The sequence below is a fragment of the Odontesthes bonariensis genome, chromosome 16, assembly GCF_027942865.1.
Source record: "Odontesthes bonariensis isolate fOdoBon6 chromosome 16, fOdoBon6.hap1, whole genome shotgun sequence".
In the NCBI taxonomy this organism is placed as follows: domain Eukaryota; kingdom Metazoa; phylum Chordata; class Actinopteri; order Atheriniformes; family Atherinopsidae; genus Odontesthes; species Odontesthes bonariensis.
The window spans coordinates 4,895,504-5,032,292 of NC_134521.1; the positions used below are offsets into that span (position 1 = coordinate 4,895,504).

The 136,789-nt window shown below is 39.5% G+C and overlaps 3 protein-coding genes across 3 annotated transcripts; 1 reads left to right on the plus strand and 2 right to left on the minus strand.

Annotated features, from left to right (window-relative positions):
- Window positions 1-3,902: 3,902 nt before the first annotated feature.
- Window positions 3,903-8,927, minus strand: LOC142401637 (aquaporin-11-like). The gene is made up of 3 exons (XM_075487103.1): window positions 8,240-8,927; window positions 7,404-7,520; window positions 3,903-5,738 (listed from the first exon to the last, which is right to left on the minus strand). Exons 1-3 carry the CDS (start codon window positions 8,826-8,828, stop codon window positions 5,632-5,634), a joined length of 813 nt encoding a protein of 270 aa, XP_075343218.1. The 5' UTR covers window positions 8,829-8,927; the 3' UTR covers window positions 3,903-5,631.
- Window positions 8,928-16,463: 7,536 nt separating this feature from the next.
- Window positions 16,464-34,809, plus strand: LOC142402016 (glycerophosphodiester phosphodiesterase domain-containing protein 5-like). Its single transcript, XM_075487459.1, has 16 exons — window positions 16,464-16,542; window positions 19,186-19,371; window positions 21,209-21,312; window positions 22,746-22,839; window positions 24,554-24,613; window positions 25,177-25,275; window positions 25,356-25,449; window positions 26,341-26,486; window positions 27,530-27,612; window positions 27,860-28,010; window positions 29,996-30,220; window positions 31,887-32,044; window positions 32,143-32,290; window positions 33,150-33,232; window positions 33,352-33,431; window positions 33,913-34,809. The coding sequence occupies exons 2-16, from the start codon at window positions 19,210-19,212 to the stop codon at window positions 33,993-33,995; spliced, it is 1,770 nt and encodes a 589-aa protein (XP_075343574.1). The 5' UTR covers window positions 16,464-16,542; window positions 19,186-19,209; the 3' UTR covers window positions 33,996-34,809.
- A 98-nt stretch (window positions 34,810-34,907) lies between these two features.
- Window positions 34,908-107,269, minus strand: LOC142402017 (unconventional myosin-VIIa-like). The gene is made up of 47 exons (XM_075487460.1): window positions 107,205-107,269; window positions 100,974-101,087; window positions 99,989-100,141; window positions 97,419-97,603; window positions 96,110-96,231; window positions 95,681-95,823; window positions 94,561-94,674; window positions 93,203-93,356; window positions 93,046-93,122; window positions 91,024-91,143; window positions 90,597-90,739; window positions 90,017-90,227; window positions 89,627-89,762; window positions 83,661-83,767; window positions 79,499-79,636; window positions 77,339-77,497; window positions 76,934-77,026; window positions 75,951-76,045; window positions 74,051-74,135; window positions 73,568-73,786; window positions 66,238-66,555; window positions 63,625-63,834; window positions 61,944-62,120; window positions 61,756-61,845; window positions 61,277-61,407; window positions 57,992-58,118; window positions 55,762-55,881; window positions 54,717-54,890; window positions 54,396-54,623; window positions 52,165-52,335; window positions 51,484-51,601; window positions 51,265-51,391; window positions 50,857-51,026; window positions 50,583-50,776; window positions 49,355-49,479; window positions 49,095-49,252; window positions 45,724-45,877; window positions 44,598-44,753; window positions 44,406-44,511; window positions 43,164-43,277; window positions 42,081-42,168; window positions 41,873-41,988; window positions 39,496-39,681; window positions 39,035-39,151; window positions 38,807-38,890; window positions 38,555-38,674; window positions 34,908-37,263 (listed from the first exon to the last, which is right to left on the minus strand). Exons 1-47 carry the CDS (start codon window positions 107,220-107,222, stop codon window positions 37,171-37,173), a joined length of 6,558 nt encoding a protein of 2,185 aa, XP_075343575.1. The 5' UTR covers window positions 107,223-107,269; the 3' UTR covers window positions 34,908-37,170.
- Between the last annotated feature and the right edge of the window lie 29,520 nt (window positions 107,270-136,789).

The following is a 136,789-nucleotide window of genomic DNA, read 5'->3' on the forward strand; positions in this document are numbered from 1 at the left end:
CCTTTCCTGCATCAGGATTCCAGCCTATGGTACCCCAAACCTGTTTATATTTTCAGCATAGATGCAATAGATTTCTACCAAAGTGCAACTGGCATGTGCGCTAATACACCACCAAATCATGGCAGATGCTAGTTTTTCTTTAAGTGTGTGCTGATAAAAGTCAAGATGGTCCCCTCCGTCTACAGACAAGAGGACGAAGAGCATCCTTGAACTTTTGCAGAACTTAAAATATTGATTCATGAAACCACAGTGCAGTTTTTCCACTTCACCTCCCTCCATCTTTAAAAAGCCCAGTGAAGGTGCTATCATGTCTGGATTTTTTTATAGAACTTGCGTTTGAGAATTCAGTGATGAACTGCGTTCACTGTCTCTGCAGTGATTTCCACTACAGACAGGGCCGCTGACAGGTTTGGCTGGGCCCGGGACAAAATTCTCTGAATGATCTTTCTGAGAATGTTCGGGGAACAAGGCGGAGCCCATTCATCTGGCGAGAGTCAAGTTAAATCAGTCTAAACGAAAGCTACAGGCTACCCCAAAACGTCACGTTTATAACCCATTCGTTACTTTCAACTCTATCTAAATGGCAATTTCACACGTTGCCATGTCTATACTGGCTGATTTTAAACAAAATAAGGTTAAACCAGAGCCGCGTTACACTGGCTGCCATTCAGCTGACCAGGGATGATTCTCAAATCAATTCAGCCTGATTGGCGTGCGTGCCTGAAACATTTGGACATATTTGTGGACTAATGCGCATATTCCTTTTTTTTAATTATTATTATTTTTTTATTATTATTATTATTTATTTATTTATTGTCCCCCCCTATCGGCGGCCCTGACTACAGAATTGTGCTGCAAGCTGCCAGAAGGCCTGAAGATCTTTGGTGGCCTATTATTTTTGGTCTTTTTTTTTTTTTTTTGAATACAGAAATAATTCTGTATTTTCCGAATCTGTTGATGGTTTTCTGTATCTTAGATATTAAAGTTTTTTTCTTGTTCTGTTGGTACATTTAATTCCTAATTAAAATATTATTGAACTGTTTTCCCTTCACGGTCTTTCAAAGAATAATGAAGGTTTAAATCATTAAAGGGCTTATCTCTCTTGGGTGATCTTAAAAACCCAATCATGTCATTTTGTCGCTGTGAGATCTGTCACCAGGGCTTTTCTTTGTGTGACACAACTTTTTGCCTGTTTTTGGGCCCTTCCCAACGTTTCTATTTAGAATGTGCTGCTCTTTGTGCTTTTCTTTACTTGCCATGTAGCATTATGGCGTTTTTGGAAACAGCGGTAGCCTAGAATCCTGGCTACCATGGTTTCTAGGGCCTGTTTTCTAGGCCCTAGAATATATTCACCATTTCAACAATCATTTAGCATGTTAGCATGCTAAGTTTAAAATGTGCTAAATGCTTTCTTTTAAAAGAAAAATGACCAAAAGTAGCATGTCATCATGCTAGCATTTGCTAAAGGTTAATTCCTTTCACTTTTACTTTTTTGTTTATCAGTGGATGACAGTATGTCTGTATTCAAGATATTTCAGTAAATGGAGAGCTACTGATATTTTCATCCAAATGTTGTTCAATTCAATTCAATTCATTTTTATTTATATAGCACCAAATACAACAAATGCCATCTCAAGGCACTTAAATAGTACAGTCCAATTCAAGCCAATTGGAATTCAATTAATTGTAATCATAATTATTTTCAAAATAATCCAATTCGTTCATATAGAGCCAATTCAAAAACAATTTCCTAGCTAAGGAAACCAACAGATTGCACCAAAGCTTCTCTACAGTCCAATCTCCCGGCCTGAGCGTGCCTGAGGCGACTGTGGAGAGGAACGACTCCCTTTGAACAGGAAGAAACCTCTGGCAGAACCAGAACCAGGAAGGGTGGCCATCGGCCTCGACCAGCTGGGGGCTGAGAAGACAGAAAAGAGGGGACAACCCACTGTAACACCATTCAAAGGATACCTGTTGGAACATGGAAACACCAGTTAATGACCACAATAATATCACACGTTACCAACAGACATCATAACATGCACTGGCCTAAAAGAATTTGCAAAACGGACCAAAAAATGGCTCTCAAGAAATCAAACCTGTACACATGTATGAGGAGTGAGTGTGAGAGTGGCTGGCCCAAAGAGAGTGCATGTTGTGTGTAAATGAGAGATGTTTTTTATTTTTCATTTATTATATTCAGTTGGAACCACTTTTATTGTGTATTAAATTAAATTATAGTGATTTATATGTGAAAATGTATGGTGAAATGCTCATGTGCTCATGTACCTTTTAGAACCAGTTTTTGTTTCACCAACCTGCCCAGGGACTACAGGTGGAAATTAGCATTTCCTGCTATAACCTGGTACACAGCATCTTTCCTCATGGTCAATGTTTATTGTACACTGTACAATAATAAAAACATGTCCCTGTTCAAATAAAAACATACCATACCATACCATACATGTACATAATATCATTTGAGAAATTAAACAGGGGAAAAAGAGAGTAAAGTGAGGAAAGGTGTGACAGATGAGGCCCCCCAGCAGTCTGGGCCTATAGCAGCTTAACTATGGGATGTTCCAGGATCACTTGAGCCATCCCTAACTATAAGCTTTATCAAAAAGGAAAGTTTTAAGCCTGGTCTTAAAAGTGGAAAGGGTGTCTGCTTCCCGGACATTTACTGGCAGCTTATTCCAGAAGAGAGGGGCCTGATAACTGAAGGCTCTGCCTCCCATTCTACTTTTAGAAACTCTGGGAAAATAACTTGTGAATGTAACTTTTTTTAATATGCACTACTGTAAGACAACTCAACTTCAGAGCCTAGGAAAGCTACTTGTTATTGTAAATACCGTGAAGATAAACTAAAGCTTATCGGAGATACAACAAGGAATTTATCAGGGACTTTGAATGGTGTGAGCCGGTGTGGCGGTGAGTCTCTTAAGGCTGGAAAGTTATAGGAGGAGGTCATCGTGGGACAAGAGGAGTAAAACCTGAGGCTGTGAACTTTGCTGTTGTTCCACCAGATGATGTCTGACAGTCAGAAAGAGTGGGACACATTATTCCTCCCTGACTGTCATAAGAAAAATCACGACTGGAGTGATAAACACCAATTTTCTTAAGAAACAGTTTATCGTTCATCAAAAGTAAAATGCCTACAAATAAGATGTAATAGCTTTTATATATAAATGCCAGTTTGCATGTTGGTAATTTGTCTCAGACAAAATCATGTAAATCATTTACCTAAATATTGTCCTGAATTGGTAAGCTCTGTGGAGGGGCAAAATAACCCAAACGCACCCTGTGTGCCACTGAAGATCGTCAGCATGCATCAGAAACTCAGCGAAAGATCAATTTTGCATGTTGTCAAGCTCACTATTAGATCAACCCGCTCTTCATGCATTCCTGTTAATCACAAATGTGCAATCAGTCACTTGTCTGGGGTGTAGTTCATGCACTGATCGTTATCTAATCTGAGGGGGGAACAGTGGAGCTGGCATTTTGATCGAGTCAGAATGAAAGAGAAAGGAGGGCCCAAAGGTCACGTTATGTAACAGGTACCACGTGGCTGGAGAGGCGGTAAGGATTTAACAGGCTTTTTATATTCGAGGTAATCCAAGCCTCAGTGAGGAGATTAACTGTCATTTGGATCACTGAATGCATTTAGATTTTAACAAAAGTTTTTTATTGAAATTTGTGAATACTTTAAACATATTGTAATACTGTACTGATGGATTTGTGTGTCTGTGTATATGTATATATACACAGACACACATACATACAGACACAATACTATATTATTCAATATATAGTACATAATATAGTATATAATATATTTATATACATATATGTATATAAATATATATACACAATACTGTAGAAAGTTTTGGGCCACCCCTTATTTCTTTGTAGACTTTCTTGTAATCTTTAAAGTGGTCTTGCAGAATGGTTCTCCAGGCTTTCTGAAGGTTTTTCAAAGTTTTTCTTTGGACATCGACTAATTTTTCATTCATTCACAGTGCAGTCCTTGTTCCTGACCATTTTCAGAAGAATGTGTTTATGTTGTTTGTTAAGCCTATGAATTATTCAAGACAGACAATTTAGCAAAGAACCCATTTTAAATTGTATCTTTACGCACTTTGTTACCTGCAGACTGACACAATGACACTTTTTTACATTTTTATTTGCATCTATGAAAAATGCCAAAGACAGCACGGTTTAACAGATACAAAACAGTATTTTTGCATCAACAAGGTTTTAAGACCCATCGTCTTAAAATAAACTGACAGACGTTACGTCACGTCAGAAATATGACTGGAAATTTATTTAACTGCCAATATTGCTTTGCAGATCACGTGAGTGTTACTTTCAGAAGCACAAGTCATTATCATCCACGCTGTTGAGGTAATTATTAATAAGATTTTACACTTAAATGATTATTTCAAAGAACGTTATGCACTTTAATAAAAAGAATCCACTCAGTACCCAGTGCAAAAATCTCAACAGTGTAGCTTCAATCTGCAAGTATCGATTACATTGTAAATTATTAGCCAGACAAGTGCACACAGTCCAAAGTAATGAAACCAAACCTACAAATTTCTGAGTTCTTTGATTTCAAAACACCTCTTTGGGAACGGCAAAGCAAATCAAACGTCATGTATGTAAAATATTAAGTGCAGCCATGTGCATTTCAACAGGTCAAGCCGGTTTGTTTCTGTGTTGGAATGTTCAGTTGGACTGTTTCCTGTCAGTTTGTGCAATCGTGTGCGTGATAAAGGATGCAGTAAAGGGGGGGGGGGGCAGTCCTGACACTGACTGACATGTTTACAGATACATTTGATTCTCTCAGACCTCCAAAGTCCAAAGATAAATGACAAATACAACCAGCTGTGATGTCAAAGCCTGTTTGGCGTAGATATTCTCATATTCTGGAACCCGTGTGCTTCCAGCCTTCAGCATCCTCGTGTTTTGGAAGTGAACACAGTGCAGCTCAACAGTTCCGGCTCCAACATGTTGTGCTTCTGATTGTCTTCATATGAAAAATTACAGACAATTTCGAACGTATTGCATATTTGCTGAAGCTCTGACTGCTGACTGTGTTGATAAATTTGTTGATCATTTTGAATTTCCCCCATTGAGGGGGATGAATAAAGTATTTTTCTATTCTATAAGAAATACGTAGTTCAAATTGCAGCAACATTTCGTTATTATTTAAGCATCTTTGGAGGCTGACGGCTTGAAAACCTCAGTACTGTTAGCTGGCTATGCTACCAGCTAGCTTCCCGTTTCAATCCAGAATATGAATGAAACGCCAAAGTAAGTCCTACAGAATGTTTGAAGGGACACTAGTTAGACGGATAAACATGCATCATTGATGTTTGTGGAGTGAGTACACAGAACTGCAGTGTGTCTGTGTGTGTTCTGAGTTTCATGTTTACACACATGAGTCCTATACACTGCAGGACTTTAACCACGGGGTCATCCGTCGTTATGAACTCATTATGATCCTGACAGGGCCTGCTGCTTACATACTGTGGTATTAATGACAAAATCAATAATACCATTGATTACGCTGGAATTATCCATCAACACAGACGGATTAAAAAGCTTAAAAAGGCCCTCCTCTTGCTGCTAATGTGTCTTCTGTTTCTGTACAGTGGGAACGTCCAGCCCAATGGTGCTCTTTCCAGAGAGGAAAGGGATGATCTTCTCAAACAGCAGGATGCAGCTCGCCATGCCTGCAGAAACATACGGATAACACGAGCAAATATGCGTCAGGTGTGAGCCATTTTAAACAGATGAGAATTACAGGCTCGGTATGAGCTTGTTGATTAAAAACAGGCGTAAAGGACAGTCATCATGATATAATTAAGTTTTAATTTGAATTGTATATTGTGTAAAACAATATTGCTTTTAAAAAATAGTTAAATGCAATAAAACTGAAGAACAGTTGAAAAATTAAAACAGTATCTGTTAAACGGGTATCAGCTCAAACCTTTTCCTAACAGTCAGCAGCTAAGGAGCCGCCGAGAATTCCAAAAATATTTAATTAAAAAAGTAACTGATGCAAAAGCAGAAGCAGAAGATTGTTTTCGGTTGGCAGTTTCCTGAGTTTGTAACTCAGAAATGTCAGAAAACAGGAACAAAGATGCTGAGTTGCGGTCTGGAGGACCAAGAAAACTTTCACAGTGAAGAGCTCATGGACTAATAAACACGTCAAACCATCTGTTCAATGCAAAATACCTTCAGAATATCAGATATATGAGACTCTGATGCAGTGGAGCACTATTCTATTGTGAAGCAGCACATGCACAGATATGACCCAGGAGAAAACCCCTCAAGCTCTCAAGCTCAGAAGCTTGCAAATGGAGGCCTCACGCATTTAGGGAACGAGTCCCCTGAACCCATGACGGTGAAATAGAACTTTTTGGTTGCAGTTTGAAGGAAAAAAAAAGAAAAAAGGGTGCAGAACACATCTTTAAAAGTTAAGCATGGCTGTGGATCTAGCATGCTGTGGGCTTGTGTTGCAGCCAGTTGATCCGGAAGGATTTCGTTTATCAGAGGAATGGCTTTAATTAAATAAACACCAGCAAACTCATTGATTTAAAAGCTCAGTACGTATATCTATACCACTCTAATTTAATTCCATAGCAAAAAAAAACAATCTAAAGATTTGTTTGATTTGTACAGCACTTTGTTTCAGCCACGGCTGTTTTAAAGGGCTTTATAAATAAAGTTGAGTTGAGATTAAAAGAAGAGGACTTTTACAACTGGAAATAAAAAAATATAAGAGTAACCTTTCTGAAAACACTATTGAAATTGTGTAATAATACATTTTCCCATTTGAAAATAAATGAATCACATTTTCTGTGTAGAAATTCTCAGACATACCTCTTTATAAGGTTTTCTTCTACATTATTATATCAGATAGAGTGTGTGGTGTTGAAAGGAGGACTTGGGGTGTGTTCCTTAGTTTATACTCATGCGCTGGAACAAGTATTTTAAAATAGATTAAAAAGTCTTTCAGCCTAAACAAAACTCTTTAAGATGTTTTCTTCTTGTTTTCAGCTTCTCTTGGTGCCAACTTTCCCTTTGTAGTCACCAACTGACCCCACAGCTAACATTACAGATCCCTCAAATATCTAACTCACTGACTTTTACTTGGAAGTTTTAAATGAGAAATAAGAAGAAAAAAAAAAATAGAGGGGGAATTTTGACTTTCAAAAAGTTTTTGAACTTTCGACAGCACAGGTCCAAAGTTTGGATGTCACCTTCCCATTAGTTTTGTCCAAAATTCAAACAGGTACGGCACATACAGACTTGTGTATTCTTATGATCCATTACCATTTCAGGAAATTTGCAAATCATATACACAATCTGAGGAAAAATAGCCAGTTCCTTACCTAACAGAGGTCCCAGCCAGTAAACAAAGCAGTACTCCAGGTTGGTATGACCACTGCAGGGGAACTGAACGGAGAAGGCTAAGGCAGGGTTAAAAACGGCTCCTGAAATACTTCCACCTGTACACAAAGACAGACACAACACAAAAATGCAGTGCTGCTTATCACATATAGGTCAAAATGACACAAAAATAATGTGGCACATATTAGGTTGTAATCACATGATGTGAGGTCCTAAAAAATTCATAAGAGTTCCACAGGTGCATTAAAAGGTGCATTTACATATATATGGACGTTTTTCTGTGCCATCAGAGTTTGAATTCGAATTTCTAATATTGAATTTTTACACCATCAAAATCAGACTGAATTTGAAAAACCAACAAGTGGGAAAAAAAATTCAGTGGAAAAAGAACCAGACTCAACATCCGGGTAAACAGGGAGAAGCAATCGATCCCTGTCTCAATTCATCCAACAGCAGCCAATCAGGTTACGCTCCATTGGACAGATCAGCCATGTCCACCAACAGGTGATGGCGCTTCGGTGAGTGAGTTTACTTTATTTGCCATTTGTGTTAGTAAAATTGAGTAATTTTTTACTAATATCTATTGAGCTGATCTGTCCAATGGAGTGTAACTTGATTGGCTGCCGTTGGATCTGGTTCTTTTTTTGTTGAGTCTGGTTCTTTTTCCACTGAATTTTTTTCCCACTGTTGGTTTTTCAAATTCAAAGTCTGATTTTGATGCTGTAAAAATTCGATATTAGAATAATTCGTAAATTCGTATTCAAACACTGATGGCACAGAAAAACTTCCATACATATACAGCCCCTCATCACCACACCTGTGTAAACCACCGCCGTGATGACCGCAGAGATGAAGGGAGCTCGAAGTTTTTGGTCCAGTTTGTGGGCGTGCATGGCCGCAGCCTGGACCGTGAACGCGCAGGCCAGCTCCGCGGCCGCAGCCTCCAGCAAAGTCCCGCCGAGGGGGTCGAAGCACCTGAACCCGAACCTCTGGTGCCGCAGGTGGATGTCGGACAGACCCAGCGACCACACGGAGGCGGCGGAGAACTGCGCGGCGACCGCGGCTCCGAAGTGGCACGCAATGAGGACGGCGGCCGCCTTTACGCTGGCGGTCCCGCGGCAAACAGCCTCCAGAGCCGCGCCGGGGTTGCACGTGGCTTCCCGGAAAGTTATTAAGTGAACCAACGTGACGGTGTAAGTGAGAGTCAGGCTGAGCGGCGGGTCCAAACGGGCCGTTTCGCCCAGGAGTTTGAGTTCATGCGTGCAGCAGCAGAGCTGGAAGGTGGACGCGGCTTCCAGCAGGTAAATCCAGGAAACTCCCGGGAGGAGACGCGCTGTGTGGCGGGTCGCCTCACACAGGAGCACCGCGGCCGCCAGCACCGCCAGGGACACCCACAGGTCCATCATGTCCGGGGCGCGGAGTCACACACACGATGGGGACCGATCACGGTTCTTCGAGATGAGAACAACTTTAAGTAGTAAGTCCAGATGATCCAGACTGCCACAGCTGACTGTGAAACCGGAAGTAGGGTGGGGTAGCCTTCAGAATAAAGGCATCGAATCTACGACCCACACAGGTATACAGCTGATTAAATTCAGCTAAGACAAAATGAGTATGCAGGTGTTTATTAATTCACTTTGAGTAACATTTTTAAGATGAACGTGTAGAGATCAAATCAAATCAAACTTTATTTATATAGCACCTTTCATACTAAAGAAAAAAGCAACACAAAGTGCTTTACATAATAAAATCAGTAATAAAATCAATTCAATTCATAAACTCACACACAACATCACCCCGACAACCACACTGCACACATACTACCCCCCCACCACCCCCAACATGAGCAATATCAACAACAATCAACAACAATCAACATTAAAATCAACATTAAACATTAAAATCGAGGCTGAAAACACACACACACACACACACACACGAACATACAAACATAAACATAAGATAAGGCCTTGATAATTTTTCCAGAAACTGTTATCTTGACTGTTGCTTGTTTTTAAATTCATTTAAATGATTTTGTTGGAGCTATTTATTCCTATCTTTTACTTTTAATTTTGTTTAAATTTATTCTTGGGTTACTTTATATTTTGGGGGGGTTATTTACAGAATTTATTTGAAGATTAATAATTGTTTGTTTTTGGTTTCTTTGTTTTAAGTTGGGCAGAATAACTGTGGGTCCATTCCCTATAATCATATGGACTGGTATAGGACCAGGGGGGTATTCCTAGAAAGTAGCTAAAGAAAGCCAGGCTATAGCCGGTAAGCGTCGCTTGAACTAGCGCCATCTCCCATTTAAGCCTCAAGTCGTTCCTCAAAGACATTTTAGCTGCATCTCGGTGAGGCTAATCCAAGCGAGGCTTACATAGCCTGGCTAAGTGCGAGTGCACGAGGAACGTAAGAAGCCCTGACGAGTGGATGGTGGAAAAACGGAGATCTGTGTGAAAAGGAGAGCGAGACAAGAACTGTTATTTTTTCGTCAGCTGAACAAATAATGCTTATGGAGCTGTATGAGGATTTTAAAAGTGTCATCACCAGAAATGGTAATACAGCTGTGATCAATAAAGCGAAGAAACGGCATGGCAAACAACTGCAGAAAGAATAAATGCGTAAGTTCTGAAAGTTTCAATTGTAGACATTGATTTTACTGTCCTCATGTATTTATGCTCTCCTCTTTGTGTTATAATGTGTTTACATAAAGCATGCTGAATTGTCTCTGTATGAGATGTACAGCACAAATATACTGGCCCTGCTCACTTTATTAATAACCCAATAATCGACACGCATCATCATACTTTGTGACTATATTATCGTGAGTGTGTGACCCACATATTAATTTTTCACTGTTACATCTCAACAGGAGCAATCTTAACAGCCAAAAGCGTACCTGGCAGCAGGTGAAGGTAAAGTACAGGAACATATTTCAGAGTGGTAAGTAGCCTTTAAAGAAATGTGTTTGTCCAATAAAGAGAGCACCAAACTACATACAAGAAACTGAAACTAAAAAAGATCAAGCTAGAGATTATGAAACTGGAGATGGATGTTAGTATAAATTCAGATGAAGGAGAATTTCGTGTTGTGAACTGTATTTAATTCTGTTTTCTCTCCACAGCTTGAGAAACATGTTATAATAATTAAACAATTCAACACAACTCAAACTTGTCATTATTGTACGGTTCATGCAACGTGTTAGAAATGTGTTTATACATTTATATTCACAGTGGGGTGCCATGACCTAAACGTGTGGAAAGTTATAAATCATCTGTTTAAAAGAGAAACAAATAAAATAATTTGAATGAATTTAAAAACAAGCAACAGTAAAGATAAGTTCAAAGATATCGTGCAGATTTCATGCATAGACACATGAGAACAGAAATGTCTTTAACCTGGATTTAAAAATGTCTCCATTTGGTGAAAGTTTAATCTCCACTGGCAGTTTGTTCCACTTGTTTGCAGCATAACAGCTAAATGCTGCTTCTCCATGTTTAGTCTGGACTCTGGACTGGACCAGCTGACCTGAGTCCTTGGATCTAAGAGCTCTGCTGGGTTTATATTCTCTGAACAGATCACAGATGTATTTTGGCCCTAAACCATTCTGGGATTTGTAAACCGTCAGCAGGCTTTTAAAATCTATTCTGTGACTGACTGGAAGCCAGAGTAAAGATTTTAAAGCTGCTGTGATGTGTTCAGATCTCTTAGTCCGGGTTAAAACTCCAGCAGCAGCGTTCTGGATGAGCTGCAGATGTTTAATGCTCTTTTTGGGGGACTCAACGAAGAAAAGACTTGAGCCTGAAATGTTGTCCACAAGACAAAATGTATAAAATATGAAGTATACTATTAATTTAAGATGGCTCTGTCAGAAGTCAGCCATGGTGCCTGAGAACTTTAAGCAATGAACCTGTATTTAATTTGGCCAAAGGTCATTTCTATCCGTGCCCTTGTTTTAGCATGTGCATGTGCATGCGCATGCCCTTGTTGATGCCTCTGTCCCCAAGCAGGACACCATTGAACTCTCCTGCAGAATAAGAGAAATGTTGGATGGATGTGTTAAGACTTCAGGCAATTTGATGCAATATGTGCCTTATATGGCTATCTATCATAAAGTATGACGAGCACTTTAAATTCCTTAAGATGACCTCTCATTACATTACCAAAATCCTGCCTATGCTACACCTTACTTCAAAAGTACACTCCTTCGGGTAAGTAAAATTCTTGTGCAAACCTCTGTGCCAGTGAGGATGCTCGGAAGATCCTAGAATCATGAACTGATCCCGGCCATTTAGCCTCAATGTTGGAAATTAAATGACCTCCATCACAGATCATCTGTATGCTCGGAGGATAGGAGTCAATGATGAGCTTTCACAGGGCATTAATGTAACATTGCTCAGCATTACTCAAAGGGGTTGATGTGGTATTTTTCAAAATGAGAAATCCAGTTCAGAGTCTATGGACAATTATCCCCAAGTGTACCTGTACATTTAGGATATGGAAAAATGTTCGGTTTACATAGTCAGCCTCCACGGGTCCAGCAGGGGCCTGGACAATGTGACAATGTTTAAATCCAGACTGAAAACAGTTCTATTCAGATGTGCATATGACACCTGAAAGTATTTTTTCTGCACTCTTCACTTTTAAATTAATTAATTAATGATTCTTTTGTTTTTTGGAATGATTTTATTGCCTTCTTGTGATTTTATGTAGCTGTAAAGCACTTTGAATTGCCTTGTGTGTGGGTACAATACGCCCCCCCCCCCCCCCCCCCCCCCCACACACACACACACACACACATTCGCAATAATGACACTCTCCCTCTGTTCAGGTCTAAACTCAAAACCCATCCGTTTAACTTTGCTTACCTACATTTATTGCTCCGTTCTGTGTATTTTTAATATGGTATAATGTTTTAATTCCTGCGTTTTATCTAATATTTTGTTTGTACAGTCCTTGACTGTTTTGAAAGGAGCTTTCAATAATTTGTATCATTAACATTATTACCTGTCCCCCATTTTTCTGAGTCTGGTCCTACGTGTGTGTATATCGGATGTTTGTTAGGTATTGATTAGTTTTAATGAATACCATGTTCTCTCATTTAATTTCATGTTTAATACGTGTGTATAGTTGCGTTTCTTTAGTTGCACTGGCACCGACTGATTGATTTTTCGAGACAGTGAAAGTGGTGATATGATACCCACAGTTTTTGTTTCGTTTTTTAGACAAGACAAGAGTTGCGGGAGCGCAGAATTCTTGGTGAACATTTCTTTCGGGAGTCTGTTTCAGCCGGTCGGACATTCTTTGAGTTGCAGCTAAGCTAAGCTTCAACTTTAGCCTGCCCGCGACCAGGCTAGTTCAGCAGCATAAGTTACCATGGTTACTCAGCGGGCGTTCAAATAAGCCACCTTTATGGAACGGAACTCTCGCTAACTTTAGCCAGAAGTAGCGAAATAAGCCAGGCTTTCCGCTAAGCCAGCTTCTAGGAATACCCCCCAGGATGGATCGGGGTGGAGCTATGTTTTTTTTTTTTACCAGAGTAGGAGAGGCAGCAGAGAACAAAGGAATGTTGTACCTGTATTATTCGCTTGCCAACTGGAAAATAAACCTTCAAACCGCAGTTTCAGGTATTGGACATTGGACTTCTTTTCTTTGCCTGTGTACGAAACCCAAACCCAGTCCAGTAGTGGCACTTTCCAAAGGATGTTTGATTTGACAAACAATTGCCACTACAGATTTTATTTGTTTATCTTTATATTCTTTTTTGTTTTTATTTTATTTTTATTTTATTTTATTTTTTGAATGCTTCTTCCACTCCCTGCTGCAATGCTTTTATTTTATGTAAAGCACTTTGAATTGTTTGTACATGAAATGTGCTATACAAATAAATTTGATTTGATTTGATTACCCTGGAGAATTATTTTCTGTGAATTAACAGGATTCTATCAGCCATGACATTTGCAGACTACCTAGGACAGTTTATCTTGGTGATCTTCTTATTTGATGCCAAATCAAAATTCAAATAAATTAACCCAAAACCTTTATAAAATCTTATTTCATTCGCATTCATGGGACCTGGATGTTGGGTTTTTAAGTTTGTCAGGATGCATGTTTGTTCTCCATTGGACAGAACCGGGTTAGTGGTGTCGGTCTGTTTCCAGTCCTCATGCAAATCTAATTTATCCTGACTGTAGCTCGTATTGACTCAAAATATACGTCATCAAGTTTTATTTTGGAGGTTTAAACAGGAAAAGGGGTCAATGGTGTTTGTCTGATATTTGAGCCTGTTCTCTTACAGCATTCAAAGGCTGGGAGTGACAGGTTCAGAGGCTCACTACAGGGCAAGACATTCCTGGCAGTATGGCGACTAAGAAAACAACGACGTGGAGGCATGTTGACTGGCTCTATATATATATATATATATATATATATATATATATATATATATATATATATATTCTGCCTTTGGTCACAGCTCTTTCTTTACTGACTAAATATGCCGCCCATATGTGTTAAAATCACGTCCATGATAATTCTCAACAGTTGTGGGGACGAGCTGAACAGTTTGGGAGTTTGACTCCCATAATTAACATGCAAAGACAGCTCACTTGTGCAACAGCACATTCCATACATGCACTTCATGGTTTGGTGTGTTCTGGCTTCTGTTACCTCATTAAGACTTCACAGAGACGGTGAAGACCAGTGGCTCTTACTGGGAACAAAGTTGAGTCCTAATGAGGCAGAGCACAATATCTGAGGTCCTAATTAGGGTTAAAGCTGATGAATGAACAGAGGTTATATTAGTTTAAAGTTGGGGTCAGATGATAGAAACTTGTATTGGATTCAATCTGGGGTTTTTCTGTAACAATAAGTGAAAGTCGGTGCAATGTCCTAACAAGGATAAAACTTATGCATGTGTGCATCCGCAATCGAACATCACATTTTCTGAAACTAAACTTTTATTTCATCATAAACTTCAGTCACCCGCTGTGCTTTAAATGCATAAAACTGAACTGTGCCATTCCAGACTTTGTGTCCCGCTGTTACTGATAATTCTGGATGTTTATAATGTTCACCACAACCTTATTGTTGCAGATGCTTCCTCTCTGTACATGTCAGCTTTGCCCTTTGAATTGTTGATCTTGCTTTATAGTAAAGGAAACTAAACTTTACGAGTGCAATGTTCAAAGAAACTCTTCTTTTAAGAAAACCTGCAGTTGATCCACATTAGATTTGCAGTTACAGTTTTTCTGTCTGTGTGTTTGTTGTCTTTGCTTTTCCGTGGGATGATGATGATGATGAAATGATGAGCAAACTTCCACCTGCTCCCACCTGACGGTGTGATTGCATCGCCCTGTCAGCAGGTGGCAGTGGGTGATGCAGAGGTGCTGCACCATCACGGCTTTGTGAAGCGGTAAAGCCTTTCTGTTTCCGTTCTGTTCTTTTCAAAATAAAACTGCTCTTTATAGCAATTACTCCAACACTCAGATTATCTTTCTGATTACTTTATTTATAAAGCATTATCAGTTGTAATAAAGATAGCAAGGTAGCAGGGATGTCTTCAAACACCCACTACACAACATGACCTTATTCCTGTAGCGTATAATAAAATCGACGCCTTGTTTTATTTATTTGCTAAATATTTTATTTAATTTTATTTTATTTCATTATATATATATATATATATATATATATATATATATATATATATATATATGTATATATATATATATATATTTTTAAAAATTTTTCATTATTTAAACAATTTTTTGTCACCCCCTTCTGTGTTTTATTTTCTTTATGATTCCATTTTCCTGTTCTTCTTTTAATGGACCGCTCTTCGCCCTTCTAATCTTCGGGGATAAAGAAAGTTATTTCTGATTCTGATTCTTCAGTAAATGAGATAGTTTTTTTTTTTATAAATTGATCTCTCTTATAGTGTGAGCTTAAGGGCCAATCCACTGCTAAAGCCACACAGAAAGGGTATGGCTGTTCTGACTGTACAAGGGCAATCAGAATGGAGACAGGATATTGAATATGTCCTACAAAAATGTCCATGTTGTAATCTAAAGTGTTTCAACTGATCCAAACGTTTTGATGAAAGGAAACTACAGATTTTACACAACCAATTAATTTGCAATAAGAGCGAGCACCAGTTGGGTCTGCAGACAGTGTTCAGTTCGGGTGCTGATGATCATGTAAGACTCTATACACAGATTATTCTTGCTTGCTTGTCAAAGGTTTCCTTAAAATGCTGCTGTGGAAGACAGAGAAAGTCATAAATGAAACCTTTTAGGAGAGCTGAAACATCAAAGTCAGGACTTGAAATGACTTCATATTTATTTCACACAAGCTGGATTTCAATAAAACACACCAACACTGAATTGCGTTCATAGCATACGCAAACAATGATCCTTTTGCTGACATTTTGCTTACTAGACTGTTGAACCCAAACAAAAATCTGATTAAAGAAACAAAGTGCACAACAAGCATTCTACTGCAACATTAATACAGCTTTGCATGTGGTCATGAGAACCGGAGCAGTGGCAGCAGAATAGTAGTGGTCATTAACTTGTCAAATATCTTAGTAGCATTATATAATAATTCATGCAGTTGTCTGTATTGATGTTAATATGAATAATTGTGCATGCATTACTTCCTTATTATACACTCTTTGTGTTTTTATTTTCTTTTTCTTTGTGATTCCATTTTCTTGCTCTTCTTTTAATGTACCGCTCTTCGCCCTTCTAATTGCCCTTCGGGGATAAATAAAGTTTTTTCTGATTCTGATAACTTTAAAAAAATGTCTCTGTCCCTTTAAGTGATTTTCATTTAATTCGGTTCAATTTATATTTGTTATTGACTGAAGGTATTCTCGCAAATACTGACAATAGCCATGTGCAATTTTTGCAGAACAGGAGACAGTGTTTAAAGATGCAAGGCTTTGGCTTAAGAAAAACAAAGAAAAGAAAGAAAAAAACAAACTTCCGGTCCCTGGGAGCGCGCAGTAACTTCAGCTGACTTGACGCAACACATCAGCCTGCGTGCTCCGAGCGATAACCGAGGAAGAGCTTCGCACTGCGGCTTCTCCTCAGCCGCTTCCCCGGGAGTCTGGAGGTAAGAGCAGCAGCGTTACATCCGACACAAACACTTTGGAATAAAAGCGGCTTCGCATCGATGCGCTTTGGTGATGATCAGCTTCACGCTCGGTCCTCCAGGTCTCCACAGGTCCTGTTCTTTGGTGTCATGGAGAATAGGATCAGGTTGCACAGTAAAAAAAAAATATGTCAAATATGTCCGTTTGATTTGATCACAGTCAATTTGACTTAATTTTCTGTTTCACCTAAAGTCTTAAAACTGCCTTTATTATGATTACGGTCCATGGTCCAGACCGCTATGAAGAATTTTAACGACGCGAAATTCCAATTAGATGTCTGAAGTTTCACGATTATGTGTTAACAGGGAGCTGATGTTTGGTTCATACCGTTAAGTAAGAGAACATGTGATGGATTACTGGATTGGAATCTGTAAATTGGAATCTGTGAGTTTCTGCCAGCATTTATTTTCTGTGTCACACTGCTCCTGTTGCACAGTTGGTCCTCTTTTTCTTTTATTACTGCCTTGTGACAGGAGAGTTTATCATTCACCAAAAGGTGCTATCATGAGATAATAATTACAGGTCAGAAATCAGAAAAAGAATATATTTCAGTCTGGGTGTTATATTCTATCGGTGAACTGAACCCCAGGATGCCTGCTGATGCGTCCATCAGTGTGTGAATGTGTAGAAGAAAGCCCTGTGTAGCCTTTATAGATTTAGACATGCTGCTGTATGAGTGTGAGTGAATGTAAAAATGGTCTTTGAGTGGTCAGCTAGACTTTGTAAGTACAGTCCATTTATCATTTGTTTTGTTTGGGCTTATTTTGATGGAAAAAAAAACAAAAGGAAAATTAAAAAAAAAAAAAAAACCCTATTCTGGAAAGTATTACAGGTTGTAAATGCATTTTCTATTAGCTAAAAGTCTTCACTTTGAGGGGATTTTCCCTCTTCCTGGCTTCATGTTCTGTGAGATTCTTGCATATATTGTTTCTCTAAAATTTCTTCTTGGAGTTTTAGATTGTGAGACCGTCAGGGCCATTGTGAAACCTCTGGTTGGCTTCTTGAGGGCTTTTATTGTGTAATTTTAGGTGTGTTTAGGATCATTATCCTATTGTAGAAGCCATCTTCTTTTTTTTTTTCCAAAAAGTGCTATCATTTAATTGAATTATCAGTGAAACGTTCCTATGCCATTGCCCACAAAACATTCCAAACCAGGATAAATCATCTATTACATCACTGTTAAGAAGATGTTCTTTTCATTATTCTGCACTTTCTCTGACCCCACAAATCGGGCTCTAAGCTCTCCGTTTGTTGCCAAAACCAAAGAGTTCGGACTAATTTATAACTATAGCTGTGGGTGGATTTTATTTGTGGATTCAGTCATCAGTAGTGGCTCAGATTCACTAACGTTCCCCGTGGCTTTGCTTTGGTTTATCTGATTATTTGAAATTTGCTCATGACTTTGAAAAAAATATTTAGCAGATGATTGGAGGAAACATCCGTTTATCAAAGTGCCCAACTTTTTCCAAATGGTTTCCTAAGAAAGACTTCCCTGATGGTTCTCTGATACAAGCTTAAAGGGATGGTTCGGAGTCGATTCACCCTAGGGTCATTAAATGACAACAAAGCAAGGCTGCTCAATTTCTCCATTGATAAAATAAATTCACAACTCTACAACATAAAAATTCATGTAGAATATAGCATATACTTTGTTGTCTACAGTAGTAGATCAACCCTCATCTTACTTTGAAGCTCCCAGATCAAGGAAGTGACGTCGACGCAGCTTTAGCTGCAGAGAAGCTATCAGGCTTGTGTTGATAATAATAAACTCCTGGACTATTTTCAAACTTCCAAATGCATCGTTTGGTGAGTACAGACCATATTTGTACTACTGTAGAAGTTTGGTGTCATGGCATGTGATTTTAGTGTGGTAATTTTGGAGATACTGCCAGGTTCCATTAGCGCTTGTACTAAGCTATTCGGGATAACTCTGTAACTCAGCTGATGTTCAGCCAATATCGGAAAAACTGCGGGTGGGCTACTTGGCTGGATGTCACGGTTCAAATGACCCCAGGTTGAATCTACTCCAAACCATCACTTTAACTAGGTTGTCAGGATATTTTTTGCTTATTGTAGCCAACTTTAAAAAAATAAATCTGAACTTAATCAACCCACAGGAATTCTGTGGTGGGAACGCAGGAAAACTTTTCCTCTGACGACTCTTCTGGAAGGTCATATCTGTGCATCACACTACAGAGTCTGATCATAACAGAAGTTTAGTGAAACAGAAGTTTTTATTTGCACTTTTAGGTTTTTTGAGGTTTCCTTTGCAGGTTTTCTTGGTCTTTCAGACTTTTAACGTTGCTGTCACTTCTTAATTATTATATATTATATTATTAATATTACATCTTGAAGAAGCAGCGACCTGAAGGTGCTTTGCTGCCTCCTTATTTCAGAGTGCAGCTGCTTTGAGGAGCTCATGGCCTGATTGTTGTGACGTGATTTGAGGGGCCAGGATTATTTATGTTTATTTGTATTTATAAATCTTTGAAATTTCCATCACGCAGCCTGTAATGATGACCGTGAATAAGAGTTAGTCCAGCTCAGTCGATCTTAAATATGTGCACAGGAGCACTGTGGTGATGCTTCTTTCTGTGTTCCAGGTGTGTGTGAGCAGGATATGAAGCATGGCGTCCACATTGTCTCAGTGGCTGCGAGGTCTTCGTGCTAAACTGCTGCGGCGTTATGAGCACCGGCCTTTTGTGCTGTGTCTGGTCGGTCTGTACGGCTGTCGGTGGAGACGCCACAAGAGGAGCGCCGCTCAGCCAGGAGACTGCTGCTGCAACAAGGTCAGACAGCTGCCAACGCCCCAGCCACACCTGTGATGTGGCGCAGTGTGTTTCCAGTTAAATAAGTGAATGAAGCCTATAGTGTCTGGTTTAAAGAATATTTTCGTACTTATGTTTTCCTCTTCTTTTTTTTTTTAAAATTTGCAAATTTTTATTGAGTTTTTGTTTTCCATACAGGTGAACAACCACAATTCCACATTTTTCACAATATCCTTCCCGTATTCAACAAACCATTGTGCCCACATTCTGTACCTGTATTGAAGCATTATAACCTTTCTTTCCTTTATGTACTTCAACCTACCCTAACACTTTCAATACCTGCCATTTACTGTTCGTTCTTCCAACCTGTCTCCTGATTCTCCTATCTTCTCATTTTAAATTTACCTGCAAATTAACTATATACAATCTGTAGATATGTTATTCAACAAAATCTGACCTCAATGGTGAAACAAAGTCTAACCAATTTTTCCAGTAATTCTTAACTTTGCCAGATTCTAATCTGATGGAAAATGTCAACCTTTCCATCATATAAATATTGTGCATTACGTCAACCGATCTTCCCTTTTAGGCTCCTCTGCCTTCATCCGTTTTCCTCTTCTGCGGGATGTTCTGCGTACTGGTTCAGACCAGTTTTATCAAAATAGAAGTCTATAGAGACTGGAACATGAAACCTGATTAGATATGATTCAGTATATGAAAACATTTGCAGTTTGTTTCATATATATCTCGATGTTACTTAAGCATAAGTAACAGTGCAGTGCAGAACTCTGAGTGAAGTAATATTAGGAAAATATATTGAAAATCCACAATGAGGCCGGAGTGTTATTCCATCATTATTGATGCATTTGAATGATGTAACAGGGTAAACATTTTATTTATCAGAATTTTAAATGCTTCATATTTTCAGAACTAGTCAATGATATTCGATTTAAAGTCTTCATTTTAAAATGAAATCATTTTGAGGCAGTATTCAAACTGGGCTGTTAATATTTCAGGCATAAGTAGCAATAGTTAGTGATGAATAGTTTTTGTGTGTAAAGTACTTTAACCACTTTCGGTAATATTTTGAGTATATGAGTATATGCTCATATTTTATGCTCAAATTTAGCTGCTGTGTCTCCAGTAAAAGTAAAAGGTTCCTTTCTCATTACAGCTGTGGGGGAGTTAATTGTAGGCATTTTTCAATTTTCGTTGGGCCACAAGTCAGAGAGGCTGAGAAATGGTAAAAAGCAAAACTGATTAATTAAAGCTGATGCTTTTTAAAAGTCACAGCAAGCCGATGTCAGTTTTATTCCGCCTTTAAACAAAAGAAAGCAAAACCTGTGTTGTTTTGTGTCACTAATGTAAATCAATGAATCATCATATTATCAACAACATCACTTATCATCTAAAGGCCAACCACAAAGCAGCTAGAGAATCTTTTTGAAAGAATAATCAGTGAAGCAGGTTTTAAATATTTCACAGAAATCCATAATGCCAGAAATAAGAAAATCATTCATCTCAGTTTCTTGTATTCACTTTGTTTTCCACATCTACTAAGGTTGAGTTTTTTTTTTCTTTTACTGTTAGTTTCTGAAGCTTCCAGAGTAAAGATGAGTTTTCAAGCATGATGGAACACATTCAGTCACATTAGAGGCTCATATCATTTGATCATGGAGCTGTTATGACACACAGAAAGCCAAATCATAAACAAGCTTTTCTGTTCTCCATAAAGGTCAACGATCAAGGCGTCCCAAAGAGCCACCTCCAGACAAGCAGGGCAATAAATGGGAGAATAATTCACTCTTTGTGTGAAGAAAAATGTTTGTTTCAAAGTTTGGTGTCTTGCTGCTGACAGTTGGAGGGAGCCTCCTTTGCTCTGCTCGTGGCGGCTTTCTGCCTGGCGCTGGTGTTTCTCTACTTCTGGGGACAAGCAGAGAACGACTACAATGACTTTGACTGGTGGGTTGAGTGAACACAGTTCTTTGTTTAATAGCTTCTCACACACATAAGCTGAGTACACATTAACTTGCTGGAGATCTGCAGGGTGTCTGTTGATGTCCCCACCCTCTCTGTGCTGGCTTTGTAAAGAATATATGGGCCAGAATACTTCTCTTGTTCTTTGAGCCGTTACAAGCAGAAGAAAGTAAATACTGAAGCAGTTAACATTTTAAAGTCTTTAAAAAAAAAAACAACACATTTTCTCTGTACCTGTTTGCACATTTTGGATTTCAGACTAAATCTGGATTGAATTGAAATTGAATTTTAATTGAATCGTGTTCTCAGCCAAATCGGGTCAACTGTGAGAGTCACTCTTCAGGTTCTGTCATCACCACTTTGGCAATTTGGCTCCACTTCTTGTTTGTTTTGGTGGTTTGGGCTGAGAACTGGCACATTTAGCTGCATCCGGCTGATGTCGCACCTAACTTTGGACCTTCCCGGTTCACTTCCTGCACCACTTCCTGTGTGTTGTTGAATATTCTGTCGTCATCCATTGCTTACTTGAGAGAGTTAAATCTTCTGGCTTATTGGATTTTGGTCATTTTGGGTTCTAACCATTTTTAACTGTTTCGTATTGAGAACATAATGCTCTGATAAGTAAATACTGCTTTATTTTCAAGATCACTTTTTAGATTTGTTGAATTGACTAATGGTTTACTAAACCTCAGAGGAATTGTATTGTTGCAGCATTAAATTATTGAGGAATAATAACTAAATAAGGCAATAAAATGAAAAAAAAAATTATTTGACAAACTGCTCTAAAGTTTGTAGTGTAGCAGAAAGAGAAATGTAGTTGAAACCTCAAGAGATCACCATAAGTGAGTTGGATGTTGTGTTTGTAGCTTGGCAACAGCTGAGCTGATGCCACATGCAGTCTGTACAGGTAAACTCAACTCTCTCTGTAGGCAACATGGACAAAAACAACAGAACAATAGTCAGGGTGCTGAGATGCTCTTTCACTTCACAGTAGCATGTCCTTGATTACACCATCAGTTTTGTTCCTGCTCTGCATCCTAGATGAATCCCGTCTTTAACTCTTGATTTCAGGTCTTATTCTGGGGCATTACTTGGGTTTTGGAAAGCTCAATCAGCAGCTTCGACATGCAAACGGCTCTGGTAACTCATCACAGCTGCAGTATCATGTCAGCAGTGGAGAAAAATTATAAAACAAATAAATAAATAATCTGTACTTTCACAGTAAATAGCTGATTTGAAAATCTTGAAGATACACAGACACATTGTGACCAGAGCTACTGCAACAGGCGGCCACTAATGCAGTATTATTCTAGAACTCAAACACTAGAGTTGAGGGGTGCGCTTTTAAATTCCATCAATATACCTCATAGCTTCATCCTGGTGTTTTCTGTGCCGTCTGTCTGTCTCCACCTGTGAAGGTTTATCTTTGGGAACTTGGGCTTCTGGTTTCCCTGGTCTGTGGTGCTGCTGGTCATCGCTGCAGCCTTCTTCAGCTATGTCACTGTGCTCATGGTGAGGCACAAACACAACACAGGCGGTTTAACAGATTTTCTGATTAACTGGTTTTTATCACATCTTCAGACAGAGCTAATTTGTGCTTGGAAAGCCACATTGAATGAATTTTACGTAATATTTAATCAGATTGCAAACAGAACATCCACAGTATCATCCAGCTTTGGTGCAAAAAAAAGCTTTGGTGGTCTGAAATTTTTAACGGTGTCACTGATCACAACAATGATGCATATCTTATTTAAAGCACCATTAGAAAAGCAATGTTAGAAAGTGCTGTACAATATAAAACATAAATTCATTATATAAAACTTAACGCCTGAATTTATATAGCTGTATATAAAAAAATGTTTTGTGTGTGTTTTAGCCTTCAAGTAGATGGTAAATAATGCTGATATTATTAATTTCACTTTTGCACAAAAAATAAATAGAAATTTTGGTATGTTGCTTATTTGCGACAACAGGTATCCTGGTCAATTTGGAGTCAATTTGGTATGTTTGATATGTAATTTGGTATGTTGCTTATTTGCAACACGGTCATATAATGGTCAATAATAAGATAACAACAACACAGTAATATAACAGTGAAAAAACAATGTTTTTTTTATTCACCCTTTTTTTTTTTTTTTTTTACATATTTATTTATATAAAGGTTCCTAGGTCCGTAGTGAATATGGACTAACCGGCATTGGGGGAATAAAGATGCTATCTCAGCTGGTTGATTGAGTCAAACGGTTTGTAGCATATATGGGACAATAGGCGTTAAGGGGTTAATATGTATGTTATGAGAATCAAAACTTTGCCTAAAAGTTCTGCCCCCTCTCTACTACAGTTCAAAAAGAATCTAAAAACACATCTCTTCTCCATGTCCTACTCTTCTTAAACCCACCCCTCCGGCCCTACCCTTCCCCCCTTCTTTTCTTTTGTTAAAGCGACCATGGGTACCTTGAAAGGCGCTATATAAGTCCAAGTTATCATTATTATTATTATTATTATTATTATTATTAATAAAAACAAGTCAAAATTGTTTGAATAGTTACAACAAATACTGACATTTGAGAAGAAGCCATTTGATGAAGAGTTTTAAGAAGAGATTTAAAAGAAGATCCTTAAAAGGGTCCTTAGTGGGGCCTTTATACGGGTTTCAAACAGTGATCAGGCTCACAGGAGGTGAAAAGATAACTCATGTGGTCAGGAGCAAACCCTAAAGACATAAAACATTACAATCTCTTACAACATTTCCAGGCAGGCAGTGATCAGTATTCGAGGAAGTTCTGATTGAGCTGTCATTGTTCAAAGATGTTGTTTTAGTTGTGCTGCCTGTTTTTGTGACGGTTCAACCAGTACTAACCAAAATTCAGCATCTCATCTGTAAACTGATTTTAAAAACGACACACATTTGTGTTTCAAAAATGTTGTCCTCTGGTCGAGTAGCTTCATTCAACTTGGTCTCAATAGCAGCAATATTCTTCTCCTTTTGGATAAAAACTATACAATGGGATACAACTTGGCATTCTGCCAGATGTGCTGTTTTTTTTTTAAACTTAAAGGATTCCTCTGAACACACTAGCAGATCTGAATAAGCAGTGTTCATGGTGCTCTTCACAGAAGTCTTCAGAGGCTGCAGTGTCTCTTCACACTGTGCTCTGGATTCTGCTTGTGTGATTTGACACTTTTGCATTGTCTTACCTCGCTGAATTTCTGTTTGTCTGTGCAGCTGCTTGCTGTGTGTTTGTTGTCAGAAGGCCAGAAGCTTCAATTACACTGGAGTCACAAGGTAACTCTCTCACAGCATCAAATTCTGTATCGGTGTATCTACTGAATTAATGTTCAGAGACTACATTAGACACCAAGTTACCACATTTTGTCGGTAATAGATCATTATTGTTAAAAGTGAGGTTGGCATAAAAGCAGACATTGTAAAAATTTTCCGTTGTGCATGGAAACAGGTAGCATGTGTGAAACTGATATGTTTTCAGCATTTGTCTCACTTGGCACTAACGGGGCTGGACGGTAACTGCAGGTTACATTCCAGTTTGTCTATGGATTACTCTGAAAGTATACAGTGAAAGTAGTTGATAATACCCATGGTAGTAGTCCATGATGTAATTAGTCTGTCAGTATAGGTTTCATGAACTACTTATGGAAGAAACAGGTTTTATACCACTTCAAAGTTAGACAAAATATGTCCATTCTTGTTCAGTTTAAGGGACTTTGTTTATGGATTACTCGGAAACCATACAGTGAAAGTAGTTGATAGTACTCATGATAGTAGTCCATGATGTACTTAGTCCAGCAGTATAGGTTTCATGACAACAAGGAAACATTCCTTGTTGTCAGATTGGGATCCTGGTGAGCTTGATGTTTTCTGTCGTGGCCACTGCCGTCTTGTCTGACCTGTGGAGCAAAGAATGGACAACGCTGCTGCTTTCCTTCCAGGTGAGCCCTCGTTCCCCTCCTTCATCATTCTTTGTGGTTCTGATGGCAGATTTGACCTGATGTTTTGTGTTCCTGACCAGGTAACAGCACCTCACTTGCACGTAGGAGGAGTCTTACTGATAACGTCGCTGGCCTGGCCGGTAGCTCTGCACATCTTTCGTATGAACAGCTGGGGTGAGGTGCACGGTTCATTTTTATAATGCTTCGTATCATGAGCAGATTAGAGGAATAAGTCAAAACATAGTGATTAGGTGCAGGGGTGGAGCAGTTTTAAATGTGGGGGCGTGTTCCAGGGGGGGCACATGAGCGCCACATCAAGCCCAGAGACACGACGCTGAAGTTGGCATCCGATTCGTGAATTAAATGGATGGTCATTTCACTGCATTTTTTTGCATTTTGATCACCCTAAACTAGGTCCTGTATGGAAACTACAATAGTTAGACTGCTCAAATTTGGATGGAATTATTCTAAAGAGGCTATAGATTCATTAAAACCTTATTTGGGATTTGTGAAATCTTTTTCTTATTTGTGAAAATGCAGAACAGGGCCATTTTACTGCATTTTTTTTGCATTTTGATCACCCTAAACTAGGTCCTGTATGGAAACTACAATGGTTAGACTGCTCAAGTCTGGATGGAATTATTCTCAAGAGGGTACAGAGTCTTTAAAACACATTTTACGATTTGTTAAAACTTTATTTGGTCATTGAAAATTCAAAAAGGTGAAATCATCTTGCTGTAAAAGTGGGAGTGTCGAAACACCCCCATCCCCCACGGGTGCGACACCCATGATTAGGTGTACATGTGGGCACACTTTTGCACAGAGCCAGGTGAGCTGCTTCCCCCGTTCCTGGTCAGTATTTTTAGCTAGCCTGCTGCAGATGGTCATTTATCATAAAATGTGGTAATATTGATCATCAGACAGTATCAACACATTGAAATTTAAAAAAAACCAAAACATCGGATGCTTAATCTGGAATGTAAACGAGCAGAGCTGCACAGCAACCTTCACAGCTACATTTCTTTTTGTCCTTTTTGTCTTTGTGTGCATGTGTTTGTGTTTCAGTGAGGAAGGGCCTGATCATGGGGGTGTACCTGACAGCCCTGTTTGTCCTCTATTTGGTGCCCCTCGGTTTGTATTCTCCGTGCATCAAAGAGGAGGGGACCCTGGGCCCCGCACCGGCTCTCATCGGTCACAGAGGAGCCCCTATGGTGAGCAGGAACGCACACTGTGCCACCACACAGTGAAAACAACAAGCATGTCTGTAATTCTGCTGTTACCATCTAAGAAGGGTTTAATTCAATTATATTCAATTCAGTTTTATTTACGTATATAGCACCAAATCACAACAAATATCATCTCAAGGCAATCAAAGATAAAGTCCAATTCAGGCCAGTTACAATTCAATTCATTGTAGTACCAACATAATACAATCAAATCACATTTATTAAATTCCAAATAAGTCCCATTCATACAGAGCCAATTAAAAGAAAGTTGCCCAGCTCAGGATAATATTAACAATGTTATAATGATATTAATGATGGATTAAGTAAGATTGTCTGACTGCAGTCCCCTGAACAGGATCTGAAACTGAACTCCTGTGGAAAATGTCAGTTTGACTTTGATTTCTGATGAAAATGATTAAGTGTTTTCAGCTTCTAGAGTCAATCTGTTTTTTAATTTCTTGATAAATCTTTTATTAATCCAGTTAAAAAGAAATTCAGAAATGGTGAAATCAGCTTCTCATAGCAGAGGGATCTATTTAAAAGTAAAGTAATACATTTTTTATTCCTTACAGTTGACAGAACATTAGCACATACAGTACAATACAGTACTGAAACCAAAGAAGATTGCACATCTCTCCTTGCAAAATGAAGAAAAAAGTACTTTTTCTTTTGCTCTACCAACCTGTTAAACGTCTAACTGTTGCTGCTTCAAACTGGACAGTGACTGTTTCTGAGATTATTCTGCCATTACAAAGTTTTCTGTTCTTTTTAAGATTTTTAAGTCCAGATATGAGGCCAATTTTTTTTGCCAGGCCATTTGATTTAAGATGTTCTTTATTGCTGTGTGGGCCTGTACACTCGGTGTGTGTGTTGCTACTGTTGTACTGCTCACATCCTTCCTGTCAGTACTGTTTACAGCTCAGGGAAAACGCTTGTGCTTCAGCTGGAAGTATTCACACTGGGGCAGCATGTGTATTCAGAACGTGTGATGTGAGTGGAAGGCTGGATTCTCTGTTGTTGTGCTGCAGCTCGCTCCAGAAAACACACTGATGTCCTTTGAGAAAGCGGTGGAAGCTGGAAGCGATGGTCTGGAGACAGATGTCACCATAAGGTCAGACTGTGTGCAGAACGGTGCATATAGTTGTGGTGCAGTGGCCCTGAAAGCACAACTCAATGCAGCTCAAGAATACACATAGAACAAAGTAAACACATCCAGTAATCTTATGATACACACACAGCTCTGAGATACTTTTTACAACTACTTTCAGTTGGAGAAAGTAACGCTGTCGTCATAGTTAAAAACATGCAGTTTCCTTCAGCATCCACTGAGGTTTATACTGCTGTCCTGCGGGTTGTAGTTTTGATGGTGTGCCCTTCCTGATGCATGACCACACCCTGCAGCGCACCACCAACATCCACGAGGTTTTCCCCCACCGGATAGACACCCCGGCCGCCATGTTCAGCTGGACCGAACTGGAGAGCCTGAACGCAGGGGCCTGGTTCCTTTCTGTGAGTGACTCAGATCATTGGGGACGACATTCACAATATTTAGAGAGCACTTAACTCAGCCTTAAAGGGACACTGTGTAATTTCTTCCCCCATCTAGTGATGCAATTTTATTTTGCAACTTGTTGAACTACGGCAGGCGGTATGTGTCAAGATTCTCTTTTTTTGCTTTTTTGGCGACGAGGATCCCTTCTCCTGTGGCGTGGCATAACTATGGTCTTCCATTGCGAACTAAAGTCCAGGCCGTTCAGGCTGGTTTATACCAGAGAATGTCTAATGGCGTAGACTGGCTCTGTTTATACCTGCATGCAAACGTGACGTAATTTCCGCTTGCAGGCCTGGCGTTGGGAAAAACGCGCTTCTGTGCGTCTGTGATTGGGGTTCGGCTCTGGAATGGGTTGAAGGAACAACTTAAGCAGTGTATTTCTATTCATCAGTCCAAGGCCAGATATAAAGTGGAAGTAATTACAAAGCTGAAGAAATTTTGTAATGTATATTCACGGGCTATTATGTTATCATCATATAAATTGTGATTAACATCAAATAAGAGATGAGAAGATATGTTATAATATGTTAAAATTAGGTTGAAAGTTAAAAACTATGCCAATGTATGTAAGACGCATCCATATAAATTGTAATTTTTGAATGGGGGTATTTTTACTTCATCTCACTCCCTTTCCAGCGAGTATTGATTTCTGTTACCTTTGTTCTAGATGAATATGTAAATTAATATGTATTATGGAAATGTATTTATTTTCTAATCTGCCTGAAAATAAGCTCCAAACAAACACTCAATCAAGTGCTTTATGTCCCTCTCGGCACTTCGTTGTTTTCCATAGACCGGAAGGACATGGCAGCCTCCATAGAGCTTACCCGCTCTATGTAGATACAGACAAGTTATTCTTCACTCAGGAGGATAAGTGAGATTGTTGCAATTTTACACCAATGAGGACTAATTTATGAATGAATATGTTGATTTGAGCTAATAAATGACTTAATATATATTACACAGTGTTCCTTTAACATTTCCAACAATGTTGTAGCCTAGAGGTATACCTCTCAGAGCAACACTGGGTCAAAAGGGGGTCGAAGCCTTTTTCCTCACACAGGGTGGGAATATCAGTATCTGGGAGAGTGAAATCCTCATTCGTGGTCAGAAACAAACTGTGCTCTGGGTCAAGACAGGCATGTGTTCAGCTGTATCTGGAATTAAAACCCTCTGATCACTGTAAAAGTGCCTTGATTTGAAAAGGGCAGACCCTTCCTATCACAGTAGGGGACAGCAGAGTGATAAGAATTGGACGTTTTTAAACTCAGACACATTGTTCTGGCCATCAACAGGGATTTCATCCACCTGGACACTGAAGTTTTCATCTAGTGCCATCTAGGAGTGCTGACCCAATTGCTATTTGTGATGCAGATTTGACTGGGTGGCCAGGACAGTTGGCCTAATCCTAGAATTCCATCTATTGAGAAATTAATGAATTGGAATTATTAACTACTTTGTTATAGAAAGATGTCTGACACTGTTGCATTTTTCAAATTGCTGAATGCCTTAACATTGTAGCTAACAACGTTATAACACCAGAAATGGAAAGTAATGATCAATCATTTATAAAGACCCACTCAACATGTTTTTGTGTATTTTTCTGCAAAGACGCAGCCTTCAGTCAATATTCTTGCTTGTTTTATTTTTACTCTTGTTGTCTCTTGGACATTTTGGGCTGTTACCCTCTGGTAGAAACACCAGCTTAAAACACCAATAGTCTACATATTATGACTTTAAGATATTTTATGAATATGATTCTTTACAGCAGATCTGGTCTTGTACTTGTAAGTTTCCAGTATATGGCCTCTGGATTGAATATTTTTGAGATTATACTTTAGCAGAATGTTGTCCGTCACCATGTCAGGTGGCAGATGAAGAACATGTTGGTCAGCTTGTTATGTCACAGTTTTCTTTTGTCATTGATGGTCGTCCCCTCCAGCACGATCCGTTTGGCACAGCTGGCTCTCTGGGAGCAGAGGAGCAGCAGCGGGCAGGAAACCAGTCTGTCTGCAGCCTGCAGGCCTTCCTCCAGCTCGCAGCTCAGACAAACAAACTGGTCATATTTGATCTCTACCGTCCACCCAGAGGCCATCCATACCGAGACAGCTGGCTCCAACGCACGCTGGAGGTCATCCTCAACGAGTCGTCCATTCACTCGTCACAGGTCAGGCAGGTGTCCAGGTTCAGCCTCCAAATGTTAAGCGGGATATATGGGTTGGTGTAGCTTTTTCTTCAGAATAGCTCCAGTAGTGGCTCTCACATGTTACCAACACACATAACAAGCTCCACACACACATTTCTGTAAAAATAAACAACTTTGAAAAATCCAGAGGTGGATTCAGCAACACGTCCAGCTGCTCCGAAAGCTTTTCCAAAGTTTTCCAAGACTCTCTTCCATTTAGCAACTGGTTGAATATTGAGTCCACAAGATCATTTTTACTTTTACAGCACAAGAAGATAGTAGTACAACCATTGGCAAAGAAAAAGAGTTGTTTTTAATTTGAACAAAAAATAAATCACAGGAAAAGAACGATGGTCTCACCTTGTGTTCAGCAATTCTAAAACGAACCCCATACATAAGTTTAAATATGCAAAGTTCAAGCAATGGAAGGGATTAAAACGGAGTGTGGCATAAGATGTTGATTGTTCCCAGTCAGCTGTGTCTAAAATTTGGAACAAATGCAAACAAAACGGGAATGTTGTAAAAGGGAGAAGTCAAGGCATCAGGACAGAAAACAAGGCGAAACGACTGAAAATACAAAATGTACAACAAAGGAAATCAAAATCAAATGGGCAGAAACAGGAGTCATTGTCTGACTAAACTGTAAGAAATCAGCTGAGGGAAATGGGATTTCCATCCAGAAAAGCCAACCATAAACCAAAGATGAATCACCAATCTGCACTGAACAAGGAGATGATGCTGGAACCTATATTTGGTGCAGGTCCAAAGAAACATATGAAGATAATTGCTTGAAGAAAAAAGAAGGAAACGAGTATATTTCCACAATCATTGATGAAAAGAGGCGGTCGTTACCTCTACAGTAAACACACAGTTGGACTTTGATAATTTGGAAACATTTCTCATCATTTGAAAGGAGGACAAGTGATGCTGAGGTGATTTTTCAGAGAGATAATGCTACAGATAAAATGTTTAAAAAAAAACAACAACACATAAACTCATTGACACGGCCAATAAACAGTATGGATCTCAGTGGGATTTAAAATCTATGGTGGAAATGGTTCTAAGAGAAATGGAAATGGAAATGGTTTTAAGAAAGTTTGAAGCTGATTGATGAAGAACGTTATTTATCATTCGTGAAGTCCTCAAAGAATTCAAGCTGTCATAAAAACCAGAGGAGGAGCAACAATGTATAAACTGGTTTTTGTTTTAGTTCACGCTTCAATCAATTTTTTCCTCTATTCAATAAATACATTTATTTATTTTTTCCCTTTAAATTAAGAAGCCTGAATGAGCATCTTCCAGCAGTGGTGATTCCATATTTATTTGCCAGGGTCTGTATAGCAGGACAGAATTATCAAAAATCTAACAGATAATAACATCTTAGTGCTAGGTGACAAAAAACAGCAATAAAAAAACAAATCAAGAGACGAGGACTGGAAAATGTGTTCAGAAATAAGATATCAATAAGATATATATAAGATATAACAGCTGGATGATTGAGCTTTTAAATGCAATTCATTGTATTATTAGGAAATCTTGTTGTTTAAAGTTGCATTGTTGGATAGTAGGCACCCAATGAATAAAAGAGGACACTTATTGTGAGTAATGGGGAATAATATGGTGGACCACCACCACTGTGTGTGTTCAGGTGCTGTGGCTGCCGTCAGATCTGCGAGCTCTGGTCCAGGAAATGGATCCTGAGCTCCAGCAGACTTCCGGCAGCCGCCTTCCTCTAGAGGAGCTGCAGAGTAACCACATCGTCAAACTCAACCTTCACTACAGCTCCATGTCCGCCGAGCTCATCAGGTATACACCTGTACAGACTTTGTACAAAGACTTAATGAGTTATATAAGTTCCTGTGGCTTTTTTGTAACATGGCATGACTTTGTCCTCACGTGTGCAGAGAGTACGCTGCCGTCAACATCACCACCAACCTGTATGTGATCAGCCAGCCGTGGCTCTACTGTCTAGCTTGGTGCACTGGAGTCCACTCGGTCACCACTGACGCCCCACAGCTGCTCAGCACCCTGAGCTTCCCTCTTCTCCTCATGGTTAGTCTGGCCACAAACGCCACTGTGCTTCTCTTCTGCAGCTCCAACCTTTAAAGCCTCTCATCTGAAGGGAAATGGTGCTTTTCTACTGAAGAGAAACACTTAAAGGGATAGTTCGCCTCTTTTGACATCTGTATGACATACATCTGTATGACATACATCTGTATGCGCTTGGCGCTATTTTTGCCTCCCTTGATATCAATGCGTCCAATGTAAACTGTGCAGACTGAAGAGCAGACCGAGCAGTAAACACCGTAAGAGGTGCAGCTGTCGCTAGGTGGCTGGACGTCAAGCGATGTGAGGTCTGACTTTTTCCTGGAGAACGATTTTGTGATGCAAATGTATTACTCTTTTGAACGCATATTGTTTTGAGAAGCAAGACACTTTATTTTTTTAGCCCCAGCCAACTAACCAGACTACTTTCGTCAACGCCAAAGCTCAGTTGGAACTCGGCTTACAGGACGCAGCAGGGGGGTAGTCAATGTTCATAAATGATGTTGCTAATATGGGATGTCATACAGATGTCAAAAGAGGCGAACTATCCCTTTAAAGGGTCTGAAACTTTTATTGTGAGGCAGCGACATGTTTGTCGCAGTGTAATTCAGGCAGAGGCACTCAGTCTGCTTACTTTATATTCTCTCCTGAGGTAAAACGTGTAACTCTTAGTTGAATTTTTATTGATATCTATTAGGCAGGTCTTGTGGTGCTCTCCATTGTTTTGCAACCAGGTCCCAAACCAGTTTACAACCATGTGTAAAAAAACAAAACTGGGGTTTTATGACTTTTCTACAGTAGATGTAAGGTCGCATATTTGAGATGTTTAGCCCTCTGCTCACACACTTTTCTCTCTGTCCCTCAGAGTCCAGATGAGTACAAACTGATGTGGATTCTCACAGACATTCTGTCTTTCATGCTGATCTTTGTCATCTTTGGCTTTCACTGGTGAATCTCACACTGTAATTCTAAATCAACAATTCATAGCTGTGTCCTTATGTCTCTGTTTCACTCTGGCTGGACTTAAGCTTCAGTAGAAAAAAAAAACCCTGTTGTTTGCTTTTCAGGTGGAGAGAGCGAAGACTGGCTTTCTGCTCAGACAACAAAATTCCACTGGATAATGGCTCCTACAGCATATTCAAAACAGGTAAATAGGCAAAGTGATGAAATGTAGCTCTGCACTGAATTGTGTTTTAAAAAGGAAGAAAGGGGTTAATGAGGCTATGAATGCAATTGGAGGTTTGGGCTGTTGGTTGTGGACAATAAAAACATTTCATGACATAAATTTAGGCTTTGGGGAAAGAGTTTGATTTATTTTACCATTTTTAAATTTAATCGTGAACGTTTATGTTTATGTTTATGCATTTGGCAAACGCTTTTATCCAAAGCGACTTACAAATGAGGATATAACAATACAGCTAACATCAAAGCTAACAATAAGCTACATAGAAGTGACAGTGTAGAAATAGAGGGCAGGCATAGAGGGAAGAACAGAAGAGAAAGTGCTGTAGAGGGGGTATGGAACTACAGGGTAAGTGCTAGTAATTACAAAACATTTTAAAATACAGTTCGTTTTAGATTTTCCTATTTTATCCGCATTAATCCACCCTCCGGCTCTAATCCCACAGAGATGAGTGACATCTGGTCAGTCTCCAGCTCTAAGTCACAAATGGAGCTGACGGCCAACTTGGCAACCGTGACTGAGCACTAACTGCTGTCTCTGAGAGGAGCTGACCTGGCAACTCTGAGCTGCACAGTGTGGAGTTGGGTCTCAGTAAAACACTGCCTCAAGTCACTAATGAAAGAATGTGACTGCAACATTTCTGTACAAAAATCAAATGCTCCTCTTTGGTTGAATGTGTTTTAAGTCATTTTTACCTCAATAAGTCAAAATCTTTAGCTCGAGCTAGAAGCCTATTAGCTTAGCCTTAACTAATGGCTTATGGCCTGGCTAAAGATCAATGAACAGGATTGATCTGGTTTATTAACCCCTCCTTCAGCAGCGGGTCTGTTTCACCTGGTTTTATGTTCCTCTGTTTAATGCTTCATAAACTCACATAAAAAAAACAGAGTTAATGGCTTAAACACATTCCTTTTTTGTAAATAATACATTTGTAAATTACAAAACAAACTTTTTTCTGCTTTTTTAACTCTTTTACACGAGAATCACATTTCAGGTCAATGTATTGTAAAGTGCAAAAGGTTTGGTTGGAAGAAAATTTGTATAAAGTAATGAATATTGCACATATTTGTAATTTTATTTATCTGAAACTTGTGTATTGCAATGAATTGAGCAAGACGTGCATTAGTACTTTACAAATTTTTGCATGAAGTCTTTTGTTAATGAGCAATTTGTTTTAGTTATAGATGTCCACACACCAAAGTGAAAGGCTTAATATGAGAAGAAAAAGTAAGAACAAAACACAGATAATGCACAGTACTGTCATGATGAAACTATCTGGAATAAAGTTAATTTTCATCTGTAACTTACATGTCTTCGTGCATATTGGTTCTAGTTTATAGCACAGCAGCTTATTTTAAACAGAAGTGAAACTCAGTGTTTTCTTTGCAAAATGTTGTTTATTTCATTGCTACATAAAGATATGTGGTCACATCATAGATAAAACAATTTTCTCCTTCACATACGTAGTTCAAAAGGTGTAATGATTATGAAAGCTAATTATGCATATAGTTAGAAAAAAACCCAACACATTAATAAAATCATTTACCATCTACGGCACATGTACACGTGACAACAGTCTGGAAACAAATCTACGGAGGATCAACCGAAAGAAACATGGTGTTTGAACTTTGTGGCACACATACAGGAGGGGCGGCTTCCACCAGCACGCAGGACTAACGATGCAATAAAACAAAACATTACATCATATTTCCTCCTAACTGAAGCTACATTTAAATCCAGATTGTCACATAGTGTTTAAAAATGTTTACAGGTTTGATTTCACGAATTTACAAACTGGAGTTCTTGCATAAATAAGGATGGATCTCAACAATGAAGCTACTTACAAGACAAATAAAAAGCAGGTAGAAAATGAGTTTTTGGGGACATGTTTTGGGTCCAGATGGCTACTTGTTAAATTTTTTTATTGTCATCAGGGCCTGCATTTATCAAGTGTCACTTATAGGAGTTTAAATGTCAACAACACTAAGAGCTGCAAAGCATGAATTATAAAGGCAAATCGTATTAAAGTTGAATTGAAATAAGCTACTCACACTAGGATGTTGCAACAAAATAGTGGAAAAAGCAGCTGTGATATGAGACATGTTTTGGGTCCAGATGGTTACTTTTTAAAAACTTTTATTTTTTGTTGTTGTCATCAGGGCCTGCATTTGTCAAGTGTCACTTATAGGAGTTTAAATTTCAACAACACTAATAACTGTTACCAGCCTATGGTGAAATAAATACATATCACATTTATGTACAGATTATAGTTTTAATTTACCTTTGTCATTGCTTATATAATCATATGCAGAAATTTTAAGTATTTTGTTCCCGGACTTCTGACATGGGGACTTGGGGGTGCCACAGCACAATTCTGAGCATAATTTTGAAGTCACCATTGGATTCCTTGACCAAAAAAACATAGGATTGGCATGTTAAATTGAGTTTTTAGGTTGTTTAGAGGCCAAGGTAGCTGAAATTCTGTATTTTATGGCGCCCTTTTTGAAATTCCAAAATGGCCGCCATACAGGTGTCTGTTCAAGTGGCAACATTGGTTTTTGGAATCCCCAAGGTCTGCAGATTCCAAAAATGTATAGGTCAACAAATCCCCCCCAAAAAATCCCACAAAAGTACATTTTTGTACACAGTGAATCTGACTATAAGAGCTGCAAAGCATGAATTATAAAGGCAAATCGTATTAAAGTTGAATTGAAATAAGCTACTCACACAAAATGTTGCAACAAAATAGTGGAAAAGCAGCCGTGTCACATGTTGTATCTCATTGACCTATTGCCTCCACTCCTCTTTCCTCATCTACTCAGTTCACATCTCAGCTCTGCGATGCAACAGGATTCATGGATGCACAACTTTAGAGAAGAGATTCTGACTTTTTTCTTACATCATACTAAATTGGATGTGTTGGGGGTTTGGTACATTGCTCAGACAAAATAAGACATCTTGTGCATTACGCTACTCACTGTTTGCAGAAGTTTAAAAACCTAATTACTGATTTAAAAAGAGGAATTTTTAACGCTCATCTGCTTCAGAATGCCTGACTTAGAATTTTTGGCTGTTTAAGACTAAAGTCCTATGCAATGATACTTGATAAATACGGCCCAGATTGGATTTATTTTTCCTAATTTTAAGGAACAATGGAGGTACTGTTCAACTGTTTCAACAGTGATGCTGATATATCAGAAAAACAAACATTCTGTAAATGTTGCGATAATAGTTCGACAACTTTACAGCACAGAGATAATAAACCTCAGTCACACAGAATGCTGTGCCACATGTGGTGAGCTGGAAACATGGATTTAAAGGCAAAGGGTGACTTAAGACAGGGCTGATATGTAATCACATGAATGAAAACGTTTACAGCGTCACAGTTTTACATCATGAGTGCATTTGTGTTTTTATGTGTTTTATGTACTTGTGAATAGGTTCAAAAAGGAGTACTTGTGGGGTCCAATGTGTTTAGTGGGGACAAATAGTGGGCTCAACATATTTTTTGAGGGTCAAAACTTGATTTTATGGGTAGGGTTGGTTTTTAGGGAAAGGGTTAAGGTTAGGCATACAGTTGTGATGATTACGGTGGGGGTATGCATTATGCCAATGGTGAATCATCACAAAGTCAGAAAATCAAGTCTGTGTGTGTGTGGTGCGCGATTCATGGAGCGGGATCGAGGAGTTTCCAGCTGTGTGCTCACTTGCTGTTGCCCCGGGATGTTCTCTGTTTGGTCATCGTTGTCAGCATCTGGCTGATGTAAGAAGTCAGGAGGTCATCCATCTTGTAGCCCTGAAGGAGGTGAATGTTTATTTAGAGGAATGTGCAAGATTAATGGAATCTTTCCCACCGTTATCACTGATGTATCATCAAGTGCAGCAGCTTTAGAAGTATCTTTAGAACCCGATTTGTAATTAGACTTCTTTCCAATCGTAATATTGTTAAGATCAGGAACATCCCGTAACTACTGTAGCTGTTCATTATTGGGCCGTCCGAGAAATTCCCTGAAAAGCCTTCAGCTGATCCAAAATGCTGCAGCCAGAGTTCTGATGAGATCTAACAGCAGAGATCATTTTTCTCCAGTTTTAGCTTCTCTTTACTGGCTAATATGTTAAATTCAGAATAGAATTTAAGATTCTTCTCCTCACATATAAAGCTCTTAATGACCGAGCTCCAACATATATCAAAGATCTCATTTGTTGTGATTTACTGCTATATAAATAAAACTGAATTGAATTGAATACTTTTGTTTTGATCATGATTTTTACTGCAGAGGGAAGAATTTTAGGAACATTGTTTGGAGTAGAGCTAAGGTTTCTCTAACCTCCCGGGACATTGTTGCACTTCATTTCAAAGTCTTACTTCTTTAATCAGATCTGAATTTCAAAACATGACCAGTAATTGATGATTACACTTCGGATTGAGCCACTGCCAGCTTTGAATAATCAGGCCTTGTTGCCAAATTTCTGCTCTCGCATCAGTGTCAATATTTTTAAGCCCCCATTTTTTAATGAGTTCAAACGAGAATAAATGGGTTTTTTTGTTTGTTTTTGCTGTTTCAGAGCCTGAGTATGGTATGAAACTCTTGATTTAATGCTATCAAAGTTCTTTGTCATTGCTGCAAAGCAAGTAACTCAATTTCAGTTGTATAGAGTCAGTTAATTACAAAAGTCATCAAGACATTTTTCTTAATTCACTCTGTAATTACTTTATTTACCTGTCTATTTGCTAGAGAAGTTTTCCCACACGCTTGTTCAAAAATAATTTGTATTGAATAATAGTGATTGTGTGTTGCTAAAACAGAGGTGGCCTACAATACATTTATATATATAATGTTCCTGAATACATCGCTGTGATACATCTCCTCGCACTGCCCACTCTATTACAAACATTTAATAACATGAGGTCTTCATGGAGGGGACAAAAGAGTTATTGCCCTTCAGACATTAATAAAACCCGAACATGTGCAAGCTTTGTAGAAGTAGATTTTCCAGCCTATTTGAATGCATGTTTGAACGTAATTAAACCCAAATAGTTTCATTTTGAAAGCTGAGTGTAAATGCTGAAGGCTCGGGCAGCTCACCAGAGAAGTTTCACAGAGCAGCTTGCTGCCTCGGACCAGGTTTCCGATGGTGATGTGGAAATACGTGTTGCCGCTGCTCCAGTTGGAGATCTTAGTGAAAGGGTGAATGGTGAGGATGTCCTACAGGTAGTGGGGTAAGCACAATATGGTTACATGAAAACGATGCACGAACAGTTTGTTACTGCTCCCCTGTGTTAATGTTTTAAAGGTGAAGCTGTGCATTTCAGGACAAACTGATAAATGTGTTCTCACCTTTGTTTTCGGATCAATCAGGCTGACCCCATGCTTGTTGATTGCTATCAGGAGGGTTTCTGGGTAATTTGGATCGGTTGTTTGCTGCAGAAACACAAAACATGCTTTCTTTAGTGAGAGTAAATGGCACGAGTACGTGCAGCAGAGGATCGACAGCTCATATAACGGGTGACGTCACATTCATTGTGAGCTTTTTTCATATTGTTTAGTACAATCTGACTTGTTTACCTTGACTTCAAAGAAGGCAGATCCAAACGTGGGCCACTTGTAGATGATTTTTAGGAAAGAAAGTTTGGCTTCTTCACGTGTCTTCCCTGAGTGTTTGTTGAACAGTGTCATGATGGACTGAGAGGGATACACAAAATCTGTTTAGACACACGTCCCACTGGTCTGATAGATATTGAGCAGAGAAATCAGGTTTATTTATGATCGCTCTGTCTTTAGTTTGCCACAATTTATTGATAATAAATGATCTACTTGATATTCAGTGAAAACTAAATGGCTGTGGTTTCAGCATAATCTTTGTGTATTTTTACATGCTACTGATTTCATTTCATTGCTTTGATGAGAGCATCCAGTAGAAAACTCTTTTATGACCCAACTTTGAGGGGAAAATCTTTTTTGATCAAACTGATCTGTATGTAGACCTGTCTGCATTAATTTCTCTGTTCTTTGAAACGTCCGCTCACCCTCTTCCAGTCTTCGGGGGACAGATGTCTGATCTGTTCCTGTGGAATGAGGTCTTTCAGGATCTTAGAAATGTTCAGGAAGTGAGATTTATCATCCTCAAACTTCACCCTGTAGATCAACGCTGCCAGCTGGTGCACCTCCTCCTTTGAACATTTGTGGTAGCCGCGCAGATACTTGGGCAGCTCCTGCACAGAGAAACAAAGTCGCTTTTTTCCATTTGAAAGCAATGAGAGGACCAGTGTGAAACACAGACAGTTAATGAGCGCCTTCTGAAGACCTACTTTCCTAACAGAGATTCAATTTTCTTTTTTTAAATAAAATAATTCTTCTTAATTGACGGTTTGTTGTGTTGTTTCTGTCCACTGTTTGCGTTCTTGTGACTTTTGGTTTTTCCTTTTCTCTCTTCAAAAAGACATTCCAATTTTTCAACAAAAATGTGATTAAAAAAATTTAATGAATGGCCGACTGTCAGCTTCTCAAGCTCACTTTGGCCTATATTGTTAACACACAAGAATATGTCAAAACTCATAGAGTTTCATTGGATTTCTTGCAAATACAGTATCCACATACATTATACTCAAACCATTAGTATTGCAGAAATTACATGAAGAGATACTGTTGATTTAAATCTACTGGAACACAAAATTGAACCAGATTTAAAATGAATTGGCACCACCACTTAAAATGATAGAAAGTAATGCATGTTTCCATCCACTCTGTTAATGTTAGGAAGTACTCCGTTGAGATAAAAGACAGTGGCACCAATTTTGCAGTGGAAAGTCTATATAGGATTTCATATAAGAACACAATTCAATTTTTTCGGGGTCTATTGAAATATGTTTACATGCTTTTTAAAAACACATTTTACATCCCAGCCGCATGCTTTCTCACATTCTGTCTCAGTTCAGTTTTAAGTCCTGTCCCCTTTCTAAAATACCCAGTCTGCTCTAATTAATTGTTGCAGAATGTCCCAGTGATGGGACTGGATAACACACACTGCAATGTCCTCACACAGGGGAAAAAATTAACATGCACACGATACCTATAACACAGGGAAGAAAAAAAAAATTTTTTTTTAAACCTATGCGGGAGTGTAAAAAGATATGACAAAAAGAAAAAACACTTTGATGAAAAATGTGTCACTTGTTTTATAAATGAATTAAAAGAAAGTTACAGAATGTTTTGGATACACCAAATAATGTACTTTTGTTATATAGAAATTTTTATTCTTTTTGTGTTCTCCCTGTACACCAACAGCTGCTCCTCCAGTCACCAGTCTGTCAAACTCCTGAAGTTCGCGGACGACACCACCCTCATTGGACTCATCTCTGGTGGGGATGAGTCCGCCTACAGGTGGGAGATTGACCATCTGGTGACCTGGTGTGGGCTGAACAATCTGGAGCTCAACGCTGTTAAAACAGTGGAGATGGTGGTGGATTACAGGAAGAGCCCAGCCCCACTCACCCCCATCACCCTGACAGACTCCCCAGTCCACACTGTGGAGTCCTTCCGCTTCCTGGGCAGCATCATTTCCCAGGACCTCAAGTGGGAGCTGAACATCAGCTCCCTGACCAAGAAAACACAACAGAGGATGTACTTCCTGCGGCAGCTGAAGAAACTCAACCTGCCAAAGACGATGATGGTGCACTTCTACACCTCCATCATCGAGTCCATCCTCACCTCGTCCATCACCATCTGGTACGCTGCTGCCACCGCCAAGGACAAGGGCAGGCTGCAGCGTGTCATCCACTCTGCGGAGAGGGTGATCGGCTGCAATCTGCCATCTCTGCAGGACCTGCACGCCTCCAGGACGCTGAGGCGTGCAGGCAAGATTGTGGCCGACCCCTCCCACCCCGGACACAAACTTTTTGAGGCACTCCCCTCTGGCAGGAGGCTGCGGTCCATCAGGACCAAAACCTCCCGCCACAAGAACAGCTTCTTCCCCTCTGCAGTTGGCCTCACCAACAAGGCCCGCTGTACCCCCCCACTGACATGGCCCCTTATCCCCACTGACACTTTATATATTGACGTTATATTAACGTTCTGTCTTGTCTTTCTGTCAGTACAGAGTGCGTTACATTAACGCACTCTTCTTAAAAATACTTTGCACATATTTAAAAAAAAAAAAAAAAAAAAATTCTTTTACATTTCTTATTACTTTATTCTATTATTATTATATTTTTTTTGTCTTGTTCTTATGGCACCAAACAGACCAGGCCAAATTCCTTGTGATGTACAATTACTTGGCAATAAAACCTTTTCTGATTCTGATTCTGATTTCTACCTTCCATTTTGTGAGTAGTGAAGTGTAAACACATTGGTTTCCTTGTTTCAATTGAAAAAAAAGAATTTCAGGACAGTTAAAGCAACACTTACTTGATAGTAGTGGAAGACTGAGTCAGCCATGGTGTCTTTCCCTGGCATGGTGTTGGTCCACAGCTTCTTCATGAAGAACACCTGATAGGTCAGTGAAGGCATCACACCTGCACTCCCTACATACAGAAGTGACTAAATTAGCCATTACAAAGAGAAGAATCAATGATGCAAAACAATCTCAGCTTTAAAGATGAGTTCATTGGTTTACCATCTTTTACATGTCTTGCTTTTTTGATCCAGTCAGTCAGGTGCCTCACAAAGTCAAAGAAAAAGTCACCGTCAGGCACACTGATGACCTGGCAAACCAGAAAAATTCATAATTAGATTTTATTTATGTTAATATGTGGGAATCAATTTCCAAATCATGAGAAACCTCAACTAATCAGATATTACATCTGAAATAAGAAAGAGAAACAGGAAAACAGAGAGAACCACTTTCATCACAAAGATCAATCAGCAGCAATAGAAAGAAGGACCAAACTCACCAAATAATATGAAGTAAAGTGATCCGATTCACCACAAACAGACTGGAACTAAATGCAGTGTATCTATATAGTGCAAATTCACATGAAGTAATCATCTCAGGGTATTTCACAGAGAGAAACCCAACAATTCTCTTTAAGAATGCACTTGGCAACAGTGAGGAGAAACAAATTCTCAAGAAGAAACCAACATAAAAAGAGTCTGAGGAAGGGATGGGAGGAGATAAAAAGACAGCAAGCGAGCAACAAAAATAAAAAATAAATTAAAATAAGCAAAGCAATAAATAACATCCAGACATAAGCATGTAAAACCACAGCAAACAAAAACAAAACGACTGGAAAGCAATACACAAAGGGCTAGTTCCAGATGTACAATACCCAAGAAATAACTAAAAACAACGAGACTCATGATAATTATTGAGAAATTCAAAAAAAAAAAGTGATGCAAATGGAACATAACTTGACACAAAGGAACCTGTTTTGGATGCATTGACCTGCAAGATGCAAAACAACTACAGAGAGACTTGGAATGAAAAGAAACAGACAAAAACTGACCACAAAGTAAGTGATGAAAATATAAAACGGGATTAAAACTTGTAGATTAGACCAATAATAACCAGAACAAATCAGAAGCTGACCAAGAGCAGCAGATCAACCACAAAGTAGCTCAAAAAATGAAGGAGAAACACAGTAAAAACAAACAAGGGTTATGCTCTATCTCTTAACATGTCCACAATCACTAACTGTGCTCCTGACCGGACCTTGGGGTGAATTTGTCTCCACGATGAGACTACACATCGACTTCTCACCTTGTCAGTGATCTTTACAAAAAGACTGAAGCCCTCTGAGGATTTCAGCACAAGACGTCCAGAGATGTTGTGGCAGAAGTCTTTGGCCTTTGTGCTCGACTCCACTTCAAACACCTGTTAACACAAACACACCAAACTGAAACCTGAAGACTTTATGTGCACAGAACACCAAATGGGAAATAATATGAAACTGTGCCGATAAATGTGAACTCTGATTTTATCTTAAGGATTATGTAGAGTTTATGCATCTAACTTTTGGTCAAAACTGACCCAGTAATGTCAGTCATACATGTACATACATGTAAGGCTGAAGTTATTATGATATCTCCTAAAAGTTACAGTCTCACTAACCAAGCTCAGGAAAGCACCAGCTCCACACTCACTAGGGATGGGAATCGAAAACCGGTTCTTGTTGGGAACCGGTTCCCAGTGTTTGAATTCCTTGGAATCGTTTGGCGATTTTGCAAACGATTCCCTTATCGATTCCAGTGGGCGCGAATGACGTCACCACGCAACGTTGCGTGGCGAGTCCAGCGCAGTCAACAGTAAACATGGCGCCCAAGCGGTACAAACGCTCGAAAGTTTGATTACACATCCCTAAAAAAGACGACAACAGGGCAACTTGCAAAGTGAATATTTCACCAAAGGGAGGAAATACTACCAACATGCAATAACTATGAATGAATGATTAACGTCGGAACCCAGCAACGTTAGCAACGTTAGCATGTCCTCGGCTAACACTGCAGGTCACTAACTAACAAACACTGCCTATCATGTTAGCGCCATTTGCCTCATTGTAAAAGCTGCTGTTAGTAACGGTTAAGGTTAAATGAATGGCTTCTCAGGCATTACATTTAGATGAAATCATGAGAGACAGAGCCTGACTGGCTCAGAGCCAGAGGCTGGTGGTACTACCCCCAGTTCACCTCTACCTCCAGCTTCTCCTTTCACCAGAGCAGGAAGAGTTCAATTACCCAGGCCATGATAGACCAATGTGGACCTCACCGTTGTTGGGTTTGTAAGGTCATGACTCGTGTTACGTCTAAACTAAACAAAGTTGATGCTAATCGACCGGTTTGTTGCCCTTTTTCTCCAAATGAGAATCGATAAGGGAACCGATAAAGAACCGAATCGTTAAGCAGAATCGAAAATGGAATTGGAATCGTAAAAATTTTTATCAATTCCCATCCCAGGTGAAATGCTACATTATAATGCACATTCTTAACTGTCGTCATCACTGACCTCGTCTGAGTCATCGGGGAAATAAACCTTGTGGAAGATCTGAGTGGTCTTGTGCTGGATGGCCTCAACCTCAACCAGGTGAGGAGGGTACTTTCTTGATCCATTTCTACAACGACAACACAGAAGAGAGAGGTGCAAAAGACTGCAAAAGACAAAAGATAGAGGAACGATGACTGCACGCGCGTGACGTACCGTAAAGCTTTCTGTAGCCGCTGCATGCAGTCTGGAGCCAGTGGATAGTGTTTCTTGGCCTGGAGAAACTTCTGTACGTGAGGCAGCAGGATGTTACTGGGAGGAAACAAACCAGTGCAGAGCCACAGCAGCTCCCAGCCTTTCTCCTCGCTGTACCTGCACACAGACGCAACAACAGTAGGTGGAGAGTTTGAAAAGCAGACGACAAACTGTGCGCTCCTCTTCGCGAGTTAAATACAGTATGCAGAATCTGTTAGGCGACACCTCAAAAAACACTGAATATGAGACAGGTAAATAAAGTCAGTTTTTTAGTTACTAAATTCAACAGTATATTCACCAGCTGTTGCTGCTGGTGCTGAGCAGGTTGAGAATAGTAATCACAAGCTTTTTCTTTCTATTTTCACTGAAAACAGCTGCTGAACATTTGTACATTGAACTGAAGGGAAACAATGAGCCAGAAGTCTCTAGGATGGCAGGCTGAGCAGCATATTGAGGTCAGCCGCACTGAATTGACAGTCTAATGTGATATCTTGTTACTATCAATCAATCAATCTTTATTTATATAGCGCATTTCATACCACAGGCAACTCAATGTGCTTTACATAAAGACATACAGAAAAAATACAACCCAGAAATAAAGGTAAATTAAAACAAAAATTTTAGCTCACAGTAAGATTGGTATAACTATAACAGAGCAAAAGTAAATTTAGCTAATAGTAAGATTAGTACAACTATAACAGGTAATTTGATTAAACTAACAAAAGCTAACAAACATTTAAAGCATTTAAAAATATAGCTAATAACAGAACGGTTGATATAATGAATGATAACAGATCTTCAATATATGAATATGACTAAGTTTGCCTCCTAGTGAAGCATTAATAAGATCAGAAACATGGATAAGCTTTCCTCTAAGAGGGAGCATTTAAGAAGAGGAAATATTAAGGTTTATACAGTGATAATAGGTCTTAATAAACCATTTGAATATGACTAAGTTTTCACCCAATGGTTACTAAGGAGTCTGATGTACAGGTGTCTATGGTAATATACAGAGCATCTTCTGTTTGTGACTTTCCGCTGTCATTGACACACGTTTGGTGTGTGTGGGTGTGCGTTTCAGGCTTACTTGATGTGATTATCCGTAAGCTGTTTGAGAATCTGACAGAAGATCTCATCTTTGAGAGGCTCAGCCTTCAGAGCTCCTTCAAATATCTGATCGGTGAGCTCGTTGACGGAACGCACTCGTTTGGACGGGTAGTCCCCCATATATTTCATCACAGGTGCAGACACGGTCAAGGACATCAACCATTAACATAACAAGCAGGGGTGAATTTAAAAAAACAAACAAACTAATTCACAGCATCTAACAAAACATGAATGTTAGTCAGTTTTTTGCTTTCAGGTTCTCTGGAGGGGAGCTGGGACTTTGATCCAAAATGACAAGCTAATGCTAAACTGTGAACTGAAAATCTTTGGCATTTGGATTTATATTCAGACAGAACAAAGACAGCTGAAGAGTTTAAAAATATTTATCAGATTTTCTGTAACGCTACATTTCAGCCACTTTGTCTTCAGCACTTTTCAATTCAATTCAATTCAAAATACTTTATTAATCCCTGAGGGGGAAATTACAAACATGCTTCTAATGGTCTGAGGTAAATAGAACAAATTTAACAGACATCTAGGCCCTAGAATCTCCTTCCATAATACTTTGTATGTTCTGCACATGTCCAAAATCCTGATTAAATTTGGTCTTTTAAATCTCCAAAATAGCTGGCAAATCTGTTGAAAATCCCTTAAACTCAGGGAACTTTTAGATTATTTTTCAGAATAAGTTTTGAATGTCTCAAATAGAATGACATCTCTTAGAGGCATAAAGTATCAAATACTATCTAAGGAGCTGAGCTATTTTGTTTATCTTCTAAACATTTTTTTGTTCTTTGTTGTTTGTGGTCATTGTTTAACAGTAAAAACGATTTCATCCGAGTAAAAACAGGACAAGTTAAAACATGGAAAAAACAAAGCCGTTCATTCACAGCAGCATTTCTTACTGTAAATAATTTATTTGCACCGTTTCCTTCTTTTCATGACTCAGACTGAGACATCCTGGTCATGTTTATGTAAACATAAACTGACCTTCTCCAAGAGGGTTTCTCAGCTGACTTACTGGAGGGTTTTTCCAGGTATTTACTTCAAAACCACATTATAGCTGGAAAGAAAAGTTAGGAGGAACTATATAAAGCTGATAGCTGGTGTTTAAGATTAGCACTTCAAACTTTTCCTTCTATCCTGATGAATACCCATTTGGTGGAAATTATCTTTGTTCTGTGAAGGGTGAATAAGAATCATTTTCTTTTCTTTGCAATAATATTGTGCAGCATTTGACAAATGTGTCAATTTCCTACAGAAAGTAAACTGGATCTTGAAATGTGTTGAGAAAAGAGTCTGAAACTGGTTTAAATACACAAAATATTAAGTCAAAAAAATTGTATAAAGCAGAGCCAGAACAAGGATTAACCCCATAACCCCTAAATTTATATAGCTGTATATAAAAAAATGTTTTGTGTGTGTTTTAGCCTTTAAGTAGATGGTAAATAATGCTGATATTATTAATTTCACTTTTGCACAAAAATAAATAGAAATTTTGGTATGTTGCTTATTTGCAACACCAGGCATAATGGTCAATAATAAGATAACAACAACACGATAATATAACAGTGAAAAAACAATGGGCCTCATGCAAGAACATTTCGGAACTTCGGAAAAAGTGTGTAAACGACCTGCGTAAATGATGAATCCCACCCGTGCGTATCTAAGTTCACGTGCACGAGGACAGTAGATTTGCATACTCCACGCCCTAAATTATACCATATTAGTAGCTGTGCTTCCTCGCTTCTGTGCCAGGAAGTGTTGAGTGTTGAGTCATGAGAATGGCATCAAGGCGCAAAGAGAACAACTTTACGGGCTCTGAGACTGAAGTTCTGCTTTCAGAGATCCAAAAAGGAAAATCTGTCATTTTTAGCAGTGTCAGCAGTGGAATTACGGGACCTGCTAAAGCGAAGAAATGGGAAGCAATTAGGAGTGCTGTTAATACCATGTCACCGAAATAAAAAAAAATAAATGGTTTGATATGAAAATGGCTTAAAAAAAACGTCTCGCCATGGCCAGGCGCTCGATGACTGCAACTAAAGCCGTGCAATCAGTTGTTGCCTCATCATGATGGCACTCTGATGGGGTGGTCCATGAGGGGCGTCTTCTGGCACCACACCTTCTGGTCTGCCTGGGCTGGTTCAGGTAGTAGGAGACCCTCGTTCATGGCAATATTGTGCACATATGGCATGGCTTCTCTTGGCTATAGAGCAGTTTGCCCCCCGCTGTATGGAGACACACCCACCTGGCCTTCAGCTCAGTGCGCTCCACAACAGCACGGGTGCTTTGATGCGTATATGTGTCTCGTGCTCCAATTATGATTCGTAGTCTAGCCACGGCATGAAAGTCCCTCTTAATTTGTACTTGTTGCACAGCGGTGTATGGGAATCTGATGTACCATGGGTGATAAACTGATGAGAGCTTTGATGACCAAGGGGAGCGCACAACTCACAGAGGACTGGGACACCCCCGATCTGTCTCCAATCTCCCTCTGAAAGGTTCCAGTGGCCAAAAATCCAAGCGTGCTGAGGACCTGGACGTGTGGTGGAATTGGGTTTGATCGGCGTGGTTCTCTTTGGAGTTGTGGCTCTAGCAAGCAGCAGCACAGTCCCTGGCAATCTATATAGCGATGTCAGCCATTCGTCTGTCTCCGCAGGATATCTACACGCTCTCTTCCAAGAGCCTGACGCGCTAAGGCATCCAAAAGTAGCAAGTCAGCCGCTGGTTACACTTCCCATTGACCTTGTTATATACAGACTCAAATTAACCTTCGATTAGTGCACAATTTAAGTCAAACAGAATAATGTCAGCATCATTATGGGGTATAATGTATATTTATTTATGTTTGCTTCAAAGTAATTAAATATACAATCCATTAGTCAAGCAACCTTGATTTGAATAATAGCGGACTGTTTTAGGAAACTCCTACAATTTAAGAACAAATCTGTGCGTACGGACGGTTCTTGCATGAGGCCCAATGTTTTTTTATTCACCTTTTTTTTTTTACATATTTATTTATATAAAGGTTCCTAGGTCCGTAGTGAATATGGACTAACCGGCATTGGGGGAATAAAGATGCTATCTCAGCTGGTTGATTGAGTCAAACGGTTTGAAGCATATATACATACATATATATATATCTATATATATATATATAGATATATATATACATATATATGTGTGTGTATGCCACACCCACATAACAGCTTAAAAGGTGACATTACATGTGTCGCTGCTGTCTTCACGACTTGTTTCTGGCGTCTCTTGATGGACATTCAATCAATGAATAAAGCATATATGCGACAATAGGCGTTAAGGGGTTAAAAACAGAACTGGTCCAAAGGATATCTATGAAGGCCAGGCAGGCCTCCTGGGAGAGCTCCTCATGAGCCAGAACTTTCTTCAGCAGAGGATGTTTAAGAGGCTCTCTGGTGCAGCTCCACAGACGCTCCTTCCCTCGCGCTTTAGAGATCATCACCCTGCTCAGAGTGCTCTTTGGGGGAGGCCTGAAATCATGCAGCAAGGGTTAGAGGAAACACACGCTCACTTTGTATCATTCTCCTCGTACACATCTTCTGTATTTGAACTTTGACCATTTAGTGACGCACCTGAAGTAGTCGTAGGAGAACTCCTCCAGTGTGAAGGCCTTGGATTTGTCGTCCTGATCGGAAAGGTTAACCTGAGACAAGCTGATGGATTCTCGCCTCTGATCAGGAGTCATCGTAATGAGAGCCTGAGAATAACCAAGAATATTTCTCATTAATGGGTCTATTGTGGCTCCAGGGGTAGAACAAAATATCATGATATCAGGGTGATTAGTGGCTTTTGGAAATAAGTGTGTTTTAGATGAATTAATTTATATTCATGGTTTGGAGTAGCCTGGGAATTCCCATGCTGCTTTGCGCACGATTTCATTCTCACTGCAAAGTCAGCCTGGAAACCACCGCCCTTATATTTGCCTGAGTTAGGGAACAAATGACAGAACGGGGGGGGGGGGGGGGGGGGGGGGGGGGGGGTGCAGCAACACGTTACCGTTCGATGCAGCCTTAGAAAGTGTTTTAAGTAGCTTAGAACGCAAGTTTACTTTTAAAAAAGAGCAAGCGTCTTCTTCTTCCTCGTCGAATTTCTGTCGCTCTACATACGTCATCTAGTATAAGTGATACAATTAGCTATGAATCGTGTGCAAAGCAGCATGGGAAGAACCAGACGCCATTTGATAGACATTCGTAGCGCCCAATAAACGGCTCTAGGCATTCGTAAACCACGCCTCAAATACGAGAAAATGCACACCTAGTTCCCAGACCACCATCTCATCGAGATGTGGACGCGTCAGCCAGGCTAGGTTTGGAGGTGAAAAGCAAAGAAACAGCTCCCTCGTAAAACTTATTCATACAAAAACAACATGTGTTGAAACTAAGAAGTCTCGACAACATTTGCTCTTCTCAGTTTCTAACACAAAGCGTTATTAAAATAAGAGGTGGAAAAAAAGGGATAAAGCCCAGTCCCAATATGTTAGTGGCTTCAAATTCAAAATCACCATATATTTTCCTGAAAAAAAGAAAAAGATTTCTAGGTTTGTCATTGTCCATCCATTTCCATTCCCACTTAATCTGATTTAGGGACGCAGGAGGGCTGGAGCCCCCTGGAGAACACTCACTTTCATTGCTAACCACCACACGATTGTGCAGCCCCACCATTAAATCCTTCCATTGAATAGTGGAAGAACAGCGCCCTCAACCTGCTTTGTGCTGTAACACTGACTGAAACCAGCCAGCCAGAAACAAAGAGCTGCCTGTAGAGACTGACGAGGCTGATCACCCTTCTGCCACCACTCACCACTATATCATACTGTGGCCTGGTGATGGTGGGCAGCACGTAGACACAGTCAGCAGGGAAGTCCCCCCTCTGTTTGGTCCTGTCGTTGATTCCATGAGCCCAGCCCGAGTTCATCACATGCTCTCCATCGTGTTCGTCCAGGATGATCAGATCCCCTTTACAGAAACTCAGGAAGGTGGAATTCATTCCTGCTCCTAGACAAAAACAACGAAAAAGGGGTCACGGTTCAGCTGATGAAAGCGGTATTTGCTTTTACACTAACACTGAAGCTCACCAGGGTTCAGACAGTCCAGCAGTCCCACCACATATTTGGACCTCTTCCTCAGACCCTCGAGGAAGGCGACCACCAGGTCACGGATGTCCTCTGCATTGTTGGAGGTGAACGTGTACTCGTCTCCTTTGATGGTGGCCAATGTAAAACTCTGACCCTGGAGTTTACCCCCTCTGGAAAAACAGCATTTTAGCTTTAATATTGTGCTCTCCATAGTAATCATTTCCAAAAACATGGACATTTTCAGAAAATTCAGACTTAAAGGTATGCAAAATTCCAATTAAATGAAGCACCAAAGTTAGAAAATGAAACAATCCTCTGCCTGTCTGTAGCTGTTATTTAAACAACTTTAAAAAACTACATTTTGTCTTTATTTTCTAGCAGCTATCAGTCTTTGAAGAGTCATCCTACCTGCTGCTGGACACGGCTGTAATCTCTGGAAACGACAGCTCCAGGAGGACCTGCTCCTGTTCGTCCACAAAGTAAACTCCAGTCCAGTTCACCGCCACGATGACGTCATTCTTAGGAAGACTGGGCCCTGTGAACAGACCGTGCCACGCCCATTAAAACAAGCACAGGCAGTTGTAGGATTATACTTTACGATAACACTCAAAACTTTATGTAACCAACCGGAGAATTTGAAGGCCTCGTAGAAGCGTGAGAAGAGTAACGGCCACTTTAACTGGGCAAAATCCACCACGTCCTCCTTCACCTTCTGTGTGTTCAACCTCCTTTTGTTGTGTAATCCCTGCACAGCAAGTTAATAGTTATCTCTGGCCAAACAATCAAATCAAATCAAATCAAAATTATTCATATAGCACATTTCAAAGTGCTTCACATAAAACAAAAGCATTGCAGCAGGGAGTGGAAGAAGCATTAAAATACATAAAATAATATAAAGAGAAACAAATAAAATAATTGAAATGAATTTAAAAACAACAACAATCTAGATAAATTAAAAGATAGCGTGCAGATTTCATGCATAGACACATGAGAACAGAAATGTTTTTAACCTGGATTTAAAAATGTCTCCATTTGGTGAAAGTTTAATCTCCACTGGCAGTTTGTTCCACTTATTTGCAGCATAACAGCTAAATGCTGCTTCTCCATGTTTAGTCTGGACTCTGGACTGGACCAGCTGACCTGAGTCCTTGGATCTAAGAGCTCTGCTGGCTTTATATTCTCTAAACATATCACAGATGTATTTTGGGCCTAAACCGTTCTGGGATTTGTAAACCATCAGCAGACTTTTAAAATCTATTCTACAATCACAAAAAAAGTGCTGGATTTCGTTGCCACGGCAGCAGATACCTTTTTGTGGGCGTTGATGATGAGCTGAGCCCACTTCTCTGTGGTCTTAGTTGAAGTGATTTCTCTGTCGGGGATGTAGGATGGGATGAGGCTGACCAGGCGCTCCTGGAGGATCTCAGAGCCATAATCCACATAGTACTGCTGGGAGGCCAGCTCTGCTAGGTCCTCCTCCTTCAAGACACACACAGAGTAAAGAAAAACTCTGACGTGGCACAGCTTTGATTAAAGAGGAGACCCGATCAGTCTGCGTGTATTTGATGCAAAATGGGCAAATCTAGATCTTCTGACCCTTATTTAGGCTGCGCTGAAACACACGGCACATCTCACAAATGTTGCTCTTATTTTTGTAAAAACCCAAATCAGAAAATATTCATCACTTAAAAGATGTCCTGGCATTGAGGATATCAGGAGTTGAAGTGTGGCAGTTGTTATTTTGTTCCATTCTTCCTGCAAACGCGTCTTACAGCGTGCAGCATTGTGGGGCTGAGATCAATGGGTTTCCAGCTTAGGCTTCCGCCTTACTCACAGAAATTCCTCCAGATTATTTGAGTCCTTTACATTTATTTTTGCACTGTAGAGAGAGAAATATGCACATTCATTTGAATCTCTCTTTTAAGAAAAGAGTTAATGACATTTCAGTGTTCAGATTCAATTTTCCCCATCATTGGTTGACAAACTGAAGATCCTCTGCCCATCTCTGCTCCTCAAAGACTCAACCTTTAATGGATGCAGCTTTTGTACCACATAATAAGTACTAATTCATATTACTATTTTAGCTTTTACATCATTATAAGAACTAATTTATTCCGGTCACTACTGTTTTTTGGAATCAGTTGCAGGTCTAAAATGCAAAAAAATGGATGCATATTAACATGTTTAATGAAGCTGTCAAGACAAACACTAAATATCTTGGGTTCCTAATGTCTGCAATTATATATAAAAAAAAAACAGTGAAGGGACCTTTATTGGGATTGTATATATCTACAACAAAAAGATGCACATCCTCAGGAGCAAAGAGATGGCTGAAACTGTTTGGGACTGTTTGAACACTGTGTATCATCTGCTGGCTAAAGAGACAAATATTTCCCTTAGGAGCCGAAGGAGTCCAAACACAGAGCTAAAGCAGAGTAAACATTAGACTTAACAGAGGCTTGAAATTGGAGCTTAGCTTGAAGTTTGTGAAACCTTTTGAATATTCTTAATTTTTCCATTAATTAATTAATATATGTGTGTGCCACACCCACATAACAGCTTAAAAGGTGACATTACATGTGTCGCTGCTGTCTTCACGACTTGTTTCTGGCGTCTCTTGATGGACAACAATATTACTGGGCATGTATTGTTGTAATGTTTTAAATACTTGAACGCAGTTTTTCTAGAGAAGATAATTGTTTTGTATATGGGATTATCGTCCATCGACTCTTGGGCTTTCACATGCGCGAGCCTACAACCAGCCGGTGAGTTACATGCTGTTTATAAAGTTGTTTTGTAACGTCCTCATGCCAGTAATGTGAGAACCATGCATATGGTTTTGATGGTAAGGCTTGTGACTTTATTGTCGGATGGTTTATAAAGTGGTGTGACGTTTCTGCAGTGTGCAAGTTGTTGTTTTACGTGGAAGGGTTAGCGCTTGCCCCTTAGCCACCACGTATTAGCCTCGCATGACATGCTGTGCAGACAGAGCGATCTCCACACAGGGAGCGCAGATTTGCACCTCTCTGTGTCCTACTGTCAGTATTTGACAACCTCTAGCAATGGAAACACGCTTCAAATGCCCCGGAGTTCCCCTTTAACAGCTTGTAGAAAGCAGCAAAAAGTTGAGGTGTTTTTTTTCCTGTTTGACGTTATCAGTGTTATCGGTCCTATTTTTGGCCCACTCTTCTTTACAACTTTGCCTCAGTTCAATGACGTTTGCAAAATTGGTTTATGGACAACTCTCTGAAGATCCCACCACAGCCAAATAAATGATTGTGTAATATGTGTTGTTGTTGTTCAGCTAAGGTTGTATTTCGCTCATTTTAAGACCCGGTAAGATGACCAGAGGACCTTAGAATGAATTCTTTTCTTTTTCACATGGCTCTTGTTCATAGACGTTTAGTCTATGTACATATCTAGAAATTCTTTAAAAACGCAATCTGTTGTCTCCTTAAAACATCCCAACCTCAGGCTCTGTGTCAGCTCTTTGACAAACACACTCTCACAGGAGCCTCATGGGAACGTTGGCTGCTTACTCTTTCACAGCGGTACTCTCCAAATTTCACCCCTCGGACTATCTGCTGGTAAATAAGGTTTGTTGCAACGTAGTCTTCAGCCGGGTTGTGCCAGGGGCTGAAGATCTCCTTCCTGTAGAACAGCCTCCAGGGGGCGTTCCTCTCCTGGGCGCCCTGCTCCTTTGCATACTGCTCACACTGGGAGACAGCGTCCATGACATGGTCGCTCCCGCTGCCCAGCGACGACACCTGAAAGAGAAAAAACCTCATTCACATCTGACTGTTTCCCTGACACGTCTGCAGTGAACTCAGAGCTGTCAGTGGACGGTGATCGGGCTGCACCTTGTCAAACAGAGCAATGTACAGCGAGAAGCCAAAGCGATCCCTCAGGTTGATCTTATCTGCCAGCGCATTGCAGAGCTCACTGGCTGTGGTGGCAGAGTCCGCCAGGAGGGTCTTTGTGGTGCCGTCCATGAACGTCACCGGCAGCATGATGGGCTTCTTAGATTTGGTGGCCTGAAGACGAAACAAATCAGATTCTAGTTCCAGAACTTCAAAGTTAAAATGTTCTACCGCAATACATCCTGGTGTCATTAGAAGCCATACATTGTTCACTTGAATTTTAAGTAATCTAGAGAAATCAATTTTTTTTTCTTTAAACTTTATCCAATACATTTTCGACCAGAACGATCCATTCCACTGCAAACAGGGAAACAGAAGGGGATAACCTACATATAAGGAGATAAAAGGTAACTGAAACAAAGAGACCCACAACTCTCGAATGAAGTAGAATTTTGTTCTTTTGATTTACATCTAAAAAAAACACCATTCAAAGATCTACGTTTTGATCTTAAGATCTAACTTGGCATTTTATTAAACTCACAAAATCTGTTTCTGCAATATACAAATGAACAGTATACTCCGAGATAAAATTTAAGACCTTTAACAGCCTTATTTGGATGGCCATCAATTATTTACATTTTTTTTTTAAACTAATAGAAATCATGTGTCATTATTGATAATATCATGTTTTACTGAACTCTCTCTTAGGGTAGACATTTCTGGTATTTAACACAGTAGTAAGATGTAGAGATTATTTAAATTTAGTTTAATTTGAGCCACTTTAAAAACTGACACCTGCCTTGATGAACGCCTTATCTGTTGCAGCTAATAGTGATAATCTCTAAATGTCTGAATGTGCTGTTTGAAACATCATGAAATGAACACATCTATTCAGTCCAGTATTACAGCTGTAACTTGTAAACTTGTACCAACCAAGATTTATGTAATAAGGGAATGATATCCAACAAAAAAAAAGTGAAATTAGCTACTTTTCATCAGTATCTTGGATTTAAGGTTTTTGCACAGAATGCACGATGCTCTGTACCTGCAGCTCCAACCAGGATGGCGGCTGTGTCCGTGTGCGGTTGACAAATGTCCTTCTCAGCCTTTCCTCGCAGTAGGGAGCGTAACCAGGAGGACCGTTGATCAAAAACGTCCGTAAAGACTGACAATAGAGCAGAAAGAGACGAGAAAAAAAAGCTAAATAAAAAAAATCATAGGAAAAAAACTGCAAAAAGGCCAAGATTTGATGTTTTATTCTTTCAAATTTTGGCTAACACTACATAACCGTTAAAAACATCTGAAGACATCATCATATTGTCCACGTACAAATGTACTATCCCCAGACAAACCTTCATGTGCTAAATTGATCATTATTTAAAATGTCTTTAGAATTTCACACAGAAATGAAAACAGACAAACTGTTACAAACCTAATAAAGATCGAGGTGGCGAGGTTTAGTTTGAACAAAAGTAAAAATACAAACAATATTTAATTCAATTAACAACTGCATAAAACCCAGAACTTCACTTAATCTGTGAGGAAGTGATCCAAGAGGTCTGTCAGTGTTGGAGGCTGATACTGCTCTGCTGCTTATTTGGTGAATTTGAACATTTTTGGTTTATAAATCAGTCTGGTGTATATCACTGATTGTATTTGAACAGATAACGTGTCCAAAAAAAAGAAGGACAAACTACTTATCATATCTCATATAATCTTACTTAATCTATATTTTGTGTTTAATTCATTTTTGCTTTTAAAAACTGCTTTTGAATGTTGGACTGATGATGAATTGACTTTTTCTTCATGTCACCGCAGTGAGACTTTTCATAACTGCGTCATTCAGCCTTAATGCAGTTTATAAACTTCAATAATTTCAATCACTTCTGAAAATGACATTTAAAACGTCTTATTTCTTGTTTGTTCATTGCTGTTACCTTTAAGCATTTTTTTCTTAGTTTTCACCTAAGAGGTGCATTATAAAACAAGCTCAGCACAGCCAGGCTTTCTTTGTGTTGGCAGCCCCACAAATCCCAAACCTCCACTCAGAGATAACTGGTACCACAGTACAACAGTTGCTCGTTTAGTTTCCTGTGTGTTTACATTTCACTTTACACAGAGCCTGCGAACAAAAACTTTAGCAGAAAGGCCAGTGCCTGCGTGGAGACATGTCTGGTGAGCAGGTGGTCCTTCAGTGTGGCCCAGTACATATTTGTTTTCAAATTGTTATCAGAAGGTGGTTATCTCAGACCACCTCCTGGTCTAAGAATTTGAATGTATCTTTTGTGATTTCACTCCTACACATACAGCTGTCCACTCGTGACTGAAATACCCGTAACAACTGTATATCACTATGAGAAATGTGACTCCATTTTATTACTACTTGTGTAGCCCAAATCTTGTTTAGTCTGTTCTCTGCACGCTCTACAGAATACGAACAAGTGGCGAGTGCCACGGAAGTGACAAACATGGTAGTGACGCGTTGCAGGGTTTAGAGCGTAAAAAACAAGAGCAAAAAGGCAGAAAAGGAGTTTGTGTCTGTGCAGTGGCGATTCTAGAATATGTGGGGGCTCCAAGCAAAAAAATCAAAGCAAAGCCAATGTCAATCAATCAACATCGAATCCAATCGGAATTTTGATATGCAGTCGCGTAGTGCTCTATGATCCTTGATAGGTTGTCTACGTTGGCACTTGATATTCGCCTGTTGCTATTTATCTACCGGGTGTAGCTGGCCATCCAATAATAATTGTGTTCATTTAAAGATTCTTTGTGACAAGTAGAGCTGTTCATGATATCGATTTCATAAGGATGGTTTTTATTTTCCACTAGCCTTGAATTTCCGGCGAACGTTGCCAACAATCACAAACACTCTGAGGGGCTAGTTCTCCTCGAACATAGCCTACAGTGGAACTTGACGTGAGTTTGACGAAGTCAACAATGCAATTATGGAATTATAGAATGGCATGTTAACTTGACAACCTTTGACTAAATCATTTACATTTAACTGTTCAAAGAAAACATGTTCACCACGAACGTTCGCCACTGTTTGAGACAGTTTATAAAGTAACTAGACAATCAGCTCTCGGGGGCCCCCTAGTGGCTCGGGTCTCCAAGCAGTTGCCTGTTGACAAGGTGCGCCTCTGTGTCTGTGATAACTGCACATTTTTGTCTGTTTGGAGTTAGTTGGAGGAAACATCAGCGTGTGAAACCTTTTCACATATTTGAGTTGCAGTAACTGAGGGGTCAGTGTTTGACTTCAGACGTGAGTTTCTTACTTTGACAAACTTCTCTGAGGGGGAGAAGCAGCCCACACAGAGGGACAGCAGGATCCATCCACGGGCGTGGCTGCTTTTGGACGGGTTCTGGCTGAGCTGTTTGCAGATCTGACAGTAGATCTCATCCCTGAGACACAGAAAAACAGCTTATAGAAAAAAACAAATGCACAAATAAAATGCAGCAAAATACTGTTCAACAGGGTCAATCGACTTTACTCAGCGTGACATTTTGGATAAATATTCATGATGCCAAAAAGATGCTCCATCATTGTATGGTACATCTAAGCAAAGTACAGTTTTCTGCAGTGAGATGACCTTTAACAAAGAGACATATTACAATGATTCTTTAGGGATATCTGGATCTGTTTGAAAAGACGAATAACATTCTTCTTTGTCTTCATTTGGTTTATTCATTGAATTAGGGTTGGAATAAACTTTATGTCTAAATCAAGACATATTTTCACCTTTAGCAGCAAATTCAGGCCAGAAGACCTAACAGGCTGTCATGATGTTTACAGAACACATTTATTCTCCACAAACCCCTAGAAGCATGTTTATAGTACCGCCCATTTTGTTACTGCATATACTGAACTGCACCTCAAGGAAGTGGTGCCTGGGCAGCATTGTGGGTAAGGGCGTGGTCGCATGGTTCTTTGGGGGGCGTGATGGAGGGAAAAAGTCCTGGCTCTCATTTGTGATTGTGTCATCAAAAACTGTGCCGACCATCTGTTTTATTTTCAGGCACTCACTCCACCTTCATAGGGTCCCTCGGCTATGGACAAACTCTGTAATTTTTCCTGTGGCCAAAGTTAAAACTAAACAGCTCAATTGCTATAGGCCTGTAGCAGTTCCACCCACTATTATGAAGGCCTTTGAAAAGATTGTCATGGTTACATTGTTTGCTCAAAGATCTTGTCGGGGTGTTGATTATGATTGTTTTTTATTGATTTGTCTTTCTCTTTTAACTGTATCCAGCCACATAGGAAGGTTAAGGAGCACACATAGCATTAAATTAGGAATTTTATGTTGGCTGATGGATTTTTTTTTTATTTTTTTGACTGCCGCCCCCTCTCCACTTTTGTTTGTTTTGTACACCAACATGTATCAATATCCTGGGCATCATATCTGAAGTTCGCTGATAATTCTGTCACTTCTGTCACTTCTAAATTCTGATGACATAGACCACGGCACTGTGGTGGCATATTTAAACTTTTTAGACATTAATATAAGCAAATCTAAAGAGATGATCATTGATTTTTAGGAAAAAAATGGAACACACTCTCTTTCCATTATCATAAATCACAGAGCCAATTTCCATTTTTCTTTTAAAATTTCAATCATTTTGGAATGATAACATGGTTTCTGTTTTTAGGTGTAATTATTTGGTATTGTCCACTAGCGCATGAGCCTTCATGTCATGTGTGAATACATGTCTGTTATGAATACCATTTTTTCCTGTACAACAAATTGCGCCTCTGGGGATAATAAAGATACATCCAATCTGAACAACAACATAATACTGAACATCAAACAGCGTTGAACTTCAGATAAAAGCTCCTTTAAGAAACTGCAATAACTTTTATAAACCTTTTATAACACGTTGTGTATTTACAGTTACGGGGCAACACTTTCATTCAGACAGTCTTGCTTCTGAGGTACAGCAAATTTTAGATGCCTGCTGGAACTGGAAATTATATTATGAGAGTATTGAGAACCAGCTGAGTAAAAAAAAAAAAAAACAAGCAAAACAAGACTAACAATTCAAATTTTATACTCTTAGATCAATTTTAAACTAGTAAATTGTTGATAATTTGGAAACTGTGTGCTCACAGAAATCAAAACTGATTAAAAACTTCACGACTGATTTCCTTTTTGGATTTGACTGTAAATTGGAGACAGATTCTTTTTTGTTTGTTAAGTCGATCTTTGCTTGGTTGCATAAGAGGAAGATCCACAATCAGAGTTTCAGCATTCCTCCCTCCTGCTGCATGAGCCTAAAGTCCACATCCTTTCATTGTTTTCTGTTTTAAGATTGTTTTTTATTAAATATCCTGCTTCCAAACAGATAAATCCATCCACTTTTAATGAATTTATGAATTTTCCTGTCACCATCCTCAGAACAAACTCTGTATTCATGATGTCGTTCATCTGAAGAAAGCAGGATTTCCTTTGTCCAAAAAAAAAATCAAACTGCAGCTTCATGTTGCAACTTGGAAAGCTTTACAGTGTCTTAATGTTTCACAGCAGCTAGTTACAGAAAAAACTAATCACTGCTCATCATCATTTATGGTCTTTGGACATCGAAAAGAATTTGACAAGGACATGAAATTAAAAATGTGTGATGCTGAAATTGAAAGAGTGACAGAGATAAAATTTTTAGGGGTGGTTATTGACCATTAATTAACATGGAAACAACATGTTAATTACATCAAAGGAAAGATTTCAAAGACAATAGCAATTCTGTACAAATCAAGAAACATATTAAATTATAAGGCCTTACATATTATTTATTGCTCACTTATACTTCCTTACACATCATACTGTGTGGAAGTCTGGGGCTCGACATATAAAACAACTGTTAACGCAATAGTTCTCTTACAGAAACGAGCCATACGGATTATTAATAAGGTTGATTACTATGCACATACTGTTTATGAAATCACATGTTATGAAATTCAATGATCTGTTATATTACAAAATAATGCAAATAATGTATAGAGCTAAATCAAAGTTACTCCCAGACAGCATACAAAGGTTTTTCTCAGCTCAAGAAACAAAGTATGATTTAAGAGACATATGCAAATTTACAGTACCAAAGGCCAAAAAAGACATGAAAAGGAGATGCATATCTGTTGTTGGGGTTTCATTATGGAATGATGCTAATATAAATGTAAGAAATTGTAGTACTTTTTTGGTTTCAAAAGGATGATTTCTAAAGCAATTTTTGAGGGCTACAAGTATTTATAATTTGTGAAGGATTTTGTGTTTATTTATGATTTTGCTCCATTATTCTTCTATTTTTGACTTTATTGGATGCAATTCTGTTTTTTGTTTTTTGTCTTTTGTCTTTTTACTATTATTTTTCTTCTTACTTTAGTATTTGTAAAGATATAGGTTATAGCTTAATTTTGTTCAACAGGACATGCTTAAATATAAGCATTACGCTTCAGCCTGTGTCTTTTCAGTCACTTAAAAAATGCTGTGATTGTACTGAACACATTTGTTGTATACTGTGTGACTGAATAAAACAAACAAACAAACAAACAAACAAACAAACAAACAAACCTGAGGGCCGGTCGCAGGATACCATTTCCAATGATGAAGTGAAGCTTCTCCAGGTTGGAGGTGGGTCTGTCCTCCAGCATGCTGTTCCCCTGAAGGCCGTACTCACTCCCCTCTGTCAGCCGCCTGGCGACCTGCCATATATGACAAAGTGAGGAATTTCTGATTCTTGTTCGTGGCACCTTGGAAACCTTTTAAAAATTTGACTTTATGTCCTCGCTTAAGTCGGAGGACTTCTAACGAGGGAAGAAGGATAAATGTCACTTGATGGCTGGCCAAAAAAAGACGTCCAAATAAATGACTTATTTGACTGGTTTGTGCAGGTTTCGGCCTCGATGCAATTTTATAACTAGCTACTTCTCAACTCTGCAATAGGTTAAAAAAAAAAAGAGAGCACATAAGAAGAAACGAGATGGATCAAATATAAAAGCTTTTGCTTTTGTCAGTGTTACTCTAAAAGTAGTAGCTCATATGAGTCTCACCTCCTCTGTGATCTTGGATTTCCTCTTCAGGGTGAGAGACACAAGTTTATGCCTAACGCTGTTCCTTTTCTGAGTGTCTATGGAGCTGTTCTGCAGACACAAGAATCAGAGGACATTCAGTGCGCTTGAAAACAACCTCACAGACCTGAGGAATCAGTACTGCTCAACACTGACCAGCATTATCTCACCTCTCCTTCCACCTGCAGCTCCTGCAGCTCCCTCTTGTATGTCCTCTTTCCGAGGGTTTCGTAGATCTTGGTCATGACGGGGATCTTTTCGCTGCCATCGTTGATGACCATCTGACATTTGGGCTCCGGAAGGTCTCCCATGAATCTCAACACAGTGATCCACACGGCTAGCGCTGCCTGGAAGATGGAAGCGGATGTTTATTTTAGCAACAAGGACAACTATTTGATGCTTTCTGTAAGCTGTTGGGTTATATTAACTGAACACAAAAGGCACAATAATAATAGATCTGCAGCCTTTTTTGGCTTAACTTTATAAGTCATACTGTCTTTCAAGTAGGGATGGGAATCGAAAACCGGTTCTTGTTGAGAACCGGTTCCCAGTGTTTCAATTCCTTGGAATCGTTTGGCGATTTTTGCAACAATTCCCTTATCTATTCCAGTGGGCGCGAATGACGTCACCACGCAACGTTGCGTGGCGAGTCCAGCGCAGCCAGCAGCCAACAGTAAACATGGCGCCCAAGCGGTACAAACGCTCGAAAGTTTGATTACACATCCCTAAAAAAGTGAATATTTCACCAATGGGAGGAAACATGCAACCAACATGCAATAACTATGAATGAATGTCGCGTTTTCGATCTGCTCCGGACTAACGTTGGTGAATCTGAACCCAGCAACGTTAGCAACGTTAGCATGTCCTCGGCTAACACTGCAGGTAACTAACTAACAAACACTGCCTATCATGTTAGCGCCATTTGCCTCATTGTAAAAGCTGCTGTTAGTAACGGTTAAGGTTAAATGAATGCCTTCTCAGGCATTACATTTAGATGAAATCATGAGAGACAGAGCCTGACTGGCTCAGAGCCAGAGGCTGGTGGTACTACCCCCAGTTCACATCTACCTCCAGCTTCTCCTTTCACCAGAGCAGGGAAGCGTTAAATTACCCAGGCCAGGATAGACCAATGTGGACCTCACCTCGTGTTACTTCTAAACTAAACAAAGTTGATGCTAATCGACCGGTTTGTTGTCCCTTTTCTCCAAATGAGAATCGATAAGGGAACCGATAAAGAACCAAATCGTTAAGCAGAATCGAAAATGGAATTGGAATTGTAAAAATCTTATCAATTCCCATCCCTACTGTCAAGGGATCAAATTGAATCATACTTTTACTGCAAAAAAAAACAAAACAGGAAGAGCGCAACATCTATAGGGGAAATATTGTACACACAAAAGTGTGTTTAGAAACACTTCTCACATTTTTGTCCATTAACATCCAGTGTGTGAGGTGTGGTGACATTTAGCGACAAAGATTGTAAATTGCAGCCAACTTAAACCCCAAATCCCAAACTACGGTGGCTGTTAAAAACACCAAAGGACTTTTGTAGATTCAGTGTTGGGTTTGATCCTTCTGAGCCACTGAACAAACACGACAGTACAACGTCAAGGAGGTGCGTACAGCATGTTTGGATATACAGTATATATGGTATATATATTGTATATATTCTAATGTCATGAAAACTATTGTACACTAATAGAAACATATATTTTTGTCAATACATTTTCTCCAAATGTTCCACGCTGGAACAAAGAGAAACATTTTTTTTTTTTAAAGAGAAAAAAAAAGTTATATGTTATGTGTCACAAACACATGTGATATGTATTTGAGAGCAAAGGTAAGTCTCACCAGCTGGTCTCCTTCGTCCTCATGAAAAAGCAGAGGTTGTTTCAGAGGTCGTCTGATGTAGGTGTGAGTGGAAACACCCTGGAAGTAGGTGGCAGCAAACTTGGAGAATTTGTGCTCAGACAAATCTTCCTCTTCCTCTTCGGGTAACGGCGGAGCTTGGTTCAGCACTTCCTCCTCTGCTTCCTCACCAGAGGGAGTCTTTTCCAGGTCCTAAGGAAACACACAGATGTGAGACCACTTCTCTCAGAGTTATCAGAGACCATACTAGGGCTGAAAGGAGGGTGAATGTTATTCAAACCTATTGAGGGGCCAGAAAGCTTGATGTATAAATGGGAAACTAATTGTAAACACCATGATGAGAAAATGTTAAAGTTCTCTGTTTGAAAGCCTCTCGCAGAGTTCATCTATTGTAAAAAAAACAATACCTCTGTTGCGTTTTTGATCCATTGTACTCACTGTCATATTATACCATATCTAAAGTCAATCAATGACAAACATATCAAGAATATTTACTATTATATATATATATATATTACAATGTAATGGCAGAGCTTTGGAAAGCTGCTCCCATTTATCATTGTGAACTTAAAGAACATTTTTTTCAAAAGAGATTTACTCAGGATCTTACTTATTTCATTATTTTTACCCTTAAGAATCCTCTGAGTCAGTGTCTCCTGCCCCCCACTTGGGACTCATATCATCCACTCCTTGTTTGCAGTTTGGTAACCTGTTTCCCTTTCTCTGATCATCCTCAGTTGTTTTATAAACTTGTGGTTTTTCTCCGATCACTCTTCTTTTTTCTTTTCCCCTTAACCTACCGACTTAGTTTTGGAATTACTTTGTTTTTGTCCAACCACTGGATGAATGGTTGGACTTTGCCTAAGCAGCATCTTTTGTTTACTCTTTTGCTTGAATTGTTGGGATTATCTGAATCTGTTTCATTTTTTTCCTACCACTCTGCTTCTGTGTGTTGTGTGCATTTTGGTCCTCTTATACACCGCAGTGTGATAGATGAGAGTACATCTAAAGCTGAATCTTTTGTTGACTAGTAATACGACTAAAAACCTGCTTGGAATCACCTTGTATTACAGATTTGGAGTATGAAGTAAAGCTATGCTACCATATCTGTGATGCTGCTTTAGGCTTTGCTCAAAGCTAAAATTAGGATGCTAACATGCTTATGTTTAAAGGATATGACAAGTTCAACAGTCCTGACACAATTTGCTGATAAGCTCCAGGCAACAACTACAACTAAAGCCCAATTCGCACGGGATAAGTATTACCTATGGATCACTGGTAATTCGCAACTACCCCCGCACCTCTGTAATTTTTTGTGGCGCATTCGGACACGGGACAAGCAAAAGTCTGTAATTTACTGAAATCACAGACATCATGAGCGAATATTCCGTAGGCTAATTGTCGTAACTTCCTGTTTTGCCCCATTGTACCTGGTTGTACACTTAGGTTGAACACACAGGTGTGCGTTCAGACGGGACTTAAATTACCACAGGACGTCTGTGTTTCGCCGAAATACAGTAGGTAATTCGCGGCGGAATTATTACCCCACAAATCACGGACATGGCGCATTCGCACAGGACTAAGAACTCAGACATTCTCCGCAATTATTCCGAATTACGGGGGGTCCATAGGTAATGCTTATCCCGTGCGAATTGGGCTTAAGAGTGACGTAGATATCGTTATTTTTGCGGATGGGGTATTCCGGTTGCCGTGAAACTTGGAGATTTCAACTTCTTACTTCGTCCATTTAAACCTGCCCCATGTTACAAAGGCTGTTGGAATTGTCCAGCCCAGAGAGGCCTGGGTTCAAATCTGTTTGAACAGGATGAAGGCTGGAACCATTCTGCCCGAGAATATAAAAGTTACAGACTCTCAGATCTATCTGGTTCCCAAGGCGTTCACAACCAAAAGTCCACCTCATTTGGTGATCAGATCTGTTGGAGTTTGTCCTCTGGAGATTGTGAAAATCTGTTGAAAATTTCATGCACAACCATCATGTTGGAGCTATTTATTCCTCATCTTCATTACTTTGAATTTTGTTCAAATTTATTCTCGGGTTGCTTTATATTTTGGGGGGTTATTTACAGAGTTTATTTGTAGATTAATAATTGTTTGTTTTTTTGTTTCTTTGTTTTAAGTTAGGCAGGAAGAACTGTGGGTCCATTCCCTATAAATAGAGGGACTGGTATAGGACCAGGATGGATTGGGATGGGGCCTATGGTTTTTTACCAGAGCAGGAGAAGCAGCAGAGAACAAAGGAAAGTTGTATCTGTATTATTTGCTTGCCAGCTGGAAAAATAAACCGTCAAAACGCAATCTTCAGGTATTGGACATTGGACTTCTTTTTTTGCCTGCGTACGAAACCCAACCCCAGTTCAGTAGAGGCACGTTTCAACTTATAGGATGTTTGGTTTGACAAACAATCGCCACTACACATCCCATAGTTGCTGTGATACTTTAGTCTGAATATTTACTGCTTTTAAGCTTCCATTTACTACAAAATGCTACAAATACTATTGAAAAACTCAAAAATGTGGTCAACTAGAACACTTAGTCAACCGGCTTCACTCGACTAGAAAAACTATAAATACAAACCTCAAAACCAGCAGGTGCTTGTCCGTCCTGATTTGGTAATGGCCCAGAGTCCCCGAGGAAACCAAACATACGGTCCACCATGTCGGAGTGGTCGACGGGCTGCTCCCTGTCCCTCTCCATCTGCTCCAGCAGCTCCTTCTTCTTTCTTGCCTCCTCCTTTACCTCCCTTTGCCTCTCCTCCTGCTGCTGGGCCAGCTGGATCAGCCGCCCCTGGTGCTTCCTCTCAGCCTCCGCTTTGGCCCGGCGAACAGTCATCTGATTCCGCAGCTGCTCCTCCTCGGCCAGGCGCTGATGTTCGGCTTCCAGGCGATGCTGCAGCTGCGGAGGGAGGAAACAGACACGGGTTCACAGAAGCAGGCAGGGGGTGTTTTCATTGATTATCTTTGTTTTAGTGTTAGAACTTAACAGGTGCAGATAAAAACTAGCTGTACATTATAACAAAATGTGGAACTGGATGGGAATGATAGAACAGGAGCAGAAAAAGTTATTAAGTACTTTCACCTGTTTACGAGGCTTACAGTAAATGCAACAGAATGCAACGTTTACACACTGCTGTGAAAGGCAGCAAAGAAAATGTAGAGACAACATGAAACATCAGCCGCCTTCAGGTGTGTTCAGGTCTGTAAGCTGCTCTGCTGTTCAGCTCTTAGAGAACTCAATTTAATAACAGACTGACATAAACAAAGCATTTACAAAGAAAAATAATTTATTCAATTATTTTTCAGAACAGAAGAATAAAATCTGTGCAACCAGAAAAAAAGAAAAACAAACACATTTCCATATTTCACAGACATGCAAGCAGTTCTAAACAAACAAATTTTAAAAACAACATCTTTAAAAATGTTTAAAAGAGTCACATTTTAGGCCCAAAATGTCTAATTGAATAGATGAATAAGTTATCAAGCATAATAAATAAATTTTGATAAATAATATTGGCCTTCAAGTGAAAAAAGATATTTTAAAACTTCTGACTAATGATGGCGAGGTTGTGGCTTATCTTATCCTTAGTAATAGTAATTTGAGACACTTATATTAGGACATTTTGCTCTTTGTCCAAAAAGGAAACGACTGCAGTTATGTACAAAACAAACTAGTCTTATCTTCTTTTCATTTCAAGAATCAATTTACAAGAATAATGTTGTAAGGGCACCTTTAATTTCATATCAAACCTCATTTCTCTCATGATATCAGCATTTCATCACACAATAATCATGACTGGAAGCATTCACAATGACGATAATGGGACGTAGAAAACCTATAATAAAATAAATAAATAACTAGATACATTTTTTTTTTACAGGTTTCTGTCAACCACATTGCTGAATGCTATCTCTGTCTCATTGTGAGGTCTAATGCAGCCCAGAGCCAAACGTTTTCTTCAGACTGCCTAAAAAACTCTTCTTCAAGAATTCTAATGTAGTCGTCTTTGACATAGACAGGCTGAAAAAAAACAAAAACATACATAAAATATCCCACATTCCCGTCACCCTGTTGGACTGTATCAACTGTTTTTTAGGAAAGATGCTTCTCTCCCAAAATGAAAGCACCTGCCTGATTTTAAAAAGTCAACTTTCATCTCACCAGCACTCAAGTGATGACTGAAAACTTTCTTATTCATCGAGATGAGCTTTAGAGAAAAGCCAGCTTTGTGTCTGCAGGAGTCTGTCCCCTGGTTGATACCAGAGTATTTTCAGATTTGTCAAATTCTTGAAACTTGGAAAATACTTGGAAAAGAGGATTATTGTGAGTTCCTGGGTCTCGGGTTAGCACTGGATCTACAAGAAAGCAAATGATTGGGATGTATGCAGCCAAAGTTGTAAGGAAAATTTTGGAGTTGCCCATCGAGAGTCCAGACCTGAATCCCATCCAACATAAGACAAGAGAGATGGTAACAAAGCCATCTATCCTCAAAAACTTGAAGATGGTAGTAAAAGAAAGTTAACAAGCGTTTTGTAAAGTCCCAGAGAAAACATGCAAAAAGCTAATTAGCTATATTAACTGCTATGATAGCAAATAAAGGCTTTCTCAGTAATTGTAGAGAAAGGGTTAAAGAAATTTGGAAAGTACATTTTTTATAAGTGTAGAAAAAAAAACATGAAAATGTTTAAAACATAGCAACATAGCAACATATCCGACACACTTTTTTGTCATTTCCATCTAGAATGAACTAATTTGTAAAACAGAAATTCATGACTTTAATGGTATATATAGTTTATATAGTTTTTGAATTCGATTCACATATCAATGATCTGATGTCTAACTTTCATTGTGTGATCATCTTTTTAGGAGGAACATCCCTGATACTCATGGATTTTAACTGGCATCAGCAACAATAGCACCGTAGGTCTCAATTAGAGTAAAAAGAGACCGAAAGCTTTTTCTTTGGAAAAGTTTTTATGTGTTTGAAAAACAGAACAGAGTAGAAATATTTAAGGTCCACAGATATCATCAGATCTGTCTGTTATATAATTACCTGTTAAAGGTAGCAACACACTAGGATATGGGAGGAAATTAAAGGGAAGTTTGATGTTTTTTAAACCTGGACCTTATTTCTGGCATAAAATACGTTCATCTACTTACCGATAACAGTTTGGTGAAAGTCGGTGCGCGTCGATGACGTCATCCCACTAGAAGCGTGTGTAGAAAGCCCCCATAAGCCCCCCGATAGCCCCCAATAACAACATCACGGCAGCTCTGAACTAACTGTGCAATAGTACACGTTTCATTCATTTATTCATTTGTCTTAAAGTATTGGTGAAATAAAGACAGATAATGCCTTATTTAGAGGCTATATCGATTCCCGGTTCACTCCCCTTATATGGATATACGTGGATCTCGAGTGATCTAAATAGTATCTGAAGCATGCCGACTTTCACCAAACTGTTATCGGTGAGTAGATGAACTCATTTTATGCCAGAAATAAGGTCCAGGTTTAAAAAAAAAAAAAAATCAAACATCCCCTTTAAGTTAATAAAAAGCAAAAGGAGCCAATATTTCCATACTTTCTTTTTTTTTGAGTCACACAAATAAATGATTACCAGACCGAAAGGCATTAGCAGATCCCTAACCAAAGCGCCTTAGTGACATGCATTAATCATCTCATCACACATCAGAATCAACAGACTGAAACATGTGGAAATATTTCATGGATTGGCATGTTTCACATAACCACAGTGCACCGTGAGGCTGTGAGTAATTCTTTGTAAGAAAACAATAGGTGACTGTTGAAAGATTAATGCACTTAATTGGCACTTTTATTTGAAAGTTAAACGTGTAATTAACATCACAAAAGTTGTTGTTTTCTCCAAGGTGACCAAGGGGGGAGACAATTAGTAATACACTTAATTTCCATGTAAACATGGATTATGGGTAATGCTCCTTATCCAAACAAGATTACTTCTCACACCAAAATACCAAGATGGCGACAACCAAATGCAAAAGATGAACGTTTCAAAACTGACATCTTGGTGACTACATCCTTTATATCCATTCTGTGGTAAAGACTGGAAGCAGCAGAAAACAGCCCCATTCTCTCTGAAGGTAACACAACTGTTCCTTTTACACATTGTTTTTGTATGATTCTTTTCCCAGACTATCATTAAAACCCCCAAAAATGTAATCCCTGTTTACCAAAATTGTATATCTACAAAGATTGTCCATGAGAATATGCCCTTCATGACTTGAAATGGTTTCTAGAATCTTTATCTGCCTGCATTCTTTTACACACACATATTAACCTTCCGCTTGACAACATTAGCACAAAGCTAAACAATTGTTGCTATGTGCTAATGTCAGATAAACATTGTTCCTGAGTATCAGCTTTTTTAATTTTATTTAACCTTAATTTAACCAGGAAAAAACCTCATTGAGATTGAAAATCTCTTTTTCAAGTGTCCTGGGCAAGATGGGCAGCAGTACATTGAACAGTTTCTGACAAACACATACACAAAAAAAAATTACAATTGCTCATGAAATAAAATTTTGTGCATCAGTTAAAAGACCTGCAACTAGATGCATCCGCCTCCAAGTCGCTCAACAACCTCTTAAAAGAGTCCAGTGAAACCATATTTTTAAGTTTCAGGTCTGTTTGTAAATTATTACAAGTAAATGGAGCAGCAAACCTGAATGCCTTTTTACAGACAGTAAAAAAAGATCCTGAGAACGAAGGTTATTATAGGCTTCTGTGCTCCTCTGACTGATGTAGGTCAGAAGGTAGGATGGAGCAGACCCAGAATAGACTTATAAATCAAAACATGCCACTGATTAAGTCTACGAGCAGACAAAGAAGACCATCCAACACGAGCATACAGCAAACATTGATGTGTAAGATTTAAAATTGGTGATGAGCCTCAGAGCTCCATGATACACGGTATCCAGGCACTGTAGGCTTTGAGAGGAGGCGTGCATACACAAAACATCACCATGGTCCAGCACAGACATGAATGTGGCAGAAACCAGTCTCTTTCTCGATTCAAAAGAGAGACATGATTTTATACGAAAGAAAAAACCTAGTTTCAGTTTTAGTTTTTTTTAAAAGAAGGGATAACTGAAGGCAGGTTTGAAAGTTTGAACCTTGAATTAGAAAACATCATGACTTTTACAATTCTAAATCGTAAAAATTTTGTTCGGATGGTGTTAAAAGCAAGTTGTAACTTTCTAAGAGCTTGGAACGGTGTGGAAGCAGAAGTGTGCATGACTGTGTCATCAGCATAAGAATGAAATTTTGCATTTGATACATTATGATTGATGTTATTGATGAACAAAAGGCCCACAACTGACCCTTGTGGCACAACTTTTGTCAAAATGAGTGAGCTGAAAGTGCGACCTGAGGTAGTTTTTAAACCAGCCAACGGCATGGTCTGATAGTCCTACTTTATATAATCTATGTCCAAGGAGTCCACAGTGTCAAAAGCTTTAGACAGATCGATAAAAAGGGCTGCACAGTGCTGTTTTTTAATCAATAAAAATCATTAAAAACATTCAGTGCTGCTGCAGCTGTGCCTTTTTCTAAAACCGGATTGAAAGTCAGATAAAATACTGTTATCATTTAAAAATTCCTTCAGCTGATCACTAACAAGGGACTCAAGAACTTTGGCCTGGACAGAAAGTTTGGAGATGGGCCTGTAATTGTTTAAAATCATGGGGTCGCCCCCTTTGAGCAGAGGAGTGACATGGGGAGACTTCCAGATAAGAGGTATGGTGTCAGTGACCAATGGCAAGTTAAAAATGTGAGTCAAGGGAGGGGCAATAAAATCCGACGCTAACTTTAAAAAGTAAGGCTCAATTTTATCGGGGCCTGCAGCTTTTGCTGAGTCTAAGAGCCTGAGGGCTTTGTGAACCTCAGTCACTAAAATGAGACTAAAACTAAAGGAGTGTCTTGACTGAGTCTGATTATTAGAATTAGCAGGAAAAGAGTTGAACGTAGAATTTGTGGGGTTGAGAGACTCAAATAAAACCCAGAGGCAATAAAATAATTTTTTTTGCTTTGTCAGAGATTTTTTGAGAGCCTTTAACAATGCATTAAGGTAGCTCAAAGCCTTTACTATTTTCAGAAATGGATTTGATTGTTTTGCCAGAACTTTGAGGGGTTATTTAGATTCTGCGTAGTTTGTGATAAGAAGTAATTGGCTTTAGCTTTCTTGATCTTAGCAGAACATGTGTCACGTAATTGCCTAAAGACTAACCAGTCAGAGATTTGATCTGTTTTTCTGGCTTTAGCCCAGGCCAAGTTCCTTTAAAGAGGCGAACTGTCCCTTTAAAGCGGCGAACTGTCCCTTTAAAGAGGCGAACTGTCCCTTTAAAGAGGTGAACTGTCTCTTCAAAGAGGCAAACTGTCCCTTTAAAGCGGCAAACTGTCCCTTTAAAGAAGTGAACTGTCCCTTTAAAGCGGCAAACTGTCTCTTCAAAGAGGCAAACTGTCCCTTTAAAGAGGCGAACTGTCCCTTTAAAGAGGCGAACTGTCCCTTTAAAGAGGCGAACTCTCCCTTTAAAGCGGCAAACTGTCTCTTCAAAGAGGCAAACTGTCCCTTTAAAGCGGCAAACTGTCTCTTCAAAGAGGCAAACTGTCCCTTTAAAGAGGCGAACTGTCCCTTTAAAGTGGTGAACTGTCCCTTTAAATCGGCAAAGGACTGGCTGGGCCACTAATAGCCTTGTTTCTATGGTAATTAATCTCCCTCAATTAACTGACAGTTAAGCTGCTGCAACGCTAATTATATGAGACTCAGGCTTCTCAGAGCCAAAAAACCTCTACGAACAGATGCTTCCTATTCGGAAACCGTAAGAGCTACGGAAAACATTCTCGCAGAATGAGCGAGGGACGCCTTTGGACTTCAATATTCCCGCGTTTCAGATCTGTAGCACATTCACAGTGAAAGCACGGATGAGAGAAAGAAGGGCTGCAGGAGCTGCTGAGATTCTGAGAATTGGATGAATTAAAATGGGGATTTTAGGTCTTTGAGCCCCGACATCACTTTGCTCTGTGGGGCTCTGAGAGCAAACGGTCAGCCCTAGATGAAATATGAAAACATTTTATGAATCCCAACATGCGTGCCTATATTATGACAGTACATAATGGCATTGGAGCGATATTTGTAGGCGTGAGGGCGATTCGGAAATGAATCTGAGGTCAGAACTCTTGCTCCTCCCACACTCTAATGAAATGGCAGTTGTGCTCTAAAAATTCAAATTTTGCAGATTTTGGCCAAAACTTTGGGTCGCTTGGAGGCATGATGTGGGAAATCCGTAGCATGTATCGACATGGCGTCTTCACTTCTGAACACAGCACGGACGTATCTACAAACTGACATTTGAATGGCATTTCTAGGTTAATGCATGATGACACAGTAACTGCTCAAAATTTTGGGTTTTTTATGATTTTTCCAGGTCATCCCCCAACAGCTTTGGGGGGCAGTTTTTTGCTTATTACGTCGCCATGGTAACTCCAATCTTCAATAAAAGTAATAGCCCGCGAAAACTCATCGAGCCGGTTGTTTAGATATATATATTGTTGGGATGTTAATGTGGACGGAAGAATAAATATATAAATATATATAGCCTATAAAGAGACACGTTTTCAATGTTAAATCGCATAGACTTTTGCCAACGGAATAGTAATAGGTGCCTTGCCATGCATTTGCATGGAGGCAGTGCTCTCCTATGCAATGCTATGGCAGGCCCCAATAAATAAATAAATAAAGAGACAGTTTTGTTTTGCCAAATCATGTCACAGTTTCTTTCCCTTCCAACTTAGGACTTAGAGCCAGCAGCCCTCTCTCTCTGACGTGTCAACAACATAATACAAGTGGCAGTAGTTAACATAATGACTGTTTACCTCTGCCCTGAGCCTCTGGCAGAGGCGTCTGGCTATCATGCCCCTGGTGTAGGCCTGGATGGTCAACACGGCATGAAGACGTCGCCAAAATGTCTGCCGGATGAGGAAGCCTCTGCAGCGGGCTTGGATGAGAATAACGCGAAGGCGGGTAATCCGGTAGCTTCTGTAAAACTTCCTTGACTTGCAGACCGCCTGGAGGCGCAAGAAGCCCAACTTCATCTGGAGGAGAGAAACATGTTCCATAAGTGAGGTGTTGCCATTCTTAGTTTATTTCTTATCTTCATTTAGTCAGTATGGATAGTCGTTAGTTACTCATTATTTCAATCCTTCTAAAAGGAGCCTTTTTTTTTTAAACAGCTTATTTCTCAATACGCCTTTCCCATGTCGAGTAAATGAAAAATAGAATGGTGTGGTGTGAGATGTTTTGAGGGCATGGGGCTTTCAGTGGAGAGAAACAAAAAAAAGATGGTGTAAAGGACTCACAATTTGGTAATTCCTCCTGCATCGATAACCCCTCCAGACCTTCTGAATGAAAGTCACAGCGCTCCTGAGTCTGAGGAAGTTTGTCCTGTGACAGAAATAGAAATGAAATTCAAACTATAAATCCAGAATCCCCTCCTCCAGGGTTCATACACATTTTGACCAAAAGATTTCCATGACTTTTCCAAGACTTTTCCATGACTTTAAACAAAATTTCCATGACCAAACATTTGGTGAAAACTCGGTGTATACATCAAAAAGTGATCAAATGTTGTATTAAAACTAACAATGAGAATTCCAAGGCATACAGTATTATCTCAAATGACACAAATGAATGAGAGACAATAGTTTGATTAAAAGAATAAACATTTATAGATTCAAGTTCAGAAGCAGGTACGTGTTACGATTGCGCCCCCTGCCCCCATCCCTCAAGTGGATCTGTCCATACCGCCATTACAGGATCTCCGCGGATCCTTAAAAAGTATTAAAAAGTCTTAAATAAAAAATACGTTTTTTAAGGTCTTAAAATGTCTTAAATTTTGCCGATTTTCGAAGAGTGGCATTAAATTTCATCTGGGCGGAATGAAAGAATGATATGTCTGGAGAGAGCTTTTGTGTGTGCGCCAGTACTTCCGGTGAAAACTTCCGGTGATTTGACAGCTAGGGCGTCAGGTTAGGGCCAGTGGCCGTAAACAAAGGTTATAGCCGAGAAGAAAGATGATAATATAACGTAGCTAAAGAGACTAGCTTTCTTCATTAGCCCAATGCTTACCGATTTAGCAAGCCTAGCAGCCTCGTTGCTAATGCTAGCCGCCGTAACGTTAGCAACCATACCCGACGTCAAGGAGTTGGCTGAGCAGGTTATGGAAGGGCTGGCAGAGTTAACTTCATAATGGGTAAGTGGAGGTTTCATTCACTTGTTTTCATTCTTTCACAGGATTGAGTCACTTCATTGGTTTATCCGATTGCTGGCCGTCTATGGTTGCTATGGCCAACGAACTTTTCAGTAGTATTCAGCGTATGCCTGCTTATAATTTGCGAGTATTTCTTTTTAAAGCATATACATTATTTCAAACTCAGCATAAATGAACGACCTGAAAATATGAATGTTACAAATTTCCATGACTTTTCCAAAACTTTTGCGATTTTACTTTTTTCAAGCACTTTTTCAGGCCTGGAAATGACCATTTTAAAATTCCATGACTTTTCCAGGTTTTTCATGACCGTACGAGCTGCTCCTCTGAGATGAACACGATGTTAAATATACAGACTTAGAAGATGACTGACATGACTTAATATACTCACTCTGAAGTAAGCTGAAAGTTACAAAAGCAAATGGCACCCCCTATTTTCTGTTCCATACTTAAAAGAACAGTCACAACATAGTCTTTGATTTTCCATTCAAAATATTAAAAAAAAAAAAAAATGACAAGGATAAGAAGACTGGGACTGACTACTGACTTTTAAAGGCAAAGAGAGTTCTCAGCTGATATTTTGATGTATCCCTCTGGTTAGGCTGACTGTAGCCCAACTGAACTTTCAACTTCCACTAAAAACTTTTCCATTTTTTTGCCTCCATATTCAGTGTGGTGCAAGCAAAGATGCCAACATCTCAATGAATAATTTAACCATGAGAAAGAACATCTGTGATAGTACCTGCATGAACTATCACTGTCACCAACTTGTTTCTGACCAGGTTACGATAGAATATCTTTGCAGAAGAAGACAGATATCAGCTCTTTATGTCGTTCCAAGAAAAAACAAAGACTAACAGGTATACACGAGCTAACTTCCACCCTAAAATCCGAAAGGATTTACCACAGAAGATGGAGAGTACATGTCTTTAAAGATCATTAAGGCCATGATGGCTAAATTTAACGGTGTGTCCTACAAAGCGGCTCACCTCGCTTTCAGTCCGCGCACAGCCTTCTGGATGAGGATGACCCTATCAGTGATGGCCTTGTCCCTCTCGATCTCCAGCTGCATGTCGTGGTGGTCCTGATGGAGAACAAGACGAGACAAAGTGGCAAACAAAAGAAGAGCCACTGGTCATTCCATGTCACCTCAAACAGGATTCCCAGCTCAACTGATTTATTTTGTCATTTTTCTTTCTTGTAAAATGTGGATGTATGTGATGGAGATATCCTGAATATCAGAGCAATGGAGAATTATTTATTTTTAGATGATCAAAAGCCTACCTGTTGATATTAGATATCTATAACTTTGCTCAGAATTAATGTTTTTGTTCGATCAAATGAAACAAATAGTAAAAATAGAATAATAAAACAAAAATGACATAAAACAGTGTGAATTCCCACAAAGAGCTGGAGTATAAATTTTGTAAAAATGAAAGATGTTTACATTTCCACGTATACATAATTTAATTTGGCATGTTCATGGCTAAAATAACCTTCCTATTTAAAGCTCCAATTACAAACATTCCAAGAGTCAACTTTCACCTTAAAATGAATTGTTTTAAATGTATTAAAGTTGTTGTGTTAAAAACTATGGAGGGTAAAATATCAAACGGGAGACACTATAGATTCTTTACGTATTGTAGGAACTTTCACCACTGATAATGAATGTTTTGAGGAACTCAGAATCCGTATCCCCACCAGAGGAAGGAGGGTTCAAGTAAAGTTCCACGAAAGTCTTCTGCCTCAAAAATGTCAGTGTGGGGTTTGCAGGCTGAAAGATGTCGATGGTTGAGTACTCCTGTGGTTTTCACAGTGTTTTACGGCCGCCATTTTCTAGTTTGTTGTGCTTCAACATGACAATATAAAGCTACTAAGAGATTATATAGATGGACCACTGATAAAGTCCAGACATCAACACTGTCCAGCATATATTTTCTTTCAGTGCGTAAAAGAAAATTGATTAACCAACCTTTAAGAAAATCTTGGTTTTTCCGATCTGCCAGTCATCATGTTCTCCCAGCCGGGCTAAGACTATCCGCTGGCAGGTTCCTCGCAGGTTCTCCTGTATGGAGACAAAACTGTGTCAAAGCGATGCCTCCTGGACCAGTAATGATGATGAAAGCCTATGATGTCAGGTAAACTGACACTAATATTTCTTGCATTAAGAAATTGTTTTATTGGAATCAGACTAAGTGGAAATTAAAAAAAAAAAAAACAGATTACATGGAACACAAAAAATATAAAGTTTGGCTGTTATCTGAAGGCTGACACTGATATAAATCTATGAGGAAACGGGTGTGGTCAGTTCCAAACTTTTTTACTTTTTTATCTAAAACGAGTAGGACGAAAAACCAAAAGACATCATGCTGTTAACCTGAATGTGCGCAGGTTTGACGCCAGGCATCAGGACTCTGTAACGATCCACAAATTCGGCAAAGCTGTATCTGATAGGATAACCCGCTCGCCTTATCCGGATGGTCTCCATCATGCCAGAGTAGCGAAGTTGACGAATGCACAACTCTCTGTCAAACAACTGAGAAAAAACACACAGAAATACTTGAAAATAAAAGTTGAGCCTTTTCGAAAGTGCTCTCTGGTGTGTAGATGCTGGAACAAGCACCACAACAAAATTGACTAAATAAAAAAAAACAAAAAAAACAACAATTTACAATAAAGGGCATCTTATGTTTCACAAATATGTCAAATAAGAAGTGTTACTGTTGTTTTTCATTATGTGTTGTTATTGCTGCTGGAAGGGCATGACCTCCTGTATCTCTCCATGCTACATCGCAGCTGTAGAAGTCTCTCACTGATCACACTCTGTTGTTTCAGCACTGTGTTATTGTGGGGGTGGGCAGTGCTGTTTTTTTTCTGTTCATTAACTTGTATAGTGTAGCATTCTACTTTTTAGGTGCAGAGGCTCCAGAGAAGTCCCAAGCACAGAGCCAGCCTTCTTTATCTTCAGTTTATTTGAGGCTCTGATGCTGCTGCTCTAACAGATGGCTGCAAAGCAGGTTGAACTCTCCAAGAAAGATTTATAGAAGATATGAGAACATCTAGAACACCGAGGTGCTGGTTCGTCCTTTAGACCGTCCACTGGTTGCAGAACAGCCTTTATTGTGATCGCAAGACTCAAGTTACTGCTCCCTGCCAAAAGGTAGTCTTGCCAATATCCCTGATTAACATCACAGCTTGACATGTTAGCACTTCAGTTCTACACTCTCATGAAACATTGAGCTGGTCAGGCTTGCTCTTACTGCAAAGCTAAGCTAATGGGATAAAGCTTGACATGTGGCATTTGTACGGATGCGATTTGTCATCTAACGTTTGGTGAGAAACAAATTAGATGTACTTCCTTATTGGTTGTGTTGTGTTGTGGGGTCCGACAGGGTGGATTACTCTCTCCCGCTCTTTTTAATATTTATATGAATGACCTGTCTGAGCAACTGAGGGCCTGTAGGACAGGATGCATGGTTGGGAATGCACTGCTAAATCATCTCATGTATGCCGATGATCTAGCCATCTTCTCCCCCAGCAGTACTGGGCTGCAAGAAATGCTACATGTTTGTTCTAATTATGGATTGACTTTTGATGTTAAATACAACTGCAAGAAAAGTGTTGTGCTTATATGTAAATGTAAGCGGGACAAGGATCTCACTTTTCCTTCTTTTTATTTGGCGGAGCAGGCTTTACCTGTAAGTAACAAAACAAAGTATTTGGGACATATAATTACTGACCAAATGTGTGATGATGATGACATCTTCAGGCAGCGCCGCATGTTATATGCACAAGCTAACATGCTGGTAAGGAAGTTTCACTGGTGCACTGATAGTGTTAAAATTAGCCTGTTCAAGGCATACTGCCCCCCTGTGGGCTAAGTATAAAAAGGGTAGCCTGCAGAAACTTCAAGTTGCATATAATGATGGGCTGCGCATTCTGCTTAAGAAGCCCAGGTGGAGCAGTGCAAGTGAATTGTTTTGTGGTCTAGGGGTCAACACATTCCATGCATTGTTGAGGATTTTAATATATAGTTTTATCTGTAGATTGGATGGTTCATGGAATCAAATTATTATGCTGCTGTCAAATCCTGCGCTTAGTGCAGTGCGATACCAGTCATATATGTGGAAACACTGGTACAAGTGTCTTTTATAAGTGTGTTTCTGTTTGTCTATGTACTGTGTTTTGATTTTTGAAAATGGACCCTGAGTCTGGAAATAAAGTTGATGATGACGATGTGAAAAAACTTAGATTTTTAGCATTCAAGAAAATGTATGAGACGGTAAATTAAATATATACATGTATGAATACCATTTAAGATTTTATACAATCTAAGACTGTTACAGTTTTTTCAAAGCATTTCACGCAGATCATCAAATATGAAGGACAGCATTGGAAGTAAAAAAAAAAGCAAGAACCCAAAGAAAAATGAACGAGCTAACGGTTGTTTGAGGTATTTGACTCTCAGAGACATTGCAGGGATAGTTTCATGCTTTACATTCGATGGGCAGTGGTTTGTGTCTAAGAAAAAACTCACCATTGGTTTCTTGAGCTCATTGGGTTTTATACAGCGAACAAAGAACGGCTGACACACACTGAGCGTCCGCATCAGCATCTCGAGGGAACGCTTGAACTGGCTGCTCAGAGTGGGAGAGCGCTTCCTCGTCTCAACACCCTATAAACACACAAACATATACACACACTTAATCACGTGCACTGTGTTAAATGTTCGGCAAACCTCTGTAAGAAATTGAACTTTTACTGACACGTGTTGATAATGTGGGGACAAGATATTGGAACCAAGAAAAAAAAAAGAAAGAAATTCAACCCAGTACGGCAACAGCTGACCAATAAACTTAAATAACATGTATCAGTGGTTAAAGAAAAGTTGAGATTCTGTGAAAACAAAATGCATTCATTTTAAGGAAAATAAATTATATTGACTTAAAACTAGGATAAAGAGAATGCATCGCATGCTAAAACGAAGAATCTTTGTAAATTTGGGTGAAGGAAAGCTGGGCTGGGGGCAATAGAAGACCGGAAAAGTTGTGTTAGGTAAAAGAAACTGCATTATATATATATATATATATATATAACAAAAAACAAAAAACGGTTTACTATATCCAAAAAGTTCATGTCTGGGAGGCAGGACCTTATAGAAGATGCAAAGCAGCTCACTACTCTGTGAAAGACTGTGAGACCAAACAGTTCAGGAATATCAGAATAATGTGTCTCAACATTGAAATTGCAAAGAATTTTGTGGATTTAATCATCGGCTGTTCATAACATTATCAAAATATCAAGAGAGTTCAGAAAAATCACTGTAAATAAGATGTGTGGTGGAAAACAAATACTCAGTATTCATGAACTCAACCAAGCAAGGAAAAAAAGAACATGATCCATACACATCAGTCCTCTCTGTGGGTCAAACTCTTTTCAGATATAAATAACAAGCAAATAACTGGCCTATGGTCTGGAAATCTGAGCTTCCTTTGGGAAATCATGAACGCCACATCCTCTGGGATAGCCCGTGTCCTATAGTTCAAGGTAGGAAGGAGAGGAAAGTGGCCATCTGGCTTGTTATGAACACAAAAGCCAGCATCAGGGATAGTTTGGGACTGCATTAGTGCTCATTAACACAATAAAAACAGCTTTTAAAGCTACACATGAAGTAAAATATAAGAATATAAAAAAATGATCCAAAGTACTGCATAAATTTTGAAAAAATTAAAGAAAAATCAGAATAGAATCCTTAATGGTCACCTTGAGTAAATGTAATCATGGGTGTATGAATGAATAAACACACATCTCTTTTTTTTTAAGTAATTTCCTCAATATGGAGCAGGAAAGGTTGCCGAATTTTCAAAGATTTCTGAACAGAGCACTATTTGTGGTCTGAGTCCACGTTTCAGCTGACGTCTGACTGCGTGCCAAAGATGCAAAGACCATCCAGGTTGTTATCAGAGAAAGGAGCCAGTGTCTGTGGTGGTGCATGCATGACTTCATGTGTGTGAAGGTACCGTTGATGCAGAGGTGTATGTTGGCAAACAGTGGAGACACATGTTACTGTACAAAATGACGTCTTTTCCCTGTAATTCCAGCAAGAAAAATGTCAGACCTCATTCTGCACAACTTACAAACCAGTGGCTTCATAAACACAGACAGTGCGTGCGTTTGACTGGCCTGCCTGCAGTCCACATCTGTCTCCTATTGAAATGTATGGCGCATTTGAAGAGGAGAGTTAGAGAACAACCATGGACTGTTGAGCAGCTGAAATTTTATATCCAGCGAGAATGAACACAGATTTCTCTGAAAAAGTCCCAACGATTAGTATGATTCAGTCATTCAGTCATTTTTTTTATACCTGCTTTATCTTATGCAGGGTTGCAGGGGTGCTATCCCAGCAACCAAAGAGTGAGAGGCGGGGCAAAACCTGGACAGGTATCCAGTCCATCACAGACAGTTCCCAGATAAGTGTAATTAAAATGAAGGCTAATGTTACACATTATACCTCTATCCCAACTTTTTTAAGAGTGCATCAGTGGTATTACATTTGAACATTGTTTATATTTTCTAAATACATTGAAGTAGAACACTGAAATTTTTTAATTGTATCTGTTAAAGGACAAGACCGTTTTTTTGACATTGGGCCCTTGATTTCACATTATAACATGATGTTCTACTCACCCCTGCTTGTTGTTGAACATTTGGAGCTGTTCCGAAGATATTCGCGAGGCGTCTGGCTGCTCTCTTGAGATATTCGGCCATGAAACGGTTTCCTATGGGCAAGCTTATACAGGCACAAACTATGCTGTTTATAATTTATTAATTACTCTACACTAGCACTGATAACGTGGAGGTGCGTCGCTTACTTAAAAAAATCCGGGTTATTGTAATTTTGATTTTTTTTGTCCTAAAGTGGGTGTTACTGACGTCCTCATCGTGCTACTGCCACAGACAGCCCACAGACCTGCTGCCTATTTATTCATTCGGCTAAAATTCAAAATTACAGTAACCCGGATTTTTTTAAGTAAGCGACGCACCTCCACGTTATCAGTGCTAGTGTACAGTAATTAATAAATTATAAACAGCATAGTTTGTGCCTGTATAAGCTTGCCCATAGGAAACCGTTTCATGGCCGAATATCTCAAGAGAGCAGCCAGACGCCTCGCGAATATCTTCGGAACAGCTCCGAATGACCAACAACAAGCAGGGGTGAGTAGAACATCATGTTATAATGTGAAATCAAGGGCCCAATGTCAAAAAACCGGTCTTGTCCTTTAAATGGAGCAAGAGGTTCAAACTAATTAATAAATTCAAGTTTTTATTGCATTTGAAAAAAGGTCTAAATGTAAATAACTGGCCTTTTAAAAAAAAATGCATTCAACTTTTACATTTTATTAAGGCTGGGCAACGATTAAAATGTTTAATCTAATTAATCACATCATTTCCCTGATTAATCACGATTAATCGCATTTGTAAGCTAAATCCAAAACTGAATCCAAAAGTAGTGTATAGCTTTTAGCATTTAGTTTTATTTTAAATGTGCTGCCATATGAATGAAAGTGCCATAACATTTGTTGTGCAAACACACTTTTAACATCAGCATCTTTCTGTAGTTTTTATGTAGAAGCCTCGCTCCACTGTCTGTTTCCTTGAATGACTTGCTGCTATCAGTTGTGTGTTTTGCCTTTAAGTGATATTTTAGACTGGAACTACTACGCTGAGAAGACAATTCAACTTGGCAGAGTTTACAGATGACTTTGGTTCTGTCGACTCCGCCGTCTGGAAGAACTTTAAAATGAAAACCGCCGAGTAAAAGTTCCGTACCCTTCTCCAGGTTTGGTGGATTCGCCGATTACTTTCTTTTCCGGTTCCGCGGCAGACAGCAACAGACTTTTACAAAATAAAAGCCTGTGAGCAACAGACTTTTACAAAATAAAAGCCTGTGAGCAACAGAGTTTTACAAAATAAAATAAATAAAATAAATAAAATAAATAAAATAAATAAAATAAATAAAATAAATAAATAAAATAAAATAAAATAAAATAAATAAATAAATAAATAAATGAAAACTGCGTTAATGCGTGATAAAATATTTATCGTCATTAAATAATTAACGCGATAAATGTAACGCCCTACATTTTATATATGAGCTCAACTTTTTTCGATACAGGAAGACAAAAAGGTTTTCAGTTCTGTTTCACATTCCAGGGGTGATTCCCACTTTTAAAGCAAACATATCAATGTACACAATGCAAACACAGAGTACACAAGAGGTTCCTCTACACTGCCATATAATACATCTCTCCTCATCAGCACTATGTTCACTCTGGTTTCTGCAGCAACAAACGGTACACCTGTAAAGAGAAAGGCTTAAGGAAGCAGGGGGATGCTGCTAGTTGCGTTGCGAAACTTTTGGATTCAGTTTACGCAAACACTCACAGACTAATGGCTGTTAATTACCTTGGAAGCAGGGGTGCTGGGCTGCTGATAGCCACACAGAAACTGATGTTAGTGGTAAATATGGAAAAAACAGACAAGAAACAGCTGAGTGAGAAAGGGCTTAGGAGAAAAGCTGGAGAAGGCAAAAGTCACCCGTGACATTATCACTAGAAGACCCATCACCTCAAAGAGCATAACAATGGAGAAGGAAGTCTCGTAAAATCTAAATGTATTAGAATGTCCGTTGGCCTCACCATGGCAACATCAGCCTGGAAGATCTGCTTGATGAACTTGTTCTTGGATGAGTGGACGAGCTGGATGATGTCGGTGTGGAGGCTGTCTCGGTTTTTCTCCAGGAACCCTGACAGGCAGATGAGGAGAGAAAAACTCATGGATGGATGGAATCCTGTCTCCTGCTGCTTAAGTGAGCGACCCGGAGTGCTTTAAATGGACTAACCGAACTGAACATTTCCTTGGGTGCAATTCCCAGAGTGGCTTTGTCGGACTTCTTTCTATTTTTCTGGCTCAATTACTTATCCCTGAACATAACCATGCCCAATCCCACATAACAAACCACACCTATCCCTTGCCACATATGGTTTCCATGAAGATTTTTTTTTACAAGTCAACAATAAAGCAAGCCTGCTATGGTGTAAGCAATGGGCCAAAAAGATTTGTCCATCTGTGCAAGTAATCCGTGCATATTTGGGAAATGTGTGCGTCTTTGGTTGTAGTTGAGCATAAAACAAAATATTTGTGATCTCTAAAAATGAGTCCATCTGTGTTTTTACTGGGTTGTGTTGTAATATTTGTCAGAATACAAATTGAAAAGTTACGAGTTGGAAAGTTACGAATGCAAAAGTCACACATTCAAAAGTTACGAATACGAATTTCTCAAGTGCAAGGAAAGGGGACACATATACGTCATCGCTGACGTCATCACGCCACAGGCATCACCCAGAGCTATAGAGTTACAGAGTTGCGACACGCTTTGAAGTCGCCGCTTGGGCTGTCACGTGGTTCATGTGAGCCTCCGGAGTTCCAAACATCACAGCGCTGTCAGCCAGTTTGAACGGGTCTTAGCGGAACGGAGCACAAAAATGACAACTTTAACATTTACGACGCAATTTTCGGTAAATATTGACCCATAATGTGCATTGATCACTTCACCGACGATGTATTTTATCAAGGTTTTTCTTTTTTGGAGCGCAGAGACACATTTATCACCATTTTAAATCGTAGAGGGGGGCCCCTGCATGCTAGCAGGGGGCAGCTACCTCGTCCTACATTATTCAATATAAACACAAGAAACTTGTGCTAAAGAAATACTGAATCATGCTAGCTCAACAGAGCCTGATGTTACTGTCTGTTCCCAGGACTTACTCCTGTTGTCCCAAACACACTGGCCCTCATTTATCAAACTTGCGTAAGACGAAAAACGTGCGTAGGTCGTGTGTACGTTCTTTTCTGCGCAAAGGTTGGCATTTATCAAATCCATCGTGAGCGCAGGAAAGATGAAATCGCCACGACAGGTCTGAGGCCGTGTACGCACTTTTCCATTTTGACTTGCGGTGACTGCAACACAGCAGCGTCACTAGTGCGTGCTCAGGAGTCGCAACAAATCCCTAGGTTAAAATTACAGACTTATCACTTTGAAGAAGGCCCATGTTTTATTTGACTTCAACATAAATATAAACATAAACGCAAATTAAATAAATTAAACAAGTACAACTCCGTAATTGGAAGAGTGATGGCTCATTATTCAACCGCGCAACCTCACACCGAACAGGAGAGGCGCTTTAACACTGCGCATTCGCGCACGCGTGCCACTGTGGAGAGGTGTATAGGGCTCCTAAAGCTGGATCTGTCTCTCGGCTGCGGGGGGAACCCTATCCGCCCGAAAAGGTATGCAATATTATTATTGCATGCGGGGATCTCCATAACATTGCCCAAAAAAATGGAGTGCCATTTCCAGATGTACATCCAGAGGACCCCGCACCCAGAGATCCCTACCACCAGCCTGCACAGCCAAGAGCGCTCAGGAGGAGAGAGGAACTTATTCAGCGATTCTGACTTTTGGTAAGCATTCTGTTATTCAAGGAAAAAAGAAAGGAGAACAACGATTTCTTTCAGCATTTATTCTGTGACTTCAGTGTTTCATTTATGTCTTTTAATGTACTGTCGATAGATTGCACGGTGTGTGTTAAAGCCATCATCCACTTCACGATCTCTGTTTGTCTTTCTAGGACCTCTGTGGTCAACACGGCTGGCCGGTGTGACGCTGCAGACCGGGGGGCAGAGGCAGACGCTTCGGATGTTGACGGGGCCGCGTATTCGTCGCGCGGGTCAGGTTGCCCGGATGCCACTTCGGATTCATCTGTGAATGAAAAATATTAGTTTGATTAGGAACCTCATTTGTGTTGAATATTAAAGCAACTGTTTTATTTAAACGTCTTGGGTGTGCAGTCATTCTTACCATTCTCGAGCTCTGACATGGGCGCATCATTGTCAAGTTTCCCTGGCACGCCCGATGAGGACGTAGCTCCGATCAGGCCAGCCACCCTCTCCTCCAAGGCACTCAAATCCAAACCTGGATCCAAACGCTGTTGACAGCCGTCCCAGCTGTCAACAGCGTTGACAGCGTTTCTTTGCCGCCTTTCGTCTATCCATGTCGCAAATTCTAGAGGTGCGGCCTCTCAGCCCCCTTTTGTAGAAGGCGCGGTTAGGATCATTACGATGGATTTCGGCCGCCGGATTTATCAACAGCCGCTCGGTTTTACGATGGGATTGGTGTGGTACGCATGTTCTGTAAATCTCACTTGAGCCTCTGCGTACGACGAGTTCTCCGCTCATATCTACGATGCTTTCTACGACGGCTTGATAAATGAGGGCCACTATCTGTAGAAGATGCCATTCAGTCTGTCTGTTCTTTCTGGTGTCAGATGGACAATGCCCACCCCTGACTGCAGACCGCAGATCGGGGCGGAGATCAACGTTGAGGGGGCGGAACGTTGAGGGGGCGGAACGTTGAGGGGGCGGAGCTCAACGTTGAGGGGGCGGAGCTCAATGACTCCTTTGCGGGTGCCATCTGGTGGCGGTGCTCAACGTTGATGCTCAACATAGAACAACACATTGAACCGCAGAAGAAGACTGTGTGGAGGAGAATAAGTAGATTTGTTTTTTAATGTGCTATTTTGCAATATTTGTGACAGACAAGGAAGAAAGTAACATTTTTTTTCATTTTAAAATATGCTATGCTCTCTGTGACGATACACTGTGTTCTTAGTTATTAACACTAACACCACGGAGACGACTGAGAAACTCAGCGCTAACTTTCAAAAGCATGTGGTGACTTCCGGTTTTCAAAAATAAACGAGAACTGTCAATTTTTTATTTAAAAAAAGAAAGAGAGATGTGTGTTTCATAAAATAATTCATAGTACTATGCCCCTACACTCGTTTTTTTTTAAAAATAAACAACACCAAAGCTTTGAAGCATGCTTCAAACTCACTGGAAAAATTGTCTAAAAAAAAAAAAGAAACCATTTGAGCCCTTCTACTGTGCAAAAACTATTTTTCTTGAATAAAAACACGTGAAGCAACACAAGCACCCTCTTTATTACACCAAGCACACTCCCAAGGAAAATATGAATGACAAACCAAAATTTTTCACATTGTTTTTAAATTATTGTGTTATTATATACAGAAGAGATGTATCATATTTGCTTTATTTGGTGCAACAATCGCTACTGCCATTATATGTAACCCAAGGGAATTGAATGAAGCTTCGGGTAGTGAACCACTTTGAGACAATGGTTCAAAATGATTCAATTTCCATCACCAGCTGCAGGTTTTTGTCCCAAACAGGCAACAGTAGGAAAGTCTTGACTCAGATAATCAGCTGATCTCAGTCTGCAGATAGTTGATTGGTCAAACTCTGTGCTTATATATATATAATTATCTATCTAATATATATAATTGTTTCATATATATAATTATATATCTAATATATATTATTATAATTGTTTTATATACAGTTCTAATTGATTCCTTATTTTAGGCAACTCGGTGCTGCTTGCTGTTTGTGAATGTGCTGCATGGTCTCCGCCACCAGATGGCACCCGCAAAGGAGTCATTGAGCTCCGCCCCCTCAACGTTGAGCCCCGCCCCCTCAACGTTCTGCCCCCTCAACGTTGATCTCCGCCCCGATCTGCGGTCTGCAGTCAGGGGTACTTGACGGATTCAGCGGGTATAATGGATGGATGGATGGATTAAAATAGGAATTTAACTTTTTTCTGGTTAAAACCATCTTAACGACAAAATAAATGTGTCAGTTGTGAAAAAAATAAACAAAACAGATTTAAACCATCATCATGGAAAATGTCAAACAAGCCTTAATAAAGAAGTTATTTTATTGCTATTTATACTGTTGGGTAGATTAATCTGCAGTGCGGTAATTAAATATTGTAACGACCCAGAATGAAGGTATAAGCACACGGACTGGCTTGTTTTCTCCTCTCCCTGTCAATCACTGGACCGCAGGTCATGTCATGTCACTCAGGTGTGGGCTGGTGATTGGGGGAGGGGAGTGGGGGTGGGCCAGTCTGTGTGCAGGTTTGGTGTTCTCCTGGGGTTGGTTGCGGCGCAGGACAGAGCGAGTCGCCAGTGTTCGGCAATTGTAGTGCTTGTACTGACTGTAACACTAACGTAATAAAGAGCCGTTCGGCAACCGCCAGTCTCAGAGCCTCCGTGAGGTCATTACAATATATTTGATCAAATTTAAGCGTTTGGACATTGTATAAATCGGCTGATGCCCTAATGAGGGTTGATCCATGGCAGCATGACAGCAGCGACCACCACATCTGCTGACCTCCCTGACAACAACAACAGAGAAATTCATAAATTCATTATCACAGCTGCAAAGTCATGCTGAAAAACACTTACTTAATTAAAGACCAGTCAGCTAATGCCCCACTATGCCAAAGATGTTGTAATTTAATCAATTTACTGGAGAAAATACGTCAGAAATACCAAAAATGTATTATATGTATTTTGGTGACGTTTTAAAACCTAACAATCAAAACAACTTTACATTATGTCACCTGACAATAAAAAGTTAACGGACTTTAGTGAAATGATCACGTTAATTACCTCACGTTAGCCTCCGTTACCAAGCTTTAAGCTAGGTCCCTAAATCCATTACATTTTTAACATCGACATTTCATGCTAACCAAATGTAAAAATAACGATATCTAAGAGTATACTTCTGATAGATAATGCTTAAAAATGTAAAAAACTTACCAGTAATTGTTCTTGACGAGTAATTGAGGTTAACGGAGCTGACAGCGCTGACTGACAGCGCTGTGATGTTTGGAACTCCGGAGGCTCACATGAACCACGTGACAGCCCAAGCGGCGACTTCAAAGCGTGTCGCAACTCTGTAACTCTATAGCTCTGGGTGATGCCTGTGGCGTGATGACGTCAGCGATGACGTATACGTGTCCCCTTTCCTTGCACTTGAGAAATTCGTATTCGTAACTTTTGAATGTGTGACTTTTGCATTCGTAACTTTCCAACTCGTAACTTTTCAATTTGTATTCTGACAAATATTACAACACAACCCAGTAAAAACACAGATGGACTCATTTTTAGAGATCACAAATATTTTGTTTTATGCTCAACTACAACCAAAGACGCACACATTTCCCAAATATGCACGGATTACTTGCACAGATGGACAAATCTTTTTGGCCCATTGCTTACACCATAGCCTGCCCTGTAAATTACATGATCATCATGTTTTCTCATTTTTCTAGGAAATTTGTTTTAAACACAAAGATTTTTGTAAGCCTTTGTTTCATCCTTCATCTGACAAAAATCTTGCATACAAAGTTCAATATATTATATCACTGTTGTGGATATTTGTCATATTAGGGAAAATGGAGCCATCAGGGAACAAGTGTGATTTTATTTCTATAAATATTTTTTGTGGTCCTCATTTCTTCAAAGTAGAAAAAGTAAAAAGTGGTCCCTAAAAACTGGTGTCAACACTCAAGCGTTTCCAATGCTGAATTGAATGACAAATACGCATTTGGTGTGCAAAAGCCTATAAAAACAGTTGCACAAACAATCAGTTCCAACTGAAAATCGGACCTTAGAAAGGCAGAAAAACATTTAATAAAAGAAAAAAAAGCACAATCATCTGATGGAAGAAAACGTACCTCTGGACTCATAATGCACCACTCCAGCAAAGTGTTGGATGCCAAACTGGGTTACATAGCTGTTTTTGGGAGGAATGTAATTGTAGTTGAGCTTGTGCTGGGAATTGATCTTGTACAACATCGTAGCATCAGTTCCCTAACGACAGATAAAGAACCACACGTCAACCTTTATGCTTTTTAAAACCAAAAAGAGGATTTTCATACATTTTTTTTTACAATTTCTAGTTTCTGATTCTAGAAATTTGAGATTAAATCTTATGGAAAGTCTAAAACAAACCCAGCATACCAAATCATCTTTATATCACAAAAGCCATTGATTATGATAATCTTTAGTATGATTTCTAGTCTCTAAACAACTGCTCCTCTTTGAAACTTTCTATTTTGTTCTACCTTGGGGAATTTGCTCTCCTCATCAATTAGGGAGATGATGTTCATGGGTTTGTTGGCAATCATGTCCAATGCATCCTGGTTGTCCGTGAACTCAATGTGCTGCCAGCTGATGTCCTCCAGGTTGTACTCCTCCTGCTCCAGTTTGAAAACATGCTGGACGAAGAACTGCTGCAGGTTCTCATTGGCGAAGTTGATGCATAATTGCTCAAAACTACGGTGAGAACAAAACGTTAGATAAATAGATGATTAACAGGACAGGCTTTGCATGGTCTGTTTTATATCAGGTGTACACAGACAGGTCCTTTGTTCCCACAGCCATAAGGCTTTTTAACAGTGACTGCTGAGTTCTTCTCAAATTGATTGATTGATTTTTATTTATTTGTTTATTTTGCCATTTAGTCATTTATTATTATTTAGTTAGTAGTAGTATCATTATTGTTGTTTTATTGTTGTTAATTCAATCATAGTAAATATTTAAAAAAAATGTTGAGCTACTTGACGAATTTGAATTTCTCCCATTGGGGGATAAATAAAGTATTTTTGTACTCTATTCTATTCTGTTCTACACCGTATCAATCACCTGTTGACAATGAAGTTCTCAAAGCCAAAGATGTCCAGCAGCCCGATTGACCTTCTTATGATGGAACTCTCACAGGAAGGAGGACGGTATATGGCAGCATTAATCTTATCAACTATCCAGACAAACAACCTCCCATAGATTCCCTGGTTGTTAAAACACAAAGTCAGTAAAAAATACTGATTAAATTTGCTGATCCAGAGTCACTAACCACCACAGGAAAAAAACATACTTTCAAGCAGGATAAAATCTGGATAGGAGAACTGATATAAAAATAACAATCAAGACGTGGAAGTCACCAGGAGAGCCTCATTCATCAATATAAGGTGTTTCAAAGCTTCATCTGTAGTTATCCTAAACAGTGAGATCGCAGCACATCTCTACAGTTTCCTCTGTTGGGTTGTTCTTTTCTGCGGAAAAAGATCAGTACCTTGATAAATGCGTCCCTGACATCAAGGCCTTGTTCCACGCTGAGAGGTGTGGTGACACTTTCCCCGCGTGTGATGAGGGTTCGAGTGGTCAAACACACCATCACGTCCTTAGGCTCAACCTACGACAAACATACACATTTTTGAAATGAGGCCTTTATCAGACAGGGTGTATACAGGTAAAAACAAGTTACATTTAAGACTTTTTAAGACCTTTTAATACCACTTCTAAATTAAATTTAAGACCAAACGTACGATGGATATACCAAGTATTTCCAAGTAAACACACTGACAGTATGATAAAATGACAAATGACGGTTGAGTTTAAGAACATCGCTAAATGTGTGTCATGCGAAAAGATCACAAAAATGTCATCACTGTCCTAAATTAAATTATTACAATATTTTCAGAACATTTAAGTCCCATGAACAAATGCTTATAAAATCAAGTAAATATATAAAAAAACATAAAATACTGTTCCTTTAGAGCAAAAAGAAAAATACACAAATATTTAAGACCCATGCAATCTGAATTTAAGACAATTTAATACTTTTTAAGGTCTTATTTTCAGGAAAATTGATTTAAGACTTTTTAAGGACCCGTGGCCACCCTGTCAGATGTGTAATAGGTTCGGACCAAGCGGTTGTTGTTTGTAATAAGCTTCACTGTTTCACTTTCAACAGAGTTGTGACTATCCTGGCATACAAAACAGATCACACAGTATGATGTGGCAAAGGTGACAAAACTCTGCCAGACTCGACCCTTAGCTTTGCTGGTCTTTAGCGTGCTGAGGCTTACAAGCCACTGGACAGGACTGAGGTCACGTCCATCACCCTCTGCATATCAATGATCACTTGAAGAGCATCTACTGTCAGACCTCTGTGATAAATGCATTGGAACAACATGTGCTACATCCATCCATCCATTATCTATACCGCTGAATCCGTCGATCGGGTCGCAGGTGGGCTGGAGCCTATCCCAGCAGTCAATGGGCGAGAGGCGGGGTACACCCTGGACAGGCCGCCAGTCCATCGCAGACATGTAAGCTTAAGTTAGACGAGACTGCTGCCTAAAATGAGACTGAGACTGCCAGTGGTCCTCAGTGGATGTTCACTCGTTACAATTTAGGAATTTAAAGAAATTTGAATTTTTTTCTTTTTAAATAATAAATTTAGAAAATGAAGAACACATGTGCTACATGTGTTCTTCATTTTCTAAATATATAATTTTCTCCTGATTTATAAATGACAAGTGAGACAGCGTGAGAGTCTTTCCTGAAGAGAGACAGTGAAAACTCATTTGTGCTGACAGAAACCAGATATAATTGTGTTGAAACCGTGCAGAGCCTTCAGTTATCAGGCCCCTCTCTGTGGAATAAGCTGCCAGTAAATGTCCGGGAAGCAGACACCCTTTCCACTTTTAAGACCAGGCTTAAAACTTTCCTTTCTGATAAAGCTTATAGTTAGGGATGGCTCAGGTGATCCTGAAACATCCCATAGTTAAGCTGCTATAGGCCCAGACTGCTGGGGGGCCTCATCTGTCACACCTTTCCTCACTTTACTCTCTTTTTCCCCTGTTTAATCACTCAAATGATATTATGTATATGTGACATTATTGTGGTCATTAACTTGTGTTTCCGTTCCAACAGATATCCTTTGAATGGTGTTACAGTGGGTTTTTTCCCCTCTTTTCTGTCTTCTCAAGGCCCAGCTGGTCGAGGCGGATGGCCACCCTTCCTGAGTCTGGTTCTGACAGAAGTTATTTTTAAAGGGAGTCCTTCCTTTCCACAGTCGCCTCAGGCACGCTCAGGACGGGAGATTGGACAGAAGAGAAGTTTCGGTGCAATCTGTTGGTTTTCTTAGCTAGGAAATTGTTTTTGAATTGGCTCAATATGAAAGAATTGGATTATTTTATGAATAATTATGATTACAATGAATTGAATTCCAATTGGCTTGAATTGCCTTGAGATGACATTTGTTGTATTTGGCGCTATATAAATAAAACTGAATTGAATTGAAACGCACCTCCATGAGAGAAGCAGCAGTCACCAGGTCAGGAGATCTCACAACCACACATGCATCCAGGTTGTCATATGTACGAGCTGCAGGAAATGAGACTGCGGATTAAAAACCACGTGACCTCTCTGATTAACGAGTCTGATGTGAGTGTTTACTTCTGCACCTTCAAATCGTAGGTTTCCCATATGCAGGATGGCAGCCAGCAGCTTGGAAATCTCCCAGCTCTCTGTCTCGGTGAACATAAGGACCTTCATGGCTGACAGGATACTGGAGTATTCACGCAGGTCGTTACGGCCGTCACATTCCGTGCAGTTACCCTGCAATGTGTAAGAGACAGAAGACTTAAGGTTGAATTTATTATCTAAGCAAAGTGGACTCAGACTCTCCAGAAGCCTTGATGGTGGTCTGTTGGTTGCTGCTGTTAAAATCTACAGGCTTCTCACAGAAACACACATAAACTTCCCAGGACACAGCTGCCTGCTGTTCTTTCTAAAAATAAAGGAAAGCATTGCAGCAGGGAGTGCAAGAAGCATTAAAAATACATAAAAGAATATAAGGAAAAACAAATAAAATCATTTAAATGAATTTAAAAACAGGCAAATTAACTTTCAGATACTGTTTATCTGCTGTAGATAGTTTTCTTTAGGCCTGACAGTTCTTCTTTCATCCCCATCCAGTTTATTCAACTTTTTAAGACACACTGTGCTGAGATATGCCAAGTTTTCAGCAAATAGGTCTTTGGAAATCACAAAAATGATACATCTTTGTGACAGGCTCCTGGTAACAAAGTGCCTAAGGTAGAATTTAAAATGGTCTCTATGAATTTAAGAACACTGGTTCACTCTTTGAGTTAGGTGCTTTTTATGCTTGAATGATTCATATGTCAGTCTTAAGTGGCTTAACAAAGGAAAAAAACAGGTGAGGACTGGATTGAAATGAGTGAAAAAGCAGAGAAGCGCTTTGGAAGACCTTCAGAAAGCCTTTAGAACTAAGCTTAAGACTGTGTAAAAAATACATGAAAGTCTGAGTACTTGGGGGAAAGATATAAAGAAATTAGGTTTGCACAGTAATATACCTACAATATCAATTCTCTTTCCTGAAGCAGTTTCATACAACCACAGTTTATTAGTTAAACTGATGAAGACAAGTGTATATTAACTTATCTTTATTTCTTTTTTGTTTTGTTTTACGCTGAAACGACTTCAGTTTGAAGTATTGAAATCTTTTGAAGTTTTCCACACTTTTTTTGCACAAGAGTTACGTTGTTCTAGGTTGTTGCATGTCAGAGCCGAGGTTTTAGGGGATATGGGAAAAAATATGAAAATGATACAAAAATACATGGCCCAGCTAATCCCCATAAACATTCGCTCGTGTGTCACTTAGAAGAATGTTGAGAGCATGTTTATATGATACAGAAGGTAAGAAGAAAATACATGAGAACAAAGAGTAGACACAGGGCTGCCCCACCTGCTCAGCAACAAAGTAATAAAACAGCTGATGATCACTCAGCTGTGGACTCACCATGGTGAGGTAGGTGTAGTCTGTGGCGAGGCCCAGCCCCAGTTTAGCTTTCATCTCTGGAGCCATGCCCTTCAACATACAGTAGAAAACATGGTAGTTCCGCTCGTCTGAAGCCTGCAGGTTGAGAGACATGAATCAATGCTGTGGACTATAAGGAGGGCTCTGTATGTGTGTGTGTTCATGTTAACATCCACTCTGAGCTGTTGTTGTGTCACATCATTCTTTTTTTTATATATAGGGGGACAACAGCAAAACATTTACTGCCCCATTTGATTATAAACCCTTAAAATATGATTGTATTACAATAAATTGGATTCTTAGTACCTTGAGATGAATTTTGTTGTGATTTGGCATGGTATTAATAAAACCTTAATAAATTGAATTAAAAGCTTATTACACAGTCTGATGTGGTTGTAAACAGATCCAATGCTCATTACTGCATATGACCAAGTCTAAAAAAAGGTTGGGATGCTGTGTAAAATGTAAATGAACAAAGACTGCCATAAATTGCAAATCTCATATCTCAAATCTCAATATTTCATTCAGGTAGGAAAATAGAAAAACAGGCCAAATGTTGAAAGTATAAAAAGTGAGACATTTTACTATTCAATGGATTGTATTGGCTCATCTTGGACTTGATGACAGCAACATGTCTCAAAAAAGTTAGGACAAAAGGCCTGATAAATAGCTGGCCTACCTACAGTCCACATCTCTCACCAGCTGAAAACTTTTGGTGTATCATGGAATGCAAAATACGACAAAGAAGACCCGGAATCGTTGAGCAGCTAGAATCCTATATCAAGAAAAGAATGGGACAGCATTCTTCTCCCAAAGGTCAAACAACTGGTCTCAGTTTGCAGACGTGTAAAAGAAATGCTGCCCTGTAAACATGGACCTGTCCCACGTTTTTGAGATGTGTTGCCTCCATCAAATTCATGATGAGCTAAGATTTTTTATGAATTCACAAATGATAAATCGAATGCATTTAAATAGCACGTTTCTGCAGACACCTCCAGAGCTGTCCTGCAAAATATTTACAGTTCGTACTACACAACACTGGCAGTGACAGTGTTGCGTACTGTAAATCCTAACTGAGTTTGGACATCATCCGTTGTCTCACCTGTCGACAGACCCGAGATTTCTCCAGCAGGTACTGCTCTATTTTGGCTCCTTCGATGGCCCCTCTTTTGTTGAAATGGATATCTATATACTTCCCAAAGCGACTGGAGTTGTCGTTACGAATCGTCTTGGCATTCCCAAAAGCTTCATGAATTGACATATCAGACAGTAATGTGACAGGGATCAGTGCGGAAACAAACAGTGCAAGTGTACAGTTGTATCGCAGCTATAGTCATGTGATGTTTGGCTGTGTTCAAAGATAAAAAACATATCATTTTGACATTTGTTTTTACTGTTGTTAATAAAATACGGAAGAAAAAACTTTTTAAAGCCAGCTTGGATAAAATGTCCTTTAAAATAAAATAAAAAATCTGAGCATGGACATTTCCATCGGGACTGGAAAAAACTGTCTTTGGAGTTTAATGCTGACCTTCCAGGATGGGCGTGGCCTCCAGGACCTGCTGTTCTATCCAGGAGTGTTGACCACTGATGGCTGCGAGGAACTGCAGAATCAGCTTTGTGCTCTCTGTCTTTCCAGCTCCAGATTCCCCACTGTCACACAGAGAAAACTGCAATACTTTCTTATAACACACAATGCTGATTTCATTGCTAAAGGTGCTGGAACACCAGCAGCACACATGTGGTTTATTTGTGAATGGGGATTGGACCAAGGATGCATCAGACTCTGGCCCCGGTCTTTTTTTTCCTTATTGACAGTGTGCAGTACTTAGACCTCAAATAAGCATTTTGTATTTTGTAAGCATTTTATAAACGTACTCTATTAAACTGTTTACAGGTATTGTTGCAGATTTACTCTTACTTTACACCCCTTACAAAGCCTCTTAATCAATTTAATTATTTCTGGTGTTACTGTGTGGACACAGTGATCTTTGGGTCTGTCTCTGGATACATATTTTTGGAAGTTTCCCTTTCAGAGTGCAAAATTTGAAGCAGGGATTATCTAAATGGATCAGGCAGTGATTTACTAAGCTTTGCACTGTGCAGCTCATTGGCGATTGCAACATTAATTAGTGCTGAAAAAGGAAATGTCTTAAATTTTGCACGTGACATGACTGTGGTAGTTCCTGTATGGAGGGCGCACCGGTGCTGCACGACACCAGCAGGAGGAGAGAGGGTGTGAAGTAAGATATTCTCCATTCATTTGGAATTATACAAGACATTATTAGAGCACACTGAGAGCCAAGCCAAGTTATTCTTAATAGAAGGAAAGAAACCTGACACAACCAGGAATCTCTAATCAGGGGTCATACAACCAAAACCCACTGCACTTAAACCTTCTTTTGCAACCGTTTATGTTTTATTCTTTGCATTATTCATGTTTGGGTGTTTGTTTTGTTTAAATGGATAAATTGTGTAGCACCGATATCACGATTTACATTTTTACCGACGTTGTCAACGAGTAAGCAAGATAACGCTATCAAACGGTGAGGAAGCAGCAATACCTCATCATCTGGAATAATATTTGTGTACAGATATCAGGGATAGGCACAAGGCTGCAGCTTTGTAAGCTCTGCTGCGTTTTAAATGGATACACCCATTCGCACATTGCTGCTGTTTATGATTTTCGACCACATGCTAATTTACCCAGCTGAGTAAATCTGGGCCTTTGTTGATACATGTTTTTTTTCTTAAAAATCACAATCAGGAGTCTTGCAGGTTCAGGGTGTTAAATGGACTATAAATACAGTTTTTGAGTTACTTTGAGCCCACAAACACACCTGATGATGCAGCACTGGTCCTTGTTGTTCCGCTGCATGTTAAAGTAACAGTTGTCTGCTATGGCAAATATGTGCGGCGGCAACTCGCCGATCTTCTTGTTGGTGTAGAGGCGGATCTGGTCTGGAGTGTAGATGGGCAGCAGCTGGTAGGGATTGACCGCGACTAGGATTGAACCTGTATATGTCTGTAGGAGCACAGAGACACAAGAGAATATGTTTAAAACAGGGAAAAAGAAAAAAAGACGATATCTGAATATCTTCACATAAAATTTTCCTTTGTGACTTTTACAATTTCTTTTTTGTAAAAACACAGCTTTTATATATTCTGAATCAAAGAGTATGATCATAGATGGAATCACGTACTGGGCCTTTCATGTTCACCAGTTTTCTTTTACTTATTAGACTATTTTATTCTAATTGATTGAGACTTTTGTGACTGATCAGAAATGATACAAAGCGCCTAAAAAAAATAAAAATCAAATTCTACTTGATCAATCAAATGAGCAGATGTCACTACTGAAGCAAAAAGAGATTACACTAATATGGGAGTCAAGAGTAGCAATGAATTCTTCTGCATTTTAAAATCCAGGAAAAAAATTACATCAACTTTTGTTTTTTCGTCAGGATAATGAACTTGTTCCGCTTAGTTTAGATGTCCAAAAAATTTTTGTTGCTTTTGTTGTGTGATTATAATGTTTTACAAGTAAGAGTAAGGCAGGTCCTGAGGAGTTAGCTGAAGGGGAAGAACAAAGTCAGAGCATGTATGCCCTGCCAGTTATCAGATATCCTGCTGGCATAATAACCTGACCAATGGAAAAGTTATGAGCCACTGATATCAAGACAAAGAAAGCTCCTCTCAATGCACAGAGCGTTTCACCCCAAGTCCAGCACGCTAAGCGGAAAATGAGCTTCAGAACAAAACAACAAAGATCCACGAGGACATCAGGAAGATGGCCTCCAGTGATGAACGGAGGAGATAATGCCACAGGCTGCTGAAACCCAGCAAAGAAGAGGAGGAACCATCATGGAAGGATAAGCCCCTGCATGGCATGTGCTACAGACAGACTGAAGAAGTAACTGGAATCGAGAAGTCCTATCAGTGGCGAGACAAGACTCTGAAAAACAGCACAGAGGCACTAATCATGGCAGCTTATGAACAGGCCCTGAGCACAAGACCGATAGAGGGCAGGGTCTATCATACCGGACAGGACCCCGGGTCCAAGCTGTGCAAAGATGCCTCCGAGTCAGTCTCATAGTAGCAGGGTGTGAGATGCAGGAAGGTACAGCATACATGTAACGTCGTGATCAAGTGGGAATGGCGTTCAGGAAGATCTATATCATGTATGTGCTGGAAATCCTAAAGTCTTCATTGAAGATATCTCCAAACATGGTAGAGAATGGCAGACCTAAAATCCTGTGGGACTTCCAGATCTGGAATGATAAACTGATGATGGCTTACCAACTGGACACCGCGGTGGTGGACAAACTGATAGATGTGATCCTGATATAGATATAGCAATTCCAAGCTTAAGAAGATGGAACACGAGAAGGTTGAAAAATGGCCAAGGGCTGAAAAAGGAAGTTGAAAAGATGGGGGAAGTGAAGGCAAACAGAGGTGCTAGTTGTAATCTGAGCGACCCCTAACTAGACTGGACAGTGCAGACATGCGCAGACAAGATTGTGTTGGCAACGGACTGGAACTGAGTCTTAATGCAGACATCTGACTTGGAACTGAGCATCAAAAATAAAAATGTTTCTTTTGCTTATATGAGTGAAAAAAGGCATTCATGGCTGCTCTTAACATGCATTTTAAAAGATGTTAGGAGAATGTGGCACTGTGAAAATAAACAGCGTCAGCATATCTATTTATCGCATTTTTCTTTCGTACTCACTTTTCCACCACAATTAGTCTACATGGAGATAGAAAACAAAACAACCAAAAGCCATTATAGAACTATCTGGGGCACACTCTCAAAGGAAAACACACAAGTGAACAATTTTACTTTGTCCCCTATCTAATCCTGCTTGATTGGGTATAAGTAGGCAGGCACCATAGTTTAGCTCAGTCTGGGTGAGAAAAAGCTGTTTCATGCATGGGGAGCTCACTTCCTAAACTCTTACAAGAGAAATCGGATTTTGGGTGTGCAAAGGCAAATAAGCTGCCCTATGATTGCCATTACATTTGAAATTGATGAAAGCATTCTGGATTCACCAAACAAAGATACAAAAAAAACGTTTTGAGATTAAAATCTTAGTAGGAAGTTTTTCTATGTCATCTTCTAGAATGGTCTTCACAAAAAGTAAACAGCTTCAGTAGAAATCCCTCTATCTATATCTTTGTCAGTGAGCGTTAAGATGGGCTATTCCACTTCATTTTTAGCAGAAAGTGAACGCCACTGCAGCTGAAGGTACAAGTAAACAGATTATAAGACACCAGGTGGACAATGGCCAATAGCTGCACCTTGTATGAAACTCTAAAGAGTGAATACATGAGATGGACGTAACAGAAAGCACAACACTGTCAGTGACTATAAACATTTCTGCGCCGTATTTTGATGAGAGGAACTAACATAGATGACGTGTTCATTGTAGCGGATGAGCAGGTTGCGGAGGATGCCAGCTTCGTTGAGGTCGCCCAGGCGGATCATGTCCTCCACTCCGTGGATGGAGGTTGGGTGCATGGGCTTGATGTTGGTGGCATTTTGAGGGGAAATCCAGTGTTCCTGTGTGAGCAGGAAAAGAGAGGATGCATGAGTGGAACAAAGTACTTGAATCCCAACTAAAATCACATCAGTTCATCTCTCTTTTTAGTTGAAAATGCCAGTGCATTTGTCACTAAAAGCCCAGCATGCAAGGTTTTGCTGTTTTAAGCACAGAAGTTGCAGACTGCAATCTACTGTATACCTTGTGCTTCTCCATATCCTTCCAAACCTATAAAGAGAGCCCAGATTTCTTTTCATTGTGCGAATGTATTGTATGTATTTCCTTAGCGTTAAAATAATACTATGTAACATTTCTACCTTAAAATAACAGTTTGAAAAAAATTGTGCAGCTAGAATGAGTTTTAATATTATGATTGGCCTGTCTCCTATGCCCTTCGGGGGTCTGAGTTGGAAAAACTGCAGCTGGAGCTGAGCGGAAGTACTTCAACTTACTTTCTGGCACACCAACCGCAAAAAGAAATAGACCCCTCTCACGCTCCCAGGTATAAGGCTAAGCTAGCGCAACATTGTCAGTACGATCATCATGGAAGAGGCACCGAAGAAACAGAAGAAGACGTTGACTGATGAAGCAAGGAAGAGAGAGAGATTTACGACAGTGTCTTAACCGTACATTACCTCCAAGCCTGTAGGGGGAGCTCCATAATGGGCTTTTTGAGAAGTTACATAGTATTACTTTAACATGACGGATGCTCCTTTTCACCTGAGCATCTCTTAACAAAAGTTTTGATATGTATTTTTCAAGCAAAGCGATTTCCTGGAGGGGCTTGAGTTGGCATAAAAAAAGTCCTCAGGCATGGAGTGACCATACCTTCCTGCTATACTGACCACTTACCCGGCCTTCATCATCCAGAACCTGGATCTGTCCAGAGTCGCACAGTTTGACCACTGCTCCCACAGGAACGTCAAACTCGCGTCCCGTCCTGAGGTCCAACCACACATAGTCGTCCTGTGCCGTCAAACACAAGCCCAGTTACACACATGCATATTACCAACCTCCAGCAGTGTAAGAGATCAGTGTGTTATCTGCTCCAGTTTTTGGAAAAGAGTTGTGCGAGATGGGCTATACAGACAAGGAAGTGAGCTGGGACATTTACGAACAACATCTTTGTGAATGAGTCCAGTGACGATTCTGCGTTTTCATAAGAGTAGAATATTTTCTGTTTTTATTAAAGTAGTGGTTGAGCCACAGCATCAGAAGAAACCGAACTGTTAAGCCAAACTACACCAAACATGCCCGACTAAATCAAGGCTTTTATAAAAAGCTACACTTTTTCTCTTTGCTTCACCAAAATGAAATGCTGGAAGAGTATTTTCACTTTTGCTGTAATGTATTATACTTTGCTTCACTATGTACTACTACTAAAACAGATTTATGTGAAAGGGGCAGTTGTTATGCGATCACATAATTTGTTCTGTTACCATCTTGTTTTTATTGGCCTGCTTTCATTTCAGAATGCATGTTGGATAACCAGGAATAATCAGAGTTGAATCCCAGACTTACAGTTGCCTACTTTTTCAGGTGCCAGCTGACTCAGTGGGAAGATTTAGTCTGAAAAAGGATTAAAACTAACCAACTTCAGCTGAAACAGACCATAATGTAACACTGGAAATCCATGTAACACAGACTAAGGTTTCATTTTTAGTCACATGGAACTGATATTCTGAATCGGAAAAGGACACACAGCTAAAAAACATGCCTGAATTCTACATTGGTACTCTGGTCAAGTCACAGATTATATATTTTTTATGTAACTTACGAGGTAAATAAGAGGGAAATAAATGGCAGCATGTTAACATACGAACAATGACAACGTTAACATGCTGATGTTTGGCTGTAACAATGTTTACCATGAGGTCAGCATGCTAAAATTTGCAAATTGGCACCAATTACAAACAGCAGTTTCACAGCAGTGATCTGAGGGTCATGAGGATCTGAACCAAATTTCCAAATAGTTGATGAAGTGCCAACAAAACTCCATCAACTAAACAAAATGCTACAGTAAACACGCTAACACACTCATGGCTGTGCATATTTCTAAAGATAACTCGGAGCAGTAGTAAAAAGGAGCAGAAGTAGTAAGACTTGTGTGCTTCTGACAGTAATAATAAGTAATAAGTGCTTCATTCAATAACCTGCTAAGTGTTTTTATTTAGGTTTTTATTACCCAACGTTTTCTAAACTGTTTTTACAGAGGATTTTAGGCTTTGTAATCCGCTGTTAGTAATCAGCAGAAAATTTGGCTGCAGGGCTGTTTTCTGCCGAGACTACGAGAGTGTTTTGTGAACTGAAGATCTTCATGAAAGCAGAGTTGTATGCACGCGGTAATGGACTCAACAGTAAACTTCTACTCCATAGTGAGTGGGTGGGGATGTTTTAAATATATTTTTTTTTATGAAAATAGCTGTAGTTATTATTTTTTATTGCATTGGTACTGACTTTTTGTAGCAGAGTGGTACAAAAAGTCTACATGTCAGTACATCATCAGGTGGTTTCAGAGAGTTACATGGTTCTGTAAAAGCACTCAGAAAACAATACAGCAATGTACTGATATTAGAAAATGTACTTTGTACTTATGAATACTTGAGTATTTTTAAAAGTATGTACTTCAGTACTTTAACTTCAACTTTTGACTGAGCAACTTTTACTTGTAGTTGAGTAAGATTTGACCATGAGTATCAATACTTTGACTCAAGTACTGGAGTACCACTGAATAGAATCCATTTATTCAAATTCCTTTAACAGCCCGCTTTGTTTGGCTGTCTGTGGTGCCTGGACCTCTCAGGTACAGTTGCTGTGTTTTCTTGTGGTCTCAAACCATCAGTTATGTTATATACCTGCTGCTGGTGTTGTTGCTGTTATGTTTCCTTTTGTTGTTGTTTTTCTATCTATGTGTACCTGCAGGTGCTCCTGATTGTTTTCTGCCTGTTTTCCCCACAGAGACTGTTGGATGTTTTCTGTTTGGTTTCTACAGAAATAGCAGCGCGTTGTCTGGTTTTGTCTTGTTTTTCATTGTCTTCTCCTCGTTTCCCTTGTTTTTTCTTTGCTCTCCCTCTCTCCCTGTCCCTGTGCCAGGTTTGGCATTAATATGTATTCAATATTTTAACAAAGATAAATAAATAGGCAGTACCTGGGAACCAAGGGGGGCTTTGCATTCATAAAGCTTCCCTTGGAAAAGCAAATGTGTTTGGCATAACATGGTATTCAGATTACAAATCTGCTGCCATGATGCTGGACAGGACAAAGGGGAAAAAATAAATAAATAAAAGATTAAAAAATAAATTGATTGAACAGCATCCAGGTGTCTTCCTGTGATTAAGATTCATAGTTGAGCACAATGTCTCAGTTGGACTCTGCACGCTGGTAGAAAATACACAGAGATGCTGTTGATGAGATGAGTCTTATATTGGGTACATGCCAGCTTCTGCTGTATTTACTATGCCGGGACGTGTGAACTGAGTAGTGGAGCAACAGGGTGTCTTGAATATAGTTTTTCACGCAGTTCTCACTGCATGGGTTAAATCTTTTAGTCAGCCTATTTTAGGCAATTTATCACACTTCTGTTTCAAATGATCACATTTGAATTTCAAAGTAATCTTGACTTTTTAAAAGTCTCCAAAGGCACCAGAATGTCAAGCTGGATTTTGCTATATTTGCAAAAAAATGATGTAAAAGACATGGAGAACGTTTTTCATGATGAGAGCCAATTAGGCTGCTCCAATAAATTTCTTTAATTTTTCTTATCTTTAGGTGATATCATAATGACTTGCTGCTAATCTAGGTTTTAAACAGACCCTTTTATGACCAGTGGGTGATGTAGAGATTATCACATCCTGCCCAATTTGCACGGGATAAGTATTACCTATGGACCCCCCGTAATTCGGAATAATTGCGGAGAATGTCTGAGTTCTTAGTCCTGTGCGAATGCGCCATGTCCGTGATTTGTGGGGTAATAATTCCGCCGCGAATTACCTACTGTATTTCGGCGAAACACAGACGTCTTGTGGTAATTTAAGTCCCGCCTGAACGCACACCTGTGTGTTCAACCTATGTGTACAACCAGGTACAACGGGGCAAAACAGGAAGTTACGACAATTACGGAATATCCGCTCATGATGTCTGTGATTTCTAGCCTAGCAAGCCAGACCCGTACAGCAAAAACCTGTAGATGGGTCTAGTGACGCTGGATAGCAGTGTGGGCGGGATAAACGGCTGTCTGTCAAGTTCAACGCCACGCAATAGGATGGCGCAACAACCAATCAGAGCGATGAAGAAGTTTTACGTAGTCAACGCGACGGAATTTACATTGTGGTTTGTAGTCTATGGCCTGAAAAGCTGATTTCTCTTAAGCTCTAAACTCTGTAAACTTTAGCAACATTTTGAAACATTTTCAGACGAGAAAGTAGTCGTTTAGATCCCCAATGTGTTGAAAATCTGACAAAATACCGGCTATTTACAATTTTGTTCCCACGAATTCGGCGCTGCTAAAGCTAGCCGCAGTGAGCAACGCACTTCCGGTTTTGTCGTTTTGACTACTCTCGTCCTGTTAACGGAATTTGACCGTTCAAATTCCTTACCGGAGAGTTTTGTCAGCTCTGAGACGAAGATCGGCCCGCCGTCTTCGGTACATCATGGTCGCAATTGACTCGGGATTGCTCTCAGTTTCCCTATAAAGCTAAAGAGAGCTAGCTAATGTAGGGTGACCAGATTTGGGTTTCTGAAAAGGAGGACACTTTTTTTATGGGGGGGGTAAAGCAAATTAATTGACATCAAAAGCACCCCAAATGAATCAGCTGACACCATTGCACAGTACATAAAAGACACACTGCAAAAGAAGGGAATCTTTTCTAAATGCATTGCATTTACTGGAGATACTTTTTGCAAATTTAAAGAAGTCCTGCAGAACACTAGCCTGACTACGTCATCCTCACGATTCTAGTCAGAATGTGAGTCTGATACCGCTCAATAGAGATTTGAGTATGGGGCGTGTTTCAACCGAACCAGGAGAAAAAATGCCTCTTCGCTCAATTGGATAGACCTACAACCAATCAGAGCAACGTAGTATGTGACGTAGATTAAGCGACACACACTTGTTGTAGGAACGACGGCAAAAACATCTTTTCTATCGATAAAAGCCTTTATCGCGTTCCTCTGTTCGTCTTTCAAAATGAATGCAATGTGGAGATCCTGTAGAACAGACTCGATGGCAGAATCTACACGCCCTAGCTCTCCAGCGGCAGCCGTGTTCAGCTCTTTAGTGACGTAGTCGATAATGTCCCTGTTGATCATCTGTCCATCATCGTATAAAGCCCGCCCTGGCAATCTGATTGGTCCGACCAATTCTTGGTCGGGCATAATGATTTCCCAACTGAGCAGAGCCAGACCGAACTTCCCGACCAAAACTTTGATGGGCGGGGCTAAGTTCGGCCACGACCACAAGTGACTAGACTAGCCCCGGAGCAAATTCCATTTGCGGCCGCTAAGGACGTCTAGATTTCTAGGCTATGTGATTTCAGTAAATTACAGACTTTTGCTTGTCCCGTCCGAATGCGCCACAAAAAATTACAGAGGTGCGGGGGTCGTTGCGAATTACCAGTGATCCATAGGTAATACTTATCCCATGCGAATTGGGCTTTTGAGGAGAACGTTGGTGGGGAAAATACAGTGGCATATACAAGTTTGTGTGACTTTTAATGGTAAGAGAGTATATAATCATTAATAGGAATAACAAAAGAAAAAAAAACAACATTATTTTCAACATATTGAGCAAGATCAAAGCATCATCTTTATTTTGTATAATTTTAGAGCTTGAAAAATAAAAATAAAGCAAAGTTTGGGCACCCAAACAACTTTGAGCTCACTTTTACCTGTGCTGGCTTTTTTTTAGGGCTATGACTTATTTACAGTCATTGTTGCAAAGGTCAGCTAAATTTCAAATTCTATCAGCTGCCGTGGGCTCCTCTCATCAGCTGCTCTCTGAGCCAAAGCAAAATAACCATTTCACTGTAAATTCAATGACGGTGGAGTGACGGTACTCCAGTGCAGCAGAACCAGCCCCTTCAAGAGGCATAAGAGGAAATCCATTTCTGCACCTCACCACAAAATCAAAAACGTTTTGCTCCAATAAGCAAATTCACATAAAAAAAGTGCATAATTTCCAGGAAAAACAGTATTCACTGTTAAGTATAGAGGTGGATCATTAATGTTTTATTTCTGTTGCAGTCAGTTTCATTAGAGAGGAAAACGTTGACCAAAATACATATCAGCAAATTCTCCTAAACAACACCTTAAAGTCCACAACGGAATACAGAATGAAGAAGATGCCCGCTGAAGGGTTCATTAAGACCCTAACAGCCGTCTGACATCACTGAAAATTGGAGGACTGACCTCAAAAAGGGAAGTGCAGGCAAGATGGCCCAAAAATCTTACAGAACATGAAGCGTTTTGAGGAACAATGTGTAAAATAACAAAATAATTAAAATATAAATAAACACACTGCAAGTGAGTTTTCCTCATAAAAGGTCTCCACTGCAGTGGTACAGAGAAAGCTTTGAAATGCCAGTAAAGGCTGCCAGTGCAAACTTTTGTTTAAATATCACTGGTGGCAGGTGAGACTGGTGTCCCGTAAGCCAAGATGGGGAGAATTATGGTTTCAAAACATCTGACTATTTATTTCCATAAAGGGAAAGAAAACAAAGCTTTTAAAGTATAATTGGTAAATGTTCAACTGGAGTGCGAACTGTTACATTTTAATGTTTATTAACTGTATGTTATGAAGAATGTATGGACCATGTTTGTCCATGCATTCTTTTTTTACAACATCATTTTTAAACTCTTGGAAAGACATGCATTTTCCCGTGATCACACTAGTGAGTTATTTCAAACTGGACAATATCCTTACTTATGATTTATGTGCATGAACGTTGACTCTGAAAATAAGTCAAATAATGAGACACATAAGACTGACCAGCTTAAAGTCTGAAGATATTGTGACAACTGTGAAAAAGACACTGCAGAAATCCATATATTGAGCAGAGCAGGTCGAGTCATTTTAACATAACCTACCTGCTGCAGAATGACCATGGTTCAGCCGTAGGTTGATTCCAGGACATCAGAATTCACCATTTGTGGGCTCTGCAAAGGAGACCAGTCATAGAAATCACACCCTTGAAAGAACAAACTATGTTCTAGACTTAATGATACATTTTTACACATGTAATTTGCTGTAAAGTCACAGAATCAACGCTTTGTACTGAGGTTTGCTTTGAATAAATGTCTAAACGACTTCCTGCTTCTGAAGAGTGCAGACGTGTCTCTGCTTCCTCCTGCTTCCTCCTGCTGCTTATTGCTTTATTCGCTTTTAAATCATTCTACTTCTTTCCACAAGTCTTGGATATAATTTTATTCTTTTATTCTTTTAGTCTTTTTCTTTTAATTGTATATTTGTAAACGGTATTAGCCCTCCTGTTTACAAAGAGAATCGGACAGAAAAAAATGTCTCCTAACCCTGCAGTATCAGTGAGCTGCACACAGTGTGAGCTACTCTTTGTGAAGGTAGCACAGCTCGAGAAGAGGATTGAAACGCTGCAAGACATTCGTAACGACGAGGAATTTATTGACTCTATTATAGTTCCTGCGCAGGCTGTGGAGCCTTCATGTGCCAAAGGACTAACTCAGATATTCCTACACGGGATCACAGCTGATGTGGAATCTCACACTGCAGCCCTGGCTGACACACTTCCCTGGATCTGTCCAAATGACACTGGAATATCTGGTGAAGCTTCCAAACCGGACGGTCCGACTGACATCTCCCACTGGAACAGTGTTGGTGCCAAACCCAAATCATCAACCCCAGCCAGGATCTGGTCTCATGTTGTCCGTCGCAGAGGTAAATCCAGCACCAAAACTAAACCTCCAGCACTCACTCCGCCACCTGAAGTTCTATTGCATAATAGATACGATCTGTTGACTCAAAATAGAGTGTGTGATGATGAATGTAACCCAAACATGAAGACAAACAAAAGAAATGGCCCCAAACCTCAGCCTAGGGCTAACCAGATCATCAGGAGAAGCCCAAATCCCACAACCAAGGTGAGGACTACAGAAGCGATCGACACCTCCACACAAAAAGCAATAGACACCATTCTAATCGGGGACTCTATAACACAGCATGTCAGAATGGCAAAGACGGAAAATATAACTTTTTCTGATACATCAGTAAGGGAACTGATAGATATTTTGCCGACCATTCTGTCTACTCATCCAGATGGCACGAGGATCATTGTCCACACAGGGTCTTTTGATATTCTGAGAAGGAAGACTGGCTCTGAGATCCTGAAAAAGGATTTTTCTCTGCTGTTTGAAAGACTGTGTCACTATGGAGCACATAGGGTCTCCATTTCAGGCCCCATTCCTACTGTGGGTAAAGGAATTGAACTTTTCAGCAGACTTCTTGGCCTGAACACATGGTTGTCAAATGCATGCATCGCCCATGGGATTAAGTTCATTGATAACTTTAATATCTTTTGGAACTGTAAGGACCGTTTCAGACCTGATGGCGTGCATCCCAATCGAACTGGATGCAGATTACTTGGTGCACACTTACGTCATGCTGCTGGGACGGCAAACCCAAACATGACTGTACAGATTAGACTGAAGGACACAGCAGCGAGGCAAACAACCCCCAGCCCTCCCCCCTCACCAGACCCTTTACTCCACATCACCCAAGGTCTCAAAAGGATGTCTCTATCCCAGCCAGGACTCCAGCGACCACCATCAACCGAGAAACGCAGGGCACCCCCTCCTCCTCCTCTTACATCATCTGTCCTGGCAGAGCAGGACACAAGGGGATGTGCAGGATGTTCAAGGAGCAGCACAACACCCAGAGTTCAAAACAAAGATAGCACTGTTCAAACCAAAGATACCATGCCATGATGTGTTCAGGGTCCCTGCTATAGAAGTCCGACTTCTGACAGCTGTTCTGAGAACAAGCTGGGGCCCAATAGGATTCCTGTATTAGTTAGTAAAAGAAGGAATCGAAAACAGTCAACTTCCAGGGTGAATCTATCTAATCTGTTATCGGTACCACGTACAACTCAGAATACAACAGAGACCACTGTAAACTCCACAAAGCTAGCCTTACTTAATATTAGATCTCTGTCCAATAAGTCACTGTTAGTTAATGACTTCATAATTTCACACAATTTAGATTTTCTTTTTCTGACAGAAACATGGTTAACAGAGAGCACAAGTGCTACTGTTCTTAATGAAGCAGCTCCCCCAAACTTTAGTTTTATGGATAAATGCCGAAATGGGAGGAAAGGTGGGGGGGAGGCTGCCTTATTTAAAGATACATTCCAGTGTAAAGAGATCTCATTTGGTGATTTCACTTCTTTTGAATATCTGAGTTTTATTTTAAAGGGTGTTCCTAAAATCCTGTTCTTAATCATTTACAGATCTCCAGGATACTGTGCAAGTTTTATTGATGATTTTTCTGAATTATTGTCTGTTATTTCGACTGATTTTAACCATTTTATCTTGACCGGGGATTTTAACATTCACATGGATAATATGACGGATGGTACTGCCAAAGAATTTTCTTCTGTGCTGGACATGTTTGGTTTGTGGCAACATGTAACAGAACCAACCCACCTTCGAGGTCACATTCTGGACCTGGTCATTTCTAAAGGTGTTGATATTTCTTCTGTTGTTGTTACTGATTTGGCCTTGTCTGACCATTTTTGTATTTTATTTGATTTACATATTACTCAGAATGTTCAAACAACCAGCTTCTCAGTTAAGAAGAGGTATATCAATGAGAAAACAAGTGCTCAGTTTAGGGAGGCCATAGTTATGTTACCAACAATGAGCGCAGAGTCGGTTGAAGGAATGCTGGATCATTTTAACTTGAACATTTTTAATGTAATGGAAGCTGTTGCACCGATAAGAATCAAGAGCACCTTGATCAAACAGAAAACCCCATGGAGAAACACCACTACGGTCAAAAATCTGAAAAGAGAATGCAGGAAAGCTGAACGTAAATGGAGGAAAACAAAGCTTCAGATTCACTATGAGCTGTACAAAGAAAGCCTGCGTAGTTATAACAATGAGCTGTGCAAGGCCAGACAGCTGCATTTATCTGAAATGATTAATAAGAATGTCAACAATTCTCAAACTCTGTTTGCTATGGTTGAAAAACTCAAAAATCCTCCTAAACAGTCAAACCCAGACCTCCTCTCTACTGAGAAATGCAACGAATTTGCAAACTTTTTTAGCCAAAAAATCAAAACAATTAGACAAAATATTAACGCAACACAGAAAAACAAGAAAACTAATCTTTGTCTAAAACCTAGAAATAACTCTGAAGTTATGTCACAATTTAATATTGTTAATTTAAAAATCCTAGAGGAAATAGTTCGGCAGCTGAAATCAACAACTTGTTCTCTGGACATGATACCATCCGACTTTTTAAAAACTGTTTTTACCTCAGTAGAAAGTGATCTCCTACAAATAGTTAACAGCTCACTGGCATCAGGCATTTTTCCCAAGTCACTAAAGACAGCTGCCATTAAGCCACTCCTAAAGAAGAGAACTCTAGATGCCTCTATGATGAACAACTACAGACCTGTCTCTAACCTCTCTTTTATATCCAAGATTATTGAGAAAGTTGTATTTAACCAGCTCAACGACTTTCTGAATGAAAGTGGAAGTCTTGATAAGTTTCAATCAGGCTTCAGACGTCATCACAGCACTGAAACAGATCTGTTAAACGACATTAGGTTGAACACTGATTCTGGTAATGTTTCAGTCTTGGTTCTGTTGGACCTCAGCGCTGCGTTTGATACTGTAGATCACAGAATCCTGTTGCACAGGCTGGAAAACTGGGTTGGACTTTCTGGAGCGGTCCTTAACTGGTTCAGGTCCTACTTAGAAGGCCGGAGTTATTTTGTTACTATTGGCAGCTATGAATCTGAGCGAGTGGCCATGACTTGTGGAGTCCCCCAGGGGTCAATTCTTGGACCTCTTCTGTTTAACTTGTATATGCTTCCTTTGGGTCAGATATTGCAGAATTTTAACATCAATTATCACAGTTATGCAGACGATACACAACTTTATGTGTCTCTGTCACCGGACGACTGCAGCCCAGCAGACGTACTGTGTCAGTGTCTGGAGGAAGTAAACACCTGGATGAGAGAGAATTTTCTACAATTAAATGAAGACAAAACTGAGATCATTCTGTTTGGTAGCAAAGAGAAGAGGGTCAGCGTTGGTAAATATCTTGAGACTCGGGACCTTATAATCACTGACCAAGTTCGTAACCTCGGAGTGTTGATAGACTCAGATCTGACTTTCAGCAGCCACATCAAAGCTGTCACCAAGGCAGCTTTTTACCACCTCAGAAATATCAACAGAATTAAAGGTTTCCTCTCCCAAAAAGACCAGGAGAAACTCATCCATGCATTCATCTCCAGTAGACTCGATTACTGTAATGCTCTTTTAACTGGACTTCCCAAAAAGAGCATTAAACATCTGCAGCTCATCCAGAACGCTGCTGCTGGAGTTTTAACCCGGACTAAGAGATCTGAACACATCACACCAGTTTTAAAATCTTTACACTGGCTTCCAGTCAGTCACAGAATCGATTTTAAAAGCCTGCTGATGGTTTACAAATCCCAGAATGGTTTAGGCCCAAAATACATCTGTGATATGTTCAGAGAATATAAACCCAGCAGAGCTCTTAGATCCAAGGACTCAGGTCAGCTGGTCCAGTCCAGAGTCCAGACTAAACATGGAGAAGCAGCATTTAGCTGTTATGCTGCAAACAAGTGGAACAAACTGCCAGTGGAGATTAAACTTTCACCAAATGTAGACATTTTTAAATCCAGGTTAAAAACATTTCTTTTCTCATGTGTCTATGCATGAAATATCTTTTAACTTATCTAGACTGTTGCCTGATTTTAAATTAATTTAAATGATTTTATTTGTTTCTCTTTATATTATTTTATGTATTTTTAATGCTTCTTGCACTCCCTGCTGCAATGCTTTTATTTTATGTAAAGCACTTTGAACTGTTTGTACATGAAATGTGCTATACAAATAAATTTGATTTGATTTGATTTTGATTTAAACAGACATATAGGAGGACACTTTCTTCTTAGAAAAGTTTACATTTACCATCAGTGTCCATCACTGCAAACCCATACAAGTGTTTGCAGGAGTTCAATGGGATACTGTACTTTGATGAAAACATAGAGTAGATAAAGGTTTCTCATATTTCATGTTATGTACAAAAGAAAAAAAAGAAAACAAACACATTGTAGACTCAAACTTGTCCATATAACAAAAGATGAATCAGCTGATGAATCATATCTCTACATGATACCTCACAAACAGACAACAGTTTGTCAGACCGAAAGGTTGTGTGTCTGAGAAGGTGGTCAGCAGCACAGGAACCCCACAGGGGACTGTACTCTCAGCGTTTCTCTTCACTCTGTACACTTCAGGCTTCCAGCATAACTCTGAGTCCTGTCGTCTACAGAAATAATCAGATAACTTTTCAGTTGTTTGGGTGTATTAGTGATGAACAAGAGACTGAGTACAGGAAATTGGTAAATATCTTTGTGGCATGAGGTTGGAATAATCACCTCATCTTAAACACAAACAAATACTTCTTGAGGAAGCTAAGGTCCTTCAGTGTCTGCACCAAATTATTGCTTATCTTCTACAAGTCTGTTGTGGAGAGTGAAATCTGCTTTGCTGTCATCAGTTAGAGCAGCATCATCAGAGCCAGTGACCCAAAGAAACTGAACAAAGGCTCACTGTGGTGGGGACCGACCTGGGGTGGATTGTTAAAAGAAGAATGCTGCACAGGTTGGTGAACATAAAGAACAACACTGGCCATCCTCTTCGTAACATCGTGTTGAAACAACAGAGTGTGATCAGTTTGAGGTTTCTTCAGCTCCACTGCAATGCAGAAAGATACAGAAGGTCCTTCCTGTCAGCAGCAATGACTGTTCGTGATGAAAGCTTGTAATGATTGAATTAAAAAAAAAAAATTACTGCAACAATTTCTCTTTGGGATAAATAAAGTATTTCTTCATTTAATTTCAGAGAAAACCCAGCGATTACCATCTGGGATTTGTTGATGTGACCCCCTTTTCAACTATATAGTTTCAACATCAGTGTTTCACAAAGACAAATTTGTTCAATAATATTTATAATTACAAGGGGTTGTAAATATTTTTAATAATTCCATACAATATGCTTGAAATACAGGTTATCCTGACATAACTTGCTCCATAAGTGTTCGAACATCATCATCATCATTTTTTAGTGAATTAGAGTATAGAGTTACCAAACCATCTGGAAGAAAGCTATCATCATAGCACAGCTAAAACCCGGGAAAGATCCCAACCTCCCCAAAAGCTACTGGCCCATCTCCTTATTATGCACCAACTGTTCGAGAGACTTCTCCTCAGCTGAATGTAACCCAGTTAGACGCTGAGCTAATCAAGGATCAAGCTGGATTCCGAGCAGGGAAATCATGCACAGGTCAACTGCTAAACCTCACCCAGTACATCAAAGATGGGTATCAGAAGAAGCTGATAACAGGTGTTGGCTTCATTGTCTTGTCAGCAGCTAATGACACCGTCCAACACAGGCTACTGATAACAAAACTCTTTGACATGACAAGAGATGCCAAAATATGCAATGTCATTAGAAGTCTGTTTCACATCACACTCAACAACAGAAAAAGTAGATGGTTCCATCAGACCAATGGGCTGCCACAGGGCAATGTCCCGGCACCCCTCCTCCTCAATGTGTACACCAACAACCAATCCCTACCAGAAGGTTATAGCAGGTTCATTTACGCAGACAACCTAGCCACGGCAATGCAGCAGTGCCCCTTCCCAAAAGTTGATGCAACCGTGGAACGAGGCCAAGCAGATATGTAGGGATGGGAATCGAAAACCGGTTCTTGTTGAGAAACGGTTCCCAGTGTTTCAATTCCTTGGAATCTTTTGGCAATTTTGCAAACGATTCCCTTATTGATTCCAGTGGGCGTGAATGACGTCACAGTGCAACCAGCAGTCAACAGTAAACATGGCGCCCAAGCGGTACAAACGCTCGAAAATTTGGTTACACATCCCTAAAAAAGACGACAACAGGGCAACTTGCAAAGTGAATATTTCACCAAAGGGAGGAAATACTACCAGGGAAGAGTTAAATTACCCAGGCCAGGATAGACCAATGTGGACCTCACCGTTGTTGGGTTTGTAAGGTCATGACTCGTGTTACTTCTAAACTAAACAAAGTTGATGCTAATCGACCGGTTTGTTGTCCTTTTTCTCCAAATGAGAATCGATAAGGGAACCAATAAAGAACCGAATCGTTAAGCAGAATCGAAAATGGAATTGGAATCGTAAAAATCTTATCAATTACCATCCCTACAGATATGTCAGTTTGCTACCTGCAAAACCACCTGCGTCCAAACCCCGGGAAAACCCAAATCTGCAGCTTCCATCTTAAGAACAGAGAGGCCAAACGGGAACTTGACGCAACCTGGAACAGAATAAAACTTGAGAACCATCAGCACACAGTCGATGTGGGGGTTACTTTAGACCAAACCCTCAGTTACAGAGAACACATCCAAGGACGAGAGCCAAGGTTTCCACCAGGAACAGACTCTTATGCCAACTGACCAACTTGAATTGGGGGGCTCACTACGCACTGCATCTGCATTGGCCTTGTGCTTTTCTGTTGCAGAATATGCCTGCCCTGTATGGAGCAGGTCATGCCACACACAGAAAACTGAATCCCATTCTCAACGAGACTTGCAGGATAGTGACCAGGTGCATCAAGACAACCGCTGCTCAGTGTCTCTATGCCCTACCTGGTACGGCTCCCCCTGACATTCGCAGAGCAGTCAATACACAAGCCGGGCCCAAAAAGCAGGCTGAGGATATCCGGCACCTACTTCATGGGCACTCTGCCACCCAGAAACGGTGTTGTTCCAAAAGCTTCCTGGACACTACCAAAGCCCCGGAGACCACCTCAACTGCTGCCAGGACCACTCAATGGCAGAGGCGATGGAGCAGCCTTGGCAGCCAGACGACACGAGGGAGAGAGGCATCAGCCCGATGAATGCCTCGTTACTGGCCACGATCAACCTTGGGCTGGGCGTTGGAGAAGGGCGGTGCAAGGCGTCTATGAAGAAGTGGAAGCAAACAATGACCGACTCATGTACATGTGGAGAAATTCAAGCCATGGAACACATTACGAGATGCAGCCAAGTCCCACAATGTACTGGAGATAACCTGTTCGAAACAAATGTTGCCTGCGTCAACCACTGGAAGGATGTGATATAGAAGGCAGCCTGGAGCCGAAGAAGAAGAAGTAATCAAAAGGCTATTTGTGTGCACTCATTCTATACACCTATAAATAATAATAGGGTCAAGAAACTACACTATGCTTTCCCGGTCTCTTATCTCTATAAGGCAGTGGTTCCCAAACTGTGGTACGCGTACCCCTAGTGGTACGCGGAGGTACTGCAGGGGGTACGCGGCGCATGGGGAGTTTTTTGTTATTTTAATTATTAAGGCGTCACACTTTTATGGAGGACTGTTTATTAAGAAGACTCCAGTTTTGTGATGGATGGTTAAATGAGTTAGGCCTGTTAATGTATTCTTAAAAAAAAAGAGAAATGTTACTTTTTTAAGTTAGATAACAAAGGAAGATTATTTTGGTTTAGTATTTATGCTATTTTGGTTAATTATTTATATTTCAAGAAAATGTTTTTTATTCTTATGTTGAATTTAACTGAGGTTAAAAAAAGAGAGAGAAAGCCTGAGAATTTTATGTTCAAGTTAAGGATATTAAATAAAATGATTTTCATGTAATAACCACTGTGTTGCTCTACTTTTGGAGAATCATCGCACGCGTTGTATGTGTGAGGGGGTACTCGTGGTGTGACAAGAAGGCTCAGGGGATACTCAGGCCAAAAAAGGTTGGGAACCACTGCTATAAGGGAACAACAGTTAGTTAACTGCTGCCCTGTGGTGCCCCATACTAAATAATGCTGTCAGAAAACCCTTCCCCTCTTTATCAGGGTGGTGTTGAAATATTGCTAGTGGCTCACATTCAACACTGTAAGTAAGAAGATCAAGACAAGCTCAACCAAATTCAAGAAGATTAAAAATATTGGGTCCATTATCCTTGAATCCACATCTAGGAATTGTTAGGTCATAATGACAAAGATGTTGCAAGGAATTTATTTTTCAATCATCCATTACAACCCCATATTTGAAGATGTTATATTCTACAGAGGGTGATGAATAATCCTTATAAAGCAAATAATCAATGTTGTGCATTATCAGCATTGGAGTCATAAACACATAACTTTCTTTGTCAATGTTATCTTTTTCCCCACAGAAATGTATTTAAAGGATAAATATAATTTATTATCTTAAAAAATATTTGGTTTTGGGGGGAATAGGAAGAGTGAGGTGTCAGTTCTAAATCTGAGAATAACCTCCTCATGGTTGTCTTTAAATAGAGATTCCTTATCAGTTGGTCAAAGGAAAGGGTCTGCCGTGAAAGCAACTCATAGCATTCAGTTTGTGAATTTAGAGAACTTAATGGTAATTTTCATCTGGTGTTCCAAATGTTACTTGAAATGTGAAAGTTAGGAGAACATTAATACAACCAAACAGGAAAATTCTGCAAAGGCTGACCAAAGGTTCTCACATTATAGATGGTCAAACAAACAACTGAAAACCAACATTATATTACATCACAACAACCAAACCAAACTTGGGGGGAATGTTCCTGGAACATTTTGAGAACCAAAACTTGTTAGCTGGAAAGAACAGTGAATCGAATATTGGAGTAACTGCTACAACACACAGATTAAAGTGACAAATAGCTCAAACTCACAATTAAAATCTCTTAATGTGAGTGATTTTCTACTGTGCAAAGTCATCTATCAAACCCTTACATTCAGCTGGAAGGCACTCGCTCTTTTTCCCAATCTCATTAAATAACTGAACTATTTAAAGCTTTTGTAACTTTTTCTGAAATTCAATTTGTCAATAATGTTATGCTTTTTATACATTTTTTAAATGACAATGCATGTATATTTCTTGGAAATAATGATGTCATCAAGTCTATGAGACTGACAGAAAACTATATGTGAAACCAAATCTAGCTGCTACATGCTCAGCTATGTTTGGAAGGTAGCTGCCATCTTAATGGGTTTGAGGCTATAGGCTTGTTCTTGTTTTTAGAGCTTTTTAAAGTATACAAGCAGAGATGCTAAAAAGATCAGGAGAGCTGAGGGGAATTGCAGACACTGCAAATGCTTTCATCACACATTTGATTATAGCAGTTGTTCGAGTAAACTATATTAGATTAGAGAGAACATCCAGATTAGAAGGTCCATATGAATGTCAGATTAACGGCAACCCTGAAAAACAAACTGCTTTTCATTCCACACTTCCAACAGTAAAGTCAGAATTGACCAGTGGTCTAGTTCAACTGGAAATGAGAGACCGATGAAGGAAATGGGGTGGGGTGCAGGGTGAAAGGGTCTGGTTGAGGCTGTTAAAGGCTTACACAGATTCCTGGGGCTAATCCCATCGCTTAAGTATGAGGCACGGTTGTTGCAATTGTGACTGCTGAATCATTTTATCCCCAACCGAGTCCTTCCTATTTTGTTTCCATAGTACTATGTGGCACTGTGTACAGCAGGACAGTCCTATATTTCCAGCTCACTGCAATAAGCAAACTAGTAAAAGAATTTTGAGCCTTTATACAATCATATTTTGCAGCACACTCACTAACTGTGGTAAATATAGAAACATGGCTTCAGTATGAGAAACACTGGCCCAGAGGGTAAGTAACACAGTTAAATTTTTGCACTGTAATAGATCAAACAGATAGATCTAAAAAAATTCTTACAGCAGAACTAATTTGTGTGAATGGTGGAGTGAAACGTTTCTGTCCTGATTCCTGTTCATCAACACAAACAAGTCGGCATTCTAAGTAGTTTAGAAGCTTCAGACTGTATAAGTAACGAAGACGAGACATGTCATGGGAGGAGGAGCCACGTGTATTAATGACACATTAGTGGCTCCATAAGTAGATTAACATTTAGAATGATGCGGAAACGTCAAATTATAGAAATTAAAGACTAAAATCACCTTTTATTAAGGAGAAAAGAAAAATAATATGGGGAACTAAAGATTGTAGAAATCATCTGAGAACGTGATTTACTGCAACACTGTAGTCATCCATATGGAGCCAGCTGTGAGCTTATGCCAAAACAGAGCTTCTTATCCACAACCACAGGGTGCCAATCTGGCTTCTGTCCCAAACGCAGACCTATAGTTTGACTGTGTGTACCCTCTGTCTTACAGGCCTGTTTACCATACTGTGTGTAGCATATGGCCAAATATTGAGTGGATCCTCCTCATGGTGCCAAGAGGGTTGTAACTAGATGCAGGCAATATATTCTTTGGACCCTGTGAGTCATGGGGTGGGGTCAAAGAAACATCCTTGTGAATGAAAGAATTCAAGTTTTTCCAGCAGAACATTTCGCGGTAACAAGATGAGTGTTACTCACTTTGCCTGCCAGTGGTTCTAATGATGTGGCTGATTGGAGTAGAAATCTGTAGTAACAGATTTTACTGTAGCCGCACCCACGCAACAGAGAACATAACCTAAAGCTTTGCTTCATGTTATTGGTCAGAAAGGCATTGTTTTTTTGGGGTTTTTTTGCAGGATCATGCAAAACTTTTTGCCAAATTTTATGAAACTTGGTGAAGAACTGCAGAGTGGTCAAAGGAAAAACTATTTAACTTTGGTGGGAACCAGGATCCCTTTCTTTTTAATAACTGTGCGACAGTGCGTTAGCCTTGGCAGAAGGAAGCATTCTGTGTGTGCCCGGGATAAAATCAACATTATCGCAGACAAAATCTATAATTTAGCTGTCATTCAGTCATTCTAATTTGTCAATTAGAATGTCTTTGGAATCAATTCGAAGCCTTTTACATTCCCTTTTTAAATGTATTCAGATTTACAACTATTTTCCGTTCCAGTGGAAGCTACTGTCGGTCTGTGACTGATTCTAGTGATATACTGTGGAAGCATTCAGCCTATGTTTCACACAGTGGTTATGAGTGGTTGGTTTTTAATTTGTCCTTAGTTTAATCTGAGAATCTTTGAACATCAGACATGGAATAATTTACAGAGAGATCCCAGATTAATCTCATTCATATCCATTGTAGAATTTAAAGCAATCATAGAGCATGAGGTAGAATAGGAATGTAGCTGTTTTTCTTGTGACGCCTCATTTTTTAAATATGTTGTGATTGTGGATTCTTCCATGTAATGTAGGATTATGTGCAGAGTTTCCCTACACACTGTTAATACTTGGGCATACCACCCAAGTATATAATGGCCACCGCAGAGCAGGAGACCTGGTATTGCTCCATTACTAATAGAAAGTCTTAAAAACCACAGACTTAAATGTGGCAGCTGACTACTTGGACGCAGTCTGTTCAGTGAGTGGCAGAATCGAGAATCACCTGACACTTACACAAGCTGTGATGTGGATCTGCAACACTGAAACTACAAATGTTTAGTAATTATCCTACAAAAAGTGCTTTAAATACTTCGTCCATTGCAATCTTATCACATTATTACATGAAAATGATGTAATATTTAGAGATAATATAGAACATTACTTACAATCATCAAAGTTTGTAACCGAAAAAGAATGAAAAACATTTTAAAAAGCAAAATATTGTGTTGTTACAGGCTGCTCATACTCGTTCTCCTGCCTTCATATTTATCCACATGAATCACAGTTAATATGACTGGATGTAAATAATCATCTGTTGCTATAAAAGTTGCTGCCACAAGGAACCGTGGGATGGAATTATCACCTTTCTCTCATAAAGGATGGCTGGTGTATCCTCTGCTAAAGGAGATAACTAAGAAAACATTGGAACTCCTTTTCTTAGCATTTAGAGAATTTGAACAGCTCTTATCATGGCTGCTATGCAGATATTTCTGGGTTACGGGAGGCTAAGAGCCAGGAAGAGATGTTAGCTGTTCCTGCAGCCATGTCCTTGTGAGAAAAATAATATTGCCTTCTCGATATCCCTGCTGCATCCTTGTCAGTACGACAAGCTCGTGTTTTTTGACTACCAGTGATCTCACAATTCCCTTGATGATCAAGGCAAAACAGTTGTTAAAACTTTCTCCTCCTTTCTCTCCATTTCATTCCTGCCCTACATCATAAATGTCGACTCTTCAACCACTTTGAGTTTGGGGTCTTATTCTGGGTATTACATGGACATAACAAAGCTTAATCAGCTGCTCCCACGTGGAAAAATCTAAAAACGATACAAAGAAAGACAGTTTGTCTAGAGCAACAGAAAGCTGTCATTACTGTAGCACCATTCTGGAACTCAAAGAAAAAAGTAAAATTATCCTCTGTGGAAGATGAATGTTTTCAGCTAAATTTACTCGCAATCCCTCCAGAGATTGTTGAGGTATTCTGGTTTGGGTTAAACAAGCTAACAATAGCTACACCTCTTAATGTGGCTAAAAATGGGGCCAGAAGAGAATGATCAAAACTTTGTATAATGTGAGAAAATTGGGACTTGCCAAGTTGTAGCATTACTTTTTCAGTTCAATAATATATTAGAATAAAATTGGATGATTTTGTTTTCCACTGGTTTATTTGCCGACATCTTAAATACCTTTAAAATAATTACAACTTCATCCAAGATTCTAAGCCTGCTCTCCTCACATCCCTCCATCGCTTCCATTCCTGTCATCTCAGATAGACATTCAACTCGTGCAAGTTTGGCTCTCAATAAGAACAATCAGCAATCATAGGAGGCACCATAATTCAGACACTTCCCCTGACCAGCACACACGTAAGAGAATTGAAAAAAAAAATCGCAAACGCTTTACCATCACAGCTCACGAGACCCCGGGTCAACCAGATCAGAGATTTTCACAACAGCTTGCTAATACTCAGGCTGCTAATCTGTGTGTGAGGTCTGTGATGTTCTCACAAGTATGCTCACTTCACATGCATCACTGGTGACTCACATGGCAGGGATTCAGAGGCGCCGGCACACAGGGGTGTGAAACTTTCATCGTCGATCAACAAAGTTTAGGAAATTCGCTTCCATCAGCCTCGTGATTCAGTTTCTGGAAAACACAGGAGAGGTGTTCATGTTGAGCAGCTGGAGAAATTGAGTTTTTTGCCCTGTTTATCAAAAAAAAGTTGACATTCAATATTTCTAAGATCCCAATCTTACCTGCCACAAATGACATAAACTAAAGTGAATTATGCTAAAGTAGTTTATCTTGATTCCATTCCAGGCATATATACTGGAAATCTGCACAGCTGCATTAAAACCGAACTTTTATCCATATTTGAGGACAAGTTTTTGATAATAGCATGTCAAAAAGATAAACAGGCTTATGAATACTTTATTAAATCAAAAATCACTTTATCTTCTTTATAACACTTTATTCCTTCCATACTTAAACTACTGTGGGGAAATATGGGGAAACACTTATAAAACATATATAAATAATATCTACTTACTTCAAAAGAAGGCCATCCGAATTGTTAATAAAGTTAATTATATAACACCAACAAATCCTCTTTTTATTAACCAAAACACACTAAAATTTCCTGATCTTGTTAAATTGAACACTGCCATCACCAGTCCGGGAACTCTTTGAGCAGCGAGAGAGTCAGTATAAACTTAGAGGAACAGGTATATTCAAAAAGATTAAAACTAGAACGAATAAAAAAAGGTTTTGTATTTCTATTCAAGGTGTTAGTGTGTGGAATAAGCTAAATGAGAACTTAAAAAATTCTAAAACAATAGAAAATTAAAAAAAAAAAGGTATAAATCATTATTAATTGAAAATTATAAAACTATAGTATGATTGATGGACATGGTTTTGCTTTAAATCTTCTGTCATGTTGAGATGTTTTCTGTAAAGTTGTAACATATCGGCTGCAGTTGTGTTTGCTAGTCTTGTTTTCTTGGAATCATATAACGTGTGTAATAGGGCTAGACACAATAAGTTTCTTTTTACTTCAGCCTAGATCCTTTTGGTCATTACATAATCAGAGAAATCGATTGATGTTTATATTTTGTTATGTATTATAATGACCAAATAAAATGACCTTACCTTACTTTAATAGTATAGGTTTGAAACCAAAATGTCTATTGGCTGCATAGATTTTCAGCTTTTTAATTTTTTTTTATCACATTCTGATAATTCAAGCGTGATTATTTTCCAGGAAAAAAGCCCAACAAACTCTTCAGCTTAGAACAGAATAACTCATTGAAAAAAATGTAAAAAACTGGATTCACTAATTCCCAGACATTTTTCCCACAGTAGACCTCCACTGGGGATTTAGTTTCCCTTCACCTGAAGGCACAAAAGGATGCAAGGAGTTTCTCAAAGGATAGTATGAAAAGAAGAAACAATTACAGTCGGCAATTAACCAATTCTTTCCTCTTTTTTTAGGCTATGGGAAATATTAAGGCCGATATTTAACAAGATACAGCCACATTTACAAAGGGTGGGTCATATTTTTTTTTTTTAGTACATACTTTTATATTCAGTAGAAAGTGCATGTTAATAGATTCAAATTAATTCCAAAGACATTCTAAGTGATAAATGTGAATGATGGAATAACAGCTGAATCACACATTAGCTGTCGGAGAGTGAGTTCCTCCACCAAGGCCAACATACGGTTTTAAAGGAAGTGATCTGAATCAGCACAAAAATTGAACAGCTTCCTCGTTTGATTCTTCTGCACTGCTTCGATAAGTTCAACCAAATTGAAATCTATGCATTGGCTTGTTTATGGGGACACATAAATATATATACTTAATCTACGAAGCTCAGCTCATAGTGGCACACAGTCCTTCCAAAAGAGATCAAAACGCAGTAAAAGCGGCAAGTTACCTTTTTAAAATAAAAAAAACCATTAAGAAAATAAAATGTTCTGTAAGTAAGTTTGTTCATCATTTTTATTTATTTCTGACCTAATAACAAATCTGTTTCGGTATTTAAGCAATTTCAAGGCCACAAATCGTTTTATTTGGCTAAAACTGACCTGCAAAGAATGCAAATATGACAAATCTTAGAATTAGTTTTCATAAACTCCCATAGAGGCATATATCTCTGGTACAAATATTTCAACATTAATGAAATGTATTTTTCAACAAAAAATTCCTGTGAACTAAAATATTTATCCCACTTAGTTACATTTTAATAAGATTGTCGTGTTTGCAAACCTGTAAGGACACACAGCAGGTGAATAGTGTTTCACTCTGAAACTTCCACAGATCACAAGTGCTTTGAAATGTCATTTTTCAACATGCCAATTATGCATTTTCTATTTGATAGAACTATCTTTACAAGCCAGACTGTACAGATACTCACAACACTTTGATGCAAATAGAGCAAATGACATAAAGCTGTATTTTTATCTATCTATCTTATACAGGTGTCTGTATAAACAAAAACTCAAGATAGATTGAAAGATAGATCTAAAAGGCCACTGATTGAGGCCTTTTAGATCCTCTCCTCATGAACAAAACAACAGATAGACAACATATCTACAGTGAGTAGCCTTTATAAGATTTTTAAACCCTAAACGTGACTTGAAAGTATCTATAACTGGATGAATAATTCCTCTATATCCTTTCAGCAGAAAAAAAACAAAAACAAAACAGAAAAACTTTGGCTTAGGACAGAATGTCTCCGCACTACAGCATTGTTTTGGCTAAGGCTACTTCACATTTTTCTGAGATCAGCAGTCATTAAACAGCCGACATTACTTCGGAAAAGTCAATTGTTTTCGTGGGAAAATGGCAAGGTATTTTCAGAAAACAGTCAGTCTTGATAAGAGCTTGTTGTTGCTGTATAGTGTTCATTCCTTTAACCCTCCTGTTGTCTTGCAGGTAAGAAATGAGCCACTACCATGTTTAGCTGCAGAAAAAATACCTTAAACTATCTTTTTCCAACTTGAAATGTTATGACTTTTCCTAAAGGGACCCCATCATTAGAAGAAGTCATACTTTATTTTTGATTATGTTTCCATGTGGGCTGTACACCACTAGGGTACAAAGATTGTCTTATGGGTCATTTTTGACCCGTGAATTATAAAAACATTTAAACACCAGAAAAAAGTTTACTGTTTTTTTCCCTTTCAATATAATTAATTCAGAAGTAATTACTTTACATTTATATAATAGCAATAATAAACCTTTATTATGTAAAAGAAAACTGAGAAAACAAGAAAACTGTTGGTACAGCTGGTTTGTGATAAAAAAAAAGTGTAATCCTGAAAACTGGTGATTGTCTTTTTGTATTGTGTAACAAAAAATACATGATAAAAAATGTATTGAATTGAGTTGAATAGATAAATAACAGGTGGTTTCATCATACAAAACAGATTTTGGATTTAAAATTAAATTAAGTTGCTTTATTTTTGGGCTTTGGTAGGGCGGCTCATTTTTGACCCGTAGGACAAGGGGAGTAAACACAATGTTAAGACCACACAAAGGGTTAATGGAGCTTCTAACTGACACTCAAAGACTGAGGTCCTGTAAAGTCTACACATGAATAATAATGAAAATAACTGGCTTGGTAAATGAAACCTTTACTTAGGTCTGACTTAAAACAACAAATACACTTTACAAAGAACTGTAGTTACTTTAAGGGTGCATAATGGCTACTTAAGTGCTGGCACAGGACAAAATGAGCAATAAGAGGCTTTATCCTAAAGCTTCAGCAGAGCAGCAGCACGGCGGCCGGGTGCAGGCTCATAAGCCCTCAGCTCTGGCCCACCTGCTGCACTTACCTCACAACACACGTCGTCAGGTTTCCTCTCCTTCCTCCTAGTTCCTATGTCGCCTTTTCTGGTGCGTATTATCTTGTGTTAGGTCTCAGAGTTGACAGAAATGGTTGAGTGGGACTGCAGAGGATGCTGAGAGACGAAGTGATTTCGGCCGTCTGTCCACTTCTTCCTGCTCAGCCCTGTCCGTGCTCGCGGCCCCAGGCTCCTGCAGCTGGTTTGGTGCTGTGGCCCAGTTACAGTCTGGTGTCTGAGTCAGTGACAAGGCTCTCCAGACTCTCTTGCTGAGTCTCATTCATGGCTGCTGATCCTGATTAGCTGGGAGGTGGAGCCTGTTGGTGCCAGATCCAGAGACCAGCTGGGAGGTGGGGAGAGGGGTGACCAAGGTCAAGATTTATTAGTGATTTCCTGTCATTTTCATAATTTCTTTCTCAACTTTTGGCATGACTCACAGTTTGGTCAAGTTTAAACTTTAAGCAGCTCAATTTCCTGGAAAATGTTTTGAAATAAACTTTGTTTTTTGCAATATCAATATGGCTTGTTGGATAATGAGGAAGAATCTCTGTTTATCTGGTAACACTGTTAGGCATTTCAGACCTGGTATTATCATGTGTCCTGGATGATCCAATCACAAGTGGACAGCTCAAAGCATGTGCGTCCACAAATGGTGTTAAAATGCATCTCAAAATACATCTCGAGTGACTCCTTGTGATGACATCTCAGTTACCTGCTCTATTAGCTGTCATCTGAGCAACAAACAGGACCCCAGGGGGTCTTCTGATATTTCTCTCAAATCACAAATAAAAATCACACCCATAGATTAATACGGCATGTTTTATGTGACGCTCCTCACACATAAAATATGTTGATCCCCTGACATCTCGTTAATAAAATGAGAAGGTTGTTTGAATGCAGAGGTGTGAAAAATTATGCAAATTATTCCAGCAAGGTAAGTAAGAGAGTATTATTAAGGAGTAATAGAAATACTGCGAGAAAGTGTTCACGCATATTAGAATGCATTTGTTGTTTCTCTATTTTATTGATAAATTAATTTTTCTATTTTTAGTGCTGTCTTTGGTTTGTGTCTGTTTCCTCCTCGCTCTGTGACATGTTCTATTGTGCTCTATTTTGTTGTTCTTGTGGTTGTTTTATTTTATTTACTTTGTATTTTGATCTTAATTGTAAAGCACTTTGAGCAACATTTTGTGTATGAAAGGTGCTATATCAATAAATTATTATTATTATTATTATTATTATTATTATTATTAGACTGTCTGATGTTATTTCTACAATAGTCGAGTGCTTTCAATTTGGTTAGATCAGGCGTAAAAATAGATGGGATATCATCAGAGAGAAAAAAAAAAAAATTGTGCAATTCTGAAAGTGTTTACAATACATTTCCTTTGGGACTGAAGGTCATCTGCTTTGGAGCAGGCTATGTGTTCCGCATGTCTTACCACGATGATGAGCGCAGGGTAAAAGAAAGCTAGAACGCTACTCAGTTTTGAGGAGAAGATATGAGTGCAGTTCAGCTCTAAATATCAGGAACAAGAGCAGACAGTACATATTCTGAGCTTTTGCACAGAGCAGAGCTGCTGCTTTATTCACTGTGTCAGCAGAAATGAACATAAAGGACAAACATTCTGGCGCAATGGCTACAACCTCTGCATGTGATCTGATCTTAAGGCATCCTCAATCCTTCCTGAGTGCATTCGCACTTGTATTTAGCTCTGTGTACTTGTGGTCAGATCTCCCAGGACACATATTAGCACAAAGCCTGAACAGCTAAAGGCTCCCCACTGTGTTGTATTTTAAGCACGAAAACCTTTTCCTTCGTATGAGCTAGTAAGTTTGTCTAAACTTGACTGAAACTGAAGGTGACGCACATCAAATGTTCTGTTGTTGGCTGCATGAGCCAACACAAGAGTGACATCTCCCTCCTACTGTCTGAGGGAGTTACTTATATTTTTGATGACATTGCCCTGGCAGCATAAAAGACTAAAAGTGTAGCACACACAGCCTCCATATGTGTTTTCTTTTTAAGAAACAACATTTCGGCCCCTAAGCCTTCTTCAAGATAAGTGCTTCACAAAACTCAGGCTCTGATATGTTAAATAGGCCACAGCCCAGTCTGACATTGACGGTGATACGATAATCACCTTCCCACCTTAAAGAAGAAATAAATGAAGAGCCACAATTAAATCTATAAAAACAGTCTACTCATCTTAAAATAAAGAAAATAAACAGTTTCCAGAGTCCACTTACAACAATCTATCACTTTGGTGATCTGAATTAAATATTGATAGAGCAGTGATTTATGGTTTCATTGCCACCATGTCATTCTGAGTCAGTAGTTCCTGTAACCAGGTTAAGATTTTCTTGTGCACAAAAGTGAGGGATGTTGTTAAAACAACATCAAACACTGAGGGGAAGTTTAGACTTCTGCTTTGTCACTCACAACAAATCTGCATTGCATAGTTCTGTCACAATCCATTCTTCTGCTGCTCTGTCAGTAATTTTCCACTCTCACTCTCCCTGCCGGCCACTCCCACCTCATGAGCCTACTCTGTTCACCTGTGCACTCTGGTGCTCCTCATCTGTAATCAGGCCTGTGTTTAAGCCTCTCTGGTTCACAGACTCATTGCCAGTTTGTTCTTGTCCTCCATGCATGACTCTCCAGCATTTGCCTTTGGACTGATCTCCCGTTGCCGACCCCGCCTGACTTTGACTAACCTGTCCTGTCGTTCTCCCGGTAAACTATTCAGCCTTTGGTCTCCGACCACGATATCTGTCTTTTCCCTACTGGTGTGGAGTTCTGCTGCTACTCTGCCGGATTGCATCAACTTGTCGGACTTGAACAAGAGGTTAGACATCTAAAGAGACTCTGTGATTAAGCCTGTTTTTGGACTGATTACCTATTGCCTGTTTGCTGTAAGGACCATTCAATGAGAGATTAATAAAGACTCTTTAATAAACAATCCTGTGGTTTGGGTTACTGCAATTGGGTCCTCACTCCCGTTATAAGTTCTAAAGAGGTCCATCTTTTCCCTGCATGCAGCTTTGTCAACACAACAAAAACTGCATGGCCTCATATTCAATGCCCCACTGACATTGACACCAACAAAATGAAGGAGGAAATACACGTTATTTTACAACTCCCTGAAAAGGACTTCTGTTACATACGGCATTATAGTGTTGGCACGACTGAGGCCAGTGGCTACTGTTAGCATACATCCTCCTCTCTGTTAATTTCTGTTAATATAAACTATATTCCAATACAAATTAATTCACAATAAATTTCTTCTCACTAACAAATGTAGAATATTGGCTGAAATGGAATTACTTTTAAAGACTATAAGGTCACCAGCTGTTTGCCCTCCAGTTGTTTGCACAGATGTTGTAAAGACACAAAAAATGTCAGGTATTGGTTTACATTTTACATAACATGTAAATATCTTCATACCACTGAAATCTACTTTATTCTAATACTCACTCTTATACAATGATGACAAAAGCAGAAAATGTTTTCCTGTTTTATTTCAAAGTCATGCCACAAGTTGACATTAAATACAAAAGAAAATGAACAATTTCCGATTGTAGCTATAAAATAACCACAGTGTAACCGAGAACGAAAATGAACGAACACGCATTGAAAAAGAAAAAGTAATGCTCACACTGAAAATAACACACTGACAAGCACACAGTACAGAGCATACGGCACAGCTCTCTGATACCTAGTTATCAGTAAACATACCAGTTGGGAACGCAAGGTAAACTGGATATATAAAATCAACAAGCTTATAAAATACTGATAAAAGATACTTGTTATAAAGACAGTAGCATCTTCTAGAAGAGTCACCATGCAGTAGGTATTCCAGTCTGCAGTTGATAAACATTGGCAGAAAAATACAAGAAGAATCACAAGCTCATTCTTTAAATGGACAAGACTTGATCTCAGATAAAAAGGTCAGAGTTTGAATTGGATACAGCCTATGCTATGCAGTCTTTGAAAAATATAACACCTGGTGTACTTTCTCTGGGACTCCAATCTATTCAAACGCATGCAGCGGCAGGCAAGTTGACGAGGCTTTAAAATCAGCACGCAAGCAGCCGTTCTGTCCAGAAGCTATCAACGAAAACTGATACTCTTAAAAATCGTACATGTTATCAGTTTGGTCAGTCCATGTCACTTCTACTTCCATCATATAGTGTGTGAATTGTCAGAGCTTTAAACCTTTCACTGAACTTGCAACTGCCAGAATTTAGAAGTTAAGGTGTCTTCAACCTGTAGAAGAAGTCTTATATAATCTGTAAAATGTACAGTATTTTAGTCTTTTCATTCAGTCCTCTCTGTTCAAGACTAAAAGGCCATAGTGGGACCACACATGGATCATTTTCCCTGCATGGGTCTTGGTCTGTTTATCTTTTCTCCTTTGAGCTTGTGTCTGAGTAGTCTGTCCTGTTTTAGTTATCCTACGTCATTTGGTAAAGTATGTTCCCAGGAGTTGTCACCTTGAATTTCATATTCTTCTTTCTATTTCCATTTCAACATCGAATGTATGTCCCTCTCTGTCCTGCTCTGAGTTCCCTGTCAAAGGCTTTTCTTCCTTTTGAGTTTTTTCTTATAAATATCAAGGGTCAAAGAAATGAAGGCATTATAACCTTAACAGTTTGGAAAGCACCTGAAAGGTCATTTGTAATTTCTGATATTTCACTTTACAGTTCAATTGTTAAGCTACCTTCTGTACAGACATCCAAATGACAATAAAGCAGTTAACGAGCTCTAAGAAACCCATCTTAGTAGGCTTCTTTCTATGAATTTGTGGCTAAGATACGGTGGACTGGACTAATCAGCATCCTCTTCTGCCAGCTATGGGCAGGTTTTGTGTGCGATGACCTAAAGAGATTACAGTAGATGTACGCAGCACAAGTTTAAGGTGACAGGAGGACAGAAAAACAAAGAATGTGGGCTTGTGTGAAAGTTTTTTGCTCTACTACCAACTAATTTCACCAGAACTGTGAGTTAAAATCGTTTCTCACTGATAGTGCTTCTGTTTTCAACTACAACGATTTAAACTAGTTTGTACAAAACCTTGGTTCGTCAGGTTATCTAATCAGAATGAGAGTGTTTGGCGTATTTGATCAAACAACGTGCAGCAACACTGGCTTTTTCCTGCATCACCACAACACTTAGCTAACCCTAAAGTAAAATAGTTTGGTGTTGCCAACTTCTTCAGGTTGTCTCCCCTTTCCTCAGTGAACAGTGAGAAGGGATAAGATCACAATATCAAGAAAGACACAGGGGCAAAACTCCCCCCACTGGAGATTCTACAACCACTGCCATTCAGGACAAACCAACATAATGGCAGCTCATAGTGGCATGCTCCACCAGCTTGCTGTCTGGTTAATTTAACTGAATTAGATTATTTGCTTTATTGCTGGGAATTACGGTAGATACCATAACCAACACCACTTTCACATTAGAACACTAAACATGAAGCCACAGGTAGCAGCCAGCTTTATATGCTTACTAATCCATACAGAAACAACGAGAAAGAACTGTTAACTAGAAAGAAATAAGTCAAGTGAACACCTTGGGAGGACTAATTATTAGGCAATCAATGTCATAGGTATAACTTATCACACTGTCAAGCTGTGATATCATCTCGGCTGGGGAAAATTTCAAATTCCCTCTGACAGCAATCAGTTAGTTATTCCATGTTATCAGAAACATAACGTGGCAACATGCCAAATAACAACCATTTAAGCTCGTTTTCAGCTCAACTGAAGCTAATAAGACAGGATTTAGGCTAGAAAGATGGATAGGATAAGACACTGGCATTGATCTTCTCATCTCACTCTCAGGAAGTGAATCAACGTATTTCCAGAAATGTACTTTTCTGATGACGTGTAACAGAAGACAAGCCATCTATTTCTTAAGAACCTCCAAGAAAAGGGAAGAAACCTGTAGCGTTAGATAACTGTTGCTGTCACTAATTCAGTGGAAGAAATGACCAGGATTCCCTTTATACTTCACACAAGCCATAATGGAAGTAGAAAAAGATGTGATTAATTCAGGTGATGCCTCTAAATGTTGTTGCTGAACACTTAGGAAGTGGGAAGAACTGCTTCCCATAAACACCAATCAAAACACCAATCAAAACATAAATCCTGCAACAACTGATCTGTCAAGTTGGCGCTACTTTTATATACATACTGTAAACTGCATGTTACAAGGTACAAAATATTTAAAAACCGTATACTGTTTTAATGCATGCAAGTGTGCAACATAAGCCTTGTTATCAAACACAGTATGTTTATCAAAGTAGCAACGGGAAATTATGCTTGAGGACCCTGGAAGAAACCATAACACATCTTTCGCGATTCAAAATGATGCGAGCAGATTTAAAAGCATTTTTTGCTACATGCACTGCCGTTTTTGGATTCATACAAAGTTGATCACTGTTGTGACAAGTTCAGCTTCATTTGAATAGTATTGAGTTATTCAAACGTGCTTTGGCGTGTACATGCAAAAACATATATATAGGGGATGGATAAGCTTTCTAGCAACTATAATTATTTAAAAAAAACAACCAAGGTCCAGACACTCCAACCAAGCTTGGTTTGTTTGGTAGCTGGAGTGTACGCATACACGTGTGTTTCTCTGTGTGTGTGTGTGTGTGTGTGTGTGTGTGTGTTCTTGTGTGGTGGTTAACAGTGAAAGCCGTAACACTTTTGGCAAAGGTTCACAATGTGGAACAAGTACAAAGAGTAACAAAGCAACACAGTAAAACACATGATGATAAAAACCAAAAACAAAAGGACATAGTGGAAGGCAAAACATTTGTCTTACATTTACATCTTTCCAACTCACAATTCCTCAACCACAATGCACCTCATCACATTAGGCCACTGGTCTTTTTTGGCACTGCAGTGACAAACGAGTCAAGCTTAAAAAAGAACGCCTCAAAACGTTCAACTCTGAGCTTCTTTTTGGCCGCTTATTTTGATAACGATTATTTTGAGTGAGACAGTTTAAGCCCAGACACTCACAATTGTTAAACCTGTCAGGTTATTAGCTATGGTTATTAGCTATTATGTTTCTGTGTCACATCCACACAAATCAAAACAGATTGAGGGATGGAATAATAAGTTGCCGACAAAAGCGTAATGGAACACCTCATAGTTCAGTATTGGCATCATTTAAAGATAAACCGACATAAGGAAAGCTTACATTGTCAAACACAAAATAATATGGCACTTTCATGGACAAAAATGTTCTCTTTTTCAGAGTTAACAAAACCTGCATCCTACTCTCAGGTACCTGCTCCCATCTGCAACCTTTACACCGCTTTTATACGTGTGTTTTTCTTGGCTCTTTTTTTTTTTAAATACCTGGCATCGAATTAATATAGGCTGACGGCGTTAACATAATTTTTACCGAAACAAGATTTAGAGTCTGCAGCGACAGCAATGGCTTTGAAACTGCAAAAATATACTTCCTGAGCTGATAGGTTTATTAATGAACTATCAACTAATCTAACTCGTGATTGGAATTAGAGCTGGCTTTTGTGAGTGTACCATGGTGCTGTTATCAGTCTAAAAGTTTACTCCTTTTTAACAATAAGGATGATATCCTGTTAGTAATTTGTCTTTGACAGTCCAACCATCTTTTTTGGATGAATGGGCAGAAAACTATAAGTTGTAATTGTACTGTAATATGCCCTTAAGAAACCACCATGGTCGGTGACATGATTTCAATAAATAATAACTACTAATTCCCACATGCCTAGCCTATTACCTATTCGCTTGCAGTTTGAGCCTATGTAATAAAAATACATCTGTTAGATACTTGTTTAATTCACGGGCTGGTAAGAGGGCACTGTTGGAAAACAAAGGAGCAATGCAAAGAATGGTGCACTTTGTGGCAACAAATGGTAGATTTGACAGTTAAAGAGGGAAAAAAATTCACAATTTGGGCCACATGTGGTTTGTTTGTGACCACCACCTGCTGCCAATATCATGCGCCATATATTTTGTCACAACAAGTAAAACTAGTCTAAAAAAAACGAACAGATAACGTTATGCTGATCTGCATGAATCCACAGTGCCTGCGTGAGGACAATCAAACAACAAGTAAGGGAATTTTCTAGGACTGACGAGGACACATATGGGTATAAATGGCAAATGGACTGTACTTGTATAGCGCTTTTCTAGTCTAGCTGACCACTCAAAGCACTTTTAACACTACATGCCACATTCACCCATTCACTCACACAGCACTATACAGCTACAGCTTCCTACTACATTCACACATATTCACACACCGATAGATGCATCGGTAGACAATGTGGGGTTCAGTGTCTTGCCCAAGGTAGCTTTGACAAGTGACGTGGGGAAGCCGGAGACGACCTTCCGATTGGTGGGCGACTGCTCTTCCTCCTGAGCTACAGCCGCCCCTACAGTGTATAGATGTGTAGATGTTTATGTATAGATGATCACAATGTCAGGTCATCTATGTAACAACACCATAGACCCTTTGTCAATCTAATAAATAAGCATAATCCAAATTTTAGGCCAAGGCTCTACAACATTGTTTCTGCTTTGATGTGACGTCACCGGCCTGTACGCCTCTGCAGGGAGGGGAAGAGGCAGAGCTGAGGCACAGCAGAGAGGGAGCGGAACAAGCCTGTAAGTTCACTTATTTCTCAAGGTTACTGGGTTCTGATCAGCAGATATATTTTGGAAACTAGATTCTAAGCTGCGTAGCTTGCACCACTACAACAATCCACGTGGCAACATATACCTTTGGCACTACTTTTTTCTCACAATAAACCATGTATCCATCGCTGAATTGTTGGATGCTAGCAGTACTGAGTAGGAGACATTAACAATGTTCCAGAAAACGAGTTACTAAGGCTATGTACACACGTAGCCGGGTATTTTTAAAACCGAATATTTCCCCCCCTCCGTTTATAAAATAATTTGTATCCACATTACCTCGTTTTCGAAAAAAAAAACCTTCCACACATAACCGAACATCTGTGTTTTCAATCACTGACAATGTTTGAGACCACCTGTCTTGACAACCCAAATGCATTTGCTGTTTTGCGTAATCTGCCCTCCTCAGCTAAATAATAAAGTGTGCACGCAACTTTTTTGAGCACACTGACAGGTGATCGCATGACAGTGGACTGCCCCTCGATATGAGGACGTAATAATTCCGACAGCGACAGGACTGAGGACCGGGACATGCAGAAATTGTCACGCCATTCCTCTGGGAGTACGACTTGGGCGTGCAAAATCAAGGCAGTAAACAGCGCCTGCACAATAATAACCACCACAGTTCTCAAGGCATCCATGCTTCTTCAGTAAACAACGGTCGCACGTTTGACGTCAGAGCAGATTTGTTGTTGTTTTGGCGCATATTGTGACGTTCGAAAACGCAAAACTCCGGTTATCTCTGTCTACACGCAAATGCATAAACGGAGTTTTCAAAAATATTCGTTTATGATGCGTTTTCATGTGGATGACAGGTCCAAACGTAGAAAAATATATTTGTTTTAGCAGATACCCGGCTACGTGTGGATGGGGCCTAAATAGTTAGGGATTCAGTGGTTTTAAAGGTACTTTAGAGATACTTGCTGGAAGGAGGAAAATGTTTTCTTTCTTTCACAGGTATCTGTAAATAAAAACCAACACGGTGTGTAATATTTCATCACTTGGCACTGCACTTTTAAACCTGCTGGCTAACCTGTCACAGTTGCAGCCTTCGTAATACTGACATTTCCGCCAGTGAAAACAATAAAAAATTAAAATAATAATAAAAAAAAGCACAGAAAAGATTAGTAGCACCTAAATAGTAGCCAAAAACAGCTGCTGATGTTCACAAATGCTAGAGGCATAATGAATGCATCACGGTAATACAAGACCTAACTGTTTCAAACCGATTGATATGATGAGACTGACATGAGGTGCATTAGTGTTGACATGCGCACTCCTCAAAACTAGCATTTCCAAGATGTTTGAGATATAAAGAATAAATATACATATATCTATATATCTATATATATATAGTAACAGTTGAACAGTATAATACAAGGCAATGAACATATTGAAAAAATAACCCATGCAAGACACATTTATAAATATGCTGCCAATTAAATGCCACATGTGACAGTTCAAGTAATCGAAAAAGCTGTTAAAAAAAAAAAGAAGGAAAAAAATTACTGTCTTACATTCAAATGAAATTTCTTGGTAACAGTAATTAATGTTTTAATCTTGTGTTAAGACACACGCACAAAAAAATCTAGTCATAACCAAAAGTTTATGACACTTGAACCTTTGAATTAAAAAAATAACAGAATTATGTTTTCTGTTTGGACCTCTCGGTGCTAAAAAGTGAGATTAAGTGGCCACATGAGCTACGCAACAAATATTATGGTTAATAAGAGATAGATTACATACAGTAGTACCAATTGTGGTTCAATATGCAAAAACATCTTAAATCAGCAGTTCATCCATGCTGTTTTCCTGCTGTGGAGGCAAAGCCAGGACCAAGGCGATGGCACAGGTTGTTTGGCAGGACGCCTCCTCTGCTAGTCCTCCTGCTAGTCTTATTATGCCTCAAAACAAATTAAAGTGCAGGGTGTGTTTTCCCCTAAAGGACACCTTACTGTTCGGTTCACACCTTTCCACACACTTTTATCTCTTCCAGGTACAACATGGATTAACAGATACACATTCGCTCAAGCATTCCCACTTACTCCCATTCAGAAACGATGCTAAAACTAGCAAGACAGACACACGGCACAATCGCACTGTCACATACTCTCATGTCTGTTCTGTGCCAACAGCAGAAGCTGTCTTTCAGGACCACGTGGCGTGAGTCTTTTGGTCGGGCCAGAAGACTCTCGTCAGAGGAAGCGTCAGGCAGTGGTGTTGCCGTTAAGAGATGATGTGGCACAGGGGGTGGTGATTTTGTAGCTAGGCTTGAGCTTGGCCAGGCCAGGACAGTCTGAGAGGGACTAAGAGAGTGGAGGGCCTGGCTCGTCTTTGGTCCCATAAAGCACTTGATTTTTGTCAGGGTGAATCTCTGCATTCTGCTGGACGGGTAGGGTGTGCACATGGGAAAATCCAAGGAGGAAGGGTAGCACTATCAGAAGCACCGGCTGCTAAGCTACGACTGAAGAGATATGCAGCACAGGCAGAGAGTTGTTTTTTTTTGTTTTTTTTCAAACCATGCAGTTTAGAGATCGTCCATAGCAACCGGTGGCAAGCATCTCAGGAAGTTTCAAACGGTAGAAGTGAAGGAAGGCGAGAGGCAGGATTTCACACATGAGCACACACGACACAACACAGAAAAGCACTCACAAGTGGGAGAAAAAAAGCTGCCGTTGGCTTTCACTTTTAAAGTAAACAGCAAAAAGTGTCAGACGGTGATGCATGCTCTCCAAAGCACTGTGAACTTGAAGTGTCTGGGAGAGCCGGCTGGAAGGGAGGATTATCCAGAGATATACAGTGGGAGAGAAAACGATAGGAGGCAGAGCATGACAGAACTGAGACAAAAAGCAGGCGATAGTGCAGAAGCAACAAAAATAGAGGCTGTGCTAACACTTAGAACAGCTGATAAAATCTAAAATAACCCTCGTCTCCTCAAGGTAGAGAGACTGACTCAGCCTTAAGGCAATGCATAGCCCTTGGAAACACTGGCACATGCATGGAGAGTGCAGAATGT

What these genes read in the sequence shown, in the direction of transcription:
- LOC142401637 (XM_075487103.1), bottom strand. Translation starts at nt 8,828, where the DNA reads ATGATGGACCTGTGGGTGTCCCTGGCGGTGCTGGCGGCCGCGGTGCTC. An exon ending in CACGGCGGTGGTTTACACAG is followed by an intron (nt 7,521 to 8,239) that starts GTGTGGTGATGA and finishes CTTTGTGTACAG; the next exon opens with GTGGAAGTATTTCAGGAGCC. An exon ending in CTGGCTGGGACCTCTGTTAG is followed by an intron (nt 5,739 to 7,403) that starts GTAAGGAACTGG and finishes ATGTTTCTGCAG; the next exon opens with GCATGGCGAGCTGCATCCTG.
- LOC142402016 (XM_075487459.1), top strand. Translation starts at nt 19,210, where the DNA reads ATGGCGTCCACATTGTCTCAGTGGCTGCGAGGTCTTCGTGCTAAACTG. An exon ending in GCTATGTCACTGTGCTCATG is followed by an intron (nt 22,840 to 24,553) that starts GTGAGGCACAAA and finishes TTGTCTGTGCAG; the next exon opens with CTGCTTGCTGTGTGTTTGTT. An exon ending in CTTTCGTATGAACAGCTGGG is followed by an intron (nt 25,450 to 26,340) that starts GTGAGGTGCACG and finishes TTTGTGTTTCAG; the next exon opens with TGAGGAAGGGCCTGATCATG.
- LOC142402017 (XM_075487460.1), bottom strand. An exon ending in GACCAGTGCTGCATCATCAG is followed by an intron (nt 96,232 to 97,418) that starts GTGTGTTTGTGG and finishes TCTGTGTGACAG; the next exon opens with TGGGGAATCTGGAGCTGGAA. An exon ending in CCTCAGAGAAGTTTGTCAAA is followed by an intron (nt 55,882 to 57,991) that starts GTAAGAAACTCA and finishes CTCTATTGTCAG; the next exon opens with TCTTTACGGACGTTTTTGAT.